This window comes from Halichoeres trimaculatus, unplaced genomic scaffold, assembly GCF_033239565.1.
Source record: "Halichoeres trimaculatus isolate MK-OKI-2021-1 unplaced genomic scaffold, fHalTri1.1 fHalTri1_scaffold_19, whole genome shotgun sequence".
Lineage (NCBI taxonomy): Eukaryota > Metazoa > Chordata > Actinopteri > Labriformes > Labridae > Halichoeres > Halichoeres trimaculatus.
This window is the reverse complement of record NW_027437197.1, coordinates 15,610,259-15,729,722: the sequence shown is the minus strand read 5'-3', so window position 1 is coordinate 15,729,722 and position 119,464 is coordinate 15,610,259. Positions and strand designations below refer to the sequence as shown.

At 41.6% G+C, this 119,464-nt stretch overlaps 12 protein-coding genes across 23 annotated transcripts; 5 read left to right on the top strand and 7 right to left on the bottom strand.

Annotated features, from left to right (window-relative positions):
* Window positions 1-338: 338 nt before the first annotated feature.
* Window positions 339-9,269, top strand: LOC141808790 (uncharacterized). Of its 3 annotated transcripts, XM_074695499.1 has the most exons (12): window positions 339-440; window positions 702-827; window positions 934-1,026; window positions 1,370-1,432; window positions 1,517-1,675; window positions 1,760-1,909; window positions 1,988-2,146; window positions 2,283-2,438; window positions 2,593-2,717; window positions 2,811-3,008; window positions 3,373-3,951; window positions 5,170-9,269. In XM_074695499.1, the coding sequence occupies exons 1-12, from the start codon at window positions 410-412 to the stop codon at window positions 8,215-8,217; spliced, it is 4,887 nt and encodes a 1,628-aa protein (XP_074551600.1). In that variant the 5' UTR covers window positions 339-409; the 3' UTR covers window positions 8,218-9,269. The 3 variants fall into 3 exon arrangements, with proteins under 3 accessions (XP_074551600.1, XP_074551601.1, XP_074551602.1); XM_074695500.1 differs by lacking the exon at window positions 1,988-2,146; XM_074695501.1 differs by lacking the exons at window positions 1,988-2,146; window positions 2,283-2,438.
* Window positions 9,270-11,014: 1,745 nt separating this feature from the next.
* Window positions 11,015-28,499, top strand: srpx (sushi-repeat containing protein X-linked). The gene is made up of 10 exons (XM_074694652.1): window positions 11,015-11,296; window positions 19,682-19,738; window positions 22,086-22,274; window positions 22,486-22,662; window positions 24,407-24,533; window positions 24,632-24,753; window positions 25,037-25,216; window positions 25,343-25,476; window positions 27,662-27,783; window positions 27,883-28,499. Exons 1-10 carry the CDS (start codon window positions 11,236-11,238, stop codon window positions 28,064-28,066), a joined length of 1,353 nt encoding a protein of 450 aa, XP_074550753.1. The 5' UTR covers window positions 11,015-11,235; the 3' UTR covers window positions 28,067-28,499.
* sytl5 (synaptotagmin-like 5) lies at window positions 28,466-67,174 on the bottom strand. 4 transcript variants are annotated; one of them, XM_074694648.1, is made up of 20 exons: window positions 67,032-67,174; window positions 66,775-66,859; window positions 47,636-47,685; window positions 47,407-47,537; window positions 47,103-47,318; window positions 46,129-46,241; window positions 45,952-46,045; window positions 44,386-44,532; window positions 44,059-44,164; window positions 43,779-43,908; window positions 42,332-42,432; window positions 41,689-41,784; window positions 37,529-37,594; window positions 36,740-36,918; window positions 34,798-34,900; window positions 34,546-34,707; window positions 34,357-34,459; window positions 32,903-33,041; window positions 32,604-32,812; window positions 28,466-31,745 (listed from the first exon to the last, which is right to left on the bottom strand). In XM_074694648.1, exons 4-20 carry the CDS (start codon window positions 47,523-47,525, stop codon window positions 31,603-31,605), a joined length of 2,226 nt encoding a protein of 741 aa, XP_074550749.1. In that variant the 5' UTR covers window positions 47,526-47,537; window positions 47,636-47,685; window positions 66,775-66,859; window positions 67,032-67,174; the 3' UTR covers window positions 28,466-31,602. The 4 variants fall into 4 exon arrangements, with proteins under 4 accessions (XP_074550749.1, XP_074550751.1, XP_074550750.1 ...); XM_074694650.1 differs by having other exon boundaries at window positions 44,065-44,164; XM_074694649.1 differs by having other exon boundaries at window positions 44,386-44,529.
* A 1,408-nt stretch (window positions 67,175-68,582) lies between these two features.
* dynlt3 (dynein light chain Tctex-type 3) lies at window positions 68,583-70,736 on the top strand. Its single transcript, XM_074694994.1, has 5 exons — window positions 68,583-68,730; window positions 69,559-69,600; window positions 69,689-69,812; window positions 69,923-70,000; window positions 70,082-70,736. Exons 1-5 carry the CDS (start codon window positions 68,704-68,706, stop codon window positions 70,156-70,158), a joined length of 348 nt encoding a protein of 115 aa, XP_074551095.1. The 5' UTR covers window positions 68,583-68,703; the 3' UTR covers window positions 70,159-70,736.
* A 222-nt stretch (window positions 70,737-70,958) lies between these two features.
* xk (X-linked Kx blood group (McLeod syndrome)) lies at window positions 70,959-78,826 on the bottom strand. The gene is made up of 3 exons (XM_074694992.1): window positions 78,366-78,826; window positions 73,736-73,998; window positions 70,959-73,003 (listed from the first exon to the last, which is right to left on the bottom strand). Exons 1-3 carry the CDS (start codon window positions 78,608-78,610, stop codon window positions 72,021-72,023), a joined length of 1,491 nt encoding a protein of 496 aa, XP_074551093.1. The 5' UTR covers window positions 78,611-78,826; the 3' UTR covers window positions 70,959-72,020.
* A 563-nt stretch (window positions 78,827-79,389) lies between these two features.
* Window positions 79,390-83,821, bottom strand: LOC141808904 (lanC-like protein 3). The gene is made up of 5 exons (XM_074695680.1): window positions 83,180-83,821; window positions 82,167-82,290; window positions 81,213-81,410; window positions 80,920-81,127; window positions 79,390-80,817 (listed from the first exon to the last, which is right to left on the bottom strand). Exons 1-5 carry the CDS (start codon window positions 83,711-83,713, stop codon window positions 80,658-80,660), a joined length of 1,224 nt encoding a protein of 407 aa, XP_074551781.1. The 5' UTR covers window positions 83,714-83,821; the 3' UTR covers window positions 79,390-80,657.
* LOC141808905 (gastrin-releasing peptide receptor-like) lies at window positions 83,203-87,104 on the top strand. Its single transcript, XM_074695681.1, has 3 exons — window positions 83,203-85,769; window positions 86,148-86,499; window positions 86,573-87,104. The coding sequence occupies exons 1-3, from the start codon at window positions 85,354-85,356 to the stop codon at window positions 86,837-86,839; spliced, it is 1,035 nt and encodes a 344-aa protein (XP_074551782.1). The 5' UTR covers window positions 83,203-85,353; the 3' UTR covers window positions 86,840-87,104.
* Window positions 87,105-88,406: 1,302 nt separating this feature from the next.
* On the bottom strand, window positions 88,407-90,139 carry asb11 (ankyrin repeat and SOCS box containing 11). The gene is made up of 7 exons (XM_074695198.1): window positions 90,043-90,139; window positions 89,699-89,778; window positions 89,467-89,574; window positions 89,149-89,299; window positions 88,922-89,056; window positions 88,646-88,834; window positions 88,407-88,558 (listed from the first exon to the last, which is right to left on the bottom strand). The coding sequence occupies exons 1-7, from the start codon at window positions 90,137-90,139 to the stop codon at window positions 88,434-88,436; spliced, it is 885 nt and encodes a 294-aa protein (XP_074551299.1). The 3' UTR covers window positions 88,407-88,433.
* A 691-nt stretch (window positions 90,140-90,830) lies between these two features.
* On the bottom strand, window positions 90,831-94,384 carry piga (phosphatidylinositol glycan anchor biosynthesis, class A). Its single transcript, XM_074694865.1, has 7 exons — window positions 94,226-94,384; window positions 93,179-93,652; window positions 92,834-93,104; window positions 92,553-92,685; window positions 92,310-92,442; window positions 91,698-91,904; window positions 90,831-91,539 (listed from the first exon to the last, which is right to left on the bottom strand). The coding sequence occupies exons 2-7, from the start codon at window positions 93,620-93,622 to the stop codon at window positions 91,273-91,275; spliced, it is 1,455 nt and encodes a 484-aa protein (XP_074550966.1). The 5' UTR covers window positions 93,623-93,652; window positions 94,226-94,384; the 3' UTR covers window positions 90,831-91,272.
* A 621-nt stretch (window positions 94,385-95,005) lies between these two features.
* Window positions 95,006-102,256, bottom strand: LOC141808843 (uncharacterized). Of its 3 annotated transcripts, XM_074695585.1 has the most exons (6): window positions 102,192-102,256; window positions 99,372-99,481; window positions 96,757-97,074; window positions 96,360-96,641; window positions 96,146-96,260; window positions 95,006-95,974 (listed from the first exon to the last, which is right to left on the bottom strand). In XM_074695585.1, exons 2-6 carry the CDS (start codon window positions 99,436-99,438, stop codon window positions 95,917-95,919), a joined length of 840 nt encoding a protein of 279 aa, XP_074551686.1. In that variant the 5' UTR covers window positions 99,439-99,481; window positions 102,192-102,256; the 3' UTR covers window positions 95,006-95,916. The 3 variants fall into 3 exon arrangements, with proteins under 3 accessions (XP_074551686.1, XP_074551684.1, XP_074551687.1); XM_074695583.1 differs by lacking the exon at window positions 102,192-102,256 and having other exon boundaries at window positions 99,372-99,619; XM_074695586.1 differs by lacking the exon at window positions 102,192-102,256 and having other exon boundaries at window positions 96,146-96,254; window positions 99,372-99,619.
* Window positions 102,257-102,432: 176 nt separating this feature from the next.
* On the top strand, window positions 102,433-113,949 carry appb (amyloid beta (A4) precursor protein b). Of its 4 annotated transcripts, none has more exons than XM_074695577.1 (18): window positions 102,433-102,670; window positions 105,874-106,041; window positions 106,125-106,254; window positions 106,346-106,458; window positions 106,851-107,041; window positions 107,131-107,357; window positions 107,499-107,666; window positions 108,800-108,933; window positions 109,067-109,141; window positions 109,226-109,384; window positions 109,614-109,742; window positions 109,893-109,992; window positions 110,324-110,391; window positions 110,605-110,743; window positions 110,830-110,883; window positions 111,644-111,735; window positions 111,812-111,958; window positions 112,038-113,949. In XM_074695577.1, the coding sequence occupies exons 1-18, from the start codon at window positions 102,611-102,613 to the stop codon at window positions 112,140-112,142; spliced, it is 2,259 nt and encodes a 752-aa protein (XP_074551678.1). In that variant the 5' UTR covers window positions 102,433-102,610; the 3' UTR covers window positions 112,143-113,949. The 4 variants fall into 4 exon arrangements, with proteins under 4 accessions (XP_074551678.1, XP_074551679.1, XP_074551681.1 ...); XM_074695578.1 differs by having other exon boundaries at window positions 102,434-102,670; window positions 112,041-113,949; XM_074695580.1 differs by lacking the exon at window positions 107,499-107,666 and having other exon boundaries at window positions 102,435-102,670; window positions 112,041-113,949.
* Window positions 113,950-114,073: 124 nt separating this feature from the next.
* On the bottom strand, window positions 114,074-118,799 carry gabpa (GA binding protein transcription factor subunit alpha). 2 transcript variants are annotated; one of them, XM_074695581.1, is made up of 10 exons: window positions 118,666-118,799; window positions 117,009-117,108; window positions 116,791-116,935; window positions 116,608-116,692; window positions 116,284-116,508; window positions 115,992-116,186; window positions 115,806-115,862; window positions 115,552-115,674; window positions 114,906-115,098; window positions 114,074-114,726 (listed from the first exon to the last, which is right to left on the bottom strand). In XM_074695581.1, the coding sequence occupies exons 2-10, from the start codon at window positions 117,083-117,085 to the stop codon at window positions 114,504-114,506; spliced, it is 1,323 nt and encodes a 440-aa protein (XP_074551682.1). In that variant the 5' UTR covers window positions 117,086-117,108; window positions 118,666-118,799; the 3' UTR covers window positions 114,074-114,503. The 2 variants fall into 2 exon arrangements, with proteins under 2 accessions (XP_074551682.1, XP_074551683.1); XM_074695582.1 differs by lacking the exon at window positions 118,666-118,799 and adding an exon at window positions 118,316-118,648.
* Window positions 118,800-119,464: the final 665 nt, after the last annotated feature.

Sequence of the window (119,464 nt, the reverse complement as noted above, 5' to 3'; positions counted from 1 at the left end):
TTTCACCAATAAATGAACCATGAGAGGTTTTGTACCCCTAGGGTGTCTTTAAAAGCACAGGAAATGTCTCCGCTGTAATTTTTCAGCCTCTTATTCTTGGTAAATATTCTGCAACCTTGGCTGGGCAAAAAAAAGGATTTGAAGCCAGTTTTTGATGAACACTTGCTGCCTTAAAATTCAATAGGGGCACAAGGATATTTTTTATTTTCATTTTTAAACTATGTGTTTAAGTTACGATGGTTCCCTATGGAAGAAAGACTTCCTTATCCCCTGCTCTCTACTTTGATCCCGAGCATAATTGACCGTCTCGCCTGTTCACACCCCTCCGTGACGTTTTCCTGATCCACCTGTCAGTCAGCTCTGAGCTCCACGCTGAGCCGGAGGAGGTGAGAGGGGAGCTGCCAGGGGCATGACGGGACAGAGAGATGAGGACATACCCGGTGAGATTACCTTTGAAACGAGACACTTAGCGGCATGGTGCACTAATTTATCCTGAAAACACACCCTTTTTTATCGTGTTTAATTGTTTTTTTTTAAGGCTGTGTGAGTGTGTGTGTCTCTGTATGTGGTAAACCTGTAGCTATTTCTGTCGGGCACCTACTTAACTCGGATTTAGCCTGTGGTAAATTAGAGAAGTTAGCTTCAAAGTCTACGTATTTCCACTTATGATAAATAAGTTTCACTGCCATCACTGTCATCAGAAACAGGGGCCATCTTCACATTTGGAAAGAGTGGATTTGCTGACAATGTGCCTTGTAAATTCTGGCTGAAAAATGACCAGCCAGTGCAAGTATCCTGTGGAGGAGAGCACACTGCTGTCATCACAGGTTCAGATCATATATACATTTTTATTAATGTATAAAATGTGTGCTTCAAATAAGGAATAATATCCTAGATGATAACTTATTTTTTTTCCTCTGTTAATGCGTGCAGAAAATGGCAGGCTGCTTATGTTTGGTGATAATTCTTGGGGCCAACTTGGGTTTGGCTTGAAGCCTGCTGCAAGCAAACCTGCCTCAGTGAAAGGTAAGTTTCATTCCAGCAGAGCAGCAGCTCTAGACAGCAACTTATTCTTTTTTTTTTTTTCTATTCTTAATCATTTATTAAACTTCTCACTCTAGTGTTTATAATCTGTGCTCAGGAAAAGCGCCCCCTGCTGGTGATGACATCATGCCACATTTGTGATGATATAATGATGGGCCAATTTGTGTTTAAAGCCAGGACTGTCTTATTTATGCGGCTAAATTTTGGGTGATTGTGCTTAATACTGCATTTTAAACACGTCTCAAAGCTTATATTCAAATACAGGCAGGGTTTCATTTTTTTTTTCTTTTGTGGTAGGTGTAATCATTCTTTGTTTTGATTTCAGCCTTAAAGCTGGAGAAGGTGAAGCTAGTGGCCTGTGGGCGAGATCACACGATTGTCTGCACAGGTACAACGCAGCATAATGTAAAGGAGTGTCGGTTATCATCGGTGCTTTATGTAGTGTTTTCAAGTTTTTGTTTATATCTTTCAGAGCGTGGCCGTTTGTACGGTGCTGGCAGTAATCAAGATGGGCAGCTGGGATTGGGCCACTGCAACAACATCACATCCTTTCACCGGCTGCGTCCCTTCTGTGACCACGCACCAATCAAAATGCTCTCAGCAGGATGCAACACCTCAGCTGCCTTAACAGGTCCAAACAATGACAAGTCACAGTGTCATGATGTGTGTGTGTGTTTGTTGTTATTGATTTTCTGCTCTTTGTTGGTGTGTGTAGAGGATGGAAGACTCTTCATGTGGGGAAACAACTCCGTGGGTCAGATCGGTTTGGGGGATGAGGGATTCGCCGCAGAGCCCAGAGAGGTGGATGTCGGGGAAGCAGTGACGTGGGTCTCATGTGGGTCCCACCACTCAGCGTTTGTCACAGGTACCTCACAGAACACCACACATTCAGGTAACTTCAAAACTACCTCTTGGTGACGGTGTTGAGTGGGCTTTGTTTTAGTGGATGGAGATCTCTACACGTTTGGTGAGAGGGAGCACGGGAGGCTTGGGCTCCATGAGGTGCAGCTGGCCAATCACAGAGTCCCTCAGAGGGTACAAGGAATTTTGGGTCGCGTTGTTGGGGTTTGTTGTGGAGGGGAGCACACTGTGGTCCACACAGGTAAATGAAATCCTACACCAGTACACTTATTTTTGTCAAACTGAGTAATTTAGATGTCTGTTATGCATTTGTGTTTAATGCTCTGAAGTGTCACTGCTGCCAGTCACACATGTTTTGATGTGTTTTCTTGTGTTAGAGGAGAATGTGTACACTTTTGGGAGGGGTCAGCATGGACAGCTGGGCCATGGTACCTTTCTGTTTGAAGCTGATCTGCCAAAAACACTTCACCACTTCTTCAACATCAGCATCAAGCACGTATCCTGTGGGGAGAACCACACAGCGGTGATCACAAGTACGCTTCGAGTTCATTGTGTTCCAGTTGTCATTATGAGGCTGAATGTATCTTTTTAGTCACTCGTGAATTCATGAGAATAATTCTCATTTTAGATGAGTTAACGCTGAGGCAATGACTGAAAAAAACTGTCTAACTTTTCCTTCCATCACAGACGACGGGCTACTCTACACGTTTGGGGATGGTCGACATGGGAAACTTGGGTTAGGAGAGGAGAACTTTGTCAACAGGTTCAGCCCGACACTGTGCACACGATTCCTCCAGTACAATGTTCAGTTAGTGAGTAATTGTGACCACTGTGACTGTGAATTGAATGTGGGATTCCCCCTGAGCTGATATTAACATGCTGAATTATTGTTTTCCTTTTTGCAGGTGTCCTGTGGGAGTGATCATATGTTGGTGCTGGCTTCACCCAGACCACCAGAGAATGTGCCAGAGATGGACACCCTCACCCCTGAAGACTTTTTAGACTCAAAATACACAGAACTTCTCCTTCTGGACACTTTAATTGGTCCAAATACACTCGTTCCACTGCCAACCCTGGCTGCTCGAGCCCGGCACAGAGAAAAAGTGAGAGCTTCTCCATTTTTTAGACATTAACAAACCCTTAAAAAAGCTCATTTAACAAGCCTGTTATTCATTTTAATATTTGGAAGGTATGAAACACAGAAATTATCTTATCATACATTGACTGATTTAATTCTAATTCATGAGTTTTTTCCAGGTTACAGTCTTCTTGATAATTTTAGATGCTAGAAAGATAGTTATCTGTATTTGCAGATTGAGTCCAGCAGGGGGCAGTGTTGTGTTGTGATGAGGCTTTGGTGTAGTACCTCTAACTGACAGGTTGGTGGAGCTCTGTTGTTGTGACTCAAACCTTCTCATCTCTCATCTTCTTTTCCCTCTCTTCCCCCTCTGTCTCCTCCTGATTCAGGCGAGCTCTGCAGAGCTGTTTGGGGAAATGTTTCAAAACCTCCCACGTCTAAACTCTGACTTCCTCAGCACTTCCTGGCAAACTTCTAGAAATATCCCGACCCCGAAAGCCCTTTTAAAAGACAAAACCACCCCGTCTTCATCCCCTAAACCACAGTCAGCAGTAGCAACACCAAGCCCGATGTTATCCCCTAAGCTTTCGAGCCCTCGGTCACTATCATCAGACACCTTAAGGAGTAAATCCTCCAGAGCCTCTTCCTTTAAGTCTAAATCCAAAGAGATGCCTTCTCCGTTACTCTCACCGAAGTCTATAACTAAGCAAAGCCCCTTTAACTTAGCAACTCCTACAAAGAGGACAAAGAAATCCACGAAAAAAGCCTTAAGTGTGAAATCTTCATCCCCTCTATCGTCTCAAGCACCCAGCTTCCCATCCAGACCCACCAGTGGTACCTCATATCAAGATCTCAGTGGGGAGGATCACCCAAAATCACCTCAAGAGGTAGAAACCACTCAGACGGGTACAGAAGATGTGGAGGAGATCATCCCTGAGAAAGACAGCTCTCGTGTTTCGCCTGTCATGGTGAGAAAAATCATTTTAAAAGACTATTTAAAAAAATAATAATTGAACTCTGATGGTGAATGAAATAAAAAATGCATTATCAAACACACACTCAGTTTTTTCCTCTTTGGGATTTGGAGGTTGTGGCTCAGATTAGGAGCACTCCGAGGCAGGAAGCAGCAACTTTGAACACTCACCAAGTTTTCCAGGAAATGTGCATAGCTCAGCATACATAATGTACAGTGTGTGTGTGTGTGTGTGTGTGTGTGTGTGTGTGTGGATTCTTTCCACTGCTCGTGGAAACAAGCTCATTGAAGAGTTTTAGTTTCTGATTTCTCTTTTCATTTTTGTTTTCTGTCACTGTTTCCTCAAAACTGACTCAGATATCAAGATTTCTTTCAGCGTATCCACACAGACACACACACATTCACACACATACACACACACAACACCTCAGGAGAAGTTGGCAGGAGTCTCTCCACATCTCATCAGTGTTTCCACAGCCAGTGATGAAGCAAGCTGTGAGCGAGTCTCGAGTGTTGTTGTGTCACAGTCCAACATGTGTTTCTCACTGAGAGCCTCTGCTCTAGTTGTAATGTCAGATCAGCAGCTTGTGACCGTGTGTTTTATTCATGAACAGTCAGATATTCAGAGCCTCTACTGAAGCCATGATACCTCAGAGAGAGTCAAGATGCTTCTTTCAAAAGGTTAACATTCTAAATAGCGTTGTTTGTCTCATTACAGAAAATAAGGAAAGTTGCTTTCTTGTTTTCTACCCAAAGCTCCTGTAGGAATGTTCAGCATGTGTTGATTTTGGCGCCCCCTGTGGATCAATGTCAGTTCTGACAAGTCCTGGATCACGTCGAATCATAAATCTGGCTTAAAACCATCTAGTGTGGGGCCAGCAGATCTTATGCACAGGAGAAACTCAGCAAAGATAAGAGGTATCACTTTGTCCACAGGGGGCACCAAAACCAACACAAACAGAAAGCTCCCTGCAGAGGCTTTAATGACTCCAGTGCTAAGTAAATGTTTGCAGTCTGTTTTCTTTGTCTCATCAAAGTGTGATTAAAAAAACAAGAACACAAGCATTTCTTCTGACAAGCTCTTGGGAATAAAACGACTTTTTCTTCTCTTCTCACACAGCTTATTTTCCTTACAGCGCAGATGTTTTTCTTCCTGTTTTATGTTTATTTTTACATCCTCCTAAATGCTTATTTTCTCTCTGATTTATTACAGGGGAAGAAGAAGAAGGGCCGAGCTCTCAGGAGGAAAACTAAAGAAGCAGAGGAGTTTACGGATCAGTCGAGTTCTCACAAAGCCTCACCAGCAGAGCTGCGGAGAGGATCCAGCTCCTCGAAGAATGACATGTCTCCTCTGAGGAGCCCTAAAGTCACATCTAAAGGAAAGGAGAACATTTCCAAACAGTCTAATAAGTTGGAAACTCCTGATGAGAGGCAACATCTGAAGACTGCCTCCAAATTTAAATCTAAAAAACATGAGAAAATTAAATCATCTGGATCTCCTCAGTCTGTCCAGAAGACGTTGGCTGAGGTTCAGCAGAGACTGACTGAAGAGAGCAAAAATGTCCAGAGAAGTAGACACACTTTGAAGAAAGATTCACCTAAAAGTGTGACTTTAAATTCGCCTGCCTTCGACAGAGCGTCTCCTGCCATCAGAGTCACTGAGGCTGATGAAATGATCGACATATCTGCTCGAAGCGGAAGCCCAGCATCTGTACGAAGCGTTTCAAAGGAAGATTCAGAAATCAGCGACGTCAAACCTGATGAAGAGGAGAAACAATACAAAAGGAAACAAGTCCTGTCAACACCAACAAAAGAGTTACTCAGTGAAGAATCTGCATGGAGGACGAGTCAGAGTAAGACTCCATCAACTGAGAAAGAAACAACACCTGTCAGCTCACCGGTTCAGACTAAAAAATCAAAAAGTGTTAAATCTGCAGTGGTAAAAAGGAAACCTCAAAAAGAAGGATCCTCATTTACTCAAGCTGAGAGTGAAAGCAAAAGAAAAGCTTCTTCAAATGAGTTAAATTTAGCGAAAAACACAGCTCAAAGAAGTAAAAGCGGAGCTGCGGATAAGAAGAAGCAATCTAATGTTGAGAAGAGCACAAAGAAGGTGAAGGACTCCAAACCAAAGGCAAAAACAAAGCCCATAGGAAAAGAAAATAAGGCTGAAAATGACAATAATGGTGACTCTAAGGATAATAAGAGGGTCACGCCAGGAAATAAGCAGACTGAAGCTTCTATTCCTCTGTTATCACAACAGGATGCACCTTTTGAAGTGCAGGGTGATTCCATTTCCTCACAAAACCCGGAGAGAAAAGAGGCAGTTTCTCCCCGCCGTGCCAAATCGCTGTCAGGCTCCAAGCCTGTTGATAGAGATCTGTCAGTTTCTGAAACAAGCTCAGAGGAAGGAAAAGCCAAGCTGAAGGAGATCCTCACCACAGCAGCTGCTCTCTTACCTGCTGTGGGGGCTGCAGGGGCAGCTTTAGGGTTACTCAGTGAGACTGTGACAAACGTAGGAGGGTTTCAGTCTGACAGCGACACACAGGACACGGCAACACCGTTACAACCCACAGCACCCAGCCGAATGAAGCAGTTCACAAAGCAGAGAGCCATAACACGGCCTTCCTTTTCCTCCACGCTCTCACATTTTTCCTCAACTGAAGGAAGCACCAAGAGAGACGTTCAAGCCAGCATCCAATCAGAGTTTGATAAATCAGTGGATGAAGAGGAAAGTAAGGATGAGTCACAACAAGAGCCAGAGGAAACTGATGTCTCAGAGCAGGTGGATTCAAAAACAGAGAAAGAGAAGAGCGAGACAGAGGCTGAAAGAGAAGATGAGTCCTTCAAGACTTCAGAAGATGAAGGAGAGGATGAGGAGGGACCAAGAGGAACTGTTGTGGGAGATAAAGAAGAAGAGGAAGAGGAAAAAGAGGAAAGAAAAGTTTTAGAAGAGGAAAAAGAGGATGAGTACACAGAGGACGAAGAGGAGCAAGATAATGACACTGCTGAGGAAGATGGTGAGGAGGAAACCGGCTCGGATGAAGAGGAAGATGAAGACAGCATGATGAAAAGTGATGCTTCAGAGGCTGGGGAGGAGGATGAAGAGGAAGAGGAGGACGAGGGGGAAAGCAAAGAGGAAGGAAGTGAAGAAGAGAGTGTCTCTGAGGTGAACGAGGCAGCAGAGGAAGAGGAAGGTGAAGAGTCGAGTGAGGAAGAGGATATAGCAGAAGAGGAGGAGGACGAAGGGGAAAGTGCAGCTCAGACCGAGGAGGAGGAAGAGGAGGGGGAAGCAACAGTTTCTGAGTCTGAAGAAGGAAGTGATGAAGATAAAAACGAAAATGATGAGGACGAAGAGGAGGAGGGTGAATCTGAGGAGGAGAAAGATGATCAAGACTCCTCAGATAGTGAGGAAGAGGAGGAGGACAAACAGGATGAAACTAGTGTTGAGAATGAAGAAGAAGAGGAAGAGGAGGAAAGTGGGGCTGATGAAGAGGAAGAAGACCAGGATGAAAAAAGTGATGAGGAAGAAAAGGAGGATGAAGAAGAGGAGGATGAAGATGAAGCATCATCAGATGAGGAGGAAGAGGAGGAAAGGACTGAAGATGAGGAAGAAGAGGAAGAGGGTGAAGATAAGGAAGCAGGGGAGGAAGAGGAAGACAAGGAAGAGAGTGAAAGTGAAGAGGAGGAAAGTCAAGAGGAGTCAGAGGCCAGTGATGATGATGATGAGGAAGAAGGGGAGGAGGAGGAGGAAGAAGAGGAGGAGGAAGTTAGAGCAAAAAAAGTGACAAAAGTCAGAGGAAAAAAAGATGAGGATGAAAGTGAAGATGAGGAAGAAGGAGGAGAAGAGGAAGAAGGTGAAGGAGAAGAGGAAGCTGAGGAAGAGGAACAAGAAGAAGAGCAGGAAGAAGATGAAGCTGAGGAGGAGGAAGAGGAGGAAGAAGAAGAAGAGCAGGAAACAGCAACCAAAGTAAAGCCAAAGAAGGATACAAAACTCAGCGCTAAAGGAGGAGAAGATTCTGATGAAGATGAGAGTGAGGAAGAGGCTGGGGAAGAAGAAGAGGAAGTGGAGGAGGAGGAAGAAGAGGAGAGAGTTGAATCTCAAAGTTCAAAAGTGGTTAAATCAGATCCACCTGCTGCGGACAGAAAAGAGAAACAACAGAAGGAAAAACCCAAACCAGCACCGAGGACGAAGCAGAAGAAAGAGGAGAATCCTCAGCAGCTCTGGAACGACGTCCTGCCCCAGTACCTGGACCTGCAGTGAGCGCTCAGACAGGTTCACATTATTCACACAACACCTGGAAACAGTATAAAGTGAGTTTCACAGAGAAAAACTAAATCAGGTTTTGTTTACACAGCTCAGACGATCACAGAGACAGATTGCTTCCTGCTCACAGAGAGAAAAACACACTATTAGATGTTCCATTAAAAACGTAATCACAGACGTGATTGATGTGAGATGTAATGAAGATTCGCTCCCTCTATCGAGCCTTGATTTGCTCTGGGTTGTAGCTGATTGTCTCATAAATGAATTCATGTTGAGAGAGTGCCTTCATCTTCATAACACATGCTTCATCTCTGTTTGAGGTCTCAGCGTGACTCCGGGTTTCACTCCATTAATGTGTCTGTGGACTCTTCTCTCTCTTTGTGGAGACTTCTGTAATTTCAGACCGTGTTACGATCACTCATGTTAGGTAGGAGTGACTTTTATAGACTTTTAAAGGCTTAAAGCTTGAAGAGACAAAACATACACTTAAAGAAAAGACACCCCATGAGCTTGGACACGCCCTCAATCCAGAGTCGTTGACCGTGACGCTACACCAGAGTCTCAGAGGAGTCTGTTAACCCTTTCCTCTTCTGACCTCAAAGAGACAATTCAACGGTCTGCTGAACCCTTGTGTAATTACAGCTCGGGAGATCCTCAGGCAGCTGCTTCACCGCACGCCTCCCTTTCCTGCTTCCTGTCAAGATAAAGAACACTTTGACACCTTCATGTGCGGACTCGCCCCCTCACACACTCCGCAGGGTCTCAAACCGAACATTGAGCTTGTGGAAGAAAAAAAATTGCCTGATTAGTTATTGAGGAGCTCTGTACTCTCTCCTCTTCCTCTGTGTCTGTATATGTTTTAAAATCAGAATATTAACCTGACACTTACACAGAATTGATCTGCAGAACTAGAGACTCAAACTTTGCTGAAACACAGGCCATGGAGGGTAACATACCAGTGAAACTTTGCTGTAGAACATATCTTGAGAATGGAGTTGCTAGGAAACAACATGGATCCAACTTAACTTTCTGTAAGAAGTTCATCATTAGGCCGAATAAAACTTTGTTTAAAACTTCAACGTTTTCCTCCTCTGTGTGGCTGCTTCTTGGGTTTGCTTGTGTGTGTGTCTGATAAAAAGATGTGAACATTTTGAGGTACAGCGTCTCATTTTCCTCTAATTATCTTACTAGCATCACTGATTGAACAGGATGCCTTTCATTTATCTCTTGTGACATAAACCATCCTAAAATCACTAAATTTTGAAAAAAAAACTTGTATTTAGTTACCTTTTTTGATTTTGCAAATACAAAATAATCCCTTCATTCAGCCTCTGTCTGAAACTCTTGTCTTGAGCTGCTGTCTCTTTAAGAACCCCTCGCTCTACAACCCCCTTCCTTCTGATTGGCCAACCCAAGGAAGCCTGGAGGCCTGAAAAGAGGCGGGTTTATGGCCAGACCTTATTGTTTTAGGCCCGCCCTTGCAACATGTCATGAATTATGCCGCGTTTCCACCAAGCAGTCCGGGTCGGTTCGTCTCGGTACGGTGTGCTTTTAGCGGCGTTTCCACAGACTCATCCCGGGACGGATCCCTAAAAACCGAGACGAGCCGTCCCACTTTTTTGGGACCCTTTCGTATGGGTGCCAGACTGAACCGATCCGCTCTCGGGAGGTGGAGCAACACACTGCAGACGGTTGATTGGTCAAAAGACTCGTCACTCACCCCGACAGCGGCTGCATTTCTCCTTGCGGCTCACAGACTTCTCTGAAACGAAGCTTGATTGCACTTTGTAACAGAGAGTTACATGAAAATCACAGAGAGAACGAAATGCTGTATGTCTTCCATTCGTGCTCTTTGTTTACTGTGTCGCGTTTTCTTCTTTGTTGGATTTAATCGCGGGGTAAGCTGCTACGGCGTCGCGCTATTGTTTACCAGCTGTGGCTTCCGGCATGCGGCTTACACGCCGCCCACCACGAGAGGGCACAGTTTGCTGTGGAAACGCACACGGGATCAGACTTAACTGTCCCAAACCGTCCCAAACCGTACTGAACCGACCCGTACCGCTTGGTGGAAACGCAGCTTTAGTGTGAAGATCCTTACATGGGTGTCTGGAAGAGCTCATGTCGAAACTCTTTCAGGGCAGGGGAGAAAAGAAAAAGGGGTTTGCCTCCCAAGGAGTGTTTTTTGAAAATTGGGCTATGAGAAATGGCATTTGTATTTCCTACTTAGAAATACTGATGTATTTCACAAGCTAAAGTTGGTACAACATACTGGCCCTGTAGAAATGTTGTAGCTCCTCAATTCCATTTTTTTAAGCAAAAATGACCTCAAAAATAGACAACTTTCTAAATTGAGAGAAATTGTTTTTCTGTTTATTTATTGTATCCCTGTTAGTCATGATCCACTGGTGCAGCAGGGAGGGGGGGAGGGACAGAGGGTTGTTGTTTCTTCTTTTTGTTGTGTTTAAAAATGAAAAATAATAAAAAGAATTTTTTTTTAAAATAAGATAAAATAGACAACTTCAATTTCACCCTCAATGCGGTGAAAGTTCAACCTAAACGTCCTCCATAAGATTTTCCACTTTTAACAACTTCTAGGTCTGAGATGAGCACAGATTTGTTCATCTAAAAGAAAAATCACCTAAGTGACCCTAACATGACTTTTTATATATATATAAGGAATCCATTTTTCTGTGGTGGTTTCAGGTTCCTCTCAGTCTTTAGGAGTGATAGAGGGACTGTAGTCAGTAAACACGACTCAGAAACGAGGTCAGGGGCTCTGGGATCGATCCCTGTTGTTTCAGTGTGTAGTGGTGGTAATGGAGTCCATGTCACAGTTGACCCACGGGGGCTGGCACAGCCTCGTGTCGGTGACAGGCCGGCCTCCTCTGTATTTGGAGAATCCTGCCTTGTTTCTGGAGCAAGAGGCGGGCCTTTGGAGAGCAGGAATGCGCTGGAAGTTTTCCTGCAGAAAGCTCCCCTTCACATGTTGAAGAAGGTCTCTGCTCGACTCTCACTATGGACATGTGGCCGCTCCTGATCCTGTTTGTGCAGCTGTGCGTCTGCTCCGGGTATGAAGGTAAGACCTACAAAGACCCCATTCAGGTTTTTGATGCGCTGAGATAAGTTTGTGGATAACGGGTTGTTAACCTGAAGCCTGCGTTGGGATGTCACTGGTCTGAGGCTGGATCCGGATCAGGCGCTGAGACGGTTTGAGGTCTCTTTTACGCACGCTTTTGAGGTTTTTATCCTCCTGCCGGTTACTGGTGGACCGCGGTTATGTTTACGTGGAGGGGGAGGAAAGCGGGGGGAGTACAGTGTGCATCTGGGGGACGTTTCCCTGCACAGAGCACGTCTGTGGCTCTAATGAAAGCCCTGAAACTTCTTTGCAGTTCAGGTTGAGTTCTCGCTTTCCTTCGCCCTTTAATTCAATGCTTCACTGAAAGCGAGCCTTTCATCAGGTCTGAGATTAAACTGCAGGAATGGACTTTCACATCTTGTTAATGTTGGTCTGCCTGGAAGGTTTTAGGAGCCTTTTAGTGCTGAGGTTGTGTCTGGGTGATGAGTAAAGGGAAATGAGTCAATGAAAAGCTGCAGTGATGGCTCATTGATGAATCTTCCAAAAGTTTGTGTAATGCAGTTTGACTTTCTCAGGAGTTTGGACAGTTTTTGTGAAATGCAACAAGAAATGAGGACATTAGGAGATAAAATGCACCCTAAATGTTCTCCTGTTTGTAGGGGAAAATTAAATGAACAAAGTTTATTTCCTGCCGAAATAAAGCTTCTAACATGACACTCAGAGGTTGATGGATTCAGACAGAAGAGGCTCTGTAGCCTGCAGTGAGGAGCTGAAATGACTTCAAAGTTCAAGTCTAGATGGATGAGCGTGTGTGTGTGTGTGTGTGTGTGTGTGTGTGTGTGTGTGTGTGTGTGTGTGTGTGTGTGTGTGTGTGTGTGTGTGTGTGTGTGTGTGTGTGTGTGAATGACTTCACTGAGGCTCACTGCTGCTGTATGATCATACAGGCTCAAACATGAACGCAGGCTTGCAGAGCAGATTTACACTGACAGACTAAAGACTGCCTGTGGAGCTGAGGACTGAGGTGTGTGTGCATGTTTACGAAGAGTTTATTTGCATTAGTTCTGGTGATCAATTAGCTCTTTTACCAGCTCAGTTTTTCATGCATAGTAAGAAATACTTGATTTATTTGTTGTTGTATACCATTCTGCTTCTCCTGCTACAACTCTCATCATGTTTTCTGTGCAAATTCTTTGCATGGTGTGCGTTAAGGTCAGATACACCTCAAAAAACAAGAAGTTACTTCAGAGAGCCTGCAAGTATTTCTACTGGGAGAGAGAAAATACATTTAAAAAACTAGAAAAGCACTCAGAGAGCACAGACCTCCACCAAGCACCAGCACTTTGATTGTGACGCAACACTTTAGTCCTACTTTAATGTTATACTCCCTTTCAGCAGACTGTCTGCTACAATTTGGTGTTAGTTGCAGGTTTGTACCATAATTTGTTACCTGACAGTGTTGAAAACTATGATGACCCAGTACATATTTCATATTCTGGATCTTAGTATCCAGAACATTGCCAGGATCTTGATCCTACTTTTACTTCTGTCAGAAATTATTATGATCTTGTCTTGTATTGTTTTGCAAAGCAATCCGACCATTTATGGTGGAGTTATATACACATATGGTGAAAACAGCCCTATCTCACAATGATAAAGACTTAAATACTTCAAAAGAAATCCTGGATCCAAAATCTAATCACTTCTTCCTTATCCCATTTTGAACGTTTCCTGAAAACTTCATAAATATCTGTTTGTTACTTTTTGAGTTATGTTGTTCACAGACAAACAGACAAACTCTCCCAAAAACATAACCTCCTTGGTGGAGGTAATAAATCTCGTAAAGTAAAAGAGGAAAACTCAATAAACAAATCAGAAAACTTGCGACTCACCTTCATCTTTATTTATTAATGTGGAGTCATGAATATGCAAATGCTCTCAATATCTCCCCTGACCCTGCTCTTGCTTTTTCTGCAGCTCAATTTGAAGTCAGCGTATTGGCAGTGTAATTTATTTCCTGCATTAATAATTTAACAGATAGAACTTTGAAGAATCCAGCAAAAGTTTTTTTTTTGTTTGTTTTTTTTTAAACAGATCTTTTCCTTCTCATGACACCTGAAAACATCTGAACTTCAAGGAGCGTCAAGGGAGAAGAGTGCACTGACCTAATCTCTGCAGATAGATTTAGCAGAAGCTTTGTCTTACGCACAGAGAGTTTGAGCAGCATGTTGAGCCATTAAATAAAAACTGATGTGGATAACAAGAGTCTTTAGCTAGTTTCAAAACAGCTGAAAGAAAGAAAAGCACCCATGTGTTCTGAAAACATTGAACACACATTTACCTCCAACATCAGTGTTAATGCTGCACTTACCTGAAAGGGCTAAATGATGTGGTGGAGTTGACCTTTGGAGAAAGTCAAGCTTGAGCGTGAGTTCTCCACCCAGTTTCTCAACAATCTGTCTCTTTAACTCGTCAAAACTGGACTCTTGGCTTCATTTGGCTTTGCTTCTGAAAAGGATAAAAAGAGATCCAAATATCAAAAGACATGAATACATTTCACGCATCCTCACACACTGATCCCCCTCACAGAGAATAAATCTACATGTCCAGTGTGCTTTGACACAGTTTGCTTAACTTTAACCAAACAGGTCTGATGTTTATCATTTTGTAAAACAGATTTACCCTCCAGAACAGGGGTTCCCAAACTTTACCATACCAAGGCCCCCCAAACAGCATTTGCTTCTTGCTTGGGACCCCCTCTAGAAACCAACAAACTTTGCTTCAAAATATGAAAAGAAATTTCACCTTTCAGAATGTATTTTTTTAAAAACTTTTATTCACTTTTCAATAATTATAAAATTTGTTAAGAATAAGAAATTATAAACAAACGCAAAGTAGGTTGTGGCAAAAGGGAGAAGGCATTTCAGGGCTCTGTCAGCCAATGTGGGGTACTCTTTTCTAAAATGTAGTCAGTAGTTAGACAGGGAAAGAGCCTCAAAGCTCAGTTCAGGTTTTTACATAGCTTATTACAGTTTACAGTTTCATTTAGCAGACGCTTTTGACCAAAACATACAACACAAGCAAGTATTTAGACAGAAGGAAAACCTAGTTAGTGTGACAACAGTGCTACAAATTATTTGGCTGCAGGTGCTGCCATTAAGTGCAAGTTGTTGTTTTTTTTATTATTTATTATATTTTATTTTATTTTATTTTTATTATTATTATTATTTGTGTGTGTGTGTGTGTGTGTGTGTGTGTGTGTGTGTGTGGGGGGGGGGGGTGTTACAATAATCAATAAGTCAGCAAACCACAATTAATTGCTTAACAATATTCAGTAGTAGTGCTAAAAATCACAAGTGCTGAGTCTTAGACCTACTGACTTCTACCCCTGAGGGCAAAGAGGAGAAGGGTCAGCTTAAGTGCACAAGTGTTCCCTGAACAGATGAGTTTTCAGACGTCTCTTAAAAGTAGGAAGGGACTCTGCGGATTGTATAGAGTTAGGTAATTCATTCCACCATTTTGGCACAACAGAGGAGAAGAGTCTGGCTAGTGATTTGGAGCCGAGCTGGGCTGGGAGCACCAGGCGTCTTTCACAAGCAGGCTCAAAACATCAGGTCGACATGGATCACAACATTGTCATGTCGTTGCAGCTGTCACACGAGGTGCAGTTAGGTACAACCAGAAACTTAAATCTGATAATTATGGCACTTTAAATGTTAAGTGTTACACGTTCAGGATAAATTGTTATGAACCCCCCCCATCCCCACCCACCCCAGTGCCTCCTGGCTGGCCCCCAAGGCCCCAGCCCCCACTTTGAAAGCCACTGCTTCAGAAGACTAAAAAAAGGTGCACTTATTGGGAGCCAAAATGCGTGCTAAAGTGCCCTCCTGGCTGGCAGAACACTAAACTGCCCCTGCCCTTCAAAACATCAGTGCATGCCACTTTTTACAGATGTAGTTTGGTTTGTCAGCCTCACTGAAGAGGCTGCCTGCAGTGTCCGCAGACACCACCTTTCTATATTCTAAATGAGCCTTTGATGTGTGAGAATAATCTGTTGGTCGCTGTGAAACAGCACACACTGAACATTTTTAAAATGATTCGTTTGAAGCATCTGCACACTTCATCTTACTCAGCTGAAAGCAGTGACTGGAAACACACCATCAATAAACTAAAGACACAAACTTTATTGCTTATTTAAAAAAGAGAAGTTATCTGTTCAACCACATCCATGTTTAAAACAATCAAATGCACACACCAGATGTCAGCTGGATAATTCATATAATGATAATGATAATATACGAGTGCAGCTCGTAGTTATTTTTTGTCCCTCACAGTGAAGTGTTGATGTGGATAAAAAGAGCAGCAGCAGTTTCTCCCTCAGGTTCAGAATTTGCTGATGTGATTCTGCAGCAGTTTGTTGTTCTGCAGCATAAATGGGACAGACATCATTATGCAGCTCTGTTATAACTGTATGCAGAATTGAGTGATAACAAAATGACATCCTTTTTGTTTTCTGTTCTCTTCTGCTTTGTTTGCTTGAAGCCACACTTGAGAAATTCATGCAGAGCGAGTTTGCACATAATGAGAGCTTGTATGGTGGGCTAATTGGAATATCAAAGGGGGAAATCACTCCGGGGGTGTCAGAAAGACAGGCTTTTATGCTTTCTGCACTTTTAACATTTTGACATCTTCCTCACAAAGAAACTCTCTCACGTAGGAGAAATAAACAAGATGTTTGCTGCTGATCGCGCCTTACCTAGTAGATGGATTTATTAAATATGAACGAGGGTGTCTCACATTGTGAGCTCTATTTTAGCAAAAAGGTTGACCCAGTTATTTTTTCAGTCTGAATCCTGTAGTTTTTGCTTTGTCAGAGAAAAATCCAGGAAAGAATATTAACACAGCCCCTGGTTTGATTATTGATGAAGGTGCTCATTCAAACAGGTTGTAGTTCTTCTTCATCAGACGAGGTTCAGGAGATGTATCGGTCAAATGTAAGGAAAGAGAGTTGTTTTGCTCTGACTTGGTGTTGTGATCCTCTTGGGTTTAATAAATGCTGATAAATCTCAAGCTTTTTGTGCTCAGTGCTGCACCCTCAAAACTGGAATCGATAACAGAACTGATTATCTGTGCCAAGAGAACAGTCTGGGCTTTAGACTGTTTCATTCAAAGAGTTAACAGGACAGATCGTGCTTGTTGAGACCTATACGTGGAGTATATGACGGTTTAGTAGCTGTGATGTTTGTCCTCCAGTAAATCTTTAATACAGCTCACAGATGGAACAAGCATTAAAAAGTTAGTGCTGTAGAAACACACCTTCAGGTTGTTTCCAGGATTCATAACTACTTGGATTAAAACTGAAATACCAAAGCTCTTTAATTCTAACAATGTGCTTACAAATATTCTGACATTTTGTTTATGCATTGAAGCCTAAACACACTCACACCTGGGGGTTTGAGAGTTAGTTTGGTGAAGAAAAGTTTCAGAAAATTTTAGAAATATGAAAATTACAGCCACAGAAATCTCCTGCTCGTGTTTTTTGCAAAGCTGTATGAGCACTTTAGTTGCAGCTCACTGATGCCTGATTTTAAATCCAAATGTCTCAATTTCTCAGGTGGAGAGGCTCGAGTACATCACGCATTTTGTGGCGTTTCCATTGACTACTCCCAGGACAGGTCCCCAAATTACTGACCCCGTACCGTCCCACTTTTTGGTACCCTTCTGTTGGGAAGCCAGACATACCAATCTAAAGCCACGTTTCCACCAAGCAGACCGGTTCGGTTCGTCTCAGTTTGGCACGCATTTTGTGGCGTTTCTACTGATTTATCCCGGGACAGATCCCCAAATAACCAAGACGAGGCGTCCCACTTTTTGGGACCCTTTCGTATGGGTGCCAGACTGAACTGATCTGCTTTCAGAAGGTGGAAGGTGGAGCTACAACACTGCAGACTGTTGATTGGTTGGAGGAATCGGCACTTACCGTGTAACAGCGGCTGCATTTCTCCTGGCGGCACACAGCTTTCTCTGAAACAAAGCTTGATTGCACTTTGTATCAAAGAGCTACATGCCAATCACAGAGAGGACGAAATGCTGCATGTCTTCAATCTGTGCTCTTTGTTCACTGTGTCACATTTTTCTTCTTCGTTGGATTTATTAGCAGGGTGAACTGTGTCGCGCTGCTACGGTGTCACGCTATTATTTAACGGCTTTTGGCATCCGGCTTACAAGCCGCCTACCACGAGAGGGCACAGTTTGCTGTGGAAACTCAAACGGGATCAGGCTCAACCGTGCCAAACCGTACTGATCCGAATCAGACTGCTTGGTGGAAACACGGTTTAACCCCAGAAGGTGGAGCTAGAAACACTGCTGTCCATTGATTGGTAGAAAGAATCACCACTTCCTGTGTGATAGCGGCAGCTGTATTTTTCCTGGTGGCACACAGCCTTCTCTGAAACAAAGCTTAATTACGCTTTGTAACAAAGAGCCACATGCCAATCACAATTTCAGTTTTATTTAATTGTAAACTCTTTGATGACTCAAAATGATTTTTTTTTTCATTTTGTTTTGTCAATGTTTGTTTAACTTCACATCCTCACATCACTTCCTTCTGAAAGTGGAGCCTCCAAGAGAGTTGGCTGAGAGTGGAGGTCTGCAGCTGGACCCCTCTCGTCACCTTGTTATCTTTCCTTAATTTTTGTTGTTTTTTTCCAGATAAAGCAAACAAGCATAAGAAAGTAGTACAGCTCAAAGATAATGAACAATAGTTCATCTATACATCCTCATGTCACAAAGGTACAAAAAAAACAGTTCATACAGTAGAGGTTCAATGTCATATACACAATCCATTTTCCCAGTTTAGAGGGAAAGTCAACCTTTCCATACCTTCAATTTGAGACACAATATTGATCCAGTCAGTCTTTGTTGGAGGATCAAGTTGCAGCCATTTTTGTGTTATAGTTTTTTTTACTACTTATCTTTTTTTTTAAAAAGTGGGTAGGGATGTTAGCAAGATAGAATTTTAATAATGAGCAGTCAATCCCAGCATCAAAAATGTCTTGTAAAGTCCTGGTCACTTCCCCCCAATAACATTGCCCTCTCGTCATCTGTGTCTCCATGATGACTCCTCTTGACCAGTGATTGCAGTCTTTCTGTGACCCAGAGGGTGACGGGTTAACTGTGGTATTAAAACAGAGATTACATACAAACATTACTCCCTTTATACATCACATCCTCTTTGCTGTAATCTCCTGTACACAGAGTTAAACTTATTATAGACTGAGCACAGAGGAGAAAAAGTCGTTGTTTCTGATAAAGACTCAGTAACTGGGCACAAGTAGCTCCCTTTTCTGTTGTGTGAATAAAAAACTGATCAGTCAACTGGTGCATTTGTTTCACACACACACACACTAAATTATTTTCCCATATCGTTCTCGTCCTCCTCCTTTCTCAGTGTTAAGAACCAGATTCTGAAGTTTCCCCATTAGGCGTCAAACAGTGACTCACTCACTGTGTGAGTTCTCTGTGAGCTGACTGTGAATGCCCCAGGGCTTGTGTGTGTGTGTGTGTGTGTGTGTGTGTGTGTGTGTGTGTGTGTGTGTGTGTGTGTGTGTGTGTGTGTGTGTGTGTGTGTGTGTGTGTGTGTGTGTGTGTGTGTGTGTATTAAATTACCTGCAGCGTTTTGGTCCAGACTGCTTCTATTAAACTCACCAAAAAGCTAAAATGAAGAATGACGTGTTGACTCGTGAGATTTGCTCTCAGTATGGTCTCCAACGACCAAAAACAGAGGACACATTCAAGCTGAGAGTCATCACAACTCAGAGCTCCTTCCTCAACATTTCCCTCCTGAAACAATCCTCCACTCTCATCACAATTCTCCTCACGTTCATCTCTTAGCAGTGTCACTCAGCTGTGTCCTCCTCAGCCTCCTCTGACAAATGGTTTAGTTCCTCTTGGATGATGATGTTTTATGGCTAAAATGTCTGTTTTCTCTGTGAAAGTTGGCTTAAAACAGTAAGTATGACCGTAACTGTTTAAAAACAATAAGTTTTAAAACAGTTCGTTAAATAGGGACCCACAATGAAAGAGGCTGTGGGTCGAGCAGAATAAATCTTTGAATGCTCCACAGATTTATTCCTCCAAACCAGCTGGAAAAGGTGGATCTTTTGAGATTTATTCCATGTGTAGTTGTTCTTTCCAAAAGATCCAGACCCCCACTAGAGCCTGGATCAGATGTACAGTTGAGCAATATTTAAAAGCCTGTTCTTGGAGCTGGGGGGCCCCACAGTTCAACCAAGGACAACACTTTCAAATATTGCCTAACATCTTGGATGCATGCTCCCTGTCTCCCTCTCGTTGTATTAGCTGCTTTGTCTTTTCTTTTGTTCTCAGGGTCAGGACATTATGCATACGGAGACGATGAGGACTGGTACTCTCGCAGATCTAAAGGTGACTACATGTTCAGTTTTACATCAAGCACATGAACAAGGACATCATGTTTGAATAGTGAAATAGATTTAAGATTCAGGGGGCTGCTGTTGCTGCATCTCTGGAGAGTTAACCCCTCTGCTCTTAAAGTGACAGCATCAACGTCTGATGAAGGGTATTTTAGAGTAAAACAGATCACAGATTAATAAAACGATGTGAATCCAGTCCTGATATCTTAGAAATAATAAGAAATAATGACAAAAGCCAAAGGGATATCCCCAATGTATTTTTTTTTCATAATTTCTCAAAAAATGTATATTCCCAGGTTTGACCTCAGTAAATCTGAACTTTGACCAAGTTACATCTCATTTCTTGGAAAGAAATAGAAAAACTAGAAAAGCACTCAGAGAGTGCAGACCTCCACCAAGCATATTGTGATAGTCACCAACACTTTAGTCCTACTTTAATGTTAGACTCCCTTTCAGCAGACTGTCCTCTGCAATTTGATGTAAGCTGCAAGTTTGTACGATAATTTGTTTCCTGACAGTGTTGAAAACTATGATGACCCAGTACATATTTCATATTCTGGATCTTGATATCCAGAATATTGCCAGGATCTGGATCGTACTTTTACATCTGTCAGAAATTATGGTGACCTTGTCTTGTATTGTTTTGCAAAGCAATCCCACTATTTATTGTGGAGTTATAAACACATATGGTGAAAACGTCCCAATGTCACAAAGATAAAGAATCTTTAAAAAAAAATCCTGGATCTTGACGGTGATCCAGATCACCTCCAAATTTAATCACTTCTTCCTTATCCTATTTTGACAAACAAACTCTCCTGAAAACATAACCTCGGCTTGTTGTACCCCTTCAGGTTTTTCACTTTTTTTTGGAGATTTTTTTTCATAGTTTCATTGAGGAATTTTCATTTTCAGATTTGATTTCAGTGATTTTAAACCACTCAGACCAAGTTTGAAATAAAAAAAAAAACGTAAATTTTTAAATAAATAGAGGGCGGATCAACAGGTGTGAGATGAGACACAAGTGAAACTAATGAGTGCAATCAAGACAGGAAGTTTAACTAAACATGTGGAGCAAGAACTACAAAATAAAACAGAAAACACCAAAGACTTGATGTGAGAACACCAAGACTAATAACTAATTTCTTTCAGAAACACACGTTAAATCCATGAGACTGAACAAAACACAACAGACAAGCTAACACACAGCACAGAAAAGTATTAGTACTCACGATGTCCTGAAAGAGTCGTAACTCAACGGCAGGAAGCTCAGTCAGATGACTCAGTTATGTCAGTCGACGCGGTGCTTTAAATTTGGGTCAGATGGACGTGGAACATCATCACCGAGGCCAAACCAAACTCTCCCCCTTATGTAAAAGCTCAAACGTAGTATTATTTCTTCTTTTCCAGCGGTTGTGGAGATTCAGCCAACACACACACACACACACACACACACACACACACACACACACACACACACACACACTCACAGAAAGAGAAAAAGGGAATGCAGGAGGCTCGCTGCGTAATGAATACTTATTTATATTCCAGCTGGAAATTAGCCGACTGGTGTGCATCTTTCACTGAAAACATTTGTGTGTGCAGAGTTTGTCCTGAGCCAGCAGGAAATAAACTGCAGATTCTGACTTTCCTGTATTGGAATTCAAACCTTGTGGCCCCAAAAACTTGGCCTCAAACTTACATTATTATACACAGGCAGCACAGAGATTGGGCAAGGTGATTTCATAGGATAAGAAAAGCTGGCGAGGAAAGCTGCTTGGCTTAGTGTAGCGTAAATATAGAAAAATGGGAAAAGAGGAAGTTTGGCTGCTTCAATTCTAAGAAAAATGGCCTCAAGTCGTCTTATTTTAAACACCCAAACTGTTTCAGAGATAAGCCTGACAGCACCACGTTTAAAAGACTCAGGTTAGGTACGACTGTAGCTGGTGATAACTGTGGTGTTTAAGTATTAATAAGGAGCAGAAATACGCTCACAACAGAGAAACTACCTTCCCATCACACTCTCTGAAATTGCAGTGCGCTCCCCACATTATTACCCGTCTTCTCCCTCAGTGAGAGCAGCTCCCTCATGAGACCCTGTTGGATCATGGGAGGTGACAGAAGAAGGTAATTAGAAATCCACCGTATCTGTCTGAGCTCAGATGATGGGTGGGTTTTTTCATTTCCACACTTACAAAGAAACTCACTGAGCTCTACCGTCCTCTGGTAAGTTCCTAGTGTTAAACGCTGACAGTGAAGGCTGTGCATTAAAAGGAATATTGGTTCCTTGATGCAACAAAGGAAAGGTCAGCGTGCAGTAGCTCTTTCTCCTCCGTTTGCAGGGACTCCGTGGTGTGCGCCGATAAAGCTGAAGCATGGTGACGTGAGTTGTCGCGCACCAAGAGGAGAGCACTATAGGAACGTGATGGGGACACGCTGCAAGATCCGCTGCAAGCAGGGGTACGAGTCGGCGAGCTCGGAGGTGGTGTGCATGGCCAGCAAACACTGGTCATCAAACTACGCCTGCAGGGGTGAGAATGCCATCTCATGCATTGGTTAATGCAAACTATTCACTCTAAGAAATTATGATATGCAAGCAATGAGTGGTATTTATTGTTCTGGAAAAGCCAAGGCAGGGAGAGCATCAGCAAAGACCAAACAAAGAGAGCATCAGTGAAAATACATATGATACTGGTTAAGAAAGATCTTTCTGCATGAGTCTAATCAACCTCTTTCCCTCAGAGATCCGATGCCCCAAACAAAACATGCCGGCTAACGGTGGCTACAAGTGCTCAGACGGCTCCTACTTCAACTCCCGCTGTGAGTTCTTCTGCTCCCCTGGATTCAGCCTGAAGGGCCAGAAAATATCGACCTGCCAGCACACCAAGATGTGGAGCACTGGAGTCCCCACCTGCGTCGGTAAGACTGTTTTATAGCACAATATCATCCTCCAGCTTTTTGAGCTGCATAATAAAACCCCTGGAGCAGATAATAAGATTCAGGTAATATATTGTTGGCTGGACAAATTATGAACATAAAGAGTACTCCTGGTAAAACAAGATAATAATACTAACAATTGGAACAAAACAAGCACACAAACACACAATGTGTCACTTATTAAAACAGATGAATACATCTTCTCATCTGTGCAGCCTGAGCATGGATAACGACTCTGATAAATCAGTACAGAAAACATGAATAGCGTTGTGCCCTTGGTAACAGTGGTGAATTGTGTGGCTGTGAAAAAAAATTCCTTGAAAAATGACATGAATATTGCATATTTGAAAAGACATACCAAGCCAAGTGTTTCTTTACCTGACCCTGAATCACTTTATTTTCTCTTGTGCCACCTAAAAATGCTTTTTATTGTCTCATGTAAGCAGTTATTCCGCCTGATTTCAGCATCACACTGCTTGTCACTTATTTCTACTTAACCCAGTAAGATTTGGTGCCTTAAAGCTCTTGTGAGGAGTTTTAAACTGGTTGTGAAACAGATTGAAATTGGTATGGATTCCTTTTTAGGATCTACAAAAGCAAACGAAACCATCAGCAGTAAGACTGACAGTTCCTGAAAATGCTGTGAGGGGTTTGGTGTCAGAGCAGGTGATCCTCAGCACAGAGCAGAAACAGGCTGTCTTCACTGATATTCACTATGAGGGACTCTTTAGACTGGTTAAAGAAAGCAGGAGATGATTTTACCTTAGGATGTGCAAGACAAGACCAGAAAAGAGGGGAGATGTACATCTTTGCCTGCAGGGGCCGCCCAAATCAACATAAATAGAATAGAATAGAATAGAATAGAATAGAACTTGTACTTCATTGTAACAAGTACAGTGAAATTGAAGTCACAGCAGCAATCAAGAAAACAAAAGTAAGCCTGTCAGTCAAAAAGTCTCCAGTTCAGCCAGTCTCCACCTCCACAGGGTCCAGGACTGAGCTTCTTCAGCAGTCTGTTCAGTCTCTGTCTCCTGGATCCTGTCTGCTCACAGCAGGTGAAGCTCTTACAATGTGGTGTTGGTGTCTGATGTTAGCTCCATTAGCCATGTCTGTGAATAGCATGATTCTACTCTGCCCTCTGGTATTCCCTCTGTTGCTGGGTTAGCACAGCTAGCTCGTCCATCTTATTGGAGATAGATCTAGCGTTCCCAATAACAATGGATGGAAGGACAGGTCGATGTCGTCACTTCTAAGCTCACACCTGAGAACCAGCACGTCATCCCCACCTCCTTCTCCTCACCTTGTGGGTAAACATCAGGCCTTGCACCAGTTAGCATTGACATGCTACAGGCTGCTAACAGCTGATTTCACATGTAAACAATGCAGCCATGGTTACATGTAGGATCTCCAGACAAACACAGGAGAAAAAGTAGTAAAAATATCACTGAAGCCACAAAATTTTGGTGTCCATGACCAACAAATGAGCCATACAAAGTAATGATCCCCTCCAAATACAAAGGTTATGAAAAGGAGATGAAAAAAAAACAAGAAACGGACAAAGAAGAGAGAGCTGCTGTAAAAGGCAGCCACAGCCAACAGGGCTGCGCCTAGCCATAAAGTAACGCTCCTAGCAGCAGCTTCATATAGAAGAACTACACTTATCCTTCCGGCTGATAAAGTCATTGTATTATTGTGAGGATATTTTTCTCTGTCTTTGTTTCTGTAGATATGGACCCTCCAAAAATCAAGTGTCCCAGTATCAAGGACAAGTGGGCGGAGCCTGGAAAACTGACAGCGAGGGTGAGCTGGGACACACCCGAGGGTGTAGACTCTGCAGACGGCATCCTGACAGAGTCAGTCTTATATCAGATACTCCTCAGTCATTCCTGTTATACTCTACATGTGGAGATTACAGAGAAAAGATTAAACCACAGCCTGTCTTTTATTTCAGCGTTATCCTGAAAGGAAGACCTTCAAAATCAGACTTCCCTGAGGGACTTCATAAGATGTCCTACACTGTGTTTGACCGAGCAGGGAACAAAGGATCGTGTCGCTTTACTGTCAGGGTGCGAGGTGAGCGTCTGAAAGCAGATGAAGAGATGGAGGCCTTTTGATTCTGTGCAGCTTGATCCTCAGATACTGAGGAGTCTCCTGCAGAGCATCATTCAGATAACCACAGTGTGTAAAGACCAACTGCACATAGAAACTGCAACTACAATCCTACACGTTAACATGAATCCTTTGTTTCCTCACAGTTTGTAATTTGGTATGCATGTTTTTAATTAATTTGATATCGTCCTGCTCTGTGTGATGTAACCTGATGTTCTTTGTATTTTGTGCCTCTCTTGTTGTGCAGTGCGCCGCTGCAGCCCACTCTTTGCCCCAGACAATGGTTACATGAAATGTGACAGCGACAAGGACAACTACGGCGCCTCCTGTGAGTTCACCTGCACTGGAGGCTACGAGCTTCAAGGCAGCGCTGCCAGAGTGTGTCAGTACGGACTCACCTGGTCTGGCGTAGACACCAGCTGTGCAGGTAAACAGAATAAACTCTCAGCCTAATATGTAAAAACTAAAATAGAACAGTCTTTTTTATCTTATAGAAATAAAAAAAAGTAATGTTGCAGCTTTTTTTCTAAGTCATCCCCTTGTGTCCTCGCAGCCATGAACATTAACGTGGGCGTGCGTACAGCTGCTGCCTTGCTGGATCAGTTCTATGAGAAGCGACGGCTCCTCATTATCTCGGCCCCAACGGCTGCCAATCATAATTACCGCTTCCAGATGACCAACCTACAGGTGAGACGTGACTCACTGCAGAAACAGAAGTTATCGTACGTGGGGATGAGGGAGATGCAGAGAAAAGTGTCACAGCAGGGATTTGCGTCCCTGCTGTTGTTCACAAAAGCTGACAGCGGAGTGTGTGTGTGTTTCTTTAGTGTTTGGACGCCTAAGTGAGACAAAGTGCTGTGACAAATAAAAGAGGAAAGGGCAGTACACATGTGCAGGAAATGTCGCAGGGAGAAATGAATGATAGTGACTCCAGTTCTGATAAGGTTATCCTCAGGGTGGATGTTTCTCCAGCTCATCAGAGACCATTAAGTCAGAGGCCTGTCTTCAAACTCTCGACCTGTCAGAGCCATCTCAAAGTCACCTAGAAGTTTAAGAAAACACTTATTTCAGGTCTGTGAAACGCTTTATTTTAGCTGCGGACCCTTTTAGGCCCCCCGCTCCACAAACCCCCTTCTCTCTGTTTCTCAGCTCACTAGGGACCTGTTGGGGCAGGGCTATCGGCAAAACTTGGTGTTTGAGGCCCTGCTCATCCAGCATGTCATGATCTTGATTCTTATGCAATGACCTGATCATTTTTTGTGAAGATCTTGTTAAGATCTCTTGTTATTTTAGGACAGGGCGGTTTGATCACTTTACAGATTCAGGGATTTCTCCAACATGAATGCATAGAAGTTTGAAAACCTCCACACATTTAGTTTGAAAATCCAGCATTGTTACTTTATATCCATGTTAAAATACTCTAACTGACCAAAAAATAAAGTTGCCACACACACTCTTTTCTTTTGTTGGACCACTTTTAGCTTTGGTTACGGAACGCATTCGCTGTGGCATTGTTTTGATAAGCTTCTGCACTAACAAACGATTTATTTCCATCCAGTGTTGAATTCGTTTTTCACCAAGATCTTCATTGATGATGGCAGAGTCTGACCCCTGTCAGTCAGCAATCAGTGAGGCTAACCAGAAAAAAAGGCTTCAATTTGCTAGGGAGCACAAAGATTGGACTCTGGAGAATGGAAGGAGGTTATGTGGTCCAATAAGTCCAGGTTGAGCCATCAGGGTAAGAAGAGAGGCAGATGAAGTGATCACCCATCATGCCTAGTGCCTACTGTCCGAGCCTGTGGGGGCAGTGCTATGATCTGGGGTTGCTGCAGTTGGTCAGGTCTAGGTTCATCAACAGTCTGTGCTCAAAGAATGAGGTCAGCTGACTACCTGAATATACTGAATGACCAGGTTATTCCATTAATGGGTTTTTCTTCCCTGATGGCACGGCCATATTTCAAGATGACAATTCCAGGAGTCATCAGGCTCAAACTGTGAAAGAGTGGTTCAGGGAGCACGAGACATCATTTTCACACAAGGATTGGCCTCCACAGAGTCCAGACCTTAAACCCACTGAGGATCTTTGGGATGTGCTGGAGAAGGCTTTGCTCAGACTCTACCATCATCAACGTGACGTTGGTGAAAAATTAACACCACTGGATGAAAATAAATCTTGTGCCATTGCGAAAGCTAATCCAAATAATGCCACAGCAAATGCGTGCTGTAATCAAAGCTAAAGGCAGTCCAACGAAATATTAGAGTGTGTGACCTTTTTTTGGTGGTGACTTTTTTTGGACAGGCAGTGCATGTGAAGCATAATACCCCCTCTTTAATGTCAGATCTCAGCTAAAAAATGGAAGTTAAAGGGAGGATTTCTCTGTGTGCTGAACATACAGGGGGATAACACCCCCTCTCTGTGCATATCAAGACTGTTTATCTTTGCAGTGAGTCACAAATCTGCTGTTAATAAGAAACAAACAGCGCTTGTAGCTGTACATTATTGAGTCACAGCTAGTCGTATGTATGTGCACCCCTGGGTCGTAGAGGAAAACAGAGCAGTATCCGCCTCAATCCACCGTCCTCTGTCTCTCTCTGTAAAGACATGAAACCCTCATTGTTCACAGGATCGACACCTGGAGAGGATTAACCACATTAGGAAGATGTTTTTCTTTTAAAGGAGCAGGGTTTGAATGAGGAGGCTGATCTCTAATCGCAGCCCTGGCGCTAAGTAGCTAACTTTGCTCTGACAGAGTTTAAATCCACTGTTGTGTACAGTGTGCTCAGTGTTCCTGTGCCAGCGGAGGAATCAATATCAGAGCTATAAAACTACAAAACTCATCGATCTGCCTCCATCTCTCTTTCTGTGGAACAGCACGCTCAGTGTGGACTGGATCTGAGGCATGTGACAGTAATTGAGCTGGTTGGGACTTACCCAGCACAGATTGGCCGAATTCGTCACAGCCTGCTGCCCCCTGCTCTGTCCCTGCAGCTCAGGTACACACACACACACACACACTCACACACACACATACACACACTCTTATGGAACGTGCTCCAGGCCCTAACCGAGCTGATGTGCTGTGTGTCTCCTAGGATACTGCTCCGGATTCCTCAAAGGTCTTTCCAAATGGTGCTGATAGACAAGCAGGGCATGGATAAGCAGCGCTACCCGTTCCCGATCACTGCAGCTGAATTATTCACCACCATCGACACCTTCCCACTCCGTAAGGATGAGATTGTGCTCCAGCAGGAAGCGGGGCAGACCTGCCAATCATAAAACACTCAGACTCTCAGAAACCTTTGATCCTTTTACTCCTCAGAGCTTCTTCTTCCAATCCTCGTCACACACTCCTACCTGAGCTCATTCAGTCCTGTGTCCAGAGGGTGTGTGTATGCGTCTGTGTGTGGTTATGTGTGTGTGTGTGTGTGTGCAGTGATGGATCAAGCAGATTCCTGTGTCTGTTTTTATTATTATTAATATTTTCAAAGCAGAATTATTTTATACAATTTTGTACAAAAGTCTTTTTACTGTATGAACGTCAAACTTTCTCCTGTCTTATATTTATGTCTCAAATCTCTGATATGATGTATTTTGACACTCTCTGGAAAACTGTTACATGGACAGGAAAGGACAGTGACCGAAGCATTAAAAGACAGACAGTCGCTCTATGGAAAGATGTGTTTATTGAAAATATTTCTGTCACACATTTGGGACAAAAGAGTCTTGAATATGTGAGTTTGATGCTCTGAAACCAGACACTACAGAGACAGTACATGCTGTACATCAAGAGTTTCATCAGGTATTGCACAAGCCTCTCATCTAAAGTATGTGGTACAGTTAACACCATGGGTTATTACTACAGTTGTGCTGTGAGAGACTGTGTTGCTCTTGTAGTTTCAGACCAGACAGGGGCCAAGGACAAGCAGACAACATCGGCATCCGGTATGAAAAATGGTTGTTCAGGATTTTAACTCCAGCCTTGTTTTTTTTTTCTCTGGATGTTTTTTTTTTTTCTCTGGGTGGTGTGATTTATAGCGGAGTGGATCTCAGAGCTCGCAGCGACAGCAACAAGGTTTCTGTCACTGGCTCATTATTAGGCTCCCCCTGAGAAGAAAAGCTCGGTGCTGACTCACTCCCGAACACACAGCTCCTGTCTCAAGGTTCCTGGAAACACACTTAATGTCACACCTCCTCGTCTGAGTTCAAAGTGATGTCAGTATCAGTGCTTTATATAACCTTTTGTTCTTCTAACATTATCTCATCTAAACCATGCAGCTTCTATTATCACACTGATACAGTGCTATGTTAATTTACATTTGAGCTACTCTAAATGCGAACTGGTTGAATTTTCTTTTTCTGCGACTTACAGAAAATTGATTTTATGATTCAGCAACAACAGAAAAAAGAACATAAGAATAATTTTCTTTACATTGATCAAGCAACAACAAGAGTCTGCAGCAACGCCAACAGCTACTTTAGTGTTCTTCCTCTCTATTAGCTTTCTCATGACAAAATATTTCCCTCCAAACACTGACCTCTAAACAAACTTGAGGATATAAAATGTGATGGGAATTGAATATTCATGTCTCAACACCTGGAAGAGAAACTGAACAAGACTAGATACTCAGTGGCCCTCGGGTATTTTGAGTTTGAGACCCCTGACTTATCAGGGTATCAGGAGGCTGGTTTCTTAATTCACTAGCAAGGACCACATGATCAACAGGATGTAAATTGTCAATAATTACTGGTTTAATTGGAGTAATTTCCTGAATTTGATGTTTCTCACTGTTTTTCATTTAGAGAAGCTAATAATAGCTCCAGGGCCCAAAACATGATCTTAAAAGATGCTATGAGGAGGATCTGTTTTAATTGCACTCCCTCGCCACCTTGTTACCCGGAGTTTCTGCACACTGTTGTAAATGACTTTGAGCTAGGCGTGTGTTTGTTTTGGAATTATATGGAGTTCGGATCGAAACAAATTTTCTTTCTTTAAAACATCTTTTTACTGGATACAATGCGCCGAGGTAAGGAACTTAAAAGTACAGCTATGTAGCCCAACGGTTTGAAACGTGACATCAAGTAAATGTAGCAGCCGGCTACATGCTAGCAACATCCGCAGTCAGCTGCTCTGACGTATCTGTATGCTAACATGACAACAAGTTTACACTGTCAGTTTGTAAGTAGTTTAGTAGCCGTTAATATTTAGCGCAGCCGGTAGTCCGGTGCTTTCAGACGTGTCTGTAACGCTAATGATTCCTGGTTAGCTTTGTCCTGCCAGTCAAATATCAAGCACAGCTAACGTAACCTCCCTCTTCATTTTATCGTTAGACTCTCAAGTTTGAACAGACCACTGCAGAATAACTGCTGACTGTGGGTTATAATGAACATTATCACAAACAGCTTCTCCCCTGTGTTATAAAGTGATACAGTCCGAGCTAAAGGCTAATTAGCCTTTCGCTTGGACTGTATCACTCTCCTGTTCAGCTTTCTTCTGCCCTTTCTCTGACTGACCGTTAGGCCCCAGTTTCCACCATCACTACAGAATTAATCACAGAAATATTTTTTAGCAGAGAAAAACACATATCTCTATGTTTTATCTCTTCTCACGACTAAACTTCGTTAGCCGGGCTGTTGTCCTAGAGACCGAGACGTGCCGCAAATCAATCCGGTCCTGGTCGACCCAAATTGGGCGCAATGAAGTAGCGTTTCAAAATAACCTGTAACCAGCAATATTGATGCTGATAATCTCATTTTAAACGTGGATTACGATCAGGCATTCGTCTAGAAGGGAGACTTTTTCAAGATCAAACTCCTCACAGCCCCTTTAAGGCCCGACATACAGAAAGAAATAATTAGAAGACAAAATGTGGGAAGGAGATAGTTTTGAATTTAAAGAGATGTGATTGAGATGTGGTCCTGCTCCTGAAACTTTGCGCTCCAGCATCACATTGAGTCGAATTGTCCAGATGTGTTTTAGTGGATTTTGAAATATTGTTCATGTAGAGAGCAAAGAGGATGTTATACCAAAACTTCTGTCTGTCTTTAGTGACAGAGAGTTTAGCCTTTTCATCAAACACAACAGATAAAAAAACATGCCAGTGCAGCTCACAATCTTTTGACTCCGCTCCCTCTCATGAGGTGGTCAGTCAGACTGTAAACGAAGCAGCACATGGGACAGGAAGTCTTCACTGGTCATCTAACTTCTGATTAAACTAGAAGATGTGAATAATGTAGACGTGAGACTTTGGTGGATGTGTTCAGAGGTTGAAATGTTAAGGATGAGATAAAACGCTGTGGCTCTTGGACATGAATCATAAAAGTCTTCAGTGCTATGATTAAAATTTCACCCTTGATTGATCATCCTGGAATCTCGGCGTGGTCGTGTGCTTCAAACCTGCTCGCTGTAAAGGGAATGTCTAAGTCTTTATGCTTTGATCTGAGACTCTTCTCATGTTTTACACCCGCTCTCCGTCAGACACGTTTACTCGACACTGCCTCATGAATCACAGAGACACAGATGGACACACCAGGACTCACACTGTGTGCTTATTCGTTGACTAATACGCAACATCATCTTCATATACAGTGGTGAATAGCAGTGCGGGGTAAGGGGAGCACATGTGGATGAGAGGGTAAGGCATGGCTGGCTGTTCTACACTACTGAAGGATCAAAACTAGAGCAGGATGAGAGGACGGTCTTTGTTCCTGTATGAGAGGGTTTTTTTCATGACCGTTCCACCTTCCCGTCTCTTCTCACACCTTCACTTCTCTTATCTTCTTTTTTTTACTCTTGTCTGAGCTTTAAAACCTTCTCATGTGTTGCACCTGGCCATGCTTGATCGCAGCATCAGAGTACACTCCTGAGGGACTTCTGGGTTTTCAGTCATGCGTTGCCACAGCCGCTGTTCCTCCCCGAATGAGTCCATCCAGTCCACCTCGTTCCCGTAGCTTTTGCCTGGAGGGAAGAGGAGACAAGCGTGTAAACATTTGTTTTACTTTGTTGGATCTACTCGGGAGGCCTGAGGACATCCACACTCCCTCGCCGCTCCGGTGCTGGATGTAAGGTAAAGTGATATCCGTCTGTACGACTGGAAAAGGAATGACTTCAGGTTTTATTGTTTGTTTCCATCAAAGCTGCCAAGATCCAAAGTATTTCCAGCTCGATCCTCACTTTCTAATCAGTCTCATAAAGAGGCAGAGATAAGACAAGTTCTGTGAATAATTTAAAACATTTGTGCACGTTTTCAGCCAAATGACAAATCCTCCAAAGGTCTGCTCAGCACAAAACAAACTCAACTGAATAATTTATCATGATGATGATGAATAAAGATATGAAAATGTCACACTCCTCTTTTAAACTCAAAACAGAAACATCTTATTGGTTCTTTGTGTGCAGAAATACTTGAGGCACTTGTCAAGACTTATCTGAAAAAGAAAAATAAGGTCTCTCTGTTCTCCTCTCCTGAATCTCACATCATAAGATCTGTTTTCCCCTGACTGCTTCTCAACTTCAGAAGCCAGAGGAAATAAAGAACCCCAACTCTGCAGCTACAGATCTTTGGCTTCATCATGAGGGAGACCTTACTTACCATTCAAGGCTTTCATTGAGTTTGTAGATCTTTCTTTCCTAAGTACTTAAAGCCATTTTTCTTTGAACTCCAACAAAAGCTCATTTTTATTCACAAGGCATTAATTCCTGAAGGAACGCAGCAGAAGCCTGCGCAATATTTAACACTTTTCATCCCTGTGGAGAACCATGTAACTTTTTAACCACTGCATTTAAAGTTCGGAGCTAAATTTAGAGCACACACACCTGATCCGGCTCCCAGCCTCACTCCTCCTAAGAAGATATTGCTGGCCAGAGCTTCTTTGTCCCACACGGTGAGCTCCAGGCAGATGTTGTTGAGGTCTTCAGGCTGCAGGCCGCAGTAGGTGAAGGTGTGGTTCCACTGAGGGTTCACCGTGCGGCGCTCCACGGCTGTCTTGTGCTTGGTTGACTTGTTGTTGTCAGGGAGGAGGTACCTGAGGAGGGGTAAACCTTTACTTTAAAGCCACTTACAGGTGAACTCTTTCCCTAATTCAAACCCCTTTTCAAACCTTAAATCTTCTCACCCTTTCACAAAAGGATCTGAAGTGCCTCCAGACTTGACAGCAGTTAGGTTTTTTGCTCCTTTGACGAGCAGCTCAACCATGCCCCCTTCAGGCAGAGTGAAACCAGACGTCTTCTTGCTCTTCAGGAACCCTTTCTTCACTGTGGGGGGAGGACAGCAGACACAGAACAAACAATCCTTAATTCAAAAGTTCAGGTTTATTTATGTAGCTTCTTAGAAACAAAACACGCTTGTAGGTAAAGGCTGTAAAACTTGAGGACAACAAAGGTAAACACTCATAAACAGACATCTTGTGTTTACGTAGGTAAGGACACACTGAATAAAGTGGAAGTATTCTCTGTTTTGAAGCATTTTCACCTTCTTTAACTCTTTCATTAAAAAAATCTGAAAGTCTTTACAGAAAATACTTCAGTTCAAACCAAAGAGAGCAGCTGATTTGATCCTTTTTACTCCATGAAGCCATGAAGTCAAGTTTTTCTTCACATATTTATGTACAACATGTCATCTTTTGTGGGTTCATGTTATAAATTTTTTAGGTTTTAAGCTCCAAAGAGTTTTTACTTAAAGTTCTAAGGGCATTATCCCCTTTTTTGTCTCATAAATGATCAAATTATTTTATGTGCCAAAGTGGTTTTTACCTTCATTAAAGCATGTCTTGCATGATAAAAAAATAAAATTTCAACTTCTAAAGGAATCCTATGAAAAAATTGTAACATTTTATCTTCTTTTTTTTCTTTTATTTAAAATGTCAAAACAACTTAGGTTTATTTTTAGATTCTGAAGGGAAATGATGCATCTGTAGCCAGTGCTGTGCAAAATAATTGAACTGTTTTAGACCACTGAGGATCAGAAGCTCACAAAGATCCCGTCTCCGTGAGTGCAGGATTCAGACATTATGGTCTGTTTGACCCAGACAGAGAAGCAATATTGTACAGTGATAAAAAACTGGGAGTAAAACTAGGTCATTCAAGCATAAACAACCTTTTTTCTTTATATTGTAGGTCAAATTTGTGAGGTTGTTATTTTTTATTTCCGATGAAACACAGAGTTGGGGTAAAGTTACATCAAACTGTGTTAACAAGCAGCTTTCTGCTGCTGGGTCAGTCATTAGAACAAACTCACGCTGTGCAGACAAACATTCATCAAACCAACCAAAGTTTATGAGGAAAAAAAAATGTTCCTAAAGTTTCATAGAAACCCCAAAATGTTGTGCTAACTTTTGAGGAAATAATAAGATCCACAAGGAATCCACAATGTTTAAACTCGGTGGTGCAGAAAGGAAAATATTTGCACTTAGTGTGGACGGCGTTAAGACAAAATAAAAAGTAGAGACAAGCTTTTAAATAATAAACTGAATCCCATAGAGTTTGTTATCTCAGCTGTAGATTCTATTTATATCCTGATAGTTTCAAATAATAAAGCTTCTCCATGGTAACCAGTGCAACAGTTGGATACCTGGTACGTCTTCCAGTGGCATGACGTTCTTCGTTCCTGGTATGTACTTCAACACAACCGTCAGTTCCCCTTTGTACGGCATCGTGGAGTCCATGCTGCTCACCTACACACACACATTCACACCCTGCTCAAGCACTGTTCATGTTTTATGTCAGATACATGCAACAACACGCTCTTCCTGCATCCTACCTTGGGCTGCAGAGCGTACCACTCCTCTATCTGCGTGTCAAACTCCCAGGAGTCGAAGGTCAGCTCCACCTCTCCCAGGAAGCTGTTTTGTCCGAAGCGGTCGTTGTGCCACACAGAAACCTGCAGGGTCCTGGTCTCTAGCTGCGAGTGGCTGATCACGTACTGCACAACACAGAGAAAACACAAGGTTAGAGAAGTCGGCCATCACCTGACTGATGCAAGTTTGTACTTTCACTTTCTCCAGCCACTGACCCTCAGATTCTCGTTGAAGACCGGGTTAATGGTGTTTGCCTTAACGCTCGTCTTCCTCTTGCTCTGACGCGATACGTCAGGCAGCAGGTAAGTCTTCACATACCTGAGATAGGAGACACAGAAACAACACTTAAACTAAAGGTATCACTTCCCCTTCAATGACACTGGGACTACTAATCTTATTTTAGAGCGTGGATTACAATCAGGCATATATCATGAAGGAAAACTTTTTCAAAATCACTAAGAAAGTCCTCACAGCCCCTTTAATGAAAACGTGCATGACATCAGCTCTGCAGCAGGTCAGTACTTCCCCTTCATGCTCCTCTATCTCACCTAATGTCCCACCAACAACTACTGCGAACATTAAAGAAAGACTGACGACTTTACCGAAATTATAAATCAAATTTAATACCTATCGATTCCATCAGGCTGGAGACAATGAAATATAATTTTATTATATATTGTTTAAATGTAATTACACTTGTTTTATCTTTTGTATGGTATAATTGTTTTACATCTTCCTGCCCAGGGACCACAGGTGAAAATTAGCTCTGCAGCTAACTCTGGCTTAACAGCTTACTTGTTTTGCACGGTCCCTGTCAGAGAAACTAATTAAATAAATAAAGATAAATAAATTGTATGACTGATGAATGCCCTGTAAAAAGTATAGTTTTAAAGTTTCCAGAGATAAAAACACACGTTTATAGCTGTTTTAAGCTGTTGAACACAAATATCTACATCAGGGGTGGCAACAAGTCGAAGACCAAGAGCCACAAAAACTACCTTGGTACCACAACGAGCCACACCACACACGCATTTCCTCTCACACAGAAACGAAAGGACATAAAATAAAAGTAAATACATTTCCAATTTTCAAAGCGGCATTTAATTGTGTTTGTAAATGTGTTTAAATTTGTACTTGGAGCTGTGACAAAGACAAGTTTCTGTTTTTACTGCAGAAGACATAAAGTCCCATCTATCTAGATAGCTATGAGCACATTAGCGATGCAGAGAAAAGAAACTGAAACTTAAGTATCAATCCCATCACCCAAGTATTGATCAATACTGATCACAACGTTGGCATCATTATATCAGTATTTTAGATTGATTGGCACACCACTACTCATATCAATATATACAATGTGTATTTTTTATGAATGGATCAAAGAGCCACATGTGGCTTGTGAGCGGGTTGGCCACCCCTGATCTACATTTTTTGGGAAATAAGTCGCTTGTTTTTTGTCTTGATTGGCAACCTTAAATCATAAATTATGACAGATTTCTGTTAGTGCTGCATGTTGGTTCCAAATATCAGTCATCAAAATTACAAATAGGTAATAATTGGCATCAAAAACTATATTGGTTGACGCCTAGTGTCAGTTATTACTCAAGTCCTGATGTCATCCAGCAATTAAATTTTTGTGCCTCTTTATCTTAATAGAATTGGGATACATAAAAAACAACATACTTATAAAAGAAGAGGACTGAAATGTTTGATTGTTACGTTAACACTGTAAATCCTCCATTACAAAACTCCATTCAGCGACGTGTGATACAACCCAAGTTCCAGACAAGTTTAATGTCATTACAGGACCTTTGAGCCCTGATTGTTTTTGTTCTAGTATGAAACAATACCTGATTAATACGGCTGTAAGCTCTTGCTGAAAAACAGGATGGTGCAATAAGCACCAAATTCTCTGAGTATCAAGCTCACAGTGACGTCACTGTTTCTGCACATTTCCCACCACTCACTCCTGGAAGTATCAGCTTTGAAAGCCAAGATTGGAGATTACGTTTCATTTTTTCACGAGTTTGGAAGTGGTTTCACTGGACTTGCTGTTTTTGAGCTAAGCTGGGCTTTAAATCTCGAGGAATGAACCACTTGGAGAAGAATTATCGGGCAGAAATAAACAGAGCATTCAAACATTGCGTGTCCTCTTACGCGTCTGTGCGCTGCTTCTTATCATCCCCCGTTGCCAGGTTGTGACACTCCTTCACCAACACGTTGAGCGCCCCGGTCTTGTAGCTGTAGCTGATGTTCAGCAGGATCTCACCGCTCACCCTGGCATTGCCATAGTCACCGGATTCACTGTACATGCTCATCATGCTGCTTATGCTACTCTGTAAGGCACAGACACAGGAGACGGAGAGATAATGAGAGGGGAAGAAGGTCAGAGCAGGAGATGAAGAGGTACGGATGGGAGATGAGAGCATTATATGAGGTATGAAATGTGACAATGAGGAGGACGGGAGTGAGGAAAACAAGCAGTAGACATATCAGAGGAGTTGTGATGAAACGAGTGGAAATAAAACAGCCCGAGTAAAACCTGTGGCAGCTTGAAGACTTTACTCCTTATACTCTACTTCATCTCAAGAATTACTCCCTTTAACCACAGCAGGTCGTTCTTAATGTATTAAAAATATCTCTGCCAGCAGGTGAACTTTATGTTGTAGCTCTAGGGAGTATAAAACCTACTGTTATGATAAGATAAAGCTGCACAGTGAGCTCCTTCTACCAGAAAGTCCACCTCATTTGTCCCCTGCAGGGAGCCAGTGAGATAAATGGTTGGCTTCATGTGAGGAGGACGGATCATGTGCAGATATTTAAAGATAAATCATACATTATTCAGTGTTGGGTGTGATATTTGTGCTGCTACCAGTCTGTAATGAAGCAATGGGTATGGACACATGCATCGATGAAGACAGAGAGAAAGGGAGAGAAGAGGCTTACAGTCTCAGCATCCGAGTCAGGGACATTAAGGTGTCCCCACCTTCTGTCTGAGCCGGGAGTGGAAGACTAGAGGCCGATTCATTTCACAGATAAACAAGAGAAGAAAGGAGAGAAGATAGAGACAGAGAAATCTGAGCTCTTTGATGTGTTAGTGATAGAGGCAGACCCAGAGCACAGACCCCCCAGGCCCCAGAGGAGGGGCTGGAACAGAGCCCCTCCACAGAGCCGCAGCACAGCCAGAAAGCACATTACACACAGTTACCATGGAGATCAACAGATGAAACCACAGAGATTACAACTCATCTGGAATCAGGGAAACCAACTTTAGCACATATACACAAACACAAACACACTATACATACACATCAAAGCGGCAATCAGAGGTAAAAGTGCCCCTTCATAGTCCACAGCCATTAAATCATCCTTTAAAGAGGGGGTATTGTGCTTTCTCCTATTCTAAACATGGATCTAGAGCAGGGGTGATGGAGAGCTGACCAAAATGGCTTAACTTAAGCCAAAAAGTCACTAAAGTCTCCCTGTTCATCACTGTGCTGACTCTGATGGGATCGTGACTTCCTGTAAACAGACACTTTACAATGACACCTGGTTCATATTGGTGGAGTGTGACTGAGGGATGCACCAATCCAACTTTTTTGGTACCGATACCGATACCAATACCGATACCTGGGCTTTGGGTATCGACTGATACCGATTAGATACCAGTGTTAGATAATAACCTGCATGCCCTACTTTGGGGAAAAGTCTGGTAATGTTTTGAGTAAATCACAAAAATTGAGTACATGGAATTACTGAAGTTAATATTTATTTAAACTATGAAATATTTAAGCGTTTTCCATAAAAACTGTAAATCCTGTGGATTGATGATGCAGAAAAAACAAAGAAAGTGCATTAGAGGTAACATTACCTATCAGATAACAAAGAGTGCCAGTAAAAAAGTCCCCTTTCTACCGATACCGACCTAGCTTTGAGGGGGACCCATACTCTGATACCCGATACCAGGATCATTATCAGTCAGTGGCGATTGCTCTAAGACTGCAAGGGAAGCTCAGCTTCCCCTAAAATGTCCCCAAAAAAGTGTTGATATGTTCTGCTGTGTGTACATTTCATTGACAAAATATTCGCTAGAATTCCTTCACCTTTCATTCAGAATCAGCTCCTATCACAGGTAACTGGCTCCACCTCCTTCTCATTCATCCCCGCAGCGTCTCAGTGCTTTAACACAGTCGGACGCTGGGCGTCTTCTGACTTCAGCTGGGAAACATAGAGTGGGTTGATCCACTGTGGAAACTGGACGGTCATTGGATAAACGCTGGGCTTTGTCCCACCCATGGGACGCTAAGGGTCTCTGGGGGTCTATGAGGCAGTGGGCTGGCCTGGACGCCGGGCTTCTGTATGATGATTGGATGATCTGTCTGAGGCCGAATCCCTTTTTGATTGACAGTGAAACGAGCCAGTCAGCAATCTTTAAGTATAACCCTCCACCGGAGCATCTTCTGTAGAGTGGAGCTTCTCCTGTTTAAAGTGGCTCAAGTCTTACACCCACAACACAATGGGCAAAGGCCGTTTAAGCAGTTTAGCTCCACTGGCCATTGAGAGAACACTGGTAAAATCCCTGAAAAAAACACCTGGTTGGTACAACAGGGTCACAGATCATTTTCTTGAAAAGGAATGGAGGGTGGAATTTACGTTTAAAAAAATAAATTTTTGATGTAGGCCAGAAAAAAAAATGAGCTTCCCTTCCTTGACTGACCAGCAGCCGCCACTGGTATCGGTGCATCCCATGTGTGACTGAGGGCCGCACTGGGCAACTGGGGAACAGCGCTGCAGGGTCAGAGCAATCATGCTTGAGTACAGAACGGTAAGGATGGCCAGTGTGACTGTGCCCCTTAAAAAACAGATGCTAAAACAAGGGTTATCGAACACACCAGTGAGAGAAAACAGGGATAGTCCAAAGTCTTTAAAAAAAGTACAATACATCCTCTTTAAATTGACTGTATTTAACAAAATATGGTCATTGTGCTTTAATAAAAAAGACTTGACACTTGGGAGTAAGACTACCTTCTTAATGTCTTGAGGACTATCTAGCTTAGGTAAAACATAAAGTGAGAGAAGTAGAGTACTTTTCTTATTCTGTTCCTTCAGTTTAAACCAGTTGTGCCTTATTCTGCCCTTCAAAGACTAAATTAGAGTTCAGGTAACAAAAAAATCACTGCTGTATAACACAGAGCTGCTCAGATGCTCTGACGTCCTCCACGGCAATGTGGATTTTGAATAGACACCTCTCCCTGAAAATTATCACCTCCAGATGATTTATTCCAGGACTGAATTGATTCAATAAATATAGATCTTCTCTTCAACTTTGATAAATCTCACCGTGAAATAAATTACACTACTGAATAATAGAACACACATTACAAAGCTCTCCAAGAAGTGGAGAGGGAGGAGAATATGTAAGATTCAGCTCTCATCATTCTGTCTCCGATCTCCTCCCTCCACTTTTCTCCTCACAGCAAACCTCAGCTCAGTCATAGCTGTTAGACATTTATAAGAGGATCTGATAAATGTCAGACAGGCAGGGCGTCTGGCTTACCTATGCGGTTCTCAATTACACACAGAAACACACCGGAACAACACCGAACACAGTATGAGTCAGGAAACAAGCCAATTACACAACCGTGGGTCAATAACTGGATTGTGTGCCAGATGAGACTCCATGTACGCGGTGAACTCTATCATTACCATACATACACACTGTGTTTTCTACCAAGGGGATGATGCTTTCTGCTGTGTTTTGCTGCAATTCCTGCCTCTGCAATGAAAAAATATGTTTTTGAACAACTTGTGGTGATGAGGAAAATAACAGACTGCAAATGCATCAATTAAGCATTTTGCTTTTTGTGAAAGAGATGTTGCTGCGGCAGGAAGGTGATTTTAATCATGCTTTGAAGAATTTCACCATTATGTGGGAAGGGTTTTCTATGAAAGCAACAAATTAAATCCAATCATGTGTTGCGAGGCCAGAAAAATGACAAAAATCTAAAATATTCATCAGCAACCGGTTAAAAAATTATTTAAAGCTGTACCGGGGATGTAAAGTACAGAAGTGTATTGCATTCACTTGAAGAAAAAAAACAACTCAGGTTTTTCAGAGTAATTTATTCTCCGGTTTGTTTTTTGTGGTAATTAATTTTTGTTTTTCTGATTAATATTTTTTTGTTGGTTTGTTTTTTGTTATAATCATTTCCGTTTTTATGAGTATTTTTTTTTCTGTTTTCAGATTACTTTTCTGGTTTTTGGAGTAATTTTTTCCTGAAGTGTCGAGCTACTTCGAAATCCCCCGAGAACCTCCAACCTGCAGACGACTCGAAGTACCTCGACACTTCAGGAAGACATGACTCCTAAAACCAGGAGGAAAAAATTACCACGAAAAACAGCAGGTTGAGGTTCTCGTGGGATTTCTAAGTATCTCGATACTTCAGGAAAAAATTACTCTGAAAAACAGGAAAAAAGTACTCATAAAAACAGAAAAAAATTACTCATAAAAACAGAAATAATTATAACAAAAAAACAAACCAATAAAAAAAAATATTAATCAGAAAAACAAAATTAATTACCACAAAAAAACAAACCGAAGAATAAATTACTCAGAATTTTTTTTTTTCAAGTGAATGCAAAACGCTTCCGTAGTAGAGTGTATCCTGCTCCTTTAAAAAGCTTCATGAGGTTACTTTTGTTCTGAATTTGAGTTTCTAATATGTTTTTACTTATATGGGTGAATTGAATCTACTATTTTCACCGAACACACACAACAAACTACATTTCAAGTTGATCTTTGAAGTCTTTCATTACCATACTTCAAGTCAAGTTAGTTCATGTAAATGCACCGAGCTTCCGAAGCGTGCAGTGGACGCTGCTCCTGACACCAGCTGTCTTCTGCAGTGTTTACTCAGTCAACAATGGAGCACACACACACCTGACTCAAGCATCAGGTGATGATGTACACTATGCGTGTGTGTGTGTGAGTGTGTGTGTGAGTGTGTGTGTGTGTTCATGTTTGTACTGTACGTGAACACACAGGACTTCCCAGAAGCTGTACTTTTACACTGTTATGTTTGTGATAGCGTTAACACGGGTGTTACCATGGACATGGCGATGCTGGGGCGTTGTTTGGAGTTCTTGCCGTGGGCTGACATCAGAGCATCGATGTCTTCCTCCGTATCCTCATCAGTGAAGTCCTGCAGATTTAATCAAAAGAGAAGACGGCATCAGGGGAGCATCTCTGTGTTTGTTTCAACACATGAAATCTGTGGAAGCTGCCAGCTTCTATAAACTGAATCCAAAAGTCGAGGACAGGCTGCCGATGTTTGTTTACTCACTTTCTTATGCACAAAAATCACAAAGTCGTCGGTTTACAGAAAGCATGTAAGCATGAATGGATGACTAAGAAAAATAAACAAATGTGAGAGTTTGAGTGCCGGTTGTAAGCAAACGAACAATGAGTAATCAGAGGGAGAAGCAGATCCTCATTTCCTCCACCTGTTTTCAGCCTACCACCGTTTACATGCTTGTGATGCTCTTTGAAGTGAGCTCTAAAGGGAAATTACTATTCAGCCCCACGCCTGATGCATCAAGCCGAGTTCATCAGCCCACAGATAAACTCAATACCAACATGCACTGCAGTACATGCAGTCATTTAGCAGTAGCACGGGCGAAGCCTCAACGAAGCTGTGTGAGTTTTACAACACAGGGGTACAGGTGAAGGAGGGGTGAGGGACTTCTTACTGTGTCATGGAGCCCGGGGATTGAGTGCCGTCTGTGGCTGAAGGCATCATCACTGAGTTCAGAGCCAGGAGCTGACAGGTCCATCTCTGAGCGGCTGAGATCTGGAGCAAGAAGGAGGAAACGAGGGAGACTGAGCTTTATCCTTCTGTTATCTGCATAATAAAGATTAGAAAATTAACTCTTCATCTAAGTTTAACAAATAATAAAATCAGCCGGAAAGACATCTTTAAATTGAAAGGTGTAATAACCAAATTGAAGAATGCTGAAAAAAACAAGCACATCCAGAGTATTGATGAAATGTTACGCACAAATATTTGTCATTTGATTTTGAATTTTTATGAATTCAATCAAAATTTTTCAGGATGTTCATTAAACTTTATGCAACCCTAGGTCAAGTTTTCTAATACTGTGATTGGTATTTAAAAATATTCCTCTATAGGACCTGAAACATATCACTGGTTTTCATATTGGGGTGAAAAACTGATGCTGAGGGCAGGAATTACCATGGCGACACGAGCTGTCCAATGAGAGACGACGACTTGTCTGTGCTCCAATGAAATTATTATTTTTTTTAATTCAAATTTTGATCATTTAAGATCTACTTTTAATCTAAAAACTACTTTTCCGAGGACAAGCACAGTTCATGTTTTCAGGATTACATGAAGAGTTAAATTTGTTTTACAGTCAGATGATTCGGTTCACATCTGAGCTGAGAAGAACACTTCATAATCAATTTTTTACTCTTGTGCTTTTGGCACACAAAGGCTTAAAAAGACTCTGAAAACAATGAGTTGTTAATTACCCCATTTTCAAGCTGAGAGGCATACTCTAAAACTTCAAAGATCTAACCAGCACAGCTGTTTTTTTCAGCTTCCAGTTTTAACGCAAAGCAAATAATCACCACCATGCACAAGCTTCCTGCAGAATAACACAGGCATTTCTTACCCCAAATGTGCTCCCATACAACTGAATAAGTTAAATAACACAATCAGGAAAGCTGCATTAGTCAGAGACAATAAGCCTATGAATAAAATTATACAAAAAATGTCAGGATCATAAAGATCTGTCCTGAAAATGCAAATAAATATCACTGAAAGTAAATGGTGTAATAAAGTCTGACAAACTGTGCACGAGTCATTACTCAGCAGCTGTCTCTCTGCTAACGACACTAAATGAAGCTGTTTAAAGTTTCGACGGGTCTAGGCAGCTGTTAGTGGGAGAGATAAAAAGGTCTGACACAGAGATTAACAAAGTGGGGGTTATTATTCTTAAAGAGGAAGAGGAGAAACTTAAAGAGACAGAGCAGACAGGAGCAGAGGTAATTTGCGACCTCGAGGTCTGCTCCAAATAAGAGAATTACATGGTAGCTTAATACTTCACAAGCCTGCAGCCTGATCACAGCCTTAAACCTAAAATATCAACAAGACGAGGGATGTTTCAGTGATACCTGATGACACCGAGGCCTTGGACACAGAGATGGTCGGAGCGCCTGAACTCCTCCTCTGGTGTGACGGAGCCTTTTTCTCAGGTGTGCTGTCACTGGAGTGTAAACTGGTTACGCTCTCTGCTCCATCAGGCTGTGAACAAACACACACACACACACACACACACACACACACACACACCCAAGCTGGTCAAACAGCCGTTGAATCATAACATTTTACCTCCAGCATGTTGAGTCTGGCTTTGTGTTTGTGTGCTAACGAGTGTGTGCATGAGTTGCTGACCCTGACCCTCCGGTTGTTGGAAGTTTGGGATTTATCTGCAGTTTGGGATCGCAGGTTGTTGGGGACCGTGGGTAAACCTGAGGACTCCACAGCGACAGTACCACCCCTGAAAACCAGAGACAACCAGCTCAATAAGCATATTTCACTCACCTTCAGTCATGAATTCAAGTGTTGTGTAACTTATGTCTTTTTGTGGATTAATCAAAAATCAAAAGGGATCTTTCATTTAAATTAACTTTTGTACAGTATATGTCATCCAATTAGAAACATTTATAATTGCAATCAGTTTCTATGACTGTTATTGTGAACTCTCATAAAAGACTTCACCTGTTTGAATGAGAAGTCATAGCCGAGCGAACACTCAGTAGACTTTGAGCGTCTCCGTCTGACAGAGATTTGGAACCTGGACTGTCGACTCCGTTCTCTGACTTTAGAGGAGGACGGTTGCCCTTCTTATCCACCTTCAGCCTTCTGCTTAAAAAACACAAGAGCACATTTTCAGGAGGATATTTAATAATTCCTAAATGAGACTTACATTATATCTTGAAGTGATACAGCTTGGTAAGAAATTCACTCAGTGACAAACAAGTCTTAAACATCATTATGTCGCAGTTATATCATTAGTTTTTCCATTCCGCCTGTTTTCCATCTTGTTTGTCTCTAGCTCTGAAAAGGAAATAAGGTCAGATCGCCCCAGTAGCAGCAGCAGAGTGACATGTAATGATCGAATTTTGAGCTAATTTACTTCCGTGTGACTCTCAGAGCCGGAAGTTTGACGAATTTTTAACGTCATACTGCTGCAGATTTAAAAATATGATATAATTTCAGGATTTCCTGGTTTATCATTAACTAAAAAGACATTTAAAGGGGGAAAATGTGGGGGAAAAACAAGAAAAAGAAACATATTTGTGAGATTGTTTATGTGTAATGTATAATTTATCAAAAGATGAAAGTTTATTTGGTTTATGGCAAAATTCAAAGCATCTTAGATGTTATGATCTGATATGCTAACCATTGCTCAAGAGGCTGCAGCTTTACCTTCATGCCTCTTTTTCTCCTTTTTTGTCTTTTTGTTTTTTAGTTATCTTTGTATTTTGAGCTTACCGTTACTTCTTTGTCTCATTTGTTGGCAATTGACACCAAACTGTTTATGTCTGCAGCAGTGTTTTTACTATCTTTTGTACTTGTGTGCGTCCAGGGATCCTACATGTAACCATGGCTGAATTGTTTACACACAAGATCAGCTGTGAGCAGCCTGTTGCATATCGATGCTAATCTGTGCTTGGTTCAATGTTTCTTCCCACAGAGAGTTTGAGACATTTTATCTGTCGTCTTAGATCAGTTTATGAGCCACAGATTCAGATTCTAGTGATGATTTAAAGAGTTTTTCTTTGTCGTGAATGTGTAACCTTCAGTCTTGAAAAATCCTCCTCTGGTTAAAACAATGCTATCTGTCTAACTTTTTTCCAATGATTGATGCTGCCACAATAACTTAAGAGTGTTTTCAGCAGCCACAAATCAGCTTTAGTATGTCTGCCTCTCAGTGTCTGAATCATCTTCAAGAACAAATACGCTGAAGTTAGACGAGGGTTTCCCAGAAAAATCCAAATACTCTTTTGTTGCTTTACCAAATGTATTCTAACAAGATTCACAGCCTGTGATGAATCAATAGAGCAGCCTTTTGTCTGTTGTCGAGCTTCAGCACGATGAAGAAATCTTTCAGAGTGTTCTGAGACGACACCGTGCTCTTTATTTCTGTGTCTCTTTTGGCATCCACTGAGCAGTCACTATGAAATACATAATGTGTGTACGTGTGTGTGTGTGTGTGTGTGTGTGTGTGTGTGTGTGTGTGTGTATGGAAGTGAATCGAGCTGAGTCACATCCTCCACTTACCCTTTCCTAAGGAGTCCAGTCTTGCGGGATTTCGGGGAGTCGAGTCTCTCTGACTCAGACAAAGCCGAAAGGTTCTCCGTCGACTTTTTCACGACTAACAGAAAAAGAAGAGGACTCAAACATTCAGTGTCTGTTGTGGTTTAAAGAACAGTTTCCAGGATGAGTGGCTTGACTTACTGAGCGGGCTGTTCATGATGGTGTGTTTGACCACATCGGTACACGCCATGTCTTGCTCAAAGCGTTTCGACCGCTCCTCCAGGAACCATTCTCCTGTTACCACCTTCAGCTCCCTGCAGCAGCAGCAAACACAACAACAGTGTCCTTTTTATAAAATTAATGACTCACCATGTTTGTAGAATTTCATTGTGTACTTGTTTCTAAATCTTCAACAAATACTTTCATACTGACTAAAGCAACAATTAAAAAAACAATTCAATCTAATTTGAAATCATAAATGATTTGAAGAGCTTTTAGGCGTTGGTGAATATCAATATGTTTTGCAACCTTTTCACTCGTCCAGGTTTCCTCTTTCTCCTGCACTGCTATGTCTGCTTGTATTCTGTTCAGTTTTTTTTCAGCATGATAATTAAAGCTGTGGGTTTAACACGTAGGTGTGAGAGCCCAAAGGTTTCTCAGAGTGAGCTGGAAAGTTGAGAAAAGTTTAGCAACTTGAACAAAAAAAACCCAAACATTTTATGGCCAGATTTTTTAATACAGACAAGCAGAGGAGAGCAGCAGAAAGTACGACATCATCGCATCAGGATCCTTGTTGTTTAGGGCCTCAAACACCAAGGTCTTCCATAGCTCCGCCCTCCAACAGGCCTTCAAAGGGCTGGCCAATCAGAGGTAAGGGGGTTTTGAATTGGGGAGCCTTAAAGTGACAGCTACTAATACAAAGAGCTCAGAGGTTGAAATAAAGGTTTGATTTAACCATGTAAAGATATTCAAAAAGCACAGTTTCCCCTCTTTAAAGAAAGATCTGTGCTATTTTGCTAGCAGGTTTAAAATCAGATAATTTTTCTCAAAGATCACAGTGGTGTAATACCCCAGCTCCTCACAGACAAACAGGCACAGATGTGGTGTAATTGTCTTTCTAATCTAAACCATCTGGTGTCCGCTCCCGTCTTAGTCCCTCCTGGCATCACACTTACGAGATCTTGGCACACACGTTGCATTTCCAGTACCGAGATTGTGGCGCTTTAACTCGGCACTCACTGCAGACCCGCAGCTGACACTCGTCGCAGAGATCTCCTCGGTCAAAAATCAGGCCCAAGTTCTTCAGGCAGCGGGCGCACTGTCGATCCCCGAGGTCCTGAGGCCGACGGGAACCTTTTCGTTTGATCTCCAGCAGCTCGTTCTTCAGCTTCCTGAAGGACAGAAAAAAATAAACATCACAGCGTTGAAATAAAACATAGAGCAGTTGAAAAGTTCAAAAGGTGATGCTGAGGTTCTCACCGTATCCTCTTCTCCTCACGTTTCCTCAGTTTCTCATCTTTCTGCAGCACCTTCAGGATCATCTCTCTTTCATTTTCTAGCAGGAAGGAGAGGTTGAGATCCTCCCCTAGCTGCTCCATTGGTCCCTCTGTCTGAACAGCCGAGCAGAGACATGGATTAAAGAGAGACCTGCTCCTGTTTTAGTGATGCTCTGCTAATGATGTGACTTTTACTTCATTTCTGAACTCACCAGCGTCTCCCCCCCAGTGTCTCCTCCTCCAATCTTCTGCTTTTTTAAACCTGCACAGAGTCAAACAGATACGGGAGACTCATTCAGATGTGCTTTCATTAAAAATCCAGAAGGATTTCCAGTAAATGACGTGAAAGTTCACAGGTCTGGCTGCTGTAAAATCATTAATTAGAGTAAGACAAAGATTTTCAGGGTTACAGGGGGGGAGCACTTGTAATTGGTAGACATTTGACAGCTCCGCAGCAGCCGGACAACCTCCCAATTAGGCTTCAAGTCTGACATTCAGAAAACAACACCCACATTTCTCAACTTCTATTAGCAGAGCTCGATCTTTCCCCTCAGGCTAATTATCCGGACACCTGCATGCCGGAGCACACGGATAGATGGCGTTCATTTGGCAACAGCGGCTGAATTACTAGAAGCGTGTCTTAAAGAGTGGCAACCCAAGAGTGTCGGCCGAATACTCAGTTTGGAAAGTTTTCAGCTTTGCCGCTAAAAACCCCCAAATCATGAAATTCATGATAAACATCATCACTGCAGCGTTATCACTGAGAGCACATTAACATGCTCATGTCTGCATTTGGCTGAAACACCAAGGTGTCTGTGGACTCTCATTCTGTCCATTATGTGAAAACTATCTCACTGAAACACACAACGACACAAGGTCAGGAAGAGAAAGGGGCTGAACTACACGAGCTTCAGCTGCCTCCATTATGATAAATGCTCCAAAGAGACTGTAAAGCAGCAGAAATGTCATTCCTGGCCGTGCTATTTAAATGCTAAGTGGCTCTGATATCTCCTGATGCCTCTGTTGCTCAAAGAAATTACGAGATTTGAATGTAATAAATGAGCACATGGACACTGATCGAGTGAGCTTCTGCTGCTGCTGCAAAAAAAAAAAGAAAAAAAAAATCTGATTTGCACAGAAATAGGTTTCCTCTCTGGATAAAAACAATCCCAAAGATCAGACGCAGGAAAGAAATGAAGTTAGGAAATGAAAACTGAACGGAGTGGAGGGATCTGCATAAAGCCACACCAGCCTCCTTCAGTCTTTATTCATCACCGTCTCTTTCATCCTCACCCTTTCTTCTCCCCCCTCATCCCTTCACTTTACATGAATTAGCGCTGATGAACAGGCGACATCATCTCAGATTTATGTGCAGCATGAGATGCATGCATGGGCGTGGGGTGTGAAGCTGAGCTGCAGCTGCATGGATGTAAAGCTGTAAGGTTGGGTTAAATGGAGTAACTGATGATGTTTCACATATTTCTGTGCATTTAACAGACTCTGAGTCGCATGACGTCAGTTTAAATATTATTTATTTCACCTGGAATCCTCCCACCATCACACCTGTAAATAAATGAGCAGCATCCAGCAGTCAAACCTGCACTGACTCATCATATCATCCTTAATCCTACTTTTAAAATCCTACAAACTAATAAAATAATCTAGTTGTAGCCGACCTTGAAGCTCAATCCAGGCCGAAGAAAAACCATTAAAAGCCTTTTTTTCTTTTCAATAGGGAGCGAGTCAGAGGAACGACAATGCATGAATGGACCGGAGGTTGCAGCTACTTCAGCTCCAGGAGTCAACAAAGAGCATGAATAAGGCAGCAGATTGTGTAGTATGGTGAAGTGTAGTTGTACTGATTCTTCTTCTGTTATGTAAGAGAGACAAACCAGAGGTCCTAAAGCAGAGACAGAGATCACAAAGTCTGACACTTTCAGGAGAGCCAAGGTATTAAACATATAAAAATCTTTCTCATAGACTACAGATATGATGATAAAAACCTGTTTAATCCTAAATTTCTCAAATTTCTTTAGTTGTTACATCTGCCAAGGAGGCTGTGTTTTTGGGAGTTTGACTGTTTGTTTTTTTGACTGTGAACAACATGACTCAAGAAGTAACAAACAGATCCTGGTGAAATTTTCAGGAAATGTTCAAAATGGGATAAGGAAGAAGTGATTCAATTTTGGAGGTGATCCAGATCACTGTCTGGATCCAGGATTCTTTTAAAGCATTCTTTAAAGATAGGGCTGTTTTCACCATATGTGTATATAACTCCACCATGAGTGGTTGGATTGCTTTGCAAAACGATACAAGACAAGGTCACCAAAATTTCTGACAGATGTAAAAGTACGATCCAGATCCTGGCAATATTCTGGATACTAAGATCTGGAATATGAAATATGTACTGGGTCATCATAATTTTCAACACTATCAGGCAACAAATTATCGTAAAAACCTGCAACTAACACCAAATTGTAGCAGACAGTCTGTTGAAAGGGAGTATAACATTAAAGTAGGACTAAAGTGTTGGTGACAATCACAATATCCTTGGCAGAGGTCTGCCCTATCTTAGTGCTTTTCTACTTACTATTGTTATTATTTTATTGGATTTTCACATTCTGTCATTTTAAAACTTAAGTTTGCTACCCAAAGTCAAACCAAAGCTTCACGAGCTTTCCAAAGTTAAATTAAAAGGAGGAAACTATTGTTGCCAGTGGGATTAAATGGGTTAAATACTGATTTTCTTCAAGATAACAAACCAAATATCCAAATTACAACACCTTGATTATTAAACATGAAGATCTGACATTCATCCTTTTGGTATATCATCTTAGTCGTCTTGAGAACATCCCTCCATCTCCTCCTGTTAAAGCCAAAATGTGAGTAATCACCCAAGTGATCAATACCTTTGTTATCCAGACATCCAACCATCCTATTTAAACCATATCATAACAATTTCAGACTCAATACACCACATCGCCATACACACATGATAAATTCTCTGTCAACTACGTAAACAAGTGAAAATAATATTTATCTAAGTCTCCGTCATGTTAAAGTCCGTCTCTGAGCACAACACGTCTGCTGAGTTTTGACTGTGAGCTGCAGCAGCCGGGCGTGGTGTCCTCACACAGCCCTCCCTGAACACACACGGTACACATTCCCACTGCCGCCTGCTCTGTCCTGAGCAAACACAGAGAGGAGACAGTTAAACTTTGGCTTCTGAACAAAGGAAGTGCTCTCACTTCTCAGCCCTGATCTGTCACTGGAGCTACAGGGACAGCTCAGTGACTCATGGCTGTCTAAACACGGAGACGGTTTTCATCTGTGCCACCATTCAACATTCATGTCGTTCAAACTGATAGAGAAGCATCCACCCCTGAGTCTGTATCCTCTAACACTGTGCTGTGTTTTTTTTTTTTTTTTTTTTTAACTCTGTGGCATTTTCCATCCAGTGGACCTGGTGTTGTCTGCAGGTGGTTTAGCTTATAGACTGCTCGATCAATCTGCCAATTAAAGACTGCAGGTGGGCCGGAAGCAGCGGGGATAAAGTAGACATGGATGAGGAACGATCCTGGGATAAACATTACATACAGTCACAGGAATACAGATCATGATAAAGTTTCACAACAGAAACTTTGGAGAAAATATTCAAAGTATCTCAGATTCAGCTGTCACATAACTTAGTAACACCCAAAAGACCACAACGTCCTTACAGTTAACAAATCCCCTCATTGTTCACAAATCCCTTTTGAACATAACAATGAATTAACCCTGGCTTTTGTCATAATGAAGCTTTTTCCTGTAACTGGGCTGAACTGTTGTCTGGAAACCACATCACTGAAGCACAAGCTGACGCAGGAGCACTAAAAGTTAAATTCAAATAAACCTCTAACACAGCAGCTTTTATAGGCATCATTCTAAAATAACACAATAACATCCAATTACCCAGGATTAAGACTTTAAAACGCAGCTCTGTAAACACGCTGATAGCTTTTAAGAGCAGAGGAGTTTATGTGCTCTACTTGTTGGCATCTCAGCAACTCATTTTCAGGTTTTGTTGACTCTGTGGTTAAAAAAACAAATTTCTTCCCTTCTCAAGAACTCATGCATGAATTATAATGAAGCTTAAATATAGCACATGGTGAAAAAAAAGTCTGTCTCAGTCAGAGCTTTGAAGGGATGAGCTCCAAGCTGCGAACCTTGTGGCTGTCTTATTGGGCATTTAGTAGAAGATTTACTTTGTCACAATATATGAGTTTTGAGCTTAGATACAACACTGCTAAAATCAAACATTATCTGTTTCTGATTTGATACAACAGCAACCAAAGGTTAACTTCTGTGCAACAGTTTGACAAGCTTTCAAAATCAAAGGCCCACTAAGTATCTTTTTCCCTTAAAGACGAGGAATCATGCTTTCTCATATTGTAAATAATGATATAAACTAAAGATCTTATCTATAAGGATCTCGTTGCTAGGCGCTGCCCTGTTGTGGCTGCCTGTTATAGTATCTCTCTATGTTCCTTTTCTGTTTCTTGTGATTTTTTCATCTCTTTTTTGTCATTTCTGTATTTGGAGTGGATCATTTCTTTGTGTGGCTCATTTGTTGGTCACAGACACCAAACTGGTTTTGTCTTTAGTTACATTTTTGCTGTTTTTACTCCTGTGTTTGTCTGGAGACCCTACATGTAACCATGGCTGCATTGTTTACATGTGAAATCAGCTGTTAGCAGCCTGTAGCATGTCGATGCTAACTGGTGCAAGGCCTGATGTTTTCCCACAAGGTGAGGAGAAGGAGGTGAGGATGACGTGCTGGTTCTCAGGTGTGAACTAAGAAGTGGCGACATGGACCTGTCCTTCCATCCATCGTTTTTCGGAACGTAAGATCTATCGCCAATAAGATGGACAAGCTAGCTGTGCTAACCCAGCAACAGAGGGGATACCAGAAGGCAGAGTAGCATCATGCTATTCACAGACATGGCGAACAGAGCTAACACCGGACACCAACGGCACATTGTAAGAGCTTCACCTGCTGTGAGCAGACAGGATCCAGGAGACAGAGACTGAACAGACTGCTGAAGAAGCTCAGTCCTGGACCCTGTGGAGGTGGAGGCTGGCTGACTGGACAATGATGGACAAGCTGTCATCATCTATTTTCTTATGGACCTTTTTACACTTTCTTTACACTTTCTTACTTTTGTTTTCTTGATTGCTGCTGTGACTCCTCCTGAATTTCCCCTCAGGGATAAATAAAGTATTTTCTATTCTATTCTATCAAATAAAAATGCTGGATGTTCATATGAAACATTTATGTTGTAGAAACCCCTGAATCTGTCTAAAAACTCTTCAAAATGCTCTGCTCTTAAAATAACACAAGGTCTTCACAACACTGATGTGTTGGGGTAGGACAGGGAAAAATGATCTCAACTGGTTCATTACAAGTTGGAGGGGCAGGCCCCATCCATAGCTCCACCCCCAACAGGCCTTGTGAGGGCTGACCAATCAGAGGGAAGGGGGTTTGTGGAGTGGGAAGCCTTAAAGAGACAGTAGGTGAAACGACAAGTTTCAGAGGCTTAAGTAAGAGTTTTATAAAACACTAGTGAGAGAAAAATAAGGATTAATTTAAGCTGTAAATCATTTTAAGATACTACAGGGGCACCAGAGGGACAGAATAAAGCCTTATCAAATTGGTTTTGGTGCATCATAACAAAAAGTATTCCAGTCTAAGACTTTTTATGACTGTAGAGCAGAAAACTTTGTATTATTGAGCTTATTCAACGTACATTATTCTACTTCACGGTAAGGCAGCAAACAAAGTCTTTCATCTCTTATTTTTCTCCCCTGAAGTGACAAAAAAAACACATTCATAAAACACCAGATCCAGCACTGAGAGCATACAAATGAGATTTCTCCCCAGCCTTCACCCTGGACGCCGGCCCCCATCTCTGCTCCCTCCTCACTCCTGAACCTCAGAGTGAACTTATTTCTGCTGAATCTCTGCTTCTATCATCACACACTTTAAAAACAGCAGGATGAGCTGGGTCAGGAGAACACCAGACCACATGTGGGGTGTGATCTGCAGAAATATGGGTCAGCTCGACTCTTGTTCAAACTGAAAATTCATTAGCTTTGACTTTTTCTGCAGCTTTTCATTTCAAAGCACAGATCTTTGACCCCAGCTCGTTTTTATTTGCTAATTGATCCTCCGTCAGCATATTTCCACCTCCTGGGAGGCCGATGTTTGTCCATATAATTTCCCCTGACGCAACGTTTTCTAGCATGTGCACCGACACACAACGTTAACAGATGTAGCTACAGTGTGATGAGCAGCAGCTCATTAATAAATGATAAAAAAGCCTCTTCCGTGTAACAGACAGCTCCAGCAGCGTGTTAACCCTTCGTTCTGTCTGGGTGGTGTCTTTCCTACACCTCTCTGCTCATTTCGATGTTTTAGCCTCTCCTCCGCGCTCTGTGGCCGTTGGCGGGATGCTCTGCGCTCTCCTCCTGAATCATTGATGTGACAGTGAAGGCAGAGAAAGTAATAATGATGGGCAGAGAGCGTCTCTGGTGACCATTAAACTGCAGGTCACTCCAACCCAGACAGAGACCTCCTTCAGCGAGCAGCAGACAGTCAATACAGGGTTTTTTGAGTCCACACACACTTCCTCTCGGAGAGGAAACCGAGGTCAATAATGACACACTTCTCTTCTGCTTACTACAGCACCATGTCTGCTCTTCAGGGAATATAACACACTCTGATGACGGTTTCCCTCCTGTTTTACAGGGGTTTTTCAACAAATACTCTTTTGTTTCTTCATGTTTGAATTCATGGAAAACTGAAGCGTAATGAGCTTATCAAGAAGTTCTGCCCGTGCCAAACCCAGATGTACCTTCCTTCACTCCCCTCGTTGCACAACTGTAGTCTAAACCCTTTTTATTCTCCACAGTAAACACCCATTAAACCTTTAATAATGTGCTATTTTGCAGATTACAGTAGAGTCCATGACACAAGCAGTATTTGCAGAGTTTACATAAACTACAGAGCCCGGTTGTTAAAGGAATTACTGAGTCCTCAAAAAGATTGATAATATTGTGAAGTCCTTCCTTTTTGGACTGAGAGCAAAAGTGACGCTATCGTGCAGCTAACTTACAACATCATCACACAGTACAGATCCATCTCTGGTTACACATTTTGCATGAAATGCAAGAGACAGTGTGGTTCAGGGGTAGCAAATCATTTTCATGTCTTCTGGGGATGCCCTAAACTGAATTTGTATTGGGAGGAAATCCATAAAATACTTGAAAAATTATTTAACACTGAGATACTGCTGAATTTGAAAGTCTTTATCTAGGTAATATTGTTTCCATAATAGAGAGGAGTGAAATAAAAGTTATAGTGTGCCCTCCTGGCAGCTAGCAAAAAGTCCATTACTCAAAAATGGCTCAGTCCTCTACCACCTACAAGTCATGAATGGTTTGAAATAATCTTAGAAATCTTTAAAATGGAGATGTTGACCTACAATCTGAGGATTCAAAAAGACAAATTTCATCTCATCTGGATTAAGTGAATTGAATTTGTTACCTCATTAAGAGCGGACTTTATCTGACCCCACTATCCGTGATTCTTCAACCTCTTTAGAGACTCAATGTAAATGTAAACTCCCTTTGTTAATTTGTACATAGTTACTCATTTACTTCAGTGATGTAAATTATGTGGATGTTATATGGATATTTACACACATTTAAAATGTAAACAGCAGCAATAAATATGTACAATGTTATATTTGAAAAGCAACAAGAGAAGATGCACAAAATTCTGCAAATGTGTAAATATATAAAAGGACTTTGTATAGGAAATGCTTATTTATATATTAAAGGTCATATATTATGCTCCTTTTCTGCAGTTTAATATGGGTCATTGGCCATCATGTCTTCATAAAATGGTAGTAACATGTTTTGGTCCAAAAAGCCAATAAATCAAGCACAGCAGCATGGTTTCCAGGCTCTCATAGCCCCTCTGTTCAGAACGCTCTGATTTAGTGGGCGTGACCTTCATATGTAAATCAGGTCAGACTTGCTCCTGATTGGTCAAAAAAGGGAACCACTGACATCGGCAAATCCCCAAAATCCAAACAGCTCGTTTTAGGTCAGGATTTTACATTCACCATCACTACTAAGTACAGGTTTTGTCATTAAATATCACATTTTGTGGGCTGGGAGGAAAGCCAAAGACCCACAAATTTCACTAAAAGACTTAAAGTGATTTTTGCACAATATGGGACCTTTAATGAAAATGTCTTTTTCAACAAAAAATATAGAATTATGAAAAAAAAGAATTGCAGAATCTGTGAGTGCAATCTGTGAGAGCTGATTGTTTTCCTGCAGGACAACAATCTGTGTCCAGAGTAGAAGTGGAGAAACAAACCCACCCACGACCAATCAACTTAAACTAATGTCAGTAAACAGATTTCTGCAGACAAGCTGTCACCTTCGTCTTCTGTATTCTGACCTCCAGCTCCGCTGAGGGCCTCAAAAGTGACTCTTCACTCCCACAAGCTGTACTGCATCCACACTTCTCCGCTTAGAAACTTTTACAAACGTATCTGATACATGATTGTTTTCAGTTTTGAGTCATTTCAGTTAGCTGTTTACACAACTGCTTTCAAGACTTCACCGTGGGTATCTTTCCTTCCTTTCCTTAAAGCCATCTACTCCACCAGAACAGCTGCAGAAATAATGTCAGAAAAACAGCCTCAGACATGTTTCTAACTAGCTCCATGTTTGCAAAATATGGTGCACTACAGGGCAAACAAATCTTCGGTCTTTGCACCACAGAAGTTAATGAACTCATTTAGCATCTTTGCAGATTCTGATAACGCTGCGTCTGAGAGCTGCGGTCTTGTAAAGTGGTTTTCCAGCCCTCCCGCCTTATCTCAACTTGAGGAAATGAAGCAAATCAGATTTATCCAGTATCTCAGCACTGCATCTCCCTGCATGTAATCCACTTCCTGAGCTGGGCTGTGGACCTGTGTTCGCAGCGAGGTAAAATCAATAGGCAGCCGTCGTTTCAGAGAGTTGGGGAAGAAATCTAGCGTGCAGGAGGAGAGCAGAGAGGATTCTGGGAGAGGTTGGAGATGAGTTTAAGGCGCGCTGGAGATGGCAGAGTGAATGCTACATGACATGTTTGCCCGGGTGGAAAGTATCTCTGCCAGTGTGTACTGATTTATTTAAATGCTGACCTCTCTATCTGCCACTCGCTTTTTTTATTTTGCCTTTTCCCTTCATAACAAGCACACACACACACACACACACATTCACACACACACACACATCAAGGCAGATATCTGCAACACTGCAGAGCTCTAATGACCCTCTCTTCCAGCCAGGGAGCCTTCAGACACACTGTCAGTGTCACTGCCAATCAAACCCAGAGCTGTCACCAGACATTCGTGTCGCTCGTCTTCATCCTCTGGAGTCTGCACACTCGGTATCTTTGCAGTGGCACAACATTGAGCTTCGTCAATCAGAATCCAATTTGCAACCTTAATTACTTGGTTGGCTCAAAGGTAATGAAGCAACATTAGACTCCAGGAGGAACAACTCACCCCAGAGAGGCTCTTTGTCTGACTTACATTCTGTCCTTGCACACCAGGCCTTTTCAACAGCTCTGCTGATGTCAAATTTGTGCTGAAATAAAGAAAGGCTCAAGCTGAAAAGAGACTATTTTATTCCTTTTATCTCTAAACCCGCAGTCTTAAATGTTTATGTTTGACAGGGGGTGAGTATTCGCACTGCAGGGACGACTACATAAAAGTAGAGGGTATAAAAAAGGCTGCAATCATGGAGGTGAAGGCGAAGCACCAAAACAACTCAACAGAGGAAACATCACAAGCTGTGACAGTCTCTGCTGAAAAACAGGCGTAGACAGAAAAAGTGACTGATTGTGTGGAGGCTTAAAAACTTAGGGTCCTGTTTGCACACACACGTACACACACACACACACACCTGGCCAGAGAGCTCCTAATGTTAGGCCTTTGCCAAAGTCAGCGGAGTGTGTCAGAGGAGTAGTTGGAAGGTCAGCGAACAGCCGACAGCTTCCATGTGTAGTTTTACTGAAGTGCCAATCACTCTGCAGGGTTTGAAGAAAACTTCAAATTTTCTTTTCTAAAGTTCACACAAATGCTTGCATCAGTTTTTCACAGAGTGCAACAAAGAGACGCAAAGAAAACGTGCGCTTCTTTCTGTACAACAGCAAAGGACTGTATGTCCTGAGCGTAAACAGACGCCTGTGATTCTCATCTTTGAGCACATCTTGTAAAATGAACAACACTTCTCTTTTCTTATTTTTGTCAGGGAAAGGGGCGACCGTTTCCTTCCAAAACACGTCCAAGGAATGATTTTCAGACACTTCTGGGTTGTGAAAAAGTTGCCTTTAGGTAACAATGACATTTTTAACAAACAAAACTAAAAATGAACAAATTGAGGCGAAAAGGCTCCAGAGCTTGTTTTCATTCCTATTTTCATTTCCAATCTGGCTTTTCCTCAAAAACATCTGTCTGTAGAAACAACCAAATTCAAAAAGACGTCAAAAAGTGTATCTGCAAACAGATATCTGAACATCTATTTGAACTTTCTGCTGCATTAAATTCTTAAAGCATCTGTGACTTGAGTTTGAACATTTGAAATGAAGTCTCACTCTGAATCCCTGCTGACGTCAGAGTCTTAAGTCCATCAGCAAAGAAAAGCTCATTTTGTGGCTCACTTCCTGAGCTCTGCAGAAAAACAATCTTGATATTTTCTTCATCTGACCCTCCTCTTTACTTCCCATCCATGGCTAACATTATAATGCTTCCCTCGAAGCCATGAAGCTCACGTGTCACAGCCACGCCATCGTTACGACCCTCAGAGGAGCCGTCATCAGTAATGACCCATCAGGCCTGCAGGCCTCTGTTTGTCCCCGCAGAGCTCGATGAAGCAGAAAATAAGAAAAAAAAACACCAGCCGAGTTAGTGTCTCTGCAAACCTTCTCCTGACCCTCCTATCAGCCGTCCTCTCTCCTCCTGTCTCTTATCTACCCGCCCCTTTTCACCTTCATTGAACTCTCCCGCTTTATCCTGATCCTGGAGCTGTTTATCGTCCTCACATTGATCGGTTGTTTGTGTCATTTAACTCTCTAATTCAGAGAAAAGGGCAGCGTGGGCTCAGGATGGGGCTGACAGGAGGTGGGGACGGAGATGGATGATTGCTTTCGCCGTTTATTTGTTGGGCGACAGCGGGAACACACGAGCGCCTGGAGGACAGAGGAGAAAGAGGATGATCTGGACTTAAAGGGAAAAGGGATAGAGGGAGATGCCTTGAGTGTTTTGACCTTGGAATATTTGTTTTTCATCCCCGCACAGCTTGAATCGAAGCTTGACGTGTGAGAAATACTGAAGAGAAAGCTCCGGTTTTGGTCCTCCAAAAGCAGCACAGGAAGAAGACGTTTCTGTCGAGATCTTAAAAGGAAGATATCTTAATCCTAAAGGCTGCTCAATGGTGCTTTGTATCAAACATGCTGAATAAAACTCCTCAGAACATTTTGTGCTCAGAGCACAAAAAGCTAAAGTTTTCCTTTCAGAAATTGTGCAGGATCTCTTTATTCTTCATGAAACCAACAACATTGCTATTTTCATTGAGTTTTTTTTAGTTTCAGATCCAAAACTGTGAAAGTTTTCTGCTTTCACTTTGAATTATTCATAACTTTCTTAGATTTTGGAGGTTATCTATTTCTGGGAGGTTAGCATGTTTATCATTTTGTGCTTACTGCTCACATGAGAAGTTTAAAACAGGACGAAATTTTAGGAAAATAATCAAAATATCCAATAAAACATTCATCTGTGTGAATTTTGTCGCCTGCTGACATCAGATTAGCATGTCTCGAGGAGATAAGCTCAATTCAGATCCAAGATTCCCTCTGAGATCATTGTTTTTAAAGTTTAATGGAGGTTAAGTATCTGTAGAAATCTCTTCTCCTGATAACACATAAAGAAATAGAGACAAAGCTTTTTTTCAGACAAGCACAAAGGTTCTGAAAGAGTCCCGAAACGACCTATGTGAGCCGCATGAGTTAGCTCAAAAAGCCAATTTTTCACCCTGATTTCATCTGGAAGATTTCCTGCAAGTGCTTGAGTTGCTGGCTTTTAACAAAAGTCCAGGTTCTTGTGTGACAACGCTAAAAGATTAACTTGCAGGGAATTCACTGCGAGTGAACAGATGCTCTCAGAGATGCAACATTAACGTTTGGTATCAACACAGAGGAATAGAAAGTGATAGAAAAAAGAGATACAGAAACCTTAAAACTTGGTTTTATCTTTACTGTAACAGTGGAAGTTGATGATACCTGCGCTACCTGAGTCCTGTGAAGGAAGCAGCCTCTGGATTTGGGATTCAGCTGAAACACCAATCGAGGAGGCTATTTGTCCTTTTCACCACGTTGTTAATCATTTTTCACTCATTCCTCCTGTTTTGGAGGTTTGTTTCCTTCTTTTTTCACCAGAGGCTGAAACAAAGCTTAAGGGATGTGATGGAGTACTTGATGCTAAAGGAGCTATCCACAGATGATTGTTTCAGCTCTGGTCTGGTATTAGTTTCTGGATTCTTCCCTCATCACTGGCAAAGACCGATGTTGACTCTTCCTCCTTGCTAACTCGTCTCCTCGTTCCTGCAATAACCAAGCTTACTTATCCAACTGAAAACATTAATAAAACGGTCCAGATTTCAAGCCTCGGTCTGCCAAAGATCTGTTGGACTTCAGGAAGATGAGAGGAACTGTCAGAGGGTTGTTGGATAAATAAACACATGAGGAGGAAAACAGACCTCGATTAGAAAACAGTTCAGATTCCCACACAGAGGAGATATGTGTGTGTCATTTATGTTCAAATCACTCCACATGTAGACACACACACACACACACACACACACACACACACACACACACACACACACACACACACACACACACACACACACACACACACACACACACACAGACACTCCTTTGTGTTGTATTTCAGTGATGTTACTATACGGGCTCCTGAGGAAGAGGAGACAAGCGGTTTCTGGATGGAGGCTGGATCTCATTAACCCAGTTTCAGACCCAGTCTCCTCTTCTTCTTCAGAGAGATACAGAGAAAGATGCTCGGGTTATAAACAGTTCCCTCTCCCTTTACCAGCATGTCTGAATATTTCATACCGCTCCTTCGTGTTTCTGCCACATCTTACTGCACTTTGTCGTCTGGAAACACTACAGGCTAATGGAGAGCGGCCCGTTTCTTTGGAAGTGTTTTTGTTTCTATTAATCAGAGAGCAACAGCCGAGTGGATGCAGATGAATCAAATGAAAAACAAGATTAGCCTTGTGTTGTTCTTGTTTGGTAACACGGTGTACAGGTGCATTAGCAGAGCAGCATCACAGAGAAACTGATGCACGGTGAAAATTGAGTGTTTGGAGGACGGACAGATGCCTGAGGCTGGCTGATTGTTGAGGGCAGATGGGTGCATAAAGACCTTAAAGCAGCCCAGAACGGCTGTTTGAGAAAGGTACGGAGCTCAGGGTGCAGGTTGTAAAAAAATATCTAAACTCCAAATGAAAAAACAGGAAAATGAATTGTGGTTGGCTAATGAGCCGGACACTGAATACTTTAGACCCCTCAACGTCATCCCTTCCATAAATCAAGCTGATGGTTCCAGGTGGTCTTTACATTTTTTACATCGTTTGTGTGTTTCGTAGAAGCTCAATTTATCCTGCATGTTTGAGGGCAAACATCTCTATAACTCCTCCATCTGATAAATAAACACCACACAGAATATTCAGAGCACATTTTGACAGAAAGAGCATCCTGATCAGCACAGCCGGCGACAATTACCAATCCTCACACACTCAGAAGTGTCTGCTTAAAGTTCACAGCTGCAGCACAAACTCTGGAATTGGCAGCTTCCTCTGTGCTTCTTTCTAATCAGGCTGTAACTAAGGGCTCCAGCAGGATTGATAAATAATGCGTTATAGATTAGATTCCGGTCTCTAATGAGAGCGAACCCACGTTCGGTCCCTGCAGCTGGTGTCAGAGGAGAACAAATGCTGCACAACTCTTTCTGCTCTAGAGTCAACACCTGTCCGATGTGTCCAGCTATTTCTGTAGCGTCCTGGGAAGTGACACATGCAGCATCACAGCTTTTCTCTGTGACTGCTCATCGTTTCCATCGTGGGCTGTCGAGACAGCGCGTCATGTCAAACAAATCTCTGATACAGCCACGTAAGCAGCTCTGTGAGCTCAAGTGACGTTAATGTAAAAAAAAAAATTGTGATACTTAAGGATTTCAATTCAAGATTTAGAAATGCTGTTTTGACTTTAGCAACACTATCGAGTTACCATGAAATAAGTATTGTCAGTAGAAATGCAGATACCAGAGCTGACTGCATCAAAAATGCAAAGGGAGAGGAAAAAGAAGTTTATAAATATGTGATTTTATCTGAATATTATTCTTTTGCTTCTCACTTAGGATCCACTTGCAACAGTTCAGCTCCTTTATATGCTTTCAGCAGCATGGTGTGGTTTGACGGCTCTAAAAGAGCACAAACGATGACCTTTAGATGAAGAGTTTTTGTCAAACCATCATCCAAATGTCAAGGATAAACTTTGAATTTAAATTACAAGACACAACTTCCTTTAAAGAGGGGGTTACAATGCTGCTGCGTATGTCGATCAAAGTGGTCTGTTTTAAAAGTAGCACAAGTTTACCATAAGACTGGGCCTCAAACACCAAGGTTTGCTCATATCCCAGCCCCTGACAGGCCTCCAGAGGGCTGGCCAATCAGAAGGAAGGGGTTTGTGGAGCAGGGAGCCTTAAGGAGACAGCAGCTAAAACCAAGTGATGCAACAATGGCGTTTAGAACACCAGTGTGGGGAAAAACAGGGATTTCTTTGAGCTGTAAATCATGAAATGCTACTATGAAGGCACCAGAGGGACAGAATAAAGAGTAAAAAAAGGTAATACCACCTCTTTAAAAACTAGATCCACAGTGACCTTCCTCCCCCGTTTGTTAATATTACATCACATTAAAGCTGAGCCTCCATGGATTTCCACTGAGTTATGTCCTAATAGCTGGTCTTCATCTGTTCAAATATTGATTGAACAGCTCGTTATGCACGACTTGATAACAATGAATCTCATTAAAGCTCTGTTTGATGTTAGCTCTGCCGTGTGGACTTTACCACAGAACACATCCTGGTCAAGATGAAGCCCGAGCCGGGCAAACACAAACACTGATGTCACTGTTAAATAAAGGGCTGACTCTGCGCATGTGGGCATCCTCACCTTTCACCTGGATCGCAGGTTGAAGTATCCAATCATCTCATCGTCCCCCTCAGAGGTTAAGTGAAACACTGGGAGCGCCCACAGATGCACATGAAAGATTTTAGGGAGGTGGCACAGGGCCGCCCCTCTCTGACCGGCAATCTATTTCTCAACTGAGTCACTCCTCTCTGCGCTGCCTCTAAATTACATTTCTGCTGTTGAGATTTTTCCCCTCCCACATCTGCAGTGTTGGTGTATGGACAGGTTTCACTGATTGCCTCGCTGCGGCTGTGATTGAACGGGGACGCCGTGTATCTCTGAGGCCACACGGGGCTATAGGCTGAATACCAAATGGACAGCTCGAGACAGAGGCACGGAGAACAGAGAGTCATCAGTGAGTGGGAGGGAGGGAAACCCCTCACGACACTAAAGGGATCAGACATTATTCAATGCAGAGACACAGACGAGCTTTGTTACAGGCACTCAGGGCTTCAACCCAGTTAATCTGGTTATAATCATGCAGGCTATCTAGTTAATAAGATAATATTCAATGACTAATCTAGGCTTAATGCATTTCTGCATTACTCTCATCCTGTTACTGCTCATTATTAGTGAGAATACGAGGGAGTGTACAACGTTAATGTGGGGGACAGAGGAGGTGCTAACCGAGCTTCTCAGGAAGAGAGCAGGAAACACAGAGAGGGCTCAAAAGATGCTAGGATTCAACTTTACACAAGGATGCTTTAAGCTTAATGTATTTCATTATTTAAGCTTTATAAAGGAATACATTCAAGCATTTATGCAAGTAACTTTACCAGTGAAATTGCCTGAACCTTACCAAACTCAAAGTTAAGAGATGGTAACAAAAAAGATAAGAGAAACTCAGCACAAGTTCATACACAGCTAGAAAACTGTATTTTTTTGTGGGTCCACTCTTTATATTTGTCTTGATTTAATAAATAATGATCTAACAATAACTATATTTCAGATTTTTAAACAGGTAACTTAACCTAAAGCTGATTATCTCAAATTAATTTACCAAGCTACTGATTTATCAGATTTATTACATTTTTCTTACAGCCAGGACAAAATAAGTATGGAAATATAACTTTCAGATCAAGCTAACAGATTTCATTTTGTTAGAGTCATCAAGGAATTAGAAATATTGTGAATACAGTTTGGTGGAATAGCATTTTTATGCTTAAAACAAGATCTCAAAGGTGCACAAACATTAAAGATTATGATGAAAATCTCAGACACAGAAATCTAATCAAGTGTTTTCGTTTCATTTTTGGGTAAAAAATGTCTATCAGACAAAATATGAGATGTGAAAAGTCCAGGAAAATCTTTTATCTTGAGATATTAAAACACAAAATGACACCTATATTGCATAAAAAGAGCAAAAGCAACCGTGTTGATAGGCAGTTCAGGTGTCATTATTGTCTCTAAATATCCTGAAATAAGACATTTCTAGATTAATGTGGATCATTTTAAGTCTCAAAGACATTTTTGATTAAAAATAAAAGAAAAACACTTATTCAAATTTTAGTATTTGCAGTGAATAGACATCATCATCCATTAGAAGCTACATCACCAACCGCCTGATGGATAAATTTAGTGTCTTTTACCTCATATTTTGGTCTCTGTCAACAGAGGGACAGTGAGGGAAGAGTTGGTTAAATGGTCTCTAAAGTCAAAGGGGAGTGTGATCTGGTACAGGTGACTCCGTATTCTCAGCATCAGTTGAGGTGAGAGATGTTGAGGTACAGTTAAACTGTGTTAGCATCAAATACCACAGATTGTTGGAGCAGCTGCCTAAATGCAACTTTCTGCTTAAAAGACGATTTGAAGGAGTAGAGATGCAGTCAACAGCCTGTCTGATCTCAGACAACACAATCATGTCAACCACAACCCGAGGCGGTACATTGTGTACACGGAGTGATCCATGGAGAAAAGAGAGGAGAAAGCCACTAATACGACGTATGAGACACAGCATCAGAGTTTGGCCGGTTATGTGTTTTTAGGGCATCAGTCTGACACCATGAGCAGCAGCCTGTCACTGAAGTGTCTGCATTAATATAGCATGTGTGTAAAAGTACACCCTACACACATGCACACACACACACACACACACACACACACACACACACACACACACACACTTAAATGCATTGCTAGATCTCTCAGACACAGAGCTTTAATGCTGCGTGACTGCTCTCCCCCGGGCTTCGTTCTGCTCTGCTGGACGTGCGCGGCTGCCTGCATGTACAGAAATCAGAGGATGTAGGGAATCCCTACATTCCCCTCCTCCTCTTATTCACCCATTTATTCCCCTGCAGCTCTGTGTGGGTATGTGTGGGTGTGTGTGTGAGTGGTACGGATAAAAGCTCAGGAGGCATTTCTTCCTGTGACAATGATAAAACGGCCCCAGCAGAAACTGCATCTATTTCTCCAGGAGTTCAATGAACTAATTTTAGGACACGTCACCACAGCAAACGACTCTCTGCTCCTGTAAGATAAACCTCCTTCAGAGCCTTTACCTTCATATGTAATACAATTACACAGCTTCAAACGAATCAAATGCAGTTATTAGTTCTACCTAAGCTCATTAGTGTTGTTTCCAGACCTGAGTTCATATCCCTCATGCTAAGCTCAAGACTAATGGCTAATAATTGGATTAGTTATCATCACACTGCTTTTTTCAAAGCGTGCAATCCTTTTATCTAAACTGTGTGGGCTTTAAACTCCAAAATATCTTTGATAGTCACATAAAACCATCAGATAATGAAAGAAATACAAGTTGATGATCAGTGTGTACAGCCTTTTTCCGGGGGAAGCAGCTTGATTTAAAAACAAGGAAGGCACATCATGATACTAATACTATTATTAATTTAACATTCTCTATTCCTTAATGAGGATGAAACTGAGACTTATCTGTCATTATCCAATGGGATTATACTGTATGGTGAGTAGATCTCCAACACTAACAGGAATTACAGTTTACCTGTACACCTCAGTAGTGGATAAGTGGGGAATTAAACTTGCACGTGTCGACAGAGTTTTTGGCAAAACAGGCTTGATATAGACCAAATCTAAACCCCCGAGCTGCTGTTTTTCATCTACCTTCATGCAGTTCTGGCTCTTCCTGCAAATTGCACAGAGGTACCTGCGTTGATGATAATGCCACTGATATCCAATCGACAACAGGATCTGTGCAATAAGATATTTGACGAAAATGTTTAAGATAAGTCATGAAGAAAGGTTTATTTTGTCTTATTCCTCAAAATGTCAAATTACACATTTTGATTAGTCATTCCAATTTTTGAGTCTGCTATCTCTGTTCTTCTACATCTTAGTTGAAATGAATTGGATCATTCTGATAATCTTGTTTGTTCATAAATCCGATTACGTTTCTAATTTAGCACAAACAAGTTGGCATCTATCAGCCGTTTCACTATCGTAACATTGTTTGGCTTCATTAACCATTTTCTGACTTTTAATCCTCAAATAAACAAACATAGAAAGAAAATGATCAATCATAATCACTTCTGTTGAGCAAAGGTTGATTGCACAATGAATAATATGGTCCCAGATCAGAACTTGAGGTGCAAAGACCTCCATGATCAACTCCCTCAAAATAATACAATATTCAAGTATTAAACTGTAAATATATGCAAAGTCTATAATGTATACAAATAAGGAACTATGCAAATAAGTGAGATGAATTCTGTGGTCTTTCTTTGCCTGAACAAAGCTGCACAGACAGAAAAACAACTGAACCAAATCTTGATCAAGTTAAGGTCTGAAGGAGGGGAACGCTCTCTTGTTTTTGTATCGGTGGTTTTTAGCCAATATGAGCTAATTCGTTTGGAAAATATGTCGTTCCCAAGCAGATAACCAAAATTCACCTGAGTTGACCGCAGGTTACTCTACCTTCGATACAAACGGAGGCAACAAGAGGCGAGAAAAGCAGCTTTTTGCTGCATTGCACCTGTGTAAAAGGCTCTTAACTTTACCCGGGAAGTAGGCTGTCTGGTCCCGCTGTGTGTGTGACGAATCCTCCGGGATCGTGGTCGTGATGGTGGAGCAGCAGTCCCCCACCTCCCGGAAGAAAGGAAAAAACAGCACAAGGGAAAGAAAAGAGAGAAATAAAACATCATTAAGTGGAGACAAATATCAGCCGCGCTCTGCTCCATATGCCAGAGGAAACACGGCGGTGTTTGGTGTCCCGGTGGTGCCGCGGGGTGACCCGCTGAGCCGCGGTCTGTCTTACCTGGAGGCGGCGGAGAGTGACGAGGAGCCGGCAGGGAAGCACGGCGGGCTGGAGGTCAGTCCGGGGATCCGCACTGTACGTGAGTGGGTCCGTGCGTCTCGGCACCGTCTGACGGCGCAAATCCACAGCTAGGGTGTTCCCGTCAGGAGGGGGCGTGGTGTGTGTGTGTGTGTGTGTGTGTGTGTGTGTGTGTGTGTGTGTGTGTGTGTGTGTGTGTGTGTGTGTGTGTGTGTGTGTGTGTGTGTGTGTGTGTGTGTGAGAGAGAGAGAGAGAGAGAGAGAGAGACATGCGCGAAATCTTGAGAAATAGGCTTATTCTGACAATGCGACGGTTGTTGCAGCACTCACTCAGACTCCTGTTCTTTATTTATGAATAAACAATTGAGGTATTAACTGTGTTTTACACAAACGTGTATTTTAGTGAGCACTTTCAGGTTAAGTCCCTATTGTCACAGAGTGGTACATTAAGTATTGTGTATTTTCTCAGATCCTCTGGGGTTTGGACTCTATTTTTGTAGCTGTTATGGCCAGAGGAGCAGCCAGACTGACAGATTATTTAATCACACTTTTTGTGGCTGAGAAATTCATAGGCTGGCCCCCTTACACAAACAGGGCCCTGGAATAAGAGCACATGAGGACAGGTATTTAAATATTCATAACGATTATATGGTGTTTCTCTACACAACACATCTTATGACTTGGAAGTTTATGCTACTGTTTTATTTATTTAGTTTTAATTTATTTATTTTTTTAAATGGGGAATGTATATTGAAATGACTCCCTGATGCAAAGAAAAACACAAAATAGCAACTTTGGGTCATTTTCACAAGGTATTAATATGCATTGTTCATAAGAAACACATACACACAAAAAAAATTAAGGTTAATTTAACTAAATGAATGAATGACTAAATAAATAAATGAATAAATAAATATCAATCTTTAAAATAAGGAGTTACATACATTTAAAAATGTTGAAATCTGAGATGACAAATTTGTTTAAAAGTGAAAAAAAAAATACAACAAAAAATACATTAACTGCACACGTGGTAAAACCTGTTCAAAAGAAATATTCTAGAGTAGAGACTAATGTACCCCTATAAAAAATTATCATAACAGTTTAAAAGTTAAAAATAGGGTAAAGCACTAAAATAGCATTATGATTATAATAGATTAATAGTCAAAGAAGTAAGGATAATAGTTTAAGATAAATGAGATAAAAAGAGAGAAAAAGTCAATTAGTAATGAGTCCATGAATAAGCTGAATCACTTTCATTGCATTATATACTACTGAAAAATACCCTATACATTTTGCAACAACATGGACCACATGTGTGAAATCTAAAAGGATTCATTTTCACATATAATTTCATTATGTGAAATCGGCCTGTTTTGTTAACTGGATCAATTAAACAGGTTAATTCTGAACCTTAATTCTGAAAAACAGACAGATCGAGTGTTTCATGTGTGTTTAACGCCCTCTAACGTTGGTTGAGTTGGTGTCTTGTAGTGTATGGCTTCCACCACACGGAGGCGGTGTGATAACTCAGTGTCCGGTTGCGCAGACAGGAAGTAAACAGTAAGTGGACTACAAAACGACTACAAAAGGACTACAAAGGGACGCCGGGGTAGGATATTGACAGGATTTAAACCGCTGTGTCAGTGTCAGAAACGATGGAGGAATATAACTCTGGTGATGAGGTAGAGTAAAAATCAATTAAATATAATTAAACGGTAAACTCCTCGATATTTCACTCAAAAACCTGTAACTGCAGTTAGCTAAACCGGCTAGCTTTGTTAGCCGCTTATAACCATCAGGGAGTGGCCTCAGTCATCACACTTATACTGTTAAATCAGTATTAACTTCAGAAGTAGCAGGTCACACTGTGAATATTTGTTACTCATTTCATTTTATAGATGCATTTTTACTCAATTTGCTTTCCTGGATAAAGTACTAAGAGGCTTACCTGTGGAGCTAATACCTCAATAACACTCATGTAGTCCTATCTTGATTATAAAAAAACTTGTTGTTTGATCAGGTGGACAAAGAAATTTAAAAATGAAAAGGATAAGTAAATGATGGAGATTGTGTATTATCAAGCTACTGATAATTATGACTCATTTAACTGCCAAGATTCGTTAGTATAGTTAAAAGATTATTACCTCATTTATTTTTTTAAACAACCAATAAATTATTTGTAATTACTGTGTGGTAATTTAGTAAGTTACATTTCTCTTAAATTTAGCGTCCTATAATTGGTTTTCAGTAAGCAGAAATCTATTTCTTCTTTTCTTTCTTTTTTTTTTTTTTACAAAGTAAAGGGGAGTTAACTGAAGTTGAGATAAGTGTGCGTTAGAAAGTGTAAGGTGAAAGTATAAAGTGTCATGACAAACAAAATCCAAGTTAAAGCACAGTTTTTTATTCTTAGAAGTAATATTGTCTTTAATGCAAAAGCATTAAAGACAGTATTACAAAATCTTGTGGAGTGACCAGTTTTTTTATTTTCTCCCTGTATCTTTTAACTACAGGTTACCTTCAATGCCGATGAGGCCAACAGCACCGTAAAAGAGGTACCTGTTCTCCATCTGGAAACACCATCAAACTGTTTTTTTCTCTAAATCGTCATTTCAACGTGATAACAGCCTGTGTTTTTTTCAGTGTATTGAAGGGGTTATTGGAGGAACAGATTACGACCAGAGCAAAGTGAATCAGTGGACAGCAAACATCGTGGAGCACTCTCTGACTCACCTGGTCAAACAAGGACGGCCGTTTAAATACATCGGTAAACCAACCGTCAGTACCGGTAGCAACATGACAGAAATAGAGGATGTTGTGACCTCGTGTAGAGCTCATATCTCTCTGTTTGTGACACTGCTCTCTGATGTTTTGCAGTAAACTGTGCGATCATGCAGAAGACAGGTGCAGGTCTCCACACAGCAAACTCCTGTTACTGGGACACTACCACTGATGGTGAGAGACGACTTGAAAGGATAGGTGGAGTGTTTTGAAGCATTGGGGTAACCATTTCTCCTGTTTGTTTGTGTCTCTCAGGAAACTGCACCGTGCGATGGGAGAATCGCACCATGTACTGTGTGGTCAGCGTATTTGCAGTTGCTGTGCCTCTGTAATTGCGCTCCTTTCTGCCTCCCAAAGCTCTTCTTAAAATGAAACTATGACCAAGAAGCCCTCATTACCCTCTAGTGAGAAACACTTGTCGGTTTAAATGTCCCCACAGGCTCTAAAGACCTGACTTTGGGATCAGAGCTAAAGTTTGTGAGTCAAGGATGTGTGAAAACGTCTCTTTGGAAAGGGAAGAAAAAACGTGCTCTCAATATTTCCTCCTAATTGTAATCTGTGTTTAATGTCTTGAATACTATTCCCATGAGCCTCAGCTTAACAATGTGGGCAATTAAGTGCTAAACTCAGGAGGTAAAAAAGTAAACAAACGTGAAGTGCTGCTGTGTTTCTGTACAGTCTCTGACCTGAAAATATAGTTGATGATCTTTCCTGTTCTTTTAATACGTTCCCCCAAAATGACTGAACTGTTGTTTATATCAGAGTAAAGTCTAACTGTTGTGTTTTAGTAGGAAGTTGACTAAATGTGTCAGTACTTTTTGAGTTATTTCTGAATTAGTATCTGTAACTGTTTAGATATGAGAGTCTTATATTCCAGGTTTTGGTTGAACCAGTTTTTTAAAAACTTTCTCTGAATAAAATCCTAGAATGTGTCTGTGACGTGTTGTTCTGTAGCTGTGAGAGCTGTTTAACTAATTTGAAAAAAGCATGCAGTCATAAAATGAATGGATACATTTATGAATGAATCCACATTGTGAATGGTATATGGTTGCAGTACAGTCAGTTGTCCTCCAGGGGTCAGCACAGGATGTCAAATAACTCCTCAGACAGAAAGTTTTCACATATAAATATAAATTTATTTAAACTTTTATGCAGGATTTATCCCTTAAATTCCTTTTTCTTTGCTTTTATGACAATGTTAGATGTGTACAACTTTTTTAAACATATTTGGCCTCAAAAGTTGCCCTTCGTTCTTTAAAAAGATGTGATAGACAGGGTCCACGTCCCACTGCAGATACATCGCAAAAAGGAGTTAGTGCAAAAAACAAACACTGACATTCTCTCGCTCACACGTCAAAAGTTGAAATATACTCTGAATTTTTAACATTTTTCAATGAGATATAATTGATTTTAGTGTAAATACTCTAACAAATGAGACAGAGACTTGCAGACACAACAAGAGTGAGTCAGAAAAAATGCAAATACATCCTTGCTTTGAAATACATCAAAGCATCTTAACAGTTGAACAGAAGCCACTTTTATCCTCTTTTTTTTGTTGTAAACGTGCAAAAAACACAACGCTGGGAGATGTACGTGCTTTACAGGACCATGTTTGGTGATTGCTCTTTGACTTTGTGTGATTGAACATCTCTCAAGCACAAATACATCACAGAAGCAGCGCATATTCATGATAAAGCTCTTATCAAGGAGTAAAAAATGCTGATTGATCATGATTAAACCAAGAGGAGGATGGGGGCTGTCAAAAACCCTGTACAAAACAGATCCCCCTCCGTAGCAGAGAAGCAGTTCATTTGAGGCTCAGCACATGCACACCTCCATGCCAAAGATTTATACTAAATACAATCATTTGAAGAGCTCCTGGTGATGCAGCATTAAGGTGGAAACAGTCTCCTAGACTTCAGAAGTCAAGGTGCCGTCCATGTGTCTGTGTTTGATGGAAAGGCTGCAGAATGAAAGGTTTCACACGATGATTGTTGATGACAGAGAGCGACACCTCTGTGCCTGTTTTTGAACATGATGTATGATGTTAAGGACACGTTTTCATGGAGCAGCCCGAGACACTGGCAGAGAAAAATGAGCTGAGATGGATACAAGTGTAAACTCAACTCCAGAGGGGTCTGTGTGGCACTTAAAAGGGAACAGATGATAGCTGTCAGAGTCCTTTAATGGCACGTCAAACATTTGTGATGCTTTTAGGATTACAGGACACACTCTGGCTAATGTCCCCATTGACTCCTCCTTCTCCTCCTCCTCCTCCTCCTCCTCCTCCTATATTACTGGATATTTCATTAGGAGTCTCACAGATTGTTTCATTGATCATGTCGAATGTTGTGTCATTTGGCATGTCCTCTGTTGAATCACTGCCTGTGTCCTGGGCTTCGTTGTTTACTGAATCTTTGTGGATGTTAGGACTCGGTGGCTCCAGGACAGACTTTCCCATCGGCCTCCTCTGAGGGGATGATGAGGTGCACATGAGGCAGAGCAGAGAGGAGCAGTTCCACAGACCCTGCGTCATGCTGGAGGAGAAGAGCCTCCGACACGGGTGACAGAACTGATAGAAGACCAGCATGAAGAAGATGCCGATGGCGTACGCGACCAGCAGCTGCAGCACCAGCAGCGGGGCACAGATGAACTTGTAGAAGTCTGTTTTATAGATGTACCACAGCAGCAGCAGGGAGGCGTTCTCCACAAAGCGTAACATGTAGTACACGGCCATGCGATACCAGTTCTGGGACTTGTTGATGAGGTCGGGGTCGTTGAGTTTCACCTGCACAGCCGACCAGCAGAACATGTTGATGCCGGCGTAGAGGAAGGTGAGCAGGCAGAGCACGATGGTGGTTCCCACTCTGGTCAGAGTCTTTTCTATATTCTCGGGGAATGGCGAGTGGCTCTGCCAGAAAAGGATCCAGGGGTAGAGGAAGAAGATGAGGAAGTTCAGAAGAACTACAGGCAGGACCCAGAGCTGCAGCACGGAGCTGAACAGAACCAGAACCACCACACGGGTGGCGATTTCAAAACTTCTCCACAGGAAGATGCAGAGATAAGCCATGGGCCGAACGTCCACTTCGTAGTCGTCATATTTGATCTTAATAGCCAAGATGTTGCACCTTAGGGCGCCGTACACGATGGACAGCATGGAGATCACCATCAGAGTTCCTGTTGTTAGAGAAAAAAACAGCTTTTGGGATCATTTTTCTTAAGTTTGTATCAAATTCAACCTGTTTTCTTGCAGGTTATGTAAAAATTCAACATACAACATAAAGTTATGTAACAAATACACAACAGAAAGAGTTAAAACAACTAAAATCTGCCCAAAACAAACACTATCTGTCAGACTGAATAGTTAGTTTTTCGTTTTTATAAAGAATTCATCATCATCCTGTTGTTCATCACTTCATTTCCTGAACAAGCTGAATGAATAATTAAACCTTAAATGCCCACACAAGCAGCAGACTGTTGATTTTAAATGAAGTAGAAAAATGTGGACCTTCCCTTTAAGCCCCTGAAGCTTCATCACACCAGGCTGTTAAATCACAAAGCGTGAAATGAAAGTGTCAGACAGCCAGAAGCCGAGGAATATAAAGAGCCCAGTATTTATATCATTTTTTATTTTGTCTAAATTGGACGACCAGATGTCCTTCCTTGACTTTGTTTGAACCTTTACTAAATCTCTCTCACACACACAAAGAGTTGGACACCCTGACTCCAGATCTGCACCAACTGGCAGAGAGGATGTTACATAACAGCGCTTTGACTCATGAGAGCACCATCCTCTTATTTCCAATATGGCACTCAGCTGATCAGCCCACATCACAGAGGAGCTGTGGAGCCGGTGACAGACGGCGTGTGGGCACAAAAAATCGAAGTGCTGTTGTAAAAAAGCCTCACCTCTGCCGATGGAGACCCCCTGCTGCAGGACGCAGATGTAGAGCTGCAGGGTGAGCTGGGGGGCAGATCCCAGGAAGGCCTGAATGACAGAGGTGCGGGCGAAGGCTGCTCGGTGAGTAAACAGTTTCCCCTCCGCCTGCCCCACCTGCCGCTCCACCTCCTCAGACTGCCCCCTGCGAGGCATCTGCTTCTTCCTGGTGATGCTGACATAAGGCTCCTCCACGCGGCCCACGCTGCCATAAATACAGAACGCCTCCAGGCACCTGAAAGGCAGCAGCAGACGGGGATCAGAGGCCGGTTTGAGCTGCAGACGTGTCCGTTATGAGTGACTATTATATCACTTAAGTTTGTTTTTGCGTCACCAATCAGAACACTTACACCTCAAGAACAGCTAACTTCATGAAGTAAACACAACTTCAGCTTTCCTGTCCGATAAACATCACCAAAATACATTAAATTATTATTATTTTTTTTTTAAGTTGGTTTTGCTGCCAAACTAAAAGATCTTCAGGTCAATGTGACAAACAAGAAACAAATTTGAACATTTGATGAGGAAGATTGATTATTTTAAAGCTCTGTTGAGGAACTTTCAGTTGGTGTTGAATTTGGCGCCCCCTGTAGACAAAGCTGTACTGTTCTTTTTTTAGCCGAATCATTCTTATATGAATGTTTGTTGAATTTTGTACCAAAAAGAAACTCACCTGAAGTTATTATTTTCTTTTTTTATGTCATATTTTGGTAGAAAGGAGTTTGGGAGTAGAGATTTGGGGAAGACATGCAGCAAACGTCTGAAGCTATAAGTCCAACTAATGGCCAATCAGCTCAACCGACACCAGTAACAATAAAGATGACAGAAATAATCTGTCTCTAAACTATTGGTTTTGTCTGTTTTTTGTTGATCACAGAGATATCAATGTCCTTTTTTACTCTGTTTCATAACTACAACATAAAACTAACCTGTCAGGTGAGGCTGTGATTATTTCTCGGCTTTTCATCGATCATTTCTTCCTCAGCAGTGTAACAGGAGCCTTTAATGCGGCAGCTGGTGACAGCCAGGCCAGGGGTGAAACATGTTCAACCGCATTAAGCTCGGTGTTATTATGAATACATCTACAGCCAGTCATCTGCCAGCGAGTTCATAAAAACAGTGAAGTGCTGAGTGTGGGCATGGGGCCAGAGGTCTGTGTTGGAATAGCAGCGCTCTTACTCAGCGCCAATAAAACAGAGAGGCAGGAGGATTCAAACCCTTGGAGGGACCGACTGTTATCAGCGGAGGGAGCACACACGCTGAACGCATCACTGACTTAGTTCAAAATATGAAGTATAAATAACAAAATGCAAAAAAAGAAGAAGTAAAATTCAGTGAAGGAGAAAGAGCAGCATGAATCAGAAGAAAGTGTTTATACGGTTTCAGGTCGGAGTTTTGCAACAGCAGTCTCAACTTTAAAGCTGACATTAATTCAAATAAGGGCAGCATAATTAATTAAAAGTCTATCTAATCTTGCTCTTATTGGTTATTTATTTATTCACTTTTTCTGTGGATACTTTTTCAAACATTCTTTAAATGGTTTATGTGCTCATTAAGGAGTGCTGTATTTACACAGCCCACACTGCAAAAACTAAAACTGAAGTGAGTGTTTACGTCTCATTTTTTTGTAAAAATTGTCTAATTTAACTAAATTTGAGTCCAGAAAAATGTCAAAACTAAATGTAAAACTTAAATCCCCCATTGGCAGTTCTTTTTCTTTTTCGCCAGAAGTCAGGAGTCATTTTTGTCTTTTAATATGTTAAAATATGACATTTTTCTGTTCTTGTCAGGTGAATGTGTCTCTGTCTAAGTCTAATAAGACAAAGTTGACAAAAATAAGACAAAAACACTTGCTTAGATTTCACATTATATTTCATTCTGGCTGCTTGAGTCTAATTTAGTCTCCTTTAGCTCTTACTGTGTCTCTATTGACACTTGAGAGAAACATTTAGCTGCTTATGGTTTGCCACTCCATCAACAGCAGCCAGCAGATAGATAATTCAGGGATACGAAACTGTAAACACTACATCCTGGACGTGTCTAAAACAAAACAGGATACTGGCGTGCATCTAGAGGCATGTCAGGGAAAAGATTTAAGGATGGGATGAAAATAGAATTTGAAATGTAAAAAAATATCAAAACAAGTCCCTGGTCCTTCATTGAAAGTAAATGTCCTCTCTGTACGCTGTCGAGCTTGAGTCCAAGTGGTAAAAACCTTCATAAATGACATATCCTTCAAAATAAAGCATCAAGTAGAAAGAGTTTTAAATGAAAGTAGTCTTTACTTTCTTCCAAAAAAAACTTTCCTCAGTGTTTAAATCACACAATTATCCTTCTGTATTAACACTGAGGAGTAGACAGGGAATTTAAGCTGTGTGAAGCTGAGGATATGACAATGAGAGGACCTTCAGTTTAGCTTACGATCACTTCTTGAGAAAACAAGAAGCTGGACTTGAAGGAAATAAAACTGATGAGTATTTGTGCCGAGTCACTCCAGCAGAAACGATAAGGACTCACTTCCAGATAAATAAGAAGTGATGTTTTGAGCGGACGAAGAGGGGAAGTGTTGCTCTGCTGGCAGCACGGCAGAGGCAGACCTTCCCCTCTCTGGTTGTGTTGTCAAAGATAAGGAGCCGACAGCGAGGCGTGCTATTCTTAGATCTGCTCTTCATGGAGGACAGATGTAGAAGTCTGAACTGTAATCATCCCAACGCACACTCGAGGGGAAACAGGGCCCAGCGGGGTCAGACTCAGAGGCCACGGCCGGGGAATCAACATGCTGTGGGAGAGTGTGGAAGTTTCCACAAATATGACACACACTGTTAAAATCACAAGCTGTGAGGAGAAAAAAGGGGATTTCCTGTTGGTCACTTTCACTATCACTCACTTTCTTTCTGTCTCACTGTTTCCCGTTCAATCAGAATCAATAACACTTAAAGAAACTGGTGCGTAATGAAGAAGCACAACCCAAGGTGACTCCCAAAGATGATAAATTACTTATTTCCTACACCGACTTTCACACATGGATGGGCTGGACTCGTTGAATGATGGGTAATTTACACTGATGGCTGGCTTTAAGTAATCAATCACTGTAATGAGCTGCTGGCTGTGTTTATGTTGACGGACATAGAGATAAAATCACTCTTTAACAGGGAAACCTGCAGAAAACATAAATTATTCAACATCCGACAGTCTTTTAGAGCCTCCTGTCTTTAAACATGTACATGTATCACACTAAACATGCTTAAATACAACATAGATTATCTTTTGTCTCAATTGTCACTTGAAATCCAAAAGTAAAGTTGCGTTCTTAAAATTTTAGTTCATTTTTTGCAGAAAATCTCATAATATATTTTTAAAAAACAGCTTTTTAATCAGGTAAAACTAGATGTCTGACTACTTTCTGAGAATTGATGGGCATATCCCTTATTTTGTCCTTTGCTAACAGCATAAACCTTTGATTTTGTCATGTCTTTGCCTGATAGAGAAGCTTCTTCAGATTTCTTTTGCCAAAGTCCTTCTTGTGTTTTTTTTCTTCATAATAATTTTGCCCATGATTCAAACACCTTCCTCATAAACTGGCTGGTTTCTCATAACAGGTTGTCAATAATACTGCAACCAGAAATAAAAATAAGACAGAAAATCAGAAAAACATTTGGAAAGAAAATACTCTCCAGATTTTGCAAAGGTGCTCAAAATGCATGCAGCTTTTGGAAGAATCTGTGCATTTTCTTTGAATAATTACAGTTTTTCAGTTGATCTCTGTAGATCAGCTCTCATATGTTTGACCTGCTCTGATCCCCTGATGTTTGCATATTTGACAGCATCCCCATACTCCATGTCTGTGTGTACAGTAGGGCTTCTTTGTGCAGGCAGGATTAGGCTCAGATTCATATAGCTGAGGCAGATGGTCCGGTCAGGTCAGGCTGGAGCTTAAACACACACACAGACACCCGGCCCATTAAAGTTTAAAGCCCTTTAATGCAGATATCTGCAGTGTTTAACACACTCAGTATTGGTGAGGTGATTGTTGGGCACCTGGACACTGAGGCAAATACTTTGCATGTATTTAACATAGGTGATATGAAACCTGATCCTGGATATCCCTGTGTTTCTGTCTGCTTTATAGTGCTGATTTAAAGCCCTTTTCAGTTGGAGCAGTCATGAATAAATCAGACACAGCTCGGCCTGTGAGATCCTGGCCTACAGAAGATCAAGCTGAGAGAGGGAGGGGGTCTTTTCCTCAAAGTGCAGCTGGCTGAGCACTCTGTGACAGGCAGCTGTGATGGTATCTAGAACATATCGATAAGCAAAGCTCCCATTGACCAGCCTTTTCATTACACACATACACTGAATGCAGCAGCGTGTCAGCGGCCATCCGGAGAGGACAAAGAGCCGGGCAACATGAAAACAACAGCATGTGCGCAAACCATTCATCAAAGCAGCCCTAAGCAGCTTATGTGCGGGCAGGCCGGACATGTTTTTAACCAGAAACAGCACCAATGGACACGACACCTGTGGGTGCTGGCAGCTGTTTCACCGAGTGACACAAACAGGGTGGAGGACGCGTCCATTAGAGGGACATAAACAAGCAGCGCTGACCTGACGATGGGTCCGAGCTGCAGGATGTGCAGCAGCAGGATGAGCGGTCTGTCCCTGCTCAGGTCCCGGTGGATGAAGGTGAGGGTCAGCTGCACGAGCACGGACGGTACGAGCGTGAAGAGGAGCGTGAGCCCCTGCCAGATCTGGTCTCCAGCTGAGCGGTACGTGGAGCTGAGGTAGAGCGCCGCCGTGGTCTCGGCCGTGAACAGAGACACCGACACAAAGATGGAACTGGGGAGTCGCATCCTCACTCCGCCATCTGGGGACTGCGGCTCTCTGCTCCGCTCCGAGTCCGTGCGTCCATTACGTTCCCACCGAGCGGGCGGTCAGTCGGTCCGTCACCCGGGGGGAGGACGCCGCTGTGTCAGGTTCACGCTGCCGCTGCTGCTCATCTGCGATTTTTGGGAGCAGGCGGGATGTCTTCACAGTTTGGTGTTTTACCAAAGAGAGCCAGTAGGGGACACTGCCACCTGGTGTCTGGGTGGGAGCTGCTGACTGAGCAATACGTCCACGGCAGATGAATGTCCACCAATCAATCTGTTTTCTACCACCTTAATAAAATGTTTTCTTTTTTACACCAAGGTATATTTTAATAATATTAAATCTCAGGTCTTAATCTTTTGTTCTAAAATAACAATATATCCAATATCCAAATAAACACTTTAACATCTAAATAGATAGGTAGATAGCAAATTTAGGCTACATGGAAATAAGGATCTAAACATTCTGTTAGCAATATAACACGTTTAAGCTAATCAATATCAAATCACAGGTTTGTTGATATAGTCAATAGAATAGCATAGAAGATCAAGCTTTAATTACTGTTAGGTGTTAAAATATAAAGCACCAGTACACCACCCAGCCACAAAAGACTTTCAAACTCATCCATGTATTGAACCGTCTGTGTGAAGTTTTCCACAGTTTTAAAATCAGTAAAAATGTTTCAGTGTATCGCTGACCATAAAGAAGAAAAGAAACAAGATTTTCTGAACACTTTATTTAGAGCAATATTAAGCTTGATAGTTCTGATTGCAAATGCATAAACAGCACACACATACGCTGCTTTTAAATGTTCCACCACAGGCACAATGAGCTTCAGGAAACAGCTTTGGTTTTCTATTTATTTCTCACAGTTCTTTAAATCTACTTGGCTGCCCAAAGCATTTCAAGTTCCCAAAGCTGTCAGTGTTTTTTTTTTTTTACTTTCTTCTTTTTTTAACTGATAAGTGTGATCAAATCCAAATGCTTGAGTTTAGTTTCTAAGGCCTCATTTTGACATCTATAAATACAATCCTCTACAACACTCTCCCACTGGGAAAAGGTTCAATTAATCACGACATACTGAACGAAGTCAAACAGTTTGAAACACTCAATATAGACACAGATGTGACACTGCTACACACGGTGTAACTTCAGTTCACACAAGTGAATCCATAATAAAACACACCATAAAATGAACAATCTACTGTTATTTCCTTCAGTATCTGATGGTTGGTCCACTTGTTATCTTCAGCATTGACTACCATATGTTCTATGTCCAATTTAAGGTGGTGTAAGGAGTAGTTTGAGGGATAGTGTACTCTTAAAGGTGTGATATGTGACGCTGAGCTGGTGAATTGTTAGAAAATTTAAAGGCATTGTGTGACACCTGTTTGTCCTCTTTTTCCAACCCTCTACAGTTAGTGTTTCTATGTTTCTGACCTGAGTTACAATCAACATAAAAGCTGTTCCACTTTTCAAATGGCCAATACAAAGTATGGGCTCAGAAAATCAAAATACCTGCGCACTCTAGTTTAATAGTTATGTGTTTAGGCAAGCTGGAGGCATTGACTAGAATCTTGCTAAGCTACAAGTGATATGGTTTGGGGATTTTTTTTGCAACAGACACATATTGATATTAAAGTTATGATTATTTTCAGAGAAGCTCTGCAGTTGTCATGATGATATTCATTGTATCATGGTACCGATCTCTATTTACAAACACTTATTCACAAAAATCACACCCGTATGTGATTAAATCTGACTGAGATGTGACTCCTCTCTGTTTGTCTGCCCAAATATGAAAACCTCTGCTTTGGCTCTGTTGACTAAATTGAATTGGACACTGGCAGGAAGTGGAATGAATCCAATAAAGCCTGAAAGTTGGACATCAACTACACAGTTTTTCTACATCAATCCTACTCACACGTAAGGTCTACGCCCCAAATTATTAACCCTCCACTTCTCCAGCCTCTTTGATACTGAGCTTCAAACAGTTCTGAGGTCATCGACCTGCAGTTCACCTCGGTCCATTCACACAAAGACGCTGAACAGAGGGAACTCCGACTGGTCCGGCTGCAGCAGGTCAACAAGGAAACAAATGGTTCCTGACAGACCTTCAAACAGACTGTAGACACTTGTCACTGAGTGGGAACCTGCTTTAAACTCCTCTGTGAAGAGGAACTCTGCAAACCTTTGGAGGGAAAAGAAGAGCAGAGACATGATTAAAAACAGACATTTCCTAAAGTAAGGTGACTGCCTACTTTGAGAAACAGGAGCAGGATTTATTTAGCACCTTTGAGCACGGTAGATGTACTTGGAATTTCCTGTGAGCCGATAAAGCAGGAGAAAGACATAAGCACTTCCTGCGACTCCATGACAGATCCCAGGTCCCTTCTTAAGCAGACCTTTCTGCCACACAAGCTCCCCACTGCGGATACACGTGTCAAGGTACTGGGGCCTCTTGTTAATCAGGTAGGCCTTAGCAAAAAGGTAAGCCACACCTGCATGAGAGGATGAAGACAGAAATAAAACGACAGAAAAAACAACTAGGAGAATGGTTTTGTGAGCGCTTGGTGATAACTGTACCAGGGGCTCCGTGGCACCAGTGCACCAGTTCGTTCTCCCGCTCGATGATGGCGCCCAGCTCTGCGGGCCAGTTACAGTTCTGCTCCTGGTTCATGAGGAAATCCACGCTCTGCCACACCAGGTCCTTCTCTGTGCCACTGAGCATGTCCTGGTAGCTCAGGAGCATCTGCAGCACTGATGAAAGACCGTGAGCTGCACCTGAGAGGAGCAGGAGGTGAAGGAGGGTGAACACATGCACCTCCTGAACCAGCCATGCAGGACAGCAGCATGCCAGACTCAGAAAAACCACAGCATCCAAGAAGAAACACTAGTAGGATTCACGTTGTCTTTGCTTCTTAACCTCAAGATTAACTTTCTTTACAGCTATGAGGAAATTTAAGAGTTCCTCTCAAGTAAATATGCTGTTGCACAACCACCATCCTGTTTACCAAAGCACCCCTCCAGACCTGAAACCACATGATGCACTGTTGAAAATTAAGAACAAGTTAAAAAAAAAATAGAGAAACAAGACTCTTATCTGAAAACAGATTTAAAATTAATGGTAATCATGCAGTTTTCTTTGAGAATTATTCTGGGCACATGCACGGGAAACACAGCTCTCTTCATCGTCTGTGAACTCCCTCTTCATCCTCACTTTATCATTGTTGTTGTTGGGGACATTAAATGTTGCTCATGCAGCTGTATGTTCAGCCAGGAGTTTTCCAGGAAATTCCAAAAGTTGTTTTTTAACTCCTTATCATCTCCAAAGTTTGTGTTGTACCCATGCAGATGCAGCCAGCGAGGCTTTGCTTACTATGAACTCTGTGTTGGTCTGAAAGTTACGCCAACCCTGACAGCTGATGTCATCCGGTGCAGTCAGGGAAAGAAAGGATAGCTTTACACATGTTGACACCAAACCTACACCTCTGAAGAGTTTTCACTTCACAAAGTGCGTCTCAAACCTCTGGTTCTTACCGAGGTACTCTGTGCCGTAGTATGAGTACATAAGAGGGAAGGGCTTCCTCTTCCTCCTGGCGTACTGTTTTCCAGATTCAATGATGGCCTGGCAGATAGATTTGATTTGATCCTTGCTCAGAATCTGCAGAGTAAGAAGAAGCATTAAAAAGAAGGAATGAGACATGAGACATAAATTTAGAAAAAAAAGTACTATATTAAAGAGCAGTAATTTCATCTGTGGCTGAAGAACTCATCTATCAACAGAGATAAATTTGGAACTCATTTAAAAAAAATACAAAATAATATTTGAAATATTTAAAGTTACCTGTAAATCTTTGTCATTTAATCTACTATTTGATACCTTTATTAGCTGAATATTTTCTTGATTTTGTGTCTTGTGACAAAATATACTAAGATTGAACAAAGTGTTTCACAGAAAACAAACACACAACAGCTGCAATCAAGACTCAAATTGATCTTCCCAAGCCCAGAAATATTCAGATTTTGGATATTAAAAAAAAAATTATTGGCATCCTATTGTTCCCTATGGTAGCTCATAGCAGCGTTACATGATTTACAGCTTATGAAATCCTTCCCTGGCTGTCTTTGAATTGCTTATATGATGCTCCTGTCTCTTTAAGAAACACCCAAACATTTCAGAACCCAGCTTTCTAGAAGCCTCCTTCACTTTTGCTTAACAAGAAAGTTGGTTTTCTCTTTTGCTTTTTAAAGAAAATTCACCGACTAGTGAAGTCACAAACTGAGCAGATCTCATGATGATCTTGCTGATATCTGACTTGCCAAACAAGCCATTCAGTCGCATTTATACACTAACCTAGCTTGTTTCCCTTGGAATTCAATACGTGTCCCACATTTAGTCTTCACATCAAAACTGGGATATCAGCAGAAAAATATTAAAGTTGGTTGTGTTTGGTTTAATGTGTGTGATGTACAGCCCAATCAGTGTTTAGAGGTGACGCCCCCCCCCCCCCCCCCCCCCCCCCCCCCTTTGGTGTGGTTGAGAAGCTTACCTCTATACCCAGCTTCTGTTTGAGGACCTGGGCAGCACACAGATACCCAGCCCGCCCCACAAACAGCTCATCCGACCCACACTCCAGGAAATTGATGGGAGCACACACCTCCCACAGGTTACGAAATTTGGTCAGCGGCTTCACGAAATCAGCCAAACCCATGCTTTTGTAAATCATCGCAGCCACAGCGTAGACCCCCGCCCCCCCGAGCAGGAAGGCAGCACGCATGTTTTTATCCGGCTCCGCGTCCACGAATCTGACCGACGCGTCGATGATCTGCTTGGCCGTCTTCAGGTACACGTCCCGGTGCTCGGAGAACAGCGGGCACTCGCTGACATGATACAGCATGTAAGCCACCCCTGCTGGGCCGTCGTACAGCCCTCCATCGCAGTCACTGATGTCGACTGGGACCTGTTTCAGGACTTTATCGATGGAGGCGACGACGGCTGGCACGACGACCTGCGCGCCCTGACCCTGGAGCAAGGCACCTTTGTAGTCAGAGAAAGGGTTGGCAAAGCACCGAGTGTTTTCCATCCCTGATAACCAGACAGAAACAGCTCAGAGTGTGAGCCCTCAACAGGAAAACAGATAAAGGTTTGACTGATCAGGTATCCAAGGATGAGAGGATCCAACACTTGAGCCCTCAGCTGATTGGATGATGTCAGTGATGGCTCAGCCTCATATTGGCTGATGGGACCTGCAGCCTGTCTGCCTCCAGAGACCTGCACTGGTTCACTTTAATATCATCTGACAGAGCCCGAGGATCAGTTTCACATTTAGGAAGTGGGTTAATCATACAACATGAAACTTAATCAGTCCATGAATACACGTGGAGTCCTACATTTTAAATGAGACTCCAAATTTTAAGTGATGTGAAGAAGGCTGCAAGTTTCTTCCTGCTGTTATCAGAGGTTTTCCTCAGAGCTCTGGGTTTCAGAGCAATCTTTTGCTTTTGGTCTTTACCTCCAGTCACAAGTTGGTTTGCAGATTCAGATTAAAGATATTTATCCAAATAATAATTGACTGTTCACCCAGGACACAACAGTTCAGCACATTTACCACCAGGTGGCAACAGGATCAGCAGGGTGCTGTCCATGGTGCTGAAAGCAGAACTGATCAGAGAGAGTGTTATTGTGAAAGCTGATAGCAGGGAGGGCTGGTGATGTTAAATTATGTTGTTACTTAATGAAATAAGCACAAAATAACTCAGTGATATTGCGACCTGATTAACAGTAAAACATTTCTGGGAGCTGTATTTGGAGTTGTTTTATTTGTCACTCTCTGGAATATCAAAAGTGCGTGAAGGGTTCTCCAAGACAGGACTGTGAGATTAGCTTTCAATGAGACTTTGATTAAAAAATTCCTCCCTTCTGAAGATGATAAAAAGGACATTAAAAGGCTAAAAAGATATAATCTTAAAACCAAATCTTACTTTACATGGGACTAATAAAATTGCAGAGCACATAGAAAGAACAAGCTAAGCCTTTTCCATTTATTCTGACTGGAGAGAAAGCCTACGTCAGAAGTGGATGCAGCTGCAGCTCAGAAAACATGATTTGATTCATTTTGAGTCCGTTTTGTGTTTACTTGAAGAAGCAATCGTGGGAATGTAATTGGTTCTGGGGATTGTTCCTGCTTTTGATTTCACAACACATCATTCTTCAAGTCCAAGCTGCTATTTTCCTTTGAGGGCTGTTTTTCCTCTTGAGTCCTGAACACTTTTCAGGGAGTGAATACTTTCTGCAATGATGCACTCTGAATGAAATCTATTCTTTGAAATATTATTGAAGTTTGGCATAAAGACATTTATGAAGACTGCAGAAGAGTCCAGTAATTCAAAACAGTTCAAGAAACACTGGGAGACAAATATTGATAAACATCTGTATGAGTTCACTCCATTTGCATTTTTATTGAAAATGTTTTCAGGACACTTTTGTACAAAACAAATTTCATTTCCAACCAAACAAAAGCTCCTGTGATGAGTATACATCTGATTTTCTTGGAGCTGAAAAATATCAGCTAATCCCTGCAGACGTTTTCTCCCACTGATGCCCACAAAGCTCAGCCTGAGGTCCATGAAATGACGCACGCACAGGAGGGGGGCTAATTCTTCATAAATGTGAGGCACCAGGAGACTCCCTGCTCAAACCTCTGCCCTCATCCTGAAGGCTGATATGTCTCTGGAGGATCCACTTCTTGTTACAACAGAGGAAAGCCAGGTTTGGGTTCTGAATGTCTCTGGAGTATTCTTCGACTCCACTGGAGCGCAACATGAGCTCAACATGTGGCTCCCTGGGATTTGGATCGCTGCGGTCTATGGGACCATTATTGTCGTGGGTCTGGTGGGGAATGTGACTCTGATGAAGACGTGTCTGCTGGTGAAATCCATGCGGACTGTGCCCAACCTGTTTCTGTCCTGTCTGGCTCTGGGGGACCTGCTGCTGCTGGTGACCTGTGCTCCGGTGGATGCGAGCAGATACCTGGTGGATGAGTGGCTCTTTGGGAGGGTGGGGTGCAAACTGATCCCGTTCATCCAGCTCACCTCGGTGGGGGTGTCAGTGTTCACCCTGACTGCTCTCTCCGCTGACAGGTGAGCTTTTTCTCCAGCTCAAAACGCTTTCACACTTTGTCTTCTCCTCCAAATCTTAATTTATAATGTTACTTTCAAAGATCTAGTGTTGGAAGATGGCACCTCAGAAGTGTTAGAGGAGACGTCAGGTTCTTTAAGACGCCACAAATCCAAACCTTTTGAAATCTCTCAGTGTTTGAGAGAGAAATAAAATCTTTCATTGATATATCAAATAAAAAAACCTCCTTTATCTCACCCTGCTGGAGCTAATATTAACTTCAACTGCTTTTAAGTCGCATAAATGTGCAGACAAATTTGTTTAAGTGAGCTAAGTGACCTCAATCTTATTTTTGGTTCCCGAATAAGAACACAAGCTCCTGCTCATTGGCTGTCTTTCAGGTATAAAGCCATCATAAAACCTCTGGACAACCACAGATCCAACGCTAAGCTAAGAGTCTGTTTCCAAGCTGCAGCCATCTGGTTCCTGTCCCTGACCCTGGCCATCCCTGAGGCCATCTTCTCCGATCTGCACACCTTCACCACCAGCCACACCAACGTGACCTTTGTGACCTGTGCGCCTTTTCCTGACGTTGGCAGGCTGCATCCCAAAATCCACTCCACAGCCTCCTTCCTCATCTTCTACATCATCCCACTCTTCATCATTTCTGTTTACTACTGCTTCATTGCTTCCAGTCTGGTCAGGAGATCAGCAGCTTTACCTGCTGTAGGAAGCCTTTTCGTACAGAGGCAGGTGAGAGCTCAAGAAGCTGTTTTTAGTCCAGAACTTTCTGTTTTGATGCTCTTTCTTTGCCTTCTGTTCCCAGATCAAGATCAGACACAGAGTGGCCAAATCCGTCCTGGTATTCGTTGGGTTGTTTGCTGTCTGTTGGCTGCCCAGTCATGTCATCTACCTGTACCGCTCCTACCACTACAACCAGGTGGACACCTCTCTGGGTCACTTCATAGCCAGCGTGTTTGCACGTATGCTAGCTTTTACCAACTCCTGTGTGAACCCATTTGCCCTCTACCTGATGAGCAACAGCTTTAGGAAACACTTCAACAGGCAGCTCCTGTGCTGCCGTCCTCCCTGAGTGGTGTACAAACAGAGCAGCAAGAGCACAAATATCACCACCGTCTGAGGGATGTTGTTTTCTTTATCTGCACGCAGTAGGTCCTAAACAGGACTCACACTATTTGTACTATTGTCAGTGATTTATAACTCTTAAGTGATCTGTGAAAGTCATGGAAACGCAAAATGGTGGGATACTTTTACTGGGTCTGGATGGTCCAGATGTTTTGAGTACTATAAGTCTTTGCACTGTAGATTGTGTATTTTTTTTTCCAAGTGTCATATAATTGTCAAAAGTAAAGTCATTTTAGTCTAATGTCACATGTTTTATACAAATGTTTCTATATTTTGGTGGAAGTGTTGTTTTGTTTTGTTGTTTTGTATATTTTGACTGTGAGTATTTGGAGAAAATATTAAAGATTATTTAAAATTAATCTTCTTTGCAGGCCCCATTTTGTTTTTTTCTACATCTTTAAAAGTTTTTAATGATTGTGGACTCTTTTTTGTTGGGAGTAAACAACTAATATTTGCACCGACCTTTTGCTAAATTTACACTACATCATTTTTCTACTAATTGACAAACTTCTGATGACCCCCAGAGAGGAAGACACTTTGTTGTAGATTAGATTTAGGTATGAATGTTAATTGACCTGTTTGCAATGTCACATCCAGACTGTTTAAACAGAAGGACCCCCATTTATCCTTATTGTCTAGACTCGTAGAAATCCTTTTGTACACAGCTTTGAGGTGCTCTCATATCAACCTTGCATCTGCAACAACAGCTACCATCGATACACCCACATTTACAAAAAGGCCACGCACAATATCACAGCTTGCATCCCTCATTGACTGCGGAGGCTTTTCTGCACAGTTAAGGTAGAAAAATGTCAAGATAGATCAACTCAACCGCAACCATCGAGTCATTCATCGGACGACCTTTGCAGCTGGCATTTTAACAGTGACGGTGATTCTGCTTCAGTGACTCTAGCAACAAACTCGACCATCCCTCTGACTTTAAGATCCTTCTCCTTTCATGGAGTTTAAGATTGACAGTGTAAATTACCAAGTGTCATAGATCTTATGTCAAATGCTAAGACTTGCTGACATGAGAAACATCAATTGAGAGCTTAGTTCAAAAAAATGTTTTAACCAGGCTGCAAACATGTTTATTTCTGCAGTACAAATCTGCACATTTAAATGGGTGCGTGTTGCCTCAAGTGGACATTTGAGGAATCGCAGCTTTCAAAACTTCCTCATAGGCTCATAGTTTACACACCTCTTTGTAGCCACCCACAATACACTTTCTTTTTTATAAATGTCACATTTGGAGTTTATTTAACCTCACTTCAGAGCAAATGTTTTTACAATAGTCAGCTTTACACTTCCAATATTTGTAAAGATGTCAACAAAAGCTCTTCACCAAGAGTTAAAATGAACCCTGATGCATTTTAACAGCTATACATGAAATCCATCATATTTTAAAACACCTGTACAAAAACGTACAAAAATATAAAACACAGAAAGTAACAGTCTGTGACAGAAGTCAGTCCTTTCCTCTGAGCAGGGTTTTCTCTGGTTTACTTGCCTTAAGCACAGAAAGCCACAGAAGCAGGATGTCACTGATAGAGCAGGAAGTCTTTAATACTGTGGGGAAGGAAGAGGCTGGAGGCCCGGTGGAAACGACTCCTTCCTAAAGTCCTTCTGATACGCAGCCGGCAGAGCTGAGAGAGAACACATGGACCTGTGGGGACAGATGCTAAGGTTTATACACCTCTTGCAAATTCATCAATCCGGCATTTAGTGTGTTTGATATGCAAAGGTGGCTCACCTTTTTTTAGCAGAACAAGTCTCACTGCACTGTTTGGGGATGACAGATCCAGCGGGGTCTTTCCCTCTGCGTTCCTCTGACACCCATTGGCCCCAAAGTCCAATAGAAGATCCACTACGTCAGCTGCTCCACATCGAACGGCAGCGTGCAGAGGGCTGTCCTGTCCACATCCGAGCCCAACATCTGCACCTTTGATTCAACACAGATGCAAAAGGTCATATACTTCCGTAGAAACATTTGGGCTTAGATGTGATGAGCTCGTGTGTTTCTAAGTACCTGAATGCAGCAGCAGTTTTACACAATCTGCAGCCTGAGCCGTACAGGCAGAGTACAGCGGAGTCCCCACCTCTGGCAGCTCCATGTCAATGTGAGCCCCATACATCAGCAGAAGCTCCAAACACTCTCTGTGACCTGATGGAGATACATGCCAGCATCAGAATCCGTAATATGTTTGTCATCAGGTCACAGCTTCATGGCTCACGAGTGTTTACACACTAACACACCTTTTCTGGCGGCCTCATGGGTGGGTGATTTCAGAAGGTAGGGGGTGTGGACTGATGCTCTGTACTGCAGGATGAGCCTGACACAGGCTGCACTGCCACTGCTGCAGGAGTTGAAGAGAGGTGTGGCGCCATCTGTTGATGTGGCCTCAACCTTTAAATAGAAATTAAAGGAAAATTTATCAAACTAAAAAGTTTCAATTAAAAAAAAAAAACAAACTTGACTGAAACCATAGCTAAAAAAACCACTCCTGCAGACCTCTAGTGAAGCATGTTGACATAAAGACTCAACACAACACACTAAGCAGAAAACATTCTTACATTGGCACCGTTCTCCACCAGGAACTTGGCACAGGCGTAGTGGCCTCCGAGGCAAGCTTCGTGGAGAGGGGAGACTCTGTCCATGGTGAGAGTGTCCACATGGAAGCCCTGTTAGGTAATAATGCAGTGAGATACAAACTTGAACTGGGGTTTTGGGGCCTATGCGCTTGTTTTCCTCCCTGCCATTCACTTTGCAGGTAAATTAAACTGTTATAAGGGAATAAATGTATACCTGGGCAATGAGACTTCTCAGCTGGAGCAGTCTGCCCTGGAAAGCTGCTTCATGGAGAGGAGTTCTGTCTGATGAGAAGTCTGAGACACAGAGACTACAGTGAGCAGGGTCTCAGGTATGCTCAAGGACATACGGCTCTGTCCATTGTTAGGTTCATCAACCTTGTCTGAACAAGATTTTATTGACTTCCCTGACTCATTCTGGCCCAAAACACAGAACTGTGTGAGTCAGAGTCAAAAATCTTGGTAGACAAAGTTTCAGTTGTAACTGATCTGTAGCTCTGAGTTTACTTCTTAATAAAACACAACATAGAACAAAAAAAGAGGCATGAAAAAAAAACTTACCAGCCATCAGCGAGTTGCATGTCAGCCCTCCATAGATGTACGAACACCTCTGCCAGGGCTGAGAAATGAGGCAAACTTCTCTTTGAACAGCAGTCATGACTGTAAATGGCCCTCAGATAGTCTTCACAAACTCGCCCAGGCAGATACTCAGCACCTGGAGTCAGTCGTCCCCTCATATCCAAGCCCTCGGCCACCTCCCCCACATTGCCACCTCCCACCCACCAATAGAAGAAGTCTACAGTATGTGAATAACAATGGTTATTCAGATGGGCCTGTGGTACCCTTTGGACAAGGCAGTTAGGGCTGGGCGCTACATCTAGAAACTGAAATTTTAGCAAGTTTATGTCTTAGTCCTACTCAAAAAAATTCTCATTAGGCCTCATATGAGCCACACTCATCTGAAACGCACAGAAAAATATCTCAAATCAAGATAGCAAAAGACAAAAATGGCACCTGAATTACTTAAAGTCTGCATAAAAAATCTTGTTTAGCTACTTGTTTTAAGACATTAGTCTTATTACAAGAAACTTGACAACTAAATTTCTCCATTCCCTTTGTTGTGCATGAAAAACTCTACATACCACCTCCTATTTCACAGCTCCTCTGTCTGGCACCATTCACTGCAAACTGCTCTCTCCCTCTTTTGTTACGCTGATTCTAAGAAAGTCGTCGTCTGATGTGTTTCCAGGCGGCTTCTGTGAGCGTGTTGTTCAAGATTATTCTGCTCCAATGTTTGAGATTATAAAAAGAGTTGAAGGGAATGAAACTTTGTAAAAACAAATGTGCTTTATTTTCTATCTGTGCAACACAAAGGAAACAAGAAAATTCTGGTAGCTGCTTTATAAATACTTCACTTTAAAAACTACCAAAGAGTAGTGGCATCATTTTAAGCAAAATAAGGTTTAGGAAAATAGCAAAGATGTTCATTTCTGTGAATGTTTCCAATAAACTGACTCCTCATGAGGTATCCATGTGAGAATAGGTTACTGCTGTTCAATTTCCCTGTTAGTGTGCAGCTAATCAGCCCTTTAACTCCCCATGTTCAGTGCAAGAAAATAAAAAGTTTTTTTTTTTTAAATCTCCCTTAAAGCCACAGGTTCAAATTAATAATTAAAACATTTCACTTTAAGTTACATAACAATTTGGAGCAGGTCCCCTCTGATGAGTGCATGTAAACAATGTTAGTCCCAAAGAAGAAAGAGATGTGGCAAAAGAATGGTGTAACAGATATTATGTTGTTTTTGTTTCAGTTGTTGGATTCATGGCACAGTCTTTACCGCTCCTCTCCTGTTTCCATAACCCAGAAGGGCCTGTGGCATCAACAGCCATGTCCATAATGTGATCTGGCACCAACCACTGCAGAAGCAGCAGGAGGAGAAAGTCTAAAACAGCAAAAAATGCAAAGATAGAGCCAGCGACGGGTCCACAGTGAGACCGCAGCCTCTGTAACCGTCTGTCCAGGGGAAGAACCTCCTCTCCAGCCACTTGGTCATACACCTGAAAGGGGACACATGTATTATGGTGAAATACCTTTCATTTACCTGCTAGCTTCATGTTTGTGTATCCTTTGTGTTATGACTCACAAATCTAACTCAGATATAAACTGAATGACTGAATGAAACAGGATGTTTCAACATGTTTCAGTGTTTACCAACCTTTTCAGTCCTCTCTGCAACATTTCTCCAAGTGTAGAGGTTCCTCACTCTGGCATGAACAGATGCGGAGGAAGGGCTCAACCCTGAACGCTGCCGAGCAATGACCGTCTCCAGACCAGCACACAACGACCGCACCGTAGGCTCACATAAGGTAATGAAGTCATCAGGTAACACCTCGGGGATGCCCCCCACACGGGTGCTAACCACCTGAGAAAGAAAGCACCAGCACCTTCAGCATGAGAGTACAAAAAGAGCATCTTCCCCCTATGATTAAGAATAAGGAATTATTTGTCTTTACTATGACTAGGGGAGGAGAGTGAAAGTGTTGACCAGAAGCGGCTCAAAGTCTCAGACCACACCCTGTATAGGGTCCCAGTGTAGGGTGTGGACAGAGAAAATTGTCTCTTCTGAAGCTGAAACCAAAACCAACACAGACCTCGGCATGTGCTAAATAGGTCCTGAGTGGTCACCAAATAGAAGAAATTTATCTTGTAGAGGCCTCAATGTTGCTTCTAACACTCAAACAAGTTTTTCTACCATGATTCAGCCTGATTATTTTAAATCAAACCCATGATGTCAGAGTCTCAGGCAGTCAAATAATCGGGAACAAACCTGGAGTCCACAGCTGGCTCCTTCTACAATGGCCATGCAGAACGCTTCAGTCAAAGACGTATTGAGGAAAATGTGACCCTGTACCAGTACTCCACGGACATCTTTATGCTCCAATGCTCCCAGCAAACGCACCCTGCAGTGACCAGAAGATGGTTATTAACACCAAAAAGCCCGTCTGGCTAGTCCTGCCAGGGCTGGACATTTAATTCTCACACTATGGATATAGGTTTCCAAAGCCTGTACCTGTCATGGAGCTGGTATTTCTCTCTCACTTCCTCCAGCACGATCCTCTTTGGTCCTTCTCCACCGATAAGGAAATGGACATCTGGATGTTTAAGGCAGAGCTCTGGTATAATTCCACCTAGAAGATCAATTCCTAAAGAGAAGGAAAAGCAAATGATGACTGTAGTTTTTACTTTAATACAGCTAACAATGTTCCCTGAGTGTCTTAAGTCACCATGCTAGTCTTTTGCTTACTACCACAGCGTACAATAACCAGCAGAAACATGAGTCTCTTCTGTTACCTTTGCGGTAGACAAGACGGCTGATCACAACAATAGTGATGGTGTCATCTTTGCTCTGAGAAGGATCAGGAGTGAAGTCTGTTGGGTCAACAGCGTTGGGAATAACAGACACTATCTCTGGGTTGAGTGCTGCTCGGAGCACTGTGTTCTCCTTACTAGTGTATGAAACACACACTATGTGGTTGGTGTCGCACAGGGACACAGTCAGAAGCTTGTTGGTCAGCACAGAGCTCACATCAGCAAAGCCAAAGAGTGAGTGGTCAGTGAACACCTATAAAATATGAGTCTCTTCAGTATTTATCATTGAACTGTAAAAAGAATAACGTCACATGGTTTTGATCGTACCGTGTTCAGGCCCATGGTCTTGGCGTGGAACAGTGCATCATGGGCCATAGCTGAGAATGAGCTGTGTGCATGCACCACAGTGATACCTTCCCTCACAAACACACAGCGCAGAAGAGGAAGACTGTGGAAGCAGGTGGTGGCTGTGGACTGATTGTACATCACCTGCAGGGGGAGGTAGTAGACCTTCAATCCGTTGGTCAGGTACCTGACACCCTTCCTTCTTCCATAGGCATGGGTGACAATCACCACCTTATGTCCCTTTTCAATCAAGCACTGAGATAGCTGGTAGATGTGACTTTCTACTCCTCCCATATTCGGATAGAAGAAGTCAGAAACCATGCAGATTCTGTGTTTCTTGCGGGGCGGTCTGGCAACCTCTGCATGAGCTCTGGAGACTGTCTGAGATGAAGCAGCATTCACTGCGGCTTTCCTCCGTTGACCCATAGCTGATGTTTTGTTTGGCTGTGCCTTTCACTAGGGGAGAAAAGAAAAAACAGTTTATCCTGATCCGTTTAGTTTATAGCTGATAAAACACATAAATAAGTTGGTCGCTTTTTTTTCCACAGATAGGCTGTTACAGTCTTAGTTCATTAGTCTATCTAATGTTGAAATTGTTAAGTATAAAGTGATAAACCATATATCCTTCAACTTAACAAGCAAGTTGTAAATACACAATGGTGAATTTGACGAAAGTATTTAAAATGTGTATGAGGTATAATTCACAACAAATGATAAGTTTCATGACATGATCTGCCAACACCTGACAAATACAGTTGTCTTATCAGCTGGCAGTGATTCTCTCAGTATCTTAAATCACAGTTCAGGAATGGGCGTTAGTACGTGCTGGGGACACATACACATCGTTAATTTAGACAAACATGCTCTTAAATGGTCCATATTTTACCCGTGAAATCAAGTTATCAATTCACAACACTTTAGGCCATTTCTATGCCATTATATAGCACAAAGCTGGCAATCTTTGTACGCTTCAACAACTACGCTGACACTCGGCAGGTAACAACAGTTCGCATAGTCCAATTATCTTACCGTGGATGAAATAACAACATCATTCCATCTTATTAATTCAAAGAAATAAAGTTTCGGACTCGGAAACATTTCTGGGCGCTAGCCCGGCGCTAACCAGTTAGCCGCCTCAGCTGCTTCCTGTTTTTGTGTGCGTCACACGCACAGATGACGTACTACGCACCTGCGTCACCGACAACGCTCCAGTGTTGGTATCTGCGTTCATTGGAATTACACTGATATATCTTTTACATTACTGGAAAAAAATATTGAGATATAGAATATAATGATGAAAGACGTTATTTAGCCAAAATTTTAATTTGCCTAACGTCTATATATTTCAGACTTCTAAATGTTGCCTACAACTGCACATCTGAGCTAAAATGTGTATGTAAGTATTCATTTATAAGTTTTTAATTTTATTATTTATACATGTTGTGATATTAAAGCCAGTGGTCTCAAAATTTTTAAATAAAAACAGTACCATGCAGAGGAAAAAGAATTCAACAAACTTTATTTTATTGTTTACGACAGGAGCCAACACAGGGAGAATGCATCACACAGCAACAATAATGTCGAAAATTTTGCATCACCTTTTTACAAAAAAAATACATCACCATTCAAACTGTACAACATCTGCAAGAAAAAAAAGCTTATTGGAATATTTAGAGAGAATAAAATTACAAGAGGAATTAACTGTACATAACAAGTACTTAGTTAGGTCATGTTAAATTACCTGATTTTTTTTCACTGTCAAGCACCATCAGTCTAGGTTATTTCTGCTGTCTTATTACAGCTTAGGTTATTTCTGCTGTCTTATTACAGCTTTATTAAATCCACATGTTTCAGCTGTTTTTGGTTTCCTGATGGTTTAATTTTGGTTTGCAGCTTCCTGGAGAAGTTTGGTTTCATAATCAGCAGAATGGTTCCCCACTTCCTTAAGTGCTTTAAGTGCTTTAACCTCATTTCAGACGGAAAGAAGTCACTGTAGAAAAAAAGTCTATTTCCATGTAGGGAACCTTAAGAGACGTCACATTTGATGTCATGGCCTTTTGAATTCACAGTTTCACACAAAACTTGTTCCACCACACGTGACAAATAATAAACCGAACCTGTTTAATACAGAAGTGAAACAAACCCTGCAAGTTAATCACAAGTCTGAAATGCCCTTGATGAAAAAAAAATTGAAGATACAGCCTGTACTGAAAACCTCTTACAGTAGTCGCCATTTGTCATGTACATGTAAAACATTTAACAAATGTATAATGAAGTGTACAGTGCTGCTTGCGCGGCGAACATATCTCCCAAAATCAAAAAGAGTGAGCAACAGCTTTTAAAACAGTCACACAATGCTGATACCATCTTCCACAAAAACAAGACTCGACAAATTTCTCTCTATATTCAAGATGACGCTTTGATATATCTGAGGGTATTAACACTCTAAATGAAACTGGTCTGGCAGCCATGCACGACATCCTAGCAATCTCTTGAACATTTTTTCAAAGACAGATAAGATACTCAGCAGTCTGGTTTCTCCCAGATGTGACAAGTCCCTCTGTCACTCCTGCCCCCAAAAGTTCTTCAGAAAAATCTCACAGTATGGACATGCTTTTAGAAACAAACACGTTCCACGATTGGCATGTTTACAGGACTCAACCTGCCTGGAGACGGCACCCTGGCACAATGCCACTCCAATGATGGACCAGGGAGTGTGTTCACGCCGTCACCTTCATTTTCTGTGTTTCTATGCAAAATTGTCTTTGTCCTTTTCTTCTAAAAAAAATAATGAAAGACAAATTAGTTTGTTTTGAGATCCGGCAGCTATGACAGATTTCTACACAAAACAACACAACTGATTTCAGCTCGATTGAGCAACTGCGACATTGTGCAACTGTCCTTTTGTTGGTACTACTCCAATAAAGTCATTAAAGGTGGAAAACTCACCGTGAGAGTCTGAAACGATAGCACAGGTAAACAAAGATGCCAAGCACCAGTGTAACTGGAATTATCGTCAAGTATCTCCAGGAGTGTTGGGGAATTTCCTGACTAGGACCTAGGACTAGGAAAGATAATAAATACCCATAAAGTTAGTGTTTTATCTAACGATATAAAGACTCTAAATGAATCTCATCCTTTGTTATATCAAAACCATTCTTACTTGTCTCTGGCTCACAGGTTTCACTGATCTTAAATTCGTATTTTGCCTGAACATGACATGAAGGTGTTGCAGTTAGGCTGCGATTAGTGATGAATTTGCTGTGGAAGTGGTGGAGGCCAGTGGAATTATCCCACGAATAATAATGAGCTATATTATCCGTGGTTGAGTTTTTAAGACGTTTTCCATCCATTTTCCACCAAATCTCAGCATCTCTGTAGCGTCCATTGACATCACACTGGAAAACTTTAGCACTGACATTCTTCACACACCTGTTGTACCTGGCTGTTGAGAGAAGACATACGGGTAAAATCATACAGGATTATCTGACTTTTACATTGGTTAAATTGGGTAATTAAGCAGTGATCAAATGCGTACGGTGTGCACAATAAAGACTCACCATAAACCTTTAGATCTACAGAGCGATAGGTGTATCCTCCTGACCTCTTAAAAGAGCATACATATGTCTCCTGGTCCCCTGCTGTGATGTTGGTTAGGAAAAAATCACAGTTGGCCCCTCCCTCAGGGGCAGATAAATGGACCTTTCCCTTGAATTTTTCACGTATATTGTAAATGCTGTTGTAACTGAACAGCACTTGAGCATTATCTCCTTTTCCTTTCTGCCACCGAAACTCCTCTCTCAGGTCTCTCCCTGAGCAGTTGCATGGCAGATGGACACTTTCGTTTAGGAAACCTTCAATTGTTATACTGTCCTCACCTACAAAAGAAAGATGAATGAGGGTTAATATTGGGATCTGCAAAGTAACTCTGATTAACACAAAATCTTGGAGGAGTGCCACTAAGGTTTTACTCTTAAGCTCAGTTTCTGCATGCAGGACAGAAATGCAGCACAGATAAGGGATCCAAACAGCATTCCTCAAATTTCATTTTGTCTTTTTTTTTCACTCTACATGTGTTTTGCCATTCTCATTTTCCAGACAGAAACTGAAATAAGGGTTTTTATAAACACCAGTGCGATAAAACAGGGATTTTTTTGAGCTGCAAATCATGTAAAGCTACAACAAGGAAAGCAGAGGGACAGAATCTAGACCAAAAGGTACCCACTCTTTGAGCAACTCATGAAAGGTCAAAACATTAAGTTAAAAGCTGGCTAATGAACTGTAAAGATTAATATTTGAATGTACTTCAAACAAGGTCAAGTTGATATGAGACAAGATTAATCAACAACTAAGAGATATATTTCCACAACCAGTAATTATCATTAAATACTTATCATCTTATCATTTAGAATTAAAAACTTAGAGACACTACTGCAGCTGAATGATAGGTATCATTTATTTTAGAGATTTATGAAAACAGATAAGACCTAAGCACACATTTCACTCAGGTCAAAGGAGACACAATCAGATCTTTATGGCGCTTGGAAAAAGCATGAAGAAATCTTGGAAAGCCCCAAGCACACCTACTTTACAGGTATAACTTTGTGAGACATAACGTCATCGGTTTTAAGTGAGCAGAAGATCGTGGGTGAAAGCTTCAAATCAAGATTATTAAAAATGTCAATAATGGAAAACAATAATTTTGAAGATGAAAGGGTCACATGAATTTTTTTTGCTATGAAGGTTGTGACATGTATTGAGGTATGATGTATTCATGTACTTATTAACATTAGGTAAATTAATTATGCTATGTTACGTTATGTTAAGCTAACTTTTTGCAAAGTATGGCTCTTGTGGATGTGAAATGAGCATAATTACAGTTGCAAAAAAGAGCCCAGCCATTAACTCTCCTCATCGTCTCCACCCAAACATAAGTGGACAAACTGTCATCTTTTAATATCCTGCACATTTGGAATGAACTGGAGGGCATACTTAACCAGGACTTAAAGATCAAAACAACTTTATAAAGTTAACATTGTCCCATTATTTGTGACATGTACTTTGTAGTGCTTAGGCTGTGATTTGTGTCTGTTTATTGTGTTTTTAGTATGAACTTTGGTTGTCCCTCCGCAGGCTCCACAGTTTTCACAATTTAAGAGCCATTTCACAAAACAGAGTAAGTAATACATGTTTACAGTTTAAATTTGTAAAAATGGTACATTTGATTTCTGTTTTTTTTCCATAAAAGAGAAAATCTTTTTTTTAATTACCTGTACTGGTATGATCCTCCCTATGTACTTACAAGAATTTACAAGTGTTATAAAATAGAACAAATCTGACCCTTACCACTGACCCTTTTTGTTAACACACAGCCACTCCTTCCTCACTTTGTTTTCCCCTCTCAAGGGAAAAAGTGAGGAAATAACGGAGAAGTTGATGATTAATCCTATTATAAACAATCCTGGCATTCTGATCCAAATATTTTAGAAGCCCTGCTTTTATGCATCTAACTGAACTGTTTCAAAACGTGTGACATGATGCATTTTCACTGAAGAGCCTCACATCTAGGATGCAGACACCTCTGAGAAGAACATCGCAAGAAAAAAAAAGCATTATTTGTGAGTTACCAGGTCACTTATTGAGGAATTATCCTGAGGTTTGTAAGAAATAAAATCATCACTGCATTATTATGATTCATTTCTTGTCAATGTGGTGTAGGCATCAAACAAGTGATAGCGTGTTGAGAAAATGAGGCACTTTTGTTAACACGCAGTCATGACACGCATTTTATAAGAAATAAAAATGACAAACCAAAATGATACCAGTGCACTCCCGACCTTCAAAAAAGATGCATATATGATATTGAAGAGACGTACATTCTCTCACATTTGAGCCCTGACATGATTCTGACTATGCAAACGGTTAGACACCAAAAATTTCCATAAATCACTTAATTCACTCAAACATACCAAAAAGTTAGTCACAAGATAATTTTGTGGAAAGTGGAGGTGGTAGGCTACCTCACTATCACTTCAGTTTCAGCTTGATCTACACGACCACTAATGTCCAGCACGTCCTCACGTGTAATGCGTGTAAATCCATTTTCATGAAACAATGAAAAGACAACCTCAAACAAAACTTCTGAATAGTTTTAATGAATAAAATAAAGGTTTACCTGTTACAAAAAACACCATGAGCGCTCCTAGAAATATCTTCATGTTGCGGACTTTGAAGGAAGACATTATCCAGTTATGCCCAAGGGTTTATTGCTTCTCCTGCAGACGTCTGACAAGAAGTGAAAGCGGATCAAAGTCAAACTTCGATCACATGCCCGAACTTCCGGAAAGTCCTGAAAGTGAGAAAGTTCACTCACTGATTATTACTCGGTATCCGCCTCCTTCCCTCCCTCTTTACTAAACCACTACTAGAGAAACCATTCACACACCGACACACTCAGAGAAACACTTTCAGTTTGTAAAGCCCGGGGGGGGGGGGGGGGGGGGGACTCTTACTCATGTGTTTGCTATGGCAAAAACAGAACAAGGACTGAAGTGATGGTCTTAAGGAAGCCATTAGCAACCATGTGTCTTTTGGGCTCTTTTAATTTACAGGAAATCTTGACTTAATGTGAAATAATCACAACTTGTATCCTAAAATACACTCAAAATTCTTGTGTTACATCAAATGTGGCAATAGCCACATGATGCATCTGCTGACTTAGCCCACACAGCAACAGTTTTGGTGAATCAGAGGATGTCAGAGCTGAAAATGTCATAAAAAGTTATGGGTCATTGTCTATGGAGGACTATATATATTAGAAAATAAATAAATAAGGAAATAAAAGCGCTTTGCGCTCATATTTAGTTTTTATATTTTTCTTGAGGCAGACACTGCCAGCATGAAATACAGAAGAAAATGTTATTCAAATGAGCTTTCTTCTCTTCTTTTTGCTTTCTCTTTCAAGATTCTCCCTTCCCTTCCCTCTTTCCCTCCCAGCATCCCCCTTTCCCTGATTCCCATGTGATGAAATCTAACCTCTCAGGCCCAAAATTAGAATATATCATGATCCTCAATAGGTATCAATTTTTATTTATTTTTTTGCCTTTTGTATCACAACTCACTATACTGAATCTTGATCAAAGCTCTCAATCGAAACAATTTCTATTTATTATTCTTGCTATTTTCAGGGTATTGAATTCACAAAGTCCCTTACCCATCCACTGAATATGTGATTCAATGATGTTGAAAGAATTATGGCTGTGGTTACAAAGACAACACATTACAAGCAAGACAAAGGCTCTAAGTTCTTTTATTTCCGGGGCGTCCATAGCAGTTTTAAATTGAAGGAGTCATTTTCAAAGACCATCACTTAGTATGAAACTGCATTTTCTATTTACTAATGAACAGAGAGACAATTTTGATAGCTAGGTTTAAAATTATCATGTGATTACCACAGTCATTCCAGTAAAATCTTGAAGGTACTGCTCCATGTTTGGTGTGAGTTCGTCCACTGGTTTGTGTTGGTTTTTGTAGATCCTCTGGATTAAAATGTTCACTGCACGCCTAGGTGCTTCCACAAATTTTTGCAAAGCTTTGTCCCTCATCTTTCCCGGTTACCCTCACCCAGTTGGCAAGGATACTTTAATTGACAGGGAAGTCATGGAAGTTCAACTGGGGGGATTTCTTTTTTCTGTTGGAGCAACAAGGGATGCTGTTCCAAGCTTGTGACATACTGTTGTGAAAAGAATAAAAGCAACAATGTTTTATCTCCATGATAACACTAACTTTGTTTTGATAACTCTTTGTTGATAACTCTAACTTTGTCTTTTTATACTATTTGTATAAAAAGAAATCCAAGTTGAATGGTATTGTTGTACACAGCTAGAAAGTAGTCTTTAGTATTGCTCACATTCACTAGACTCATTCTAAGGATATATCCTAAAATGTAAATGTTCATCAGCCTTTTCAGCTGATAACAACTGGCCATGGCAGTTTTAAAGTAGGAAATCGTGTTTACATAACAATAGATGTGCCTGGCTTGGTTATTGCTTACTAAGAGACTGCACATCCATAACAACACACGGTGACTGATTATACATTGATATGGAAAGGAAATGTATAAAAAAGTGAGGCTATACACACAGGGAGGTTGCTAACATTATTAGCATTGCTTAGCTTCCATTCGGGCCACATCTAGAAAGTTTCACGAAAGTCAAATTCAAATCAAAAGTAACATCAGCAAGACAACTTGTTTCCTAGTTGTAAATTATATTAATCTTCTCTATAGCTTTCAAAATTGAACATTGCTTATCTGTGTTGCCTCTTGTCTTTGCAGCTAGTGTCTGCCTCAAAATAAATAGATAAATATGAGAGCAGGGCGCTTTTATTTCCTTATTTACTGATATTTTAGTCTATTTCAAATTTGTTTTGCATTTATTTTCATATTTATTCATTTAGTTACTTACATAAATATTTTTTTATTTTTTAAATTTTGTTTTCATTTTCCCTTCCACTAATTTTTTTTTTTTAATTTTTGGCAGTTTTGGTCCTCCATAGAGTCATGTTTCTTCACTGATCAGCAGGGACTTGAAGCACCTGTTATCTTGTCTCTTAGAGGGTGGCAGACAGCTATGAGAAGCTTTGTCAAAAGACTTCTTTAATTTTGGTGGGATGAGCAATTGGCAGCAGAAGAGTGTTACTTCACAGAACATCTTTTTCGAAAATACTAGGCAAATTTTCTTTGACTTTTTGTTCAGGCTTAGGTGTTCTTTCTGGGTCAAATTGGGCCAAAGACTGTCAAATAAAGTTATTGTTTTTCCAAGGATAAGAACTACATTTCCCATCAGCACGATCACCCACGAGACTCTTTCAGGAATGTGCATTTTGGAAGTAAATGAGTAGAGAGCAGCTCTTTTTTGACACCACTGTTAACCCATGTTTTAATCTGTGCTCTATATCTCTTTCTTCAAGAAAACAGACAGATCTTGCGTCTCACCACCAAACGTTGCAGGTCTGTTACTTTGCTGTGAAAGGATTGCCCAGGTCATCCAGGTGAGACGTGGCATTTAGAAATTTTCCGATTTTGGTGCTGATAAACACATTTTAGCTGTGGATTATGAGCAGGAAAACATTTGTAATTATACTATTTTCAGATTACTTATAACCTCCTCACAGGTCCTTTAAATTACATGCCACACATACACACAAACACACCCCGCCCGCATGGATCCAAACACCTCCCCTCATCCTAACACCGTCACCATCGGGAGCTAAACAGGGAGGGATCACGGGGATCTGGATTGCTGGTCTTCAAAAGAGTCTGTGTTACCCACATTTTGCCAGCTGGTTTAGAACTGACTATATTACTGCTATAAACGCAAACATACCGGGGTTTGTGGGCACCGGGAGGACAGCATGGGAGAGCACACGGCGTTTCTGCTCTTACTGGTGGCGACCTTGACGCTTTCATCCGAGGTGAGTACAGCAGAGGAATCTGTTCCCTGGCTCCGCTATTCTGCGGGCCTTTAGCTTGTGATTTAGCAGCATACTTGGACCACAGCGCCATTTCAACTGTGACGCATATATAATATAATAATAAAGAATCTAGACTTGTTTCCTACACTGGCTCTGATTTTATTATCATAAAAAGACTGTAACACAAATGACAGAACGACAATATAATGGTGACATCCCTGCTGCTATCACAGAAGTGTCATTAGAATACACATTAGGGTGAACATTTTCTTTAAATTTTTTTTAGATATTTATTATTCCAACTGCCTTTGAAATCAAAAATAATAACCAATTTGACACATTTGTAGCGTACCAAGATTTACAAACTACAATTAGCCGATCGACTATTGAGTTATGCTACCGAGGCCTACCGATAGATGTCAGTGATTGACAGCTGTGGCCCGTCATGTTGGACTTGTTTTGATTTGTCCTGAGGTTAATTTTAACCACAGCCCTGTGTTGTTGTACTCAAAACAATGTTTAAACACTATTTTTATTGTTTTTTATTCAACAGTGAAGCTAACTGCTCGCATTTTGCCGTAGTTGACATTTTCTAGCTTTGACACGAAAATGACAGGCTGGCATGGCTAATCGTTCAAGGGTCCGTTAAAATGTACAATATAAACGGTTAAAACACACATTTAACGTTTTGAAACTGGAAAAGTGAATCTTCAATCAACAAGGAGCTGCTGTGTATTGATATTGCTGAGGAGAATGGAAAAAAAAGATGCAGCCCTTTTTAGTTTGACACAAGCAAGATGGCGCCTGCAGCCTGCACTGCTGCTGTGCTGATGTGCAGGATTGAAGAGACACTCTCAGCTTTGAAACAGGTAGAAACATCACAAACAAGGCCTGTTATTGATATGTATCAACACAGAGAAGCAAAGTTTTGTTCCAGCAGTGCTGTATTTAGTGCTTTAGGTATCTTAGGAACGTTTAGGCTCATTATAACAACCATACTGTAGGTTCTCCACCCAACAAAAGCTCCGTGCTGCAATGAAAAACGTTCCCTCAGAGGAATTACGCAGCAGCATTTTTGAATACAGCATTCATATCTTTGCTGATCAAATATAAGCTTACATTTATTATTCCTCCTTCATTGTAGGCTTTTATTATTTGAATGAGACCATTTTTGTACTTCTACTTCATCAATATGTTTTGACACAACTAGATATAACATATCCTATTTAGAAATTGTAAATTCTAATTTGGATCACATGTTTAGCATGGTGAATTCTGGATTCTACCCAACCCACGTTATCCAGTAAAAGTCCCACTATTGTATTGCTAGTACTCACTCCAGCTGAATGTATGATCTTCTTACATATGCTGCAGGAAAGAATATCTTTTTTGTTTGTCACAGATAAGTGGAAAAACCACCATGTAAAGCAAAGTGGTACAAGATAATCATGGCATGTTTTACCCTAGAATACCTTACTAGTCTGCTTCACTCACCAAAAAGATAATTCAAACGCCATATCGCCATTTCTAAAACACTACTGTAGCTCAACACTTTCAAGAGTTGTTTTAACTTCTTATGGACTCAGCCCTATATTGGAGAAAAACACAGAATGACCCTTTGGATTGTATCTTCTTTCATTTAGTTGATACCCATGAAGGATGTGTAGACCCATGTTGTGCTGAGTTTTTTTGTGTGTTATGTGAAAAAGGAAAAAGCAAGAAATATAACTTGGAAAAAAAATCCATCCATTGTGCTGCAATTTTTATCTAATTTCTAACTTTTTATTTTACCAGGAATGTTTGCAATGTAATAACATAGTCCATTTACAAGGGAATCCTGTCTAAGACAGCAGCATAAAGAGAGCAGGACAGAACAATTGGAAATAACTAGAAAAAATTAAACCAATCAATAAATTAGCAGCATTCAGAATTAAACAATGTAAACAAGCTCATCAGATAATTCTTAATCCTTGTTTTGAAATAATCAAAACTATCAAAACAATCCAGTTTTAGGTGACTTTATAGCTCTGACCAGGATGAAGGAGCAAAAACACTGTAAGCACTTTGACCAAAGACAGAGCAATGTTTTCTGTTTTCATGCTGTTAAAGGCTAAAACGTCATTCAGGTTCTGCTGCCAGAGTGCCCTACACACACACGCAGGAGTGTTATGGAGCTTCTGTCTTTGATGCAGGGCCAGGTTAAACTGGTTATCTCAGTGTAATCCTTGACTAATGAGCTCAGGCGCCATTTAGTGGTAGAACTTGGCCAGATATGCCCTGTGACTCCAATGTTTTCAGAAGAAACGTGATCTGAAGGACATGACAGATTAGTGATGTGGGTTTAATTACTGCGCTTGGACTGCATAGATTCGCAACTTTATGTTTTTGGATGTCTCAGCCTAGTATACAGAATCCCACTGCACTGTATTACTTTATGCACCAAATACTTGGTGCTGCAGTTTGTACTGGGCTTTAGTGGTTGTAACAGGATCAGCCAGACGGAGGTGCAACTAAAGACTAACATCGTGCAAATTTTAAAAGGCAAACATTGTATCCAGTCAGATTGTCTTTTTGAGATCGTAAACAGATGGAGTAGTAGGACGCCTGCAGCATCTGTCTGTTCTGATGTCTGCCAGAAAAATAGAGCGCCTTAAAGGCAACATACCAGTCCTTCCACCTACTGTTTTCCAAACACAAAGGAGAGAAAACAGAAGCTCTACAGCACATTGCCAAAACCTGTTCATTTGGGAAAAACACCCAATTATCCCTTTGGTGCAATAGTTTTTCCTCTCTTTTCTCGTATAGGCTCCATTTTCTTTCCTGGTCTCTTTGTGCGCTTTTTATAATAAAGGAAATGAATAAAACCGCATAAGCCTGGGTTGCAAAAGGCACATGTTCAGCCCTGTGGCTGTGGCTGTAATGCTGAGCACTCTGGCTTATGGGCTCAAGGGATGAAACTCAGTATCTAACCTTGCTTTGGCTAAAAGCAGCAGTCATGTCCTTTTTTTATTCATATAATCTAAACTTGATGTGATTCAAAGAGAGCAGCATTTATAGTGGTTGACTAATCTAAATACTCCATGGAGAAATGAATGCACAAGCTGCATTTGTAGGCAGCATCCTAATATGTTTATGGTTAAGCTCTGCTGAGGCCAGTGAGGAGAAATCCGTCTTCATTGTTGTTCTCTCCTTTCTCTGCTCAGGTTCCTGCTGATGACTCTGTGGGCTTACTAACTGAGCCTCAGGTGGCCATGTTCTGTGGGAAGCTCAACATGCACATCAATGTTCAGAGTGGCAAATGGGAGTCTGACCCGTCTGGAACTAAGAGCTGCATCGGCACCAAAGAGGGCATCCTGCAGTACTGCCAAGAGGTAAACAGAGTGAGACAGCAAAGCAAAGAGTTTCAGAGAGAGGTAATGAGATGAGAAAGGGAATTTAACTCTCTCTTTTCCAGGTGTATCCAGAGTTGCAAATCACAAATGTTGTGGAAGCCAATCAGCCCGTCAGCATCCAGAACTGGTGCAAGAAGGGCCGCAAGCAGTGCCGTAGTAACACACACATCGTTGTGCCGTACCGCTGCCTGGGTGAGCAGTCTTATCAACTCAGGGAGCTTGTTTTTATGTCGGAACAGCTGAACACTTTTTACTGAGCAAACATGTTTTCTGTCCCTTAAAGTTGGGGAGTTTGTAAGTGACGCCCTTCTCGTTCCTGACAAATGTAAGTTCCTGCACCAGGAGCGCATGGACCAGTGTGAGAGCCACCTGCACTGGCACACGGTCGCCAAAGAGGTAAGTTTGAACAGTAATGTAGCGCTGATGTCCCTGTGTAAACTTCATTTGGTTTTTGTTTGCTTCTGGCTTCCTCTTTCTACTTTCTCTTCTCGCTCTGATCTCCTGCGGGTGTTTCTGAAAGACTCAGTAGTTTTAATTCAACTTCTTCTCCTCTGACCTTGAACTTTTTTTGCTGTTTAGTTCTAGGGCTTGTTCCTTTTCTTTTATATCCTTTCTGGATAATAACCTGTCAACACCACAGAAAACTGTTTGCTAAGCATTTTTTTTTTAATTCTCCATTATAAACATCAAGTGAGCCAAACAGAATTATTAGCTTCAAGTCATGTGGCTGAATTATGATCATTTCCAATACTGGAAGGTAATTGATTCATGTTTGTTGTTAAAATTAGTCCTGTGGAGACCGCTCCATGAATCTCCATGACTATGGGATGCTGTTGCCATGTGGCATCGATCGCTTCAGAGGTGTGGAGTTCGTCTGCTGTCCCGTGGAGGCCGAGCAAGAGGCAGACAGCGTTGAGCTTGAAGGGGAGGAGTCAGATGTCTGGTGGGGCGGAGCTGACACCGAATATTCTGATAACAGGTATCATCACTCACGCACACGCTCACTGACCTCATCCTGTACGACACAAACACACATGTGATCTGATTCACCACCTGCTGTCCCTGCAGCATGACGCGTCCTGCTGACACTGAGCCCGCCACCACTGAGGATGACGAGGATGAGGATGAAGAGGCTTTTGAAAGAGACGAGAACGGAGATGGTGATGATGAAGATGATGATGATGATGAGGAGGATGATGTGATTGATGAGCGTGATAGTGATGAGCGAAGTGCTAACATTGCCATGACGACCACCACGACCACTACCACTGAGTCTGTTGAGGAAGTTGTCAGAGGTAAGAAATAAACCGAATTCTTTTATTGTTTGTATCCATCATGTGATGTTTTGTTGTCTTTATGGTTTCCATGAATTTTAGAAACTCATCCCACATTTGACATCCCTTTGTGTTTGATGTTTCATTGTGTGTGTATCTCAGCCGTGTGTTGGGCTCGAGCTGAGTCCGGCCCCTGTCACGCCATGCTGGAGCGTTGGTACTTCATGCCTAAGAAGGGCCGCTGTGCCCCCTTCTTGTTTGGGGGCTGTGGGGGCAACAGGAATAACTTTGACTCGGAGGAGTACTGCATGGCCGTGTGCAGCAGCTCGTGTAAGTCCCAGGATGGGAGCTGTCTAGATCCTGAAGCGCCGTAACACCAGCCTGATTCCTGTCGTCAGACAGATCGTCTCTTTGTTCTAACTTTTATTCTGTCTTTTCCTGTCTGTCCTGAGCATCAGTTAGCTCTTTACTCATGCTAACTCATAGCAAGAAATAGAGAGGAAATATGAAGGCCTTCAAATCAAACTTCACCCTGCGAACAAACTTTTCTTTGTGAATCTTTCACGAGGATTTGTTTGTTCTGGTTAGAAAAAATCAGGGTGATTATTTCTTTCATAACATGCATTAGTTTGTTTATCAAAACTTTCTATCCTTGCTGTCTCTGTGAACCTCAACCTAAGTGTATTTGTTCTTATTGTGGATGTACCGTAAATCTTTGGAAACAGTTAACAAACACTCTGTAAACTGGCTCGGTAATCTCCTCTAACTTCAGGGCCATGTGGTTTTTATCTAATGATACCCAACCAAGATAGAAAAGATTGATTTCACAACTGTTTATTTCCTCAGCTCATCATTTCCTAACCATAACACGAAGTCATTGTTCTTCCAGCATGTGGACACAGCAGTGAAAGTACTGACCTTTGAATGTCAGTGTGCATCTGCATGCGTTTCTACACAGTGAGCTTGCATGCCTTGCAGCTGCAAGGGTTTGTGGATCTCTAACAAAGTCATCCTGAATGTTTAACTAGTTGAGTACTGCTGTGTGTGTCTCTGACCACAGTGTGTATGTGTACATGTATGTGTTAGGGGTGGTGATTTGCAGTTTCCACCTGACGAATCAACACATCCCCTGTGCTGCAGCGTCTACCCTCATCCTGACTCAGCACTCCTCTTCTTATCTCCAGGCTCCCACATTAAATTAAAACCAACACACAGCACTTATACTGGGAAACTGATCACCCTTTGTCCCCTGATAACCGTTTGCCTTCTACACTTGTTCATGTCTGTGTTAGAACATTTTCTTTTTGTATCTAACCTCTTATTTTGTCTTAAACATTTGTCTACATGTGCTGAAACACTGGAATTGAATGCTCCTCATTTTAGCTGCTAACTTTGTATCCATATTATCCTTCTCCTTTTGTCAAACTGCCTTGGTCTTATTCCTTCCTCTTGTTGTTCTTCAGTGCCAACCATGGCCCCGAGTCCTCCAGATGCAGTCGATCGTTACCTTGAAGCTCCAGGAGACGACAACGAGCATGCCGACTTCCAAAAGGCCAAAGAGAGCCTGGAGGCCAAACACCGTGAAAGGATGTCCCAGGTACGTGTGTGCGTGTGTGTGTGTGTGTGTGTGTGTAATCTCCAGGATATTTTTCTCTCAAGTTGTCCAATGATAACATAAACTGAAACTGTCACGCTGTTAGTGGTTGTTTATTTTTCCTCTTGATGCACAGGTGATGAGAGAGTGGGAAGAGGCTGAGAGACAGGCTAAGAGCCTTCCTCGTGCTGACAAGAAAGCTGTCATTCAGGTGGGACGTCCAAGACAACCTCTTTGTGCATTTATGTGCTTTACATGATCCTTTGTTGACTGAAAGCTTGTGCTCTATTTGCAGCACTTCCAGGAGAAGGTGGAGGCCCTGGAGAGGGAGGCAGCAGGAGAGAGACAGCAGCTGGTGGAGACCCACATGGCCCGGGTGGAGGCTTTGCTCAACAGCCGTCGACGCCTTGCCCTGGAAAACTACCTCAGTGCCCTGCAGGCCAACCCTCCACGGGTACACACACATACAAAACCAGACAAGACCACACATCCTTACTCACACCTCAGTTCTTCTGAAAAGTAGAACTATTACAAAAAGATATGGGTGTGATTATGATTCACCTTTTAGGCAGGATTAGAGCCAAGTTACAAAAGCTGTCTCAGCGCATTTCCATCAAAGAAAGATCAAAGCATCAAGTATATTTTCTTTTTTTTCTTATGGTCATAATTTTACTTCTTTCCAGGCCCGTCAGGTTCTGAGCCTGCTGAAGAAATACGTCCGCGCAGAGCAGAAGGACAGGCAGCACACGCTGAAGCACTACGAACATGTACGCACCGTTGATCCCAAAAAGGCTGCGCAGATCCGACCTCAGGTGCTGAAGCTCAAACACATGAAGTCAAAACATACCTTTAAGTGTTTTATTAAATGATGAGTATTGCTTCAATTTGAAGATGAAACTCTTTAATCCCTGAAGACATAATGTTTCAATAACCAAACTTCTTTCCCTTCTTTTGTCTGTCAGGTTTTGACCCACCTCCGTGTGATCGATGAGAGGATGAATCAGTCGTTGGGTCTGCTTTTCAAAGTACCAAGTGTGGCAAATGAGATCCAGAACCAAGTCTGTAAGTATCAATGTTCCACTTAACATGATGCCAACAACAGCAAATCATTTGTTGCTGTAATTACTCAGTTAAAAAGTTAATGCTGCTGTCATCAGACTTCTAAAAAGTTACCTTAGAGAGCCTGAAGATGTTTTAAAATGTCTGTTTTTGTTCCATTGCTGTGACCCTATGTGTGTCAAAGAGTCATCATTGCTAAAGAGACCCTTCAATGAGTGTAACCACTTTCTACCAGCAGTGGTACCATATAGACTTCTTTTCATAGCTCATCCCCTCCCATACCTCCTCTGCTGTCTCATCTCTCCCTTATGCTCTCTTTCCCTTCTTTTTTCAGCTGTTATAGTGCAGAGAGTTCAGTCTGAGCTGTCTCAGCAAGTCTCTTCCCTGCAGAGCGATGGGAGGGTGAGTCAGTTTGCACCCACTCACATATGCATGGATTCTGTCCTGTGTAAACTGCACACTCTGACATGTATTAATAGAACCGCCTCGGCTGCACATTGATACAAGACAAAGTCAGACTTGACGCAGCCATGACCAGACGGAAACAGAGATACAGTTTTCTTAATTAGAGTTTTAAAGAGAACTGTTCAGATTTAACGTCTGCTGTGTTTGCAGGTGGACGGCAGGGTGAGCTACGGTAATGATGCTCTCATGCCTGATCAGGCTTACAGCTCTGCTCCTATGGATCCCGGCCTGGACGGACTGGGCTTCATCCACCCGGAGAGCTTTAACCAGCCCAACACAGAGAACCATGGTAACACAAGCACACAAATAAAACATTTAATAAAGACAGAGATACTTACTATTACTTAAATATTTACATACTGTTTTGTTCTGCAGTTGAGCCCGTAGACGCTCGTCCAGTCCCTGACAGAGGACTCCCAACACGGCCTGGTGAGTTGTTGTTTGTGTTCAGGGCAGAATGTAGCATTAAACTTTTCACTGAGTAACAAATACAGAGCAGTGGAGGAGTCATGTTTACAGCCCGTTTCTAACCAAACACATCTTGTGCTTGTGCTTTGGCTAATGCACTGACTAACAGCCTTAAGCACGTCTGATGAAATCATTTTCATCTATTAACAGTTTTTACATGTTTACATCATTTTTTATTACAACTGGTGTTCAGCAACATGTGTTAACATCTGTCATAAGCAGAACAGTAAAGTTGCTTCACTTCCAACATCAACAAGGAGCCTTTGGTGAATACTTTGCTGCTGGGTGGTTCAGTTATACAGAAGAAGATAAAAGTTACTGGAAAAGTTTTTAGGATGTGACTTTAATCTGACTTTGTCTCGGGATCCTGACTTTACTCCAACACAAAACTCTAAATCCTGGATTTATTTTGTCTTAAACTTCAGAACCTGGACTTTTCCAGATTTTACGCTCTAAACTACGCTCTACTTTTTTTTCCAAGACACCAGTTTTAAAATCCTGAATTTCTAACCTATTCTGACTTTATTTTCAGAATACTGACTAATTCTGATTTTCTGAGTGTAGAGTTGGAATAAAGTCTGGATTCTGACTTTGTTCCATCACTTCACTCAGAGTCCTGACCTTTTTCTGACTTAAATCTCAAAATACATTAAAAAAAAAATTTACCCTTTTTTTTATATTAATGTTTTTCTCATACGTCTGTATCTTCTTTTGTTTTTAGTGTCGGCTCTGAAGCCAGAGGAGATGCCTGAGGTGCGGATGGAGACTGAAGAGAGGCAGAGCACCGGATATGAAGTCTACCATCAAAAACTGGTATTTTTAACGCTTCTCATTTATCGCTCTCTGTTCTCTCTTTGTGCACACTAACAGCTTTGTGATTGAACTGCAGGTGTTTTTCGCTGAGGATGTCGGGTCCAATAAAGGCGCCATCATCGGGCTCATGGTTGGAGGGGTTGTCATTGCAACTGTCATCGTCATCACCCTGGTGATGCTGAGGAAGAAACAGTACACTTCTATTCATCACGGCGTTATTGAGGTGAGCACATCAGCTCCACTGTTTGTTCATTCTTGCATTGAGGAGAAACTGTCATACTCATCCTCATGCTCTGGGTCAGCAGGTGGACGCAGCAGTGACACCTGAGGAGCGTCACCTGGCCAAGATGCAGCAGAACGGCTATGAGAACCCCACCTACAAATTCTTTGAGCAGATGCAGAACTAAAGAACTGCTGAGTGACATGTTTTGTTTTTTCAGGTGAATCCAAACCCCACACTCTGTCTCTATCATAGTATTTGTTCCATTTTGAGCCCCTACACCTTGAGTTTGTCACCCGAGTACTGTAAAGAGAGATTTTTATTGTTTTAAAATGAGGAAGAAGTTTGAAAACCGCTTTGTGTGACAGGTTTCTGTCTCAGTGAGAGGTCTAGGCCAAAGGAAGTGACATGGAGCAGCCTTCAGAGCATCTCTTGGAGCTTAAATTGACCTGCGATTGGACAAGGGTGCCCTGTTTCACCTGCACGTTGTATCCAAACACAGTAAAACACCACAGTGTTTGTAGTGACGTCACTGCAGTACTGCGTTCACCGTGAGACGAGAAACATGTAAACCCCAGCACTTTAAATCCCCCTCTCTCCCTCAGTACTCCATCTGTTTGTTCCATTTTCCCCTGAGCTGCCCTCACGTCCCCACCGCTCTGCTCGGCTCTCTGACGACAGCTGTCCTGTGTTTGATGACATAACAGCTCCACAAGCTCTCAGAGCCCCTCTACGCACGATTTAAGCAGGTTTGTTTTTCAAAAAAGGATGAAAAAAGCAGAAAAATATCCATAATCAAAGTATGTAAAGTTAAAAATATTGAATGTTTTGTTGTCTGATTTTTTTATGTGTAATATATAAAGAGAGATTAGCTGTAAGTATACGTAGTGCATGGCAATATTGACGACAGATACCGTATACTGTATGTGGGGGCCCTTGGGAGAGGGCCTCTCATTGGTTACTTTAGCAGGATTGTACATTTCTAGTGTCTTCTTTGTGATCTTGTGATATGAAGAAGAAAAGAGTATTCAGAATCTGGTCTGCTTTGTTCCCACAGATTGCTTTAACTGACCTTATTACGCTCATCTCCATGCTTCACTGTTGTGTTAGCTGCATGGGCTAAACGCTCTATATGTGATATGAAGTGTTACAGCATATGAAAGGAAGAACATTTTGATACTGTTTGCATTTGATGCACTTTCATTCTGGAAGTCTGAACATAATCACCAAATATTGTTGTCGTCAAGTACCTGGCGTGATTTGATCACTGCACACGCTTTGAATTAGAGAATATCATTTTTAGAGGTGAGGAGCATTCCTGATTTATCATTCCAGAGTCTCTCAGTATTGTCTTTCTTTTTGTACGTTTTTTCAGTCTTTCCTCTTGTTATTTATGTGCTCTTTCTGGCTGTGTCAGCAATATTGTACATCGCCGCACTCGTCAGATCAACAAAGATGAAGACAATTTTCTACAAGGCTTCATCTTCACCCACATTCCTTCACTAAATCTCACATCCCACACATTCTATTTTTCTACATCTCCTGTGTAAACATGTACAGTGTTTCTGTCCGTCCTGTGGTGGATCGTTCCTTTGCCTGCATGTTCCACTCTCGCTCGTCATCATGAAGACGTGACGAGCTGCAACTATCAGCGTAGACACATTTCTCTTCGATTGATTTCAAGTCGCCTCCTGTAAACATGAATGTGACATGCAAGAGATTTTGCATTTATACCATAGAAATACAACACATATCACCTCTTCACGCTCAATCTACACTTGTACAGACACAAATGAAGCTCTTAATCAGGTGAATGTTTTAAAATTTGTTATTATGCTCAACCTGGGTGTCTTTTGATGCTAGTGTTAAAAAAGAGGCTGTATTTCGTTCATGGATTCAGTGACTTTCCTTTATGTGTAGTTAAATGAACCATTTGCTTAGAGTAAGAAATGCTTTCTACACCCACTATGACATGAATAAAATTTTGAATGTACCATCATGTTTCTCTCACTTCTTACTTTGGATCTCTGATTTTAAGGCACTAGGTATACGTCATTTTAAAATTAAAACAAGAAGACTGAATGTTAAGAAAAAATCTTAACACTTTATTCCCCCTTGCGGACAAAAAGGTCCAACAGTTCAGGGAAAACATGAAATCAAATACAAAACAGGGTCTCTATAAATGGAAAATATGAAAATACACTTGTACTCGCAGCGATCAAAAACATGAAATTCTGGTATATACAGTGAGAACAGGGGACAAGAAACATGTTACAAAAGCTCATCTGGGTTTCAGTCACACATTCATCTGCGCACACTCAGAAAAAATACACATTCACACTCTTGTCCTGAACACTCTCCTCCTCTGGGTTAGAGTTAAAGAAAAGCTATTTAAAAAACTGCCACAGCCTAAGTCAAATCAAAGAAACAAAAAAATTGTTAATCCACACTATCAGCCTTGCTTTCAGTGTCTCAAAGAAGAATTCATTTCCTGGAGGACAGAGTTAGCCTGTGGCAGCCGGAGGGCGCTGTTGCGTAGTGTCCTCCTTCAACTGTCTTTGTCTAGTGTTGTGGTGGCCAGGGTCACTGTAGTGATGGGCTGACCAATGCCGTGCATTTGCATACGAGCCAGCTTCTTCTGTTCACACTCAGTCACCAGGTTGTTGAGCTCAGCTGCGCTGTAGCCAATCAGAGTCCTCAGGTCACACACAAACTTGTAGACAAAGCGCTTGCCCTGTACCTTGCTGATCATGTCGCCGTCGTAGTAATACCTGAAGAAGATACAAGATAGAAGCCTGTTAGTGTCATTGAAATAAAAATATATTTAGGAAAATGTGCAGGTTTTCTTGGCATGAGGATTAGAAAACAAGTTCCTCTTAGACTGAATCCTGTGTTACAGCTTAAAAGTCCACAAGGAAACAAAAGAGAGTATACGCTAGGCGTGGATTACCTGAGGGCTCTGCTGAGTTTCTCGTAGTTCATCGTTGGCTTGTTCTTGCGTTGTCCCCATTTCTGTGCCACGAGCTCCGGCTGGTTGAGTTTAAACTCTCCCTCTTCTCCCACCCAGGAGATGCAGTCCCTCGAATCCTTGTCCGTCAGGAGCTCCAGCAGGAACTGCCACAGCTGGATCTGACCGTTGTTACCTAAGAGAAAAATAGTAGTTCAGTGAAAATAAGGTAGAGTGTGAGTGTTCTGCATGTGGCTGCTGAAAGACCTTGATGAGGTAGTTGTGCTCTGATAAGAAAGCCAAGCACTCAGTGAAGAAACTAATCCCACTACGCCCTCTACTGATAAGATTCTTGGCCTATCACACGGCTCCTTATGTCCCCAAAGAGCCAGTATATCACTGAGGTTACCAGGCGGGACCCTCCCTTCGCTGATATTTCAACTCGATGGTCAAATTCTTTGGTGTAAATTAACAACCACTCTTCTTCTTCTTCTGCCTTATCTCTTAAATTGAGCATTTTCACACTTTATCTAAATATTGTGTTTTTGTAGTTAAAATATTTGGTAGAAAAGATGTTCTGTTAGATCTTCTGGTTGCTTTCTGCTGTCATACCAACAGCCCACCGTTTCCTGTGTGTAGTGAGATCTACCTGTGCGGTTGCCAGGTGAGCTTCTCTCCTCTCCTGAAATCCTGGGAGCTCTCGGTGTTCGGTTCTGCTTCAACACCTTTATGGCAGAGGGTGTGCTAACGTGAGCAGGGATGATCTGCACGGCTGAAGAAACAGATGAATATGTTAGATGCCACAACTTTCTAAATCTAGTCCACAGCTGAAGGAATTATGTATTATAAGTTTCATAAAGTTAAGTGTAAGCATATTTAAGACAGTCTTTTTCTAAAACCTACGTTGATCAATGGTGACAGTGGCATCTCCTCCAGACTGGTCTTGGCTCGCCAACACATCTGAGAAGAAAAAAAATCACCAGATGAGGGATTTTGTACTAGAGTAAATCTGTTCAGAACAAGAAAAGTATCGATTTCTTCAGACAGAGGCAGAGGAAACCTTCATCTTTGAATTTCTTTCCTGCTTACATTTACGTAGGAGCTCAAGGTGACTCCAGAGAATCTCTCCATTTGGCACTTTTTGAAGAAACTCCTCCTGGTTGAATGAGCAGAGATCTCTACCCGGGATGTGAATACTGCCGATCTCCATCTCATCAATGTTAAACTCCTTCATTACCCACACAGCCCAGTGGATCACCTGATCAGCCGACCACAGCACAGGGTCTGAAGATGAGAGAAAGAAGCCTCATGAAGTCAGTCATGGTTGACTAACAGGATTGTTTTTCCCTCATGGATAAGTCATTATGATGGCGTCCCTCACCGTATGGTATGCCCAGGCGGACCTGCTCTTTGCGGTAGCCTTCTAGGGCTGCAGCCCAGCGGGTAACCTGCTCTGATGTCTCGTCTGTCAGAGCAGACCGCTCCACAGCAATGAGCTGACCTTCCTCCACCAAAGTGCCATCTTCTCCTGCTGCATCTGGATCAATCACCACCTCGACTGTTTCTACTGGCTTCACAATTTCCAGAATGTTCAACTTTTCCTCACCTGAAACACACAACAGGGTGAGGCTGATGCTTGAATGTGCAAGTTTGAATATGGACACTAAAATCCTGAATTGTTTATCATCTGAGCTTTAATATGAACCTGGTTTGGTTATAATCTGCAGACTGAGCTGCACGGTGCCATCTGTCTTTACTCCCTGGTCAAACAGGCTGTGATCAGGATGGAGCTAAAAGAGGATGGAAACAAAAAAGCAGAATAAATTAAAGGGGAAAAGGAAATCTCCATCGCTTTAATGTGTCTTAATATTTATCAAACACATCTTACCTGAATGTCCTGCAGACAGATCTCATAAGCATCCAGTGAGATTTGGATACGCGGCTCTAAAAGTTTCTTCAAATTCCCGATGGGCTCATTGATGTCAATGTCTTGTTGTATCAAATCTGATGCAGTGATGGTCTGCTCCTCAACTCTGAAGGTAAAATAAATGATTTAAAATCTGTACACACGATGGGTCTCCCAGTTAGAATAAGCTCTTTCCTCACCCTTCCTCCAGGCATGTCTGTTTCTCCCGCTCATCAATCTCAATTTCTATCATCTCTTCCGTTTCACTTTTAGACATCCTGGTTTATGCAGAGAACCAGGCTGTGGGGAGAAAAAGAGAATGCTGATGGTAATGCATGCAAAAAACGATATTTTATGATATTTTTGTGATATTTTGTAGATCCAATTGGTCTTATTTTGTATAACAATCAAGAAAAACTGACATACAGAGTACAGATTTCTGTCAATTAAATGCTTGTTTACAGGATCATGAACTTGATCAGCCTGTTCCAGGATACTTGTGAAAAAAAGCTATCAAAACCTATACAACACAATATGTTCTATATCAGAAATTATTATATCTTTGTAAATAAAATGCTTATTGTTATTATTGTCAATTGTTAATTTCTTAGATTTTTTTTGCTTGCTCTTACGATATTAGTTAACTAATAAATACGTGCTATTTTAATACTTATTTGATTATGTTAAAGAAATTCAATTGTTTGTTTAAAAGTTTGGTTTTGTTTTTTTTGCACTATCTGCAAACTTGCAGTTTTCTCTGTTCTGACTTTATAGTTCATATTTTCTTTGGCATTAAAAAACAGTCCATTCTATTTCAAATAAAATGCCTAAACCTGTATGTTTATGTGTCAGTGGGTTATTGGTGCATACTATTGGTTTGAACCAGCAGCTCATTCAGGCCTTTCAGCGCCTCCTAGAACAGTTCACTGACTGCTCCAACTGCTAACATTAGCCAACTCGAGGGGCGAGGCTTAAGCGTCTAAAGGCCAAATGGTAGGCCATCAAAAGTAGTAACCAAACATAAATACGCGTTAAAGACACACATTGACTTGACGCATAAAAATATAATTGAAGCGTAGAAGCTGATCAACACTAAAACAAGTTAGCTTCAGTGTTTGAGGTCGGATGCACAACGGGGCGAGGCATCCTATGACACAACCGCTGCTACCAGCGTGCGAATAATCGGTTAAAATATCCAACAAACGCACAGCACCAGATTAAATACACCGATCATCGTTCAATCACACTTTTACTCCGTGAGAAGAAAACTTTTAAAACGGAAATAGAATAAACGGAAACAAAACAGTATAGGGCAAATGGAAAGGAGCCGGAAATCCTGGCTAAGGTTTGCAGCATGGCAAGACTTCCGAGAGGAGCCCTGATAAATACATGAGCTCCAGGAGAAACACGAAGAGACTTTGACATACGATGCTGCTAACAAAATATACATCTTCAAACAGGAGTGAGGACTATAAAGGGGGTTAATCGAATGAGTATGTATACGTACTGTGTGTTAATGACTGGACGTCGATCAGCAGCAAACCTCTGCGCTGCACTACGTAGCGTTAGCTTCACTGTTAGCAAACAGCTAACGACCAACATAGACTCTATTGTTTGTTATTTTTCAGCTTAAATTGCCTCTAGAAAGGAAATTAAACCGAAACATTTGTCGTTTACTACTACAATCTGGGTGTTTAAGTTATGAAGTAGCCTCTTCACCCCTCGGTAAAGAGGAATCGGCTAAAGCTAACAGGCTAGCTTTAAAATAGCGGGAAGAGTCCAAGCAGAACCAACACGCGACACTAATACAACAAACCGTGTCCAAAACAAGCCCACCGTTAAACTCAATACCCATACCTTGAGCTGCAGAACTTGAGAGATGGCAGAATATTTTCAACAGTGGAGAAAAAGCATCCAGTATTTACACGATTCCTATCAAGCAAGTTTTTGGTCAACTAGACACACAAGTGAGAGGAGGGGCGGAGACTAACTGGCAAAACAGTCACCCTAAAACATTGATCGGGAAGATTTCTGGATAGCATTAAAGCAGAGCCTTCACTGCTTTAAAAGTAGTGGTTAAAGTCCCCGAGGAGACATTGTAAGTGATCTTGAAATAGTCTCGCTTTTCTTTATTTGCCTGTCCATAACTCATGATATATATTGAAATCGGCACCATCAAAATCGATCTATGCCTGTGTTGCATTTCTCCGTTCTATAATTTCATCTGCTCTGACGTTTTTTCTGTAAGTCAGTGCAGTTCCAGTATCTGAAGGATAGATCGTACGTCACACAGTAAAACTTTGTCTGCTGGTGTAATGTTGATGGGATGGGGATTTTTTTTTTTTTTTTTTTTTTTTTTTTTTTTAAACCTTAAAATGGATTGGTTTGGTCAACCAGGCACTGTAGTATGTGGTCTCAGCTGTTTACAATGTACTTTACCCTTGTGTGTACATTTTCATATATATTTTATCTTACTTGCATAACACTGTTCGTGCTTATCTTAGTTGATATGTTAAACTCCTGTTTGAATTTCCATTCTCTTCAATCTGTTAATAAACTTATCTTGATCAGATTGTCTATGTTCATGTTTTCATTAATTTGGCAAATTGTATTACATCTACAGTAATGCAAATGTTATATCATTTTTCTGTCAAGA

Bases quoted from the DNA above. Each gene is read 5' to 3' on its own strand.
- LOC141808790 (XM_074695499.1), top strand. From the start codon at position 410: ATGACGGGACAGAGAGATGAGGACATACCCG. The intron at 828-933 runs GTTCAGATCATA...TAATGCGTGCAG, and splicing joins GCACACTGCTGTCATCACAG to AAAATGGCAGGCTGCTTATG. The intron at 3,952-5,169 runs GTGAGAAAAATC...GATTTATTACAG, and splicing joins CTCGTGTTTCGCCTGTCATG to GGGAAGAAGAAGAAGGGCCG.
- srpx (XM_074694652.1), top strand. From the start codon at position 11,236: ATGGACATGTGGCCGCTCCTGATCCTGTTTGTGCAGCTGTGCGTCTGC. The intron at 22,663-24,406 runs GTAAGACTGTTT...TTGTTTCTGTAG, and splicing joins TGGAGTCCCCACCTGCGTCG to ATATGGACCCTCCAAAAATC. The intron at 24,534-24,631 runs GTCAGTCTTATA...CTTTTATTTCAG, and splicing joins GCAGACGGCATCCTGACAGA to CGTTATCCTGAAAGGAAGAC.
- sytl5 (XM_074694648.1), bottom strand. From the start codon at position 47,525: ATGGAGCAGCTAGGGGAGGATCTCAACCTCTCCTTCCTGCTAGAAAAT. The intron at 43,909-44,058 runs GTCAGCAACTCA...GTTTGTTCACAG, and splicing joins CCAACAACCGGAGGGTCAGG to CCTGATGGAGCAGAGAGCGT. The intron at 32,813-32,902 runs GTGAGAAGATTT...ACCCCTCCTCAG, and splicing joins TCAGATCCTTTTGTGAAAGG to GTACCTCCTCCCTGACAACA.
- dynlt3 (XM_074694994.1), top strand. From the start codon at position 68,704: ATGGAGGAATATAACTCTGGTGATGAG. The intron at 69,601-69,688 runs GTACCTGTTCTC...TGTTTTTTTCAG, and splicing joins CCAACAGCACCGTAAAAGAG to TGTATTGAAGGGGTTATTGG. The intron at 70,001-70,081 runs GTGAGAGACGAC...TGTGTCTCTCAG, and splicing joins CTGGGACACTACCACTGATG to GAAACTGCACCGTGCGATGG.
- xk (XM_074694992.1), bottom strand. From the start codon at position 78,610: ATGCGACTCCCCAGTTCCATCTTTGTGTCGGTGTCTCTGTTCACGGCC. The intron at 73,999-78,365 runs GTCAGCGCTGCT...GCTGCCTTTCAG, and splicing joins CAGCTCGGACCCATCGTCAG to GTGCCTGGAGGCGTTCTGTA. The intron at 73,004-73,735 runs GTGAGGCTTTTT...CTCTAACAACAG, and splicing joins GGGGGTCTCCATCGGCAGAG to GAACTCTGATGGTGATCTCC.
- LOC141808904 (XM_074695680.1), bottom strand. From the start codon at position 83,713: ATGGAAAACACTCGGTGCTTTGCCAACCCTTTCTCTGACTACAAAGGT. The intron at 81,411-82,166 runs GTAAGAACCAGA...TGCTCCTCTCAG, and splicing joins CTACGGCACAGAGTACCTCG to GTGCAGCTCACGGTCTTTCA. The intron at 81,128-81,212 runs GTACAGTTATCA...CCTCTCATGCAG, and splicing joins CTGGTGCCACGGAGCCCCTG to GTGTGGCTTACCTTTTTGCT.
- LOC141808905 (XM_074695681.1), top strand. From the start codon at position 85,354: ATGTCTCTGGAGGATCCACTTCTTGTTACAACAGAGGAAAGCCAGGTT. The intron at 85,770-86,147 runs GTGAGCTTTTTC...GCTGTCTTTCAG, and splicing joins ACTGCTCTCTCCGCTGACAG to GTATAAAGCCATCATAAAAC. The intron at 86,500-86,572 runs GTGAGAGCTCAA...TTCTGTTCCCAG, and splicing joins GCCTTTTCGTACAGAGGCAG to ATCAAGATCAGACACAGAGT.
- asb11 (XM_074695198.1), bottom strand. From the start codon at position 90,139: ATGACTGCTGTTCAAAGAGAAGTTTGCCTCATTTCTCAGCCCTGGCAG. The intron at 88,835-88,921 runs GTACTTAGAAAC...GTTGAATCAAAG, and splicing joins AAAACTGCTGCTGCATTCAG to GTGCAGATGTTGGGCTCGGA. The intron at 88,559-88,645 runs GTGAGCCACCTT...CTGTCCCCACAG, and splicing joins ACTTGTTCTGCTAAAAAAAG to GTCCATGTGTTCTCTCTCAG.
- piga (XM_074694865.1), bottom strand. From the start codon at position 93,622: ATGGGTCAACGGAGGAAAGCCGCAGTGAATGCTGCTTCATCTCAGACA. The intron at 92,686-92,833 runs GTAACAGAAGAG...CCTTCTCTTTAG, and splicing joins CCGTCTTGTCTACCGCAAAG to GAATTGATCTTCTAGGTGGA. The intron at 92,443-92,552 runs GTACAGGCTTTG...TGGTCACTGCAG, and splicing joins AAATACCAGCTCCATGACAG to GGTGCGTTTGCTGGGAGCAT.
- LOC141808843 (XM_074695585.1), bottom strand. From the start codon at position 99,438: ATGTCTTCCTTCAAAGTCCGCAACATGAAGATATTTCTAGGAGCGCTC. The intron at 97,075-99,371 runs GTAAACCTTTAT...TTTCTTTTGTAG, and splicing joins CATGGTGTTTTTTGTAACAG to GTGAGGACAGTATAACAATT. The intron at 95,975-96,145 runs GTGAGTTTTCCA...TATTTTTTTTAG, and splicing joins TATCGTTTCAGACTCTCACG to AAGAAAAGGACAAAGACAAT.
- appb (XM_074695577.1), top strand. From the start codon at position 102,611: ATGGGAGAGCACACGGCGTTTCTGCTCTTACTGGTGGCGACCTTGACG. The intron at 109,142-109,225 runs GTGGGACGTCCA...CTCTATTTGCAG, and splicing joins ACAAGAAAGCTGTCATTCAG to CACTTCCAGGAGAAGGTGGA. The intron at 111,959-112,037 runs GTGAGCACATCA...GCTCTGGGTCAG, and splicing joins TTCATCACGGCGTTATTGAG to CAGGTGGACGCAGCAGTGAC.
- gabpa (XM_074695581.1), bottom strand. From the start codon at position 117,085: ATGTCTAAAAGTGAAACGGAAGAGATGATAGAAATTGAGATTGATGAG. The intron at 116,936-117,008 runs GTGAGGAAAGAG...TTTTACCTTCAG, and splicing joins CAGACATGCCTGGAGGAAGG to AGTTGAGGAGCAGACCATCA. The intron at 116,509-116,607 runs GTTCATATTAAA...TGTGTGTTTCAG, and splicing joins GCAGATTATAACCAAACCAG to GTGAGGAAAAGTTGAACATT.